At 40.3% G+C, this 125,602-nt stretch overlaps 1 protein-coding gene and 5 non-coding genes across 6 annotated transcripts; 5 read left to right on the forward strand and 1 right to left on the reverse strand.

Moving 5' to 3' along the window:
• Window positions 1-10,980: 10,980 nt before the first annotated feature.
• LOC144522534 (synaptic vesicle glycoprotein 2B-like) lies at window positions 10,981-89,016 on the reverse strand. Its single transcript, XM_078257685.1, has 14 exons — window positions 88,781-89,016; window positions 69,266-69,492; window positions 49,815-49,995; window positions 46,715-46,866; window positions 43,757-43,890; window positions 39,882-39,971; window positions 38,569-38,682; window positions 38,009-38,097; window positions 21,944-22,019; window positions 21,254-21,342; window positions 19,276-19,409; window positions 17,810-18,010; window positions 11,689-11,848; window positions 10,981-11,164 (listed from the first exon to the last, which is right to left on the reverse strand). The coding sequence occupies exons 1-14, from the start codon at window positions 89,014-89,016 to the stop codon at window positions 10,981-10,983; spliced, it is 2,067 nt and encodes a 688-aa protein (XP_078113811.1).
• Window positions 22,728-22,819, forward strand: trnar-ucu (transfer RNA arginine (anticodon UCU)). The gene is given in 2 exon segments: window positions 22,728-22,764; window positions 22,784-22,819. It is a non-coding gene; the product is annotated as a tRNA-Arg (tRNA).
• On the forward strand, window positions 23,708-23,799 carry trnar-ucu (transfer RNA arginine (anticodon UCU)). Its single transcript is given in 2 exon segments — window positions 23,708-23,744; window positions 23,764-23,799. It is a non-coding gene; the product is annotated as a tRNA-Arg (tRNA).
• On the forward strand, window positions 24,686-24,777 carry trnar-ucu (transfer RNA arginine (anticodon UCU)). Its single transcript is given in 2 exon segments — window positions 24,686-24,722; window positions 24,742-24,777. It is a non-coding gene; the product is annotated as a tRNA-Arg (tRNA).
• Window positions 25,664-25,755, forward strand: trnar-ucu (transfer RNA arginine (anticodon UCU)). The gene is given in 2 exon segments: window positions 25,664-25,700; window positions 25,720-25,755. It is a non-coding gene; the product is annotated as a tRNA-Arg (tRNA).
• Window positions 26,643-26,734, forward strand: trnar-ucu (transfer RNA arginine (anticodon UCU)). The gene is given in 2 exon segments: window positions 26,643-26,679; window positions 26,699-26,734. It is a non-coding gene; the product is annotated as a tRNA-Arg (tRNA).
• Window positions 89,017-125,602: the final 36,586 nt, after the last annotated feature.

The following is a 125,602-nucleotide window of genomic DNA, read 5'->3' on the forward strand; positions in this document are numbered from 1 at the left end:
CATCTAGTAATGCTAGAGCTGTATATGAGGTTCGACTCAATACACCCACGGTGTTGCACCGTGGAGAATGTGAGTTCATGAGAGATGTCTTTGTCTCCTTGTAACCATCTTCCCAATTTCTCACTGCGGTATTCAGGATTAGGAAACCCTTGATTTTCCAATGTCTTCATGTACAAGTTGCACATGGATCTTAGCTGGACAACCTCTTTGCATTCAATCACATTCCTAAGAATGTAATCCTTTACCACACAATACGACTTGTTATGTGCTGCTATCTTCTGGGCATGCAGGCTGTCAATGTTGTCTGCTGCCTTTTCTGCCCTCTCCCTTCCACGCTCATGGGTTTGGTACTCTGTGTTGAAGTTGTTTCTGCATGATGGATGATACTTAGCTTCCATTGCAAAAAGGTCCTTGCCCTGCACCTTGCAATAAAGAGCCTCTTTCTTTAATTCCTGTGCCCTAGGTTCAATAACGTTCCAGGCTGGTTCCTTGTGTTTCCAACTCTGAAACTTTGTAAGCTGTTCAGTCTTGCCCTTGGACTTGGATTTTGCTTTGCCACAGAAACTGCACTGATTGGGAAACAAGAAGGAACACCTTCTTGGAGCTCCTTCAGATTGAATTGACAGAGATTTGACATGGCGCAGAGAGTCCTTTTTCAATTATGATGATTCACCAGATGTAGAAGCCTTTGACACTTGTAAACAATCTAATTCCCTGTAAAGCTTTTTATAGCAGTTTTGGTGATAGCCAATTGTATCCAAAGGCAAGTCCTCAAATGTTAATGGAATCTGTTTACAAATATCCATCATGCGGTATGGTGAACTGGCTGCTTCACAGAGTCTCATATCTCAGATACTGTGTAGATATGATAGCTTCTCGCTTGGCCCCCCCCCCTTGCATGCGTTGAGCGTGGTAAAATTACCATACTCAGAAAGAGTTGAGATGTAAAATACATGTTAGGGAATGAATCCTCTTTGGAGGCTTCAGCTGTGTTACAATGTTTAATTTTCCCCATGGTAAGTATGTCTGTAAGTATTGAGCCTGAAAATAAAACAAAAACTTTAGCTAGCTACCAACTAAGCTACCAACCCTGCTAGTCAAGAATGCAGATTCGATTTCCGAAAGCCTGTGATTATAGTAAAAACTGTTGAAAAATTACTTTAAGTTATGGCTACAAAGGTATATATATCTTAATTATAGTTTCAAATATTTACTGAAATTGTTCCAAAAGAGAGAGCAGTGGGAGATGGTGATCTGCAGGTACCAACCAACGGCCACCAACTGCCAAATGCAAAGCTCCAACATTCCAAAAATGGCAGTTGATGCTCAGTCAACTTTTTGGACCTTTTTGAAAAAATGTTCTCTAGTTTTGCTTTGTTTTGTTTACTTCAAAAGTAAAGCTATTTTCAATTTCTTCAGGTTCAGGATAGGTGCAGTAAAAGGTTAAAATAAACCCCATTTCAGGCTGCTATTAGTATAATAAAAACGCTGTTTTTGATCATAGGTGGTCAAGATGTTGTAAAATATAACAAATAACAATTTTTCTGGGTCAGAATTGTATAGAAAAATGTGTCCATTTGTCTCTGTAAGTTGTTTACATCAAAAGTTATGCCACTATCATATTTAGATTTTTCGGGTTTGGTGCAAAGGGTAAAAAATAAACAATTTAATCTTAAAATAATGACAAAGAAATAACAGGTTGTGAAAAAAAAAATTTTTGTCCAGAAATAGGGCCAATATGTTATCAAATGTCAAAAATAACCATTCCATTAAATTCCTGGGGTCAGAATTATATGGGAAAATGTGTTCATTTGTCTCTGTATGTTGTTTACTTCAAATGTTATGCCACGTTCTATATCATTTTTGGATTTTCGGGTTCCGGTCGGGTGCAGCAAAGGGTTAAAAATGAAGCCTTTGGGACATTATTTCAGCTTGGTACCTGGCAGATTCTGAAAATAGACACTTTAAGGATTTAAAAAAATCAGGTGGCATAAAAAAGCCGAGGGGTGCGCATGGACCCGTTTTCATTGTAGACTACAGAGCCTAGGTGGACCGGGCTGCGTGTACACTCCAGGTGTACCCAGGGCTCACTCCTGTCAGGTTGGTATTCCTCTGTCCAAAACAACATTTTCTGAATATTACAGGCCCAGTAATAATAAATGTCCTTCTCCATTTGACCAGCTAAAATTTTGGACAAAATTTTATAATCACCATTTAGTAAGGAGATGGGACGATATGAAGGACACTGGAGGGATCTTTACCTTTCTTTGGAATTAGTGTTACTGCAGCTTGACGTAAAGTTGGGGAAGCTGTCCTGATGACAGTGACTCATTGAACATGGCTTGAAGCAGTGGAGAAAGTTCGGGTGCACATTTTTTATAGAAGTCTGAGATGAAGCCGTCTGGTCCAGGAGTTTTATTGCTTTTTAAGGATTTAATAGCATCTAAGATCTCTGCAGATGAAATATTTCCCCCTAATAATGAACTGTGTTTAGATTGGATAGAAGGAAATCTAAGGTTGTTGAAATAGCTGTCTATTTGTGGAAAGTTTTCATGACATTCAGAGGTTTAGAGGTCTGTTTATCTCCAGATGATCGGTACAATTTGGTTATTTTTATTATAAACTTTAGATATAAGGCGAGAGGAGGCGGTTTGACGGGCTTGTTGGGCTAAAAGCTTGCCAGCATTATCACCTGATTCATAAATATTATATTGGGCCCTTGTGAGTAGATATGTAGCTTTGTCTGTGGTGAGTGAATCATAATCTGTTTGTAGGCGTAGTCTTTCTTTATAAAGAGCTGGAGATGGGAATGAGGAGTAACGTTCATCAGTACTAGCCAAAGCTTGAGAGATGTCAAGTTTGGCCATTCTTATTTTTTTTCATTTAGAGGAATATTCAATTATTTGTCCTAAGAAAAGCTTTAAGTGTCTCCCATAAGATCAAATGAGAAATCTCTGGGGTGACATTGGTTTCTAAAAATAACTGAATCGGGGAGGAGATGAAATTTATAAATTCCTTGTCAGCTAGAAGTAGTGGATTAAGTCTCCAATGGCGTGATGGTCTGAAACAATTAGGTAACGCCATTTGAAAGGACAGTGCACCATGGTCTGAGACAGAAATAGTGTGATATTGGCAAGACTCTATATTTCCCAATAATCTTTTTATCTAAAAGAAAATAATCAATACGGGTGTAAGTATGATGGACCCTGGAGAAAAAAAAGAGAAGCCTTTTTTGTTAGGATATTTAAATCTCCAGATGTCTGAAAGACCAGTCTGTGCACAGAATTAATTGATAATTTTGGCAGATTTACTAAGAGGCTGAGGTTTATTTGAGGATCTATCCAGTGTGGTGTTGAGTACGCAATTAAAGTCACCTCCTATTGTCAGGTTGTATGTGTTATGGTCAGGTATGGAAGAAAATGGTCTATTAAAGAAAAATGTGATCATCAAAATTTGGGGCATAGATATTGACAAGAATGACAGGAAGGGAGAATAACTGCCCCGTCACAATAATAAATCTCCCATTAGTATCAGCAATCACCTCCTATGCTTGAAATGCAACATTTTTTGTTTATAAGGATTGCTGTCCCTTTGGCTTTGGCATTAAACCGGGAGTGGTACAGCTGTCCCACCCAGCTTTGTTTTTTAGATGTGTTTCCTGTATAAAAGCAATATCTACCTGTAATTGTTGAAGATTAGGCACTATTTTTCTGTCTTTTCACTGTGTTATTCAGGCCCTTAGCATTAAGTGAGATGCATTGGATAGAGCGAGTCTGACCAGGGTTAACTTGAGATGTCATTACCTATCACTTGAAATGAGTAGGCCAAAATGTGAGCATGTAGGTAGCCATGAGAAGCCAAGGTAGAGTGAGATGATGATGAGGGGGTAAGGCGGACGTGCAAGAGAGAAATAAAAAACAAAACAATTGCCGGGTGACTGGTAAACGCTCCTTTCAGCAAACAGCACAACATGTGCTAACGTTACTTAAACTTCTCTGTTAATATGACAAAACATTTCTTAATAAAAAACATAGTTTGTGCAAAACCATAAATGATTACAAAAATTTTTGGGTAGGCTATCCTAAAGAGCAAAACTGAACATAAGATTGGCCCATCAGCCCATTAGAGTTTCAGATCTTCATACAAAACAAACTTAATAAGAAAAAGGAAATGCAGTCCAACTGAAAATGCAGGCCTCTAGAGCCATCAAATGAATAGAGCCGTCTGGACTCTTTTGAAGCATTCATTAGTACGGATAATACAAAGAAACCACACCAATATGACTGACATGTCACTGATGCTAACAGTTCTGTGGAGTGGGCTAGTATGTCAATCAGAGTTCACTTACCAACATGAGTCCATAGACCGGAGTTAGCTTAGGCTACTCACCCTATAGGCCACTCAAACAAAATGATGCGGTTTCTGTCTCTATGGAGATATCCAGGTCCGGTTCGGCCACACTTCTTTCCAAAAATAAGGAAGCCTCGCTCAATGAAAGGAAATCCGCTTCTGCCCGTTCTTGTCGGTGACTTGTAGCTTGGCAGGGAATAACATCCTGACTTTCTCAGGCAGACCTATTATACGGATGTAATTGCGCTTGGATCGGTTTTCCAGATCCTCTACTTTAACTTTCAGTGCTTCGTTATCACTGGAAAGAGCTGCAAATTTGGAATCAAGTCTTTCAAGTCTCGTCTGCGTGTCATTGAGCGAGGCTTCCAGATGTTGAATGGTTTCATGGTGTTGGTCGAAAATCTCTCGGTCAGCAGATAGTTGAGCAGAAAGTTTGGCTATGATGCGTTCTTCCATGGATGTCAGCAGTCTCTACATATCAGGCAGTGTTAACGGTGTGTGGCTAATGCTAGCTTCAGGATCCGCTGGTTCAGCTAGCTTAACTGCGTCGTCCTGAATTACTTTCGTAATTTGTTGATCTGTCAGATGGGCTTGTTTTTAAGTAGCCTTCTTCATGTTCTAAATTAAGTATAGCGTATAGCGTATAAGGATTTTACCAGGATTTCAACAGAGTGATCCCAGTTTGCGACCTACTCCACCATGCGTCAAACCAGAAGCCTCTATTACGTTTCACTTCATAACAAAATAATTTATCTTGTTAGAAACTGCGCAGACGGTTAAATTGTGAAATATGGCTCATATAGGCAACTCAATTATCCTTCTGTACAGCCTCATCCGTTTCAAAATCATTCTTAGTGTAGGCCAACCCAGTCTCACGGCAGTTCGTGAAATGGTCACGTTATTGAATCTATTGATTCATGTTCACGGGGACGTTTTTCTTGTTTTTTTTGTGGTGGCCAGCAAGAAAATGTAAAGTAATGTATTTCAATGGGAAGCATATCTCATGATCACAGCACGAAAATGGTAGATAGTAGTTTGAAAAGCCGAAAATCCACGTAGGGAGGTTGGTCGGGGTGGTGGATGGGTCAAATAATACAGGACTTTCACCCGGTCCTGCATGTGGCGTTTTGTTTCCCCGTTGTCTTCCTAATCACAACCGTCCCGTTATTTTCGCGCGTCCCCCGTGGCCGTCTCCCGGTGTGTGAGGCGTCCTTTCCCCATTGTCTTCCTAATCACAACCGTCCCGTTATTGTCGTGGGTCCCCAGCGGCCGTCTCCCGGCGTGTGAGGCGTCCTTTCCCTGTTGTCTTCCTAATCACAACCGTCCCGTTATTGTCGCGCGTCCCCAGCGGCCGTCTCTAGGCGTGTGAGGTATGTAAAAAATATCTTGTTATAACATGCAAAACATCTTATTAGAATAAACTTTTCACGTAATAATGTGATACTGATATGTTTTTCTTTTTCTGGCAAGGCAGCAGTACGCTTCCATAACTTTGATGTTATGATGAAAATCACATTTTTGGCTGTTGCTTTGCTGTCTTAGTCTACATATGCAGCTGTATATGTGTTTGTTCACAAAAAAAACTAGACAAATGTTAGTGCATTGATGAACTCATTTTATTGGTCGGATTTGTCACAGCCACAAATACACACAGTAACAAACAGAAATTAAATCAAACAATACAACATTCACTGATGAAATTATCATCCAGCATTGAAAAGGAAGACAATGTTTTAAATTCAAACAAAGAACACATTTTGGCTTTTTTACCTGGGCTTTACCTCAATGTCAGAAACATACATCAGGTCCAAATAAATATAATTATATTTATGAATAAAAAAAGATGCATGAGTCAGGTGTCAGTGGGCTTCAAACTAAGGCCTTATCAGATCATTGAGCAGCATGTGAACCTCACACCCTTTCAACGTCTCAATTGGGGTGAGTGACAAAGTTTGCAAGGTTTAAAATTCCCTCTCAAGCTCTCGTTTTTCAATCTTAACACAACTTCTTGCATAGCTTTTTGTTTAAACAGCCATGGAGGTGCCTTTGAGGAGAGACATAATGGCCATAGACAGCAATTAAAGCTCATCTAGACTAAATTTACTTTTTGTCTTTGTTATTTCTATGAACCACCACACTTAACCTAGATATTTAATTTCTCTTCACTGATGAAAGTAATGTCACCTAACCAGTGATCATTCATATATTGTGTCAAAGTGCTGCTGTTTCTTTCTTTTTGTGATGAAAACACAATCTAGACCCAGACCATTTTAAATTTACACATTATGTTGAAGACACAGTGAAACACAGCCAAGAGAAAAACATTGGACAAACATGCAGTAATTTACACAACCAATTGCAGCACAAACCCCTCTGTAATAAATACACATTTGACATCACAATATACAAGAAAAGTAAAATAATAAATCCATCATCCACACACTGGTACTGTACCCATGCTGGTTTTCTTTAGAGTTTTGCTTCTGCGAGTGTTGATTGAGAGAGTGAGGGCAAAGCCTCAGTGGTGGAAGTGACAAAAAAAGAAAGAAAAAAGGAATTATCCAAACTGTCGAAACTGATCACAGAAGTTAAAAAGTGATTAAAATAAATGTGAATGTATTATGAAGTGACTGTATATGTGTATTTGAAAGGATAAATGGCGGGATGACTTAGTTCCACAGCTAGTGGTTACAATTTCTTTCAATCATCACTGCCATGTATTATGTAAGGTGCAACACTTTCAATCATTTAAGCAATATTAGACTGAAGGGTTTGATTTAATGTCATTATTGGCTTGACAGTGATGTGGCGAGGTCCGTAAGCATCACTGAAGTGCCAATAATATGACGTTTAATCAAACCCTTGAGTGTAATATTGCTATTATACAACAAACCTACAAACAAACAAAATAAAAGTTATAATCAAACTGTATTCATATTGTAGGGCAATTCGCTCTCAAAATAAATAAAAAAAGCAACAGAGATGATTTCTAGTCCCTTCCTGTTTAGTCAGCCAGTCAACTTAAGCTAACATTAGCTTTGTAGAGAACGTGGGATTTCCCAAAGTGAACAATTACCGCAAATATAAACACCAAACTGCTTTGCTAGCTCTATCCTGTTATAACTAATATATCTTCTGACATCTTTTTTTTTCCATGGATAGATTAAGATACTAAACGTCCGCTAACTTCAAACAACAGAGATGATTTCCTGCCCCTGTAAAACGTTAGTCAACAGTTATTGAACGTTATTCGGATCTACTTGTTGTAAAATAATTATATGAAGTGCTCATATTATGCTCATTTTTAGGTTCATAATTGTATGTGTATAATGTACTGCAGATTGCTGCAGCTCCTCTTTTCACGCTGTCTGTTGAGCTCTATGTTTTAGCTACCGAGTGAGGCATCTCACTTCTGTTCCATCTTTGTTGGGAGTCGCACATGCGCAGTAGCTAGGTAAGGACTACGAGCCAGTCAGAAGCAGAGTATGAGGGGGTGCCATGCTAGCAGCTAGGTGAGCATTATAACATGTGTTACAAAGTGACGCACGTTTGTCACGGAAGTAAAGGCTGGACTACAATAGAGCTGTTTGGAGAAGTTCGTGAACAGTGTTTTCTGTTGGAGATGGTAAGTGCCTTTGGGGTGGACTTTGGGCTTTTTCACTTTGTAAACCTATACCATGCACAAAAAAGATATATGACACAATAAAGGTAAGGGAAAAAGCCAAAAAGCATAATATGAGCACTTTAACTTCAATCTTGGGTTGCAATAAATATTTTAGTATTATTTTTTATTAATTTCTCACATTTATTGACTGTTGGACACTGTGCACCAGTGATGGGAATAACGGCGTTATAAATATTGGCGTTACTTACGGCGTTACTTTTTTCAGTAACGAATAATCTGATTGATTACTCTTTCCATCTTAATAACGCCATTACCGTTACCGCCAAAAAATGCAGCGCGTTACTATAATTGAAGCTGTTTTTTTCATTTGACCAACTAGATCTCTGAGCCGAGAGGCAAAGACTTGTTTTACTGTTCTTCCTTGGTTAGTGGGCAGTGCATGAGACAAGCGCATAAATGCTGACGATTGGCTGAGGTTGAGTAACATTTCACGGTAAGCCAATCAGAGGTAGTATTGGAAAGCATAGTCGGACACACAACAAACAACACAAGCGAGTCTGTCAACGAGAGACAGGTATGGCGAGCCCAAATAATCCAAAAGTAGCCTTCTCTAAATTGAAGTATAGCCATTACTTTTCCCTCCAAGAAATTAAAGAATTGCACATTAATTGTGAAATGCACATTATGCCCTGGGCAAAAGTGCCTATCCACATTGGTGTCAAGTAATTCAAACTTTTTTTTTAATGAACTGGCAAAATGCCTCCAGAAAGAACCGATCCGTTTGCACTACAGAGAGTGTATATATTTGTTATTTATTTTTGGTATAGTGCTTAATAAGCATAATTAAATTTAAATTTAAATTTAATTTTGCCCAGTTTGCCCTGTTGAGGGACAATAAATATCAAAAGTTCCAAAACATCTATTGTGTTATTTGTATCAATCCACTATATAAACATAATATCTACATACATGGCATTTGATTGGAGGCTACTCTCACTTTGTCCCACAGCAACATTAAAATAGTTTAGATTTGTGTACATTGTTTCTGTTAATAATGTATTAACAGATTTTACAGACAGTAATTAAGTGTCAATTTCATTATAATATTCAGATTTATCATACATAATTGAACATGCACATGTATTTTAAGTTCCGTTAAAGAGGGGTGGAGGTGGGGGTCACATTTGAGCATTTAAAAATGTACTTGAAAGTAATGCAATAGTTACTTTTCTTAAGTAACTAGTTACTTTTATAATTTGTAACTGAGTAACTCATTTAGTTAGTTTTTGGAAGAAGTAACTAGTAACTGTAACTAATTACTTTTTAAAAGTAACTTGCCCAACACTGATACGCACATGAGTTGCACACTTTATTTCCTGTGTGGACTGTGTGGCATTGAAAATTACTACTATGCACCTTTAGCCCCTTAAAAATGATTCATTTGCAGAATAATAGTAATCCTATCAGTTTCAAAAGGGCCTTGTTGTCAGGGCTCGGGCCCTAATGATACATTACATCATGTCTACTTCATTAAGAACTACTTCAGCCATTTTTAACTATTGCTGTCATTCCTAAATGCCATACATTGGATTTACTCTATTCAACACATCTAGAAATTGACAGAAAGTTACACATCATGGTTTCAAGAACAGTTTCATGTTTTATCTTTGTGCTAAGCTAGGCTCAACATGTTCCCCACCTCTCTGTAGTAGAGACACAGAGATTAAATTGATATCACTTTTTTGCTAAAAGAGGTTGCAGTAGTATACAAAATCAAACAAATGTCATCTTTTGACTTAAATTTGCCTTAATTTTTCTATCATGTTCATTTTGTGTACCCCACCTGCATGATAAATGGCAGTTATGCTTGCTGGAAGTTTTATTTATTATATCATTTGAAAATATGATTATGATGAATTTTCAATTCACAAGCATTTTCATCATTTATTTGTCATCAACATTGGGAAGGTAGTGTGTGGTCCTACAGCATGATTTTTATTGTACCTGCAAACAGGAAGACCAAATAAACTGTGATTTTCAATAATTCAAATAAAAGTTTAGGCCTATAACAAGTATGAGTAAAAAAAATGAGAAGGTAAAAAATAACTGTAAGTTGATTAAAAAGGAGAAAGAAAAAAAGTACCATTAACACACTTAACAGACCAAATTATTTCTAACAGGGCCTTGACAAAACATTGCTGTCCAGAAAATACACTTATCCAAAACTCCAGGTCAGACAGTGACAGAAAAGTAAATGTGCACAGTTTTCTCAGATATATGTTTTCTGCGTAAGTAAAGCATCCTCAGTTGGATGTGCTTTTCCCTGTACTAATTGCAGGAGGATATTAGTATCAGACGGAACTCCAGAGGAGAGGTTATAATACTCGTGCAGAACATACAGCACAATAGAGGAACATTTGGACTTCAATACAAATATATATAGTTGTTTGACTTCAATTTACTACGCTGCAGTATTCATTGCTAATAAGCCTCTTAATTAGTTTGACGCAATGAGATGTTAAAAACCGTTAGTGATATGGTAAGGCAAAAGCAACCACATGCCATCTACCAATTCTCATGGGAGTCAAGAATGGGGTTGTACTCAGGGACTGAACTTTCAGGTCATGCTGAGGTTGCCAGTTGCATGAATATTTTCTTTAAATAAAATCAGTTTTACACAATTACTTGAAGTTCTCACTCACTAAGAAATAAAAAAAAAAAATTCTCAGTTTCCATTTAAACACTGACACTTGTGTACACCTAAACCCTATACCTGCCATCAGTGCCATTAGTGAAAAGGTCACCTACCCTCTGTACAAAATGAGATGGTTTCCATGAAAAAATTAGAGATTGGCATTTACATTTAATATGTATGAGCTGTTCCTGCTTTCTTTTAAATGCAGAGTGAAGTCAATATCAATAAAAAAAAGCTTCCAACATATAAGCACGTATGTTTTGGCCTCTCCCTCCCCTTATGACTCCCACCCCCTGGATCTCACATGACCTCACTGAAGGATTCTCTCTCGTGTGTCGGGTAGTTTGAGGGCCACCAGGCCACCACACACCAGCGCAGTGAAGGACAGCAGGATGGGGACGACTTTGGTGATGCCCACAAAGGTGGCAAAGATAGAGCTGCCGAGCACTGCCGCCAGCTTACACAGAGCGTTCAGCACGCCAAATGCTGTGGCCCTGAGAGACAGAGATTAATCGATTAGTTGTCAACTATTAAATTAAATGCCAACTGTTTTGATAATCGATTAGTCAGTTTGAGACGTTTTTTATATTTTCTAGTTTCTTCTCTCCTCTATGACAATTAACTGAATATCTTTGAATTGTGGACAAAACACGACAATGGAGGACCTCATCTTGCGCTTTGGTAAACACTGATGGACATTTTTGCTGACATGTTATAGACCAAACAACTAATCTATTAATCAAGGCAATAATTGACATATTAATCAACAATAAATCGAATAGTTAGATGCAGCCATAGACAGAGACATTACCACTGTATTGAAAGTGTCTATATCACCAGTATTTTGATTTTGAACATCTTTAAACATGACATTTTTGTCAGGCTGACAAAAATGTACCATACATTTGTACCATCAATTTAAACACAAAAACTGAATTTTTTTCACTGCATCTTCATCTGACATATACATTATAAAAATCAGGAATATTAACACAGTTTTAACAATAAAGTGTGGTACCTTTTAGAAGTAGGGTACAGCTCCACGGTCACCACCTCGATGCCATTCCATGCAGCAACACTGACGCCACAGAACAGACACTGCATGGCAATGATCGCTGATTGGCTGAAGCTCAGAAACAGGAAGAACGTGCAGCCTGCTGAGATGAGCATCGAGCCACCTGAGGAGATCACAGCATGCCTATATTGAATGCATGACAGGGGCGGTTCCAAGAATTTTTAAAAGTGGGGTGTTACAGGGGGGACCAATAATCTGGGGGGGGCATTTTATCAGAATACAGCATTGACAATCTGCATTGCTACTGCTTGCTTTGAAATATAGGAAATATTGGATAGAACAACAAAATGCTAAAAGTCTGCTAAATAGAACAAATCACATTCATTATTAATGTCACTTGTTTTCATTTTAAATAAATTGTATATCATATAATACAATACACATTTTCTATAGGCTCAGTCTGCCTTTTTTAAAAAACAAACAATTCCATTGCTGGTTCCCTGGTATTAGAATTTTGGATAGTCATGATGGAAACATTAATTGGTCATGTGACAAGGGCTGGGAAGATTGGCAGATCAGGCAGCCAAGTGACAGGACTCGATCTAATGGAAATCACAATTGTCAGATTGACAGCACTTGACTGCTCCATGAATGTATTTTCCTGAAAATCCCCCAAAAAAAATTCTGGACTGACACAAAACAAAAACATACACATATGCTGGCATGCAAGAGTTTAAGTAGCAACAACCACAATGACTGAACAAAGCGGAAACTTGTGTGCCTGAAAAGTGAAGCCAATGCTGAAGTGCCTTAAAGGTGCACTATACGTTCCTGCATGACGTTACTTCTGTTGACGTTCCAAGTAAATTCAAAACAAAACAGAGCAAGCTCGCCCCTCCCCCCACGTTTCCATAACTGTCATGACTAACTGACTAACTGTCACTAACCCCCACCCCCTCCCCCAACCATCTTGTCGGTGATTGGCTGGAACGTGTTTGTTGTATTTTGGTGCCTATGCCTCTAGTGTTTGTTTGACGTTTACGACCCCTGTGTTGTCTCCCGAGACCGGGCTTTTTCACAGTGTGTTTAGGGGGCAGGCAGCTAGCGGATCAAGGAGAGAGGCCTACCATTTGAGACAAAAATGAAATTGCGCTGAAACCATGCAGGAATGCATAGTGCACCTTTAAACCTGCATTCTATCTAATTTCCAGCAGTGGGTGACTCCTCTGGCTAGAAGTCTGTTTCTATAGAAGTCTATGGGAAAATGACCCTACTTCTGCCTTGATCTTGAACTTGAACTGTGTGCGTTTTGGCATAACTTGAAGGTGTGTCTTAATTATTAAAGTAGCGTTAAGGTTTACATGCGGATAAAATATCCATGATCAGTAAGAGAAGTGTACTAGCTTCTGGAAGCAGGCAAGTGAATTTAGCTGAGAGGAAGAGACAATAAAAAGTAATTTTTTTCCCCTCATGCTAATCAAGAAGAGTGTCTCCTCCCTCCCTCTATACACTCCATCCCTTCTGACTGAGCACTGAGCAGGTGGCGACGGTTATGATGCCGCTGTTGTTCTTGTTCAGGTTTGGGCACATTAAGATTCCACCGTGCTCTTCCTCCCTCACCATTTGTGTTACTGTCGTTTACCTCCACCTACCCTCCTTTCTCTCTCATCCTCACTCTCTCCCATGTTGTGATGTGGTTGTGAGGATTATGTGGGGAAAACTTTAAGAGTACAAAGCCACTTGTGTGGCGGCGGGGAGGTAAAACGGCGCGGCCACAGGAGACGTGGGCTGGGTCAGCAAGGGCTAGGCAGGCAGAAGGTTTGTTAAAACGCTGGGCAGAAGGTTTGTTAAAACGCTGGAACACGGAGGAGGATTTCTCGTCCTGTTTCCAAGATCCTTCACAGAGGCTGCTGGGGCCTGTTAGCTCGAGAACTGCTGATGTGGATAGCATCGATCAGTTTCCTGCACTGCCCTGCGGTCTGTGGGACTTGCTAGCTGACTGATTGACTGACTGACAGGCAAGCTGGGCTTCAGAGAATTAACTTTATTTTGGTCACTGAAACAGTTGATCTCCTAATTGTGACCCCTGATTCTTCAAAATGTGTTCGGAACATGAAATGCATTCATTTGGTATTTGCATTCATTTGGTATTTTTTTGCCCTCCACTGTGCACATGGCAATCATTGGGAGGAGAGCCACAACACAAAGTGTTTGGATCATTGTGATTAGCACGGTGACCACCCTACCCACACAAACACAAACTCAATATACAAAGGCATGTAGTCTGCCTTTCCTATATTCACGGCTCACCACTCTGCACCTCTCAGACAACATAATTGCACCTATACTATTGTGACTGGCCCAGCTGTTATGAAATCAGTAAATGTGACTGTCTGAGAAGATAATTCATTAATCATTACTGTACACCCTCCGTTTTTCCACGTTACCCACCTTTTGTGGAAATCACACTTCAGGTATATGAACCAAAATAACAAGCAATGACTATGCACTGGTCATTGCACTGTTAAACATATAGCCCAAAGTCTGGGATATCACCATGATATCCAGGAACCACGTTTCCTCATGACAGCACATGTACAGTGAACTATTCCATCCCCACTACTACATCATTTCCGTGAGCTGATTTTAGTATCAAAACAACCTGCTGTTATCGTGACATCACAGAGGTGTTTCCCTATAATCATTGGGGTTCCACTGTTCCATTTTCTCGAATGAATCCTGTTATTTCAACCACTCAAACCAGCACTAAGCCAGCACTCTGTGAATGACAGAGAGACAAAGACAAAGAGAGTCAAGGGGGCTGGTTAAGTGCACTGAGTGAGCGGCAGTAATCACAGCTCTGGTAAAAGCACTCCTTTGCTCTGTATAGTGTTCCTCAGAATGGGCCTGCTCGCTGTCTGTCTGACTCTCTCTCTCTCCCACCCTTTCTTCCTCTATTTCTCTCTCTGTGTGATAATAGCTCTAGATTGAAAAATTGTGTGTTTGAGTGGAGCTATACATTGCAGGGGTAGAACCTGCAATCAGAGATCTCCATTCATACCATACCTCACGCGGTTCCTGCAGGCATTCCTCAACCATCACTCCTCCACTTTTTTTGTTTCCTCTACATACACGCAGTCTCCTCTACATAGCTAGTGAGGGCTGGGGTCAATAACAGCTGTAATTGATGTCATTGTTTCAATTTGAGCTGATTACAGTTGAGAGCTGCTTATCGTGTGACCCGGGGTGGAATAACACACTGTGAGGCCCAGTGAGCTGCCACGCCTGACCAAGCTAAACTGCCGGGCTGGATAGATGAATGGATGGGTTGGCTCAGCCCAGGGCTGCCTTTTCTATTGACTCCTACTGCGGAGGTAATGACTGAGCCTATTCCATGGGCATGGCTGGCGCAAGTATCCGTACTGCTGCCATTTAGTGTAGTGCTGGGGCTATTATTGTGAATGGCCTGCCCCACTGTCAACACACTCACACATTGACTAAGAGTCTGCTGGCACAGAACTGGGTGTATGCAGACTGTGTGTGCGTTTATTGGCTTTGTAATGTTAAGTAACTTTAAAACCTTATTAACTGTAGTCAAATAACAATCACAACTTCATTACATTAAATTAAATTAGTAGTGTTACCCTGAAAGACGATTTGTATAGTATTTGCAAAGAATGTGCCATCTCTAAGCACCCGCCCACAGAAAAGAAATAAATAAAACACCTGTCAATGCTTGGAAAAATTGGCATTTCTCCTTGCTGTTGATGTTGAGTCTTTTCAATGAAAGCACCAAAATAACGCCGCCGCCTTCCAGCATTCCTGTGGCCCATCTGGAAAACAGGCACCTCACACTAGAGATAGATATCTGGATATGCAGCACTGTATGTGTTTATGGTTTGAAGGTTAAGTAGATCCTGGTGGAAGATGACGATATTTAAAACTTTTAGAAATTATTTTACTCTATTACCTTCTGTCTAGTCCAGAGATCTTCAACAGGGGGTCCATGACAACCTTTGAACGTACACGTTCCACCAAAACAAGTTCCTTCCCGAGGCTATTTTGCAGAGGCACCATTGCTCCATCTGGCGCTTAGCGCCACCCAAGACGATTGTGATTGGTTTAAAGAAATGCCAATAAACCAGAGCACATTTTTCTCCTACCCAGGAATGTTGTGTGGACTAGCCATACCCTCCTCCGCAGCGCTGTGGAGGTAGGTCTGGCAATGTGAGACTACCTTCTGTCTATCCATACTTTTTCCATTTTACTTATTGCATTTTTTTGAAGATGGTCTACTCAAGATTCTTCTTTCTTTCTCAGTTTTAACTTTTGCTGGGTCACATTGGTGCATGCTGAGCTTTCAGAGTTTAGAAATGGTCACATAATACTAAACGTTCTCAATGGAATCTCTTTTTCTGTCTGTGTGCTTGTGGCTACATAAAGGATAAAACTACTTCAACTATTAAATCATGACTGAGAACTTAAGAACATGCTCTGAGTATGCTCTAGTAAACAGTGCTCATAAACAGCAGAAGTACCGACTTTCAAAACTAAAAAAAGCTTAAATATAAATAAAGCTTATAAATATAAGAGGCTCTGATTTATTTGATGAAAATGAATAAACTTCCAAAGTGAAAATCATTGCATTCCTGGCTGAGAGTATGCGCTCAGACATTGTAACCACCCTGTGTACAGTGTGACAGCCCCTACTAGCACGTCACAATGACAGAATTATCTAGCATGGAGAAATATAATAGCCATGACTCCCATCACTATGTCTCTCTGTCTCTTCTAGAAAAATGAAAAGCAGCTTTGCTGACACTCAACAGTCCACATAAGTCCTAAACACACACACACACACACACACACACACACACACACACACACACACACACACACACACACACACACACACACACACACACACACACACACACACACACACCTGACCTCACACCCACATGTGCACAAAATCAGGCCAACACAGCCTCCACATCTCTGAACAAATACTGTAGGTGACACTGAAGGAAAGACCACAAGTAGGGCCAGAGGTTCAGAGACGCACACACACACACACACACACACACACACACACACACACACACACACACACACACACACACACACACACACACACTTCTTCTCATACTGTACAGTGTGCTGCCTCCCCTCAACCATCCAGAGAACTAACCAGCTGATCACAGCTTCTGTTCACAGAAATTCAATTCCCTCCAAAGGTAATTTGTCCATTCAAAAGTTTCCTTTTTCCCTGTGCTCTTTCATGCTCTCTTATTTATTCTGGTCATTTGCTACTTCTTGAAATCTATACCCTTTGCCCTCTTCGAACGACGAACGCGTGCAACCAGTAACGAGTAACATAGCTCAAACACAGCGTTCGTGATTCGACTGCTCATGACTGTTATCCAAGATGACGGCATCATGTAAACATTAACGCTACTGTCTTTATAATCTATCTTTGTAATAAACTGTCTGTACACTTACAAAGTTCTCAATGCTTCGGTTTGCATGTAGGGACCCTCATTATGCTACCGTTTAAGTGTGGTGCTATTTCGAAGCCTCGTTAGTGGTATCAAATAGTGATTTACCCTGTGCCCCGAAAGCCAGCGTTAGTAGCTAACCCCCAGTTTGCGGAAGCTTGTTTCAAGCTAGAGACACATTCGATTAGCATGAAAACAGATCCCAGAGAACGTTTGACTCGGTACACATATGTTATTAACCCCTAGGTTCAATTTGCACCAGAATTGTCTTTGACACCAATGTCTATAATGCGTTATAAACCTAGTTATACCTGGTTTACCACAAACAAATTATAGATAATACAATGTGGAAATATAATACATTATAATCTTTGCAAAAATCAGTGAGTGACACACAAATATAGTGTATTATGAAACTTGACCTTATAAGTCATTATAAAATGCTTTATAATGTGTCATGATTATTGTTATAAATCATTATAAATATGTATGAGTACTTATAACAATAATTATACAGTGCTATAAGAAGATTATAATGCATTTTAAAATGCATTATAGACATGGCCATCATAGAAAATGTTATCACATTAAAAATCCTTAGTAATAACGAACTTCCATAAAATCACCTATGATCTTGACCCTGCCAATCTTCTCCATGAAGAGGGCTGAGATGATGTTGCCTGGCAACACAGCCAGACTGCCCAGGAAGCTGACTAGGTAAATTAGAACGTCGTTCTCCTCAACAGCGTCCAGGTGGCAGCCATATTTATTGTGCTCAAAGGTGGTGTTCTCCATCTTACAGTCAATGAACTTCTCCTCCCACAGGTCTGCAGAAAACAGGAAGACCATGAAACATAAGATGGAACTTATGAAAGAGGGTCAACTGTTGAGCCTTGGACCTGATTCAGTGGGACCTGATTCAGTGAAACATCTGCCAAGGTTTTTTCAATTGAAATGTTGATGGAAAATGTTATTTTCATTAAGCATTCTCTGATATTTTGTACTCTCTCCATTCTTAACTTCCATCATTTTCCTATTGGATCATGACTGAGGTACTTTTTTTAAAATAAGTCATGTAGTTATCAAAGAGTGGTGCTTTTCATTCAGTTTTATGGTAAATTGTAGTGTAAGTTGTATGTCTTTTGTGATTTGTTTATGTCTTTGTTGTTGGGTTTTGTGTCAGGCCAATTTAGGAACAGGCATCGCAAATTATCTTAGGCTGTAAATAGTCAATAAAATAATCAATTTGCATACTTCTGTGAGTACACTTACATTTAGTGCACTGTGTACATTATGTACTCACTTGTGTTGTGTGTAAATTTCGAAGGTAGTGTTGTCTCAAATCACGCACAGCTGTTATGCACGGACCAGAAATTATCTTCTTCTTCTTCTTCTTCTGTGTAATGGTAAATTGCAGCCAGATGGAGGATTATGGCCACCATTTGTGCTTGACATTATATATACCAGCTTGTTTTCTCACTATCTGACTGCAGTATGGTGGTACTTAAAGAAAAAAAAAACGCATGTATATATTACATTTGTATAGTTCAGTTTTTGCCGTTTCCGCTCTGTAGCAAAGATGGCGACTGTTGAGTACCAGTAGTGTCCAGCGTTCCACACTCAATGTTTTGACTGCTTTGAGTACAGCATCCGGGTAGTGTAGTAACTGCAGTTGGCCAACAGCAATTGTAAGTATAGAAGTGTGCAATATAAGACACATCATATGTGTACCAAACAAAAAATATCTGTATTCAGATCTGGAAAAAGAGCTAAACTTAGTTTAAATACAAACTGTTTAACTGTTACGGTCTGGATGGAAATGAATAGAGAACATAGATAGAAAGGTTAGTGGAAAAAAATTGAAAGTCTGAAGTCTACTGGGCATGATTTTCCTTACAAACTGGAGGTTGTGTTTATAATGGGAGGAGGCTCCGATGAATTGGCCTGTGTCTATAATGAAAAATGAGAAAAAAATGGGGGCCACCATAGCTAATAACTAGAAAAACATTTAACCTCTAACCTGTATTCAAACTTATCTTCTGTACCATCCAGAGCTGTAATTCGTCCTAGCCCCTGCTCCAGCTGAACCTACCTGTGTTATAGAAGACAGTGGAACGGATGGTGCAGTTCTCAAACACAGTGTCTGTAGACCTGATGTCTTCAAAGCGACAGTCTTCAAACAGTGAACTTTCAAACTTCACCGACTTCATCTCTATACTGATGAACCTACGGGCATGGGATGGGACACAAACACAAACCAACAGACAAAAAAAACATGGACTCACACTTCTATTGCTGTGGCAGCACAGAATTAGAAAAGGACAGAATGGGCTCTTAATCCTTCATCCAGGACTATATACCTCTCCTCTGCACATTCTATATTTCCTGAACTTTAGCACATCCCTCAACATTTTTGCACATCCTGCACTAATCTATACAGCCTTTTTTTCTTAGTGTTAAACAGTTAAATGTACATTGTTTGTTTTTGTATTTATTGTTTGTTTCTTTCATATGAATGTTTAATATGTGTATATATGCACCAACAACCAAGGCAAATTCCTTGTTGTTACTTACTTGGCAATAAATCCCTTTCTGATTATAAAATCCAAGATGGCCACCACTGATAATACTGCGATGGAAATGAGCATTGATGTGAACAGTTGTGTAGGCTAAAATAATCATCTCCATGGCAATATGATATAGTCAATGGCAGCCCTGTTATACTAGTCATGTTGAAATAATAGTTAAAGCCCATTATATCTGTTTCAATTCTGCAAAAAGCATAGAAGTTAAATAATATACAGTAGTGTAACATACTGTATATCTGCACTGAAAATGTTCTCTTGCAGAGATGAAATATCCTTGAAAGTACGCTCCCTCATTTCAACCCCAAGATCCTATTTTTCCTCCCAGCGTACTATTTTAAAATTCAACTCGGCACAAAAGTCCATGCAACTGTAGAGGGGGTGCAATCTGTGTGCAAAAGCTGTACTCAGATTGAATGAAATGTGGAGGTATAAATGAATGCAAAGATCATTTAAAGAATAGAATAGAAACGACAAGGATTAGGTGTAGGTGCTATAAACTCAGGCAAATACACACCCTCTCAAGCTAAAAAGGTTTTACCTTGAGGAAAAACATACATGAATTCATGAACATGAATATACAGGAGTGGACATAATGTGCCTGGGGGCAAAATAAATGTGGGGTTCCTGCTTAATTTTAAGATCTGTCAGTCAGAGAAATACAGTATACATGCTTTCACACTCCTCACACACAGCAAAACGTCAGTACTGTCAGTAGAACTCCATTGAATGATTATGGGCAAATTATTTTAAAAACAAAGAAAAAACATTCACGCCAATATAGTAGAATGAAAGTTAACTTAACATTTAGTCAGTATGACCCCTCAGGTACACCTTATCACAGGTACACCTTAACACCTTATGTGGTAAACCTAGGAGCTAGGCTTACCATAAAGTAAGGTATGGACCATAGTGCAGTGGCAAAGTGTTCTAGGTTTACCTCACCAAACTACACACAAAACATAGCATACAAAAAGCAAATAAAAGATGGACAGTATGTGTATTACTGCATGTATCTTAGTTTAACATAGAAGAAGGCACTATCAGTCGAAAAAAAAACAACGGGTAAAATCTAGAGATGTTTTTCCTTTTTCCTTCCTGATAAAGATTGATTGACTGATAGCTGAACTTTTGTGTCCACTATCCACCGATACAGAGTACAGATACCAAGTACAGATACCAAGTACCGATCCGATACCAGTGCGTTAAGAAAAAAAACATAACCTCCAACAGTCAAACCACAACTTAAAAGCTGCAGTATTGCAAACAAGTTTACAAAAAGTAAACAAAAAAGAAAAAAGTGAAAAAGTAAAACAATGTCCAAACAACAGGGTGCATTCTGCTCAGCACCCGGAAATGCAGTAGGATTTCCTTTATTTGACGGATGTTTTATTTGCTATGTAATATTAAAGTACAGTATATGAATGTTAAAACCTGTAGTAAATCTCGTTTGCTTTGTGTTCAGAATGATAAAGTGAGACTTACTTGTCATGGATGTATTCCCCTTCTTTATGGATCTGGTTCTCTAAAGAAAAGTTAAAATGGAAGTTCTCCACTCGTTCTTTATGGAACACCTAAACACAGGCCAAACAACATTAATCCATTTTCTGTGCAGATATTTTTATGGTATTATATGCATTGCTTTCCTCAAGTAACTAATACAGTAAGCTAATACAATACTAATCCCACTCAATCATCATGACCCATATGACCCAGTGTTATGTATCTGTATCTGCAGAGACCCTGCCCTCTGCCCGTATTTTCTCTTTTGTTTTTATTTTGCTGGGTTCGGAATGTTTCTGCTTGTGGGTGTGGAATCTCCAGCCAATACTTTGTCCATTAGAAAATAATCATTGAAAAACAATGAGAAAAGATTGTATTGGTCTGATTACTGCTTCATAAAGCACTCACTCTCTTTATTCACTCTCTAGCTCTCTCTCTCTCTCTCTCTCTCTCTCTCTCTCTCTCTCTGGCCATTGAGCCGGGTAAGTTGGGCCAACTTTGAATAGTCAGTTTACAAACAGTAAAGCCATACTCACTACAGTACATATTGTACCTTTAAACCCAAATAATGTCAGTTCAAACCATGAATGTATTCAAAATATTTTGCTGTCATCAAAAAAGGACAAAAGTATGTCTGCTGCTACAAGTAGCATGAATTGTTGTTCACCTTACCTTCACCTTGGACTCATACTCCTCATACTGAAGGTGTTTGATCATATCAGGGAACCAAACAGACAGACCATAGTAACTGTGACAAAATGTAGATCAAGAGAGGACTGAATTAATAAAAGCGGATTAAAACAACCAGAATGGAACTGCAACCCAAACAGAAACAGAAAGACTGTACCCTCTTTATCACAATATGGATTAGGCTCTTGTTCCTCTGCTTTATAAATATGTTGAAATATGTAGTTTTTTAAAAAGTAATTTTACCTTAAAGTGGTGGAGAGATTTGCATGTATCTCGAAAGAAGTTATTCAAAGGTTGTGGGTTTGAGTCCCACCAAACTTAGATATTGCAATTGATGGCAAAAACCAGCAGTGAACATTGAAACTATGAGATTACAAATTGAATTAATCCCGTGATTTAATTGAAAGGTTTGAGTTCACGGCTCCCATCTCTTCACCCGAGTGGCCAAAACATGCGACCTCAGATCAGTTGATACGATTACAAAATCGATCATCGACCTTCGGTACTCTGGTACCAAGTACACTTATGAGCATCCGTATGTTCAAACATGGTGTTCATTTTAGACAATCCATGACTAGCACATAAGTCCAACAACAAACGGCCGCTCGAGTTTAGATCAGGGAGGCCGTTCCTCCCAATCACACCTCCTGTCTTCATCATTGCCCATGTGCGTGTTGAAGTCTCCCAGCAGAACTGAGGACTACCCTAGGTGATGGATCCCTGAAGCTTTAGGTCTTTTTTGTGACTATTTTTAATAACACAAAGTGGCTCTGTGGCGCAATGGACAGCGCATTGGACTTCTAGCTAATCTCTAAAGAAGAGATTCAAAGGTTGTGGGTTCAAGTCCCACCAGAGTCAACCTTTAGATATTGCAATTAATGACACAAGGCAGCAGTGAACATTTAAATTGTATGATTCCTGTTGAATTAACAGGTTCATGCTAAAATAATGAACTTACTTTGAGTTAAACCCAGAGATTTGGGGGTTCGAGTCCCACTAGATTTTCACATGTAGCAGTTTGATTTAATGACAGGGTTTGAGTGTTTAAGAAGAAAAAAACTGCTGTTTGTGGTTTCAGTAATATCTACATGAAACATTTTGGTGCAGAACTGTTATGGTTTTTGGTTTAATTTCCACTGAAGTTCAATTAAAAGACAGCAATGAACATTTAAACTAAAAGATTATAGGTTGAATGAATCCCTTCGTGCTTGTGTTTTTTGCAAACATTTTGGTGGAGTTCTACGTGTCTCTGTGGAGTAAAGGACAGCACATTGGACTTCTAGCTAGTCTCTAAAGAAGTGGTTCAAGAGTTGTGTGTTTGAGTCTCACCTGAGTCGACCTTTAGATATTTAAATTAATGACACAAGGCAGCAGTGAATCTTTAACCTGTAGGGTCCATGTTGAATTAATGACTTCATGCTAAAGTAATGAACTTACATTGAGTTAAACTCATAGATTTGGGGTTTGAGTACCGCCACAGTTCAGTCTCACATGTAGCAGTGTGATTTAATAGAAGTGTTTGAGTTTTTTTAGGAGAAGAAAAGTGCCATTTATGGTTTCAGTAATATGTAAATGGAATATATTCTGGTGAAGAAATTTAAAGAATGTTAGTTTAAGTTCCACTGAAGTTACATTTTTAGAGCTGATAAAAAAAACAGTGAACATTTAAACTATAACATGACAGGTTGAAGGAAGCCCCTGAAGCTTTAGGTCTTTTTTTGTGACTATTTTTTACTAGCACAAAGTGGCTCTGTGGCGCAATGGACAGCGCATTGGACTTCTAGCTAATCTCTAAAGAAGAGATTCAAAGGTTGTGGGTTCGAGTCCCACCAGAGTCGACCTTTAGATATTGCAATTAATGACACAAGGCAGCAGTGAACATTTAAATTGTATGATTCCTGTTGAATTAACGGGTTCATGCTAAAATAATGAACTTACTTTGAGTTAAACCCAGAGATTTGGGGTTCGAGTCCCACTAGATTTTCACATGTAGCAGTTTGATTTAATGACAGGGTTTGAGTGTTTAAGAAGAAAAAAACTGCTGTTTGTGGTTTCAGTAATATCTACATGAAACATTTTGGTGCAGAACTGTTATGGTTTTTGGTTTAATTTCCACTGAAGTTCAATTAAAAGACAGCAATGAACATTTAAACTAAAAGATTATAGGTTGAATGAATCCCTTCGTGCTTGTGTTTTTTTGCAAACATTTTGGTGGAGTTCTAAGTGTCTCTGTGGAGTAAAGGACAGCACATTGGACTTCTAGCTAGTCTCTAAAGAAGTGGTTCAAGGGTTGTGTGTTTGAGTCTCACCTGAGTCGACCTTTAGATATTTAAATTAATGACACAAGGCAGCAGTGAATCTTTAACCTGTAGGGTCCATGTTGAATTAATGACTTCATGCTAAAGTAATGAACTTACATTGAGTTAAACTCATAGATTTGGGGGTTTGAGTACCACCACAGTTCAGTCTCACATGTAGCAGTGTGATTTAATAGAAGTGTTTGAGTTTTTTAGGAGAAGAAAAGTGCCATTTATGGTTTCAGTAATATGTAAATGGAATATATTCTGGTGAAGAAATTTAAAGAATGTTAGTTTAAGTTCCACTGAAGTTACATTTTTAGAGCTGATAAAAAAAACAGTGAACATTTAAACTATAACATGACAGGTTGAAGGAAGCCCCTGAAGCTTTAGGTCTTTTTTGTGACTATTTTTACTAGCACAAAGTGGCTCTGTGGCGCAATGGACAGCGCATTGGACTTCTAGCTAATCTCTAAAGAAGAGATTCAAAGGTTGTGGGTTCGAGTCCCACCAGAGTCAACCTTTAGATATTGCAATTAATGACACAAGGCAGCAGTGAACATTTAAATTGTATGATTCCTGTTGAATTAACGGGTTCATGCTAAAATAATGAACTTACTTTGAGTTAAACCCAGAGATTTGGGGTTCGAGTCCCACTAGATTTTCACATGTAGCAGTTTGATTTAATGACAGGGTTTGAGTGTTTAAGAAGAAAAAAACTGCTGTTTGTGGTTTCAGTAATATCTACATGAAACATTTTGGTGCAGAACTGTTATGGTTTTTGGTTTAATTTCCACTGAAGTTCAATTAAAAGACAGCAATGAACATTTAAACTAAAAGATTATAGGTTGAATGAATCCCTTCGTGCTTGTGTTTTTTTGCAAACATTTTGGTGCAGTTCTAAGTGTCTCTGTGGAGTAAAGGACAGCACATTGGACTTCTAGCTAGTCTCTAAAGAAGTGGTTCAAGGGTTGTGTGTTTGAGTCTCACCTGAGTCGACCTTTAGATATTTAAATTAATGACACAAGGCAGCAGTGAATCTTTAACCTGTAGGGTCCATGTTGAATTAATGACTTCATGCTAAAGTAATGAACTTACATTGAGTTAAACTCATAGATTTGGGGTTTGAGTACCACCACAGTTCAGTCTCACATGTAGCAGTGTGATTTAATAGAAGTGTTTGAGTTTTTTAGGAGAAGAAAAGTGCCATTTATGGTTTCAGTAATATGTAAATGGAATATATTCTGGTGAAGAAATTTAAAGAATGTTAGTTTAAGTTCCACTGAAGTTACATTTTTAGAGCTGATAAAAAAAACAGTGAACATTTAAACTATAACATGACAGGTTGAAGGAAGCCCCTGAAGCTTTAGGTCTTTTTTGTGACTATTTTTTACTAGCACAAAGTGGCTCTGTGGCGCAATGGACAGCGCATTGGACTTCTAGCTAATCTCTAAAGAAGAGATTCAAAGGTTGTGGGTTCGAGTCCCACCAGAGTCAACCTTTAGATATTGCAATTAATGACACAAGGCAGCAGTGAACATTTAAATTGTATGATTCCTGTTGAATTAACGGGTTCATGCTAAAATAATGAACTTACTTTGAGTTAAACCCAGAGATTTGGGGTTCGAGTCCCACTAGATTTTCACATGTAGCAGTTTGATTTAATGACAGGGTTTGAGTGTTTAAGAAGAAAAAAACTGCTGTTTGTGGTTTCAGTAATATCTACATGAAACATTTTGGTGCAGAAACTGTTATGGTTTTTGGTTTAATTTCCACTGAAGTTCAATTAAAAGACAGCAATGAACATTTAAACTAAAAGATTATAGGTTGAATGAATCCCTTCGTGCTTGTGTTTTTTTTGCAAACATTTTGGTGCAGTTCTAAGTGTCTCTGTGGAGTAAAGGACAGCACATTGGACTTCTAGCTAGTCTCTAAAGAAGTGGTTCAAGGGTTGTGTGTTTGAGTCTCACCTGAGTCGACCTTTAGATATTTAAATTAATGACACAAGGCAGCAGTGAATCTTTAACCTGTAGGGTCCATGTTGAATTAATGACTTCATGCTAAAGTAATGAACTTACATTGAGTTAAACTCATAGATTTGGGGTTTGAGTACCACCACAGTTCAGTCTCACATGTAGCAGTGTGATTTAATAGAAGTGTTTGAGTTTTTTAGGAGAAGAAAAGTGCCATTTATGGTTTCAGTAATATGTAAATGGAATATATTCTGGTGAAGAAATTTAAAGAATGTTAGTTTAAGTTCCACTGAAGTTACATTTTTAGAGCTGATAAAAAAAACAGTGAACATTTAAACTATAACATGACAGGTTGAAGGAAGCCCCTGAAGCTTTAGGTCTTTTTTGTGACTATTTTTACTAGCACAAAGTGGCTCTGTGGCGCAATGGACAGCGCATTGGACTTCTAGCTAATCTCTAAAGAAGAGATTCAAAGGTTGTGGGTTCGAGTCCCACCAGAGTCAACCTTTAGATATTGCAATTAATGACACAAGGCAGCAGTGAACATTTAAATTGTATGATTCCTGTTGAATTAACGGGTTCATGCTAAAATAATGAACTTACTTTGAGTTAAACCCAGAGATTTGGGGTTCGAGTCCCACTAGATTTTCACATGTAGCAGTTTGATTTAATGACAGGGTTTGAGTGTTTAAGAAGAAAAAAAACTGCTGTTTGTGGTTTCAGTAATATCTACATGAAACATTTTGGTGCAGAACTGTTATGGTTTTTGGTTTAATTTCCACTGAAGTTCAATTAAAAGACAGCAATGAACATTTAAACTAAAAGATTATAGGTTGAATGAATCCCTTCGTGCTTGTGTTTTTTTGCAAACATTTTGGTGCAGTTCTAAGTGTCTCTGTGGAGTAAAGGACAGCACATTTGGACTTCTAGCTAGTCTCTAAAGAAGTGGTTCAAGGGTTGTGTGTTTGAGTCTCACCTGAGTCGACCTTTAGATATTTAAATTAATGACACAAGGCAGCAGTGAATCTTTAACCTGTAGGGTCCATGTTGAATTAATGACTTCATGCTAAAGTAATGAACTTACATTGAGTTAAACTCATAGATTTGGGGTGTGAGTACCACCACAGTTCAGTCTCACATGTAGCAGTGTGATTTAATAGAAGTGTTTGAGTTTTTTAGGAGAAGAAAACCATTTATGGTTTCAGTAATATGTAAATGGAATATTCTGGTGAAGAAATTTAAAGAATGTTAGTTTAAGTTCCACTGAAGTTACATTTTTAGAGATGATAAAAAAACAGTGAACATTTAAACTATAACATGACAGGTTGAAGGAAGCCCCTGAAGCTTTAGGTCTTTTTTGTGACTATTTTTACTAACACAAAGTGGCTCTGTGACGCAATGGACAGCACATTGGACTTCTAGCTAATCTCTAAAGAAGTGATTCAAAGGTTGTGGGTTCGAGTCCCACCAGAGTCAACCTTTAGATATTGCAATTAATGACACAAGGCAGCAGTGAACATTTAAATTGTATGATTCCTGTTGAATTAACGGGTTCATGCTAAAATAATGAACTTACTTTGAGTTAAACCCAGAGATTTGGGGTTCGAGTCCTACTAGATTTTCACATGTAGCAGTTTGATTTAATGAAAGGGTTTGAGTGTTTAAGAAGAAAAAACTGCTGTTTGTGGTTTCAGTAATATCTACATGAAACATTTTGGTGCAGAAATGTTATGGTTTTTGGTTTAATTTCCACTGAAGTTCAATTAAAAGACAGCAATGAACATTTAAACTAAAAGATTATAGGTTGAATGAATCCCTTCGTGCTTGTGTTTTTTGCAAACATTTTGGTGGAGTTCTAAGTGTCTCTGTTGAGTAAAGGACAGCACATTGGACTTCGTAGCGAGTCTCTAAAGAAGTGGTTCAAGGGTTGTGTGTTTGAGTCTCACCTGAGTCGACCTTTAGATATTTAAATTAAAGACACAAGGCAGCAGTGAATCTTTAACCTGTAGGGTCCATGTTGAATTAATGACTTCATGCTAAAGTAATGAACTTACATTGAGTTAAACTCATAGATTTGGGGTTTGAGTACCGCCACAGTTCAGTCTCACATGTAGCAGTGTGATTTAATAGAAGTGTTTGAGTTTTTTAGGAGAAGAAAAGTGCCATTTATGGTTTCAGTAATATGTAAATGTAATATTCTGGTGAAGAAATTTAAAGAATGTTAGTTTAAGTTCCACTGAAGTTACATTTTTAGAGCTGATAAAAAAACAGTGAACATTTAAACTATAACATGACAGGTTGAAGGAAGCCCCTGAAGCTTTAGGTCTTTTTTGTGACTATTTTTACTAACACAAAGTGGCTCTGTGACGCAATGGACAGCACATTGGACTTCTAGCTAATCTCTAAAGAAGAGATTCAAAGGTCGTGGATTCAAGTCCCAACAGAGTCGACCTTTAGATATTGCAATTAATGACACAAGGCAGCAGTGAACATTTAAATTGTATGATTCCTGTTGAATTAACGGGTTCATGCTAAAATAATGAACTTACTTTGAGTTAAACCCAGAGATTTGGGGTTCGAGTCCCACTAGATTTTCACATGTAGCAGTTTGATTTAATGAAAGGGTTTGAGTGTTTAAGAAAAAAAACTGCTGTTTGTGGTTTCAGTAATATCTACATGAAACATTTTGGTGCAGAAATGTTATGGTTTTTGGTTTAATTTCCACTGAAGTTCAATTAAAAGACAGCAATGAACATTTAAACTAAAAGATTATAGGTTGAATGAATCCCTTCGTGCTTGTGTTTTTTGCAAACATTTTGGTGTGGTTCTAAGTGTCTCTGTGGAGTAAAGGACAGCACGTTGGATTTCTAGCTAGTCTCTAAAGAAGTGATTCAACGGTTGTGTGTTTGAGTCTCACCTGAGTCGACCTTTAGATATTTAAATTAAAGACACAAGGCAGCAGTGAATCTTTAACCTGTAGGGTCCATGTTGAATTAATGACTTCATGCTAAAGTAATGAACTTACATTGAGTTAAACTCATAGATTTGGGGTTTGAGTACCACCAAGCCATGTGGAGGCTGTTAACATGAACAGATGACCCCCAGGACAGAGGAGTCCGGTTTTGGTGGTTGTGCCAAAGAAAAGGTATCGATTGGTCAGTTCCCTACTCCAATCATACACTTACACATATCACACCGTATGTTATTACAATGTAAAGGATATATACTGAATTCACACAAAGAAAAGGCAGAGTGACACTATTTGAAGATTGGGTTGGTCGTCTCTCCGAGCTCCTGCAGAAGCTTGTAAAATTGATGCTGAACCTCTGATGTAATAAACCTTTTATAATCAAGGACAGTGTCAACGAAGTTCCTTTCCCACTCATCGGCAACGCAGTGCTGCAACTTAATTTACCACAATTCTGGCGTCGGGCTTCGGTGTGCGACTTCTGCTTCAAAGGCCGGCTGAAAAGGGTGAGTGTTCCTCATATTTTTGGGGTGGCAGTCGTTCATGGGAGCAGCGCGAGTGTGTGTGTGTCGGGCCGCATTGAAAAGAAACCTGTGTGTGTGGCTGCGGTACTCGGTGTGTGTTGATGTGGAGGCTGGGACTTTGTTTCAAATTTCTTTGCATTGTGATAAAAAAACAAAACAAAGGGGGAGTGTGTGAGTGTACTTGGGATAGAGAAATAGGATAAAGGAAAAGAAAATTAAAGTGAAGAACAGAGGACAATGTGTAGAATACGATAGAGAAATAGGATAAAGGAAAAGAAAATTAAAGTGAAGAACAGAGGATAATGTGTAGAATAGTTTAAAAGAGTGTTAACCCTGGGCCCAACGGAATTTGGCTTAAAAAGAGAGAGAAAAAACAACAGAGAAATAGAGGAAAAGGAAAATGAAGCAAAGGCTTAAGGAATAAAGAAATAAGAGGAAATAAGGGAAAATAAAAGGAATAAAGAAATAAGGATTAGGCCTACTTAGGACGTCGTAAATTAGAGAATAAAAAGCCCTTGAAGAAATGAGATTTTAGATGGGCCGTAATCTTTGAACTTTTACTAGATAAAAAGTTCAAGTCAGTTCTGGGAACTGAGGTGTAGAATACAATACAATTGTATGTTTGCCAATCGATTCATTGTTGACGGATAATGTCCGAAGCAGACCTCTCATTGGAAGTCTACACCTAGGTAGCAAAAATTTAGGAAAAAAGGAACAAAGGATAAGGCGGAAAGCATGCTCTTTTTATGAATTGTAGAATGAATGTCGACTTTTTGTGTGTGTGTGTGTGTGTGTGTGAACAGCGGTGTTTTTGATGTGTGTGATAGGCTGAACATGTGTGATTTATGTCATGAGGATTTCCTATATTAGATATATATATATATATATATATATATATATATATATATATATATATATATATATCCTTCAAGAGAAGGAAAGGCAAGCAGGAAGATGCTTCCAGTGATCATTCGAGGACAGAATTTGGAGTATAAGCCTTTGCAGAACACCGATATGTCAGATATTCTTGATAAGTTGCCTACTCTTCAAGACGGAGCACATCCTTGGATTGCAAAGTTGGAAGAAATGTCGATAGGGACACAGTTTGCCATAGGAGATATTAAGAGACTTTTGGCTAATCTTGTTGGGGTTCCAGCTATGGGAGAAGTTTTCCAGAGAGCTGAACTTCATCGATATGTGGGGACTTCTTTATATGATCCTGAGTTGTTGGCCGCAAGTAGAGGACGTCTGTGGAGGGCGTTGAAAGATGCATATCCAACAAATGTGCATCCAAACAACATTCTGATTGAACCACTGGGACAAGAAGAAAATCCGAGAGTTTATGTGTCAAGAGCTCACCAGGTGTGGAGAAACACTACAGGAAATGATCCAGATGTGAGTCAACTGGAAAAGTCAGTTTTGAGAACCAAATTACAGAAGGGACTGCCTTCCCCGGTAAGAAGCAAATTGGCAGAAGTAGTTGGACTTGGAAGCATGGAAAAAACTGTCTATACAGATCATATAGTCCATCAAATGAAGCTATATAGAAATAAGCAGAAAGAACAAGACCGAGAAACTACCAGAAAACTCAATCAAATACAACGGTTGGAGAATAAGAGGAAGGAGAAGAAGCAGGCTTTGGTTATGCAGAACCAGTACCCACAAAATCAACAATCATTGCCACAACTCTAGTCAAGCCAAGTTCAACCTCAATTGTCCCAATCACCATTAGTGATTCCAGTTGTTTCATACCCACAACCAGTTTTTGGACAGATACAGAATTGGAGAAGAAGTGGAAGATTTGATCCATACTTTATGCAATCTCCACAAGAGTGTTATAATTGTGGACAAATTGGAACTTTGCCCGTAGTTGTAATAGGCCAGGAGGGAACTCCAGAGGAAATTACAGAGGAAGATACAGGGGCCAGTCGAAGCCATTTGGAGGACTGGTGAACCCTTATAGGAGCCTGGAGTCAGGATTCTAAAGGTGCCCAGAAGATCTGAAAGGGGGGTGTCATCAGGGCCGGAAAGAGATCAAAGACAAGGACAGTCACAAGTTAGTACAGATCTCCACAGATGAGCGTTAACATCAGCAGACTGACCAGAGAAGGAGGGGGGAGTGAGAAACCGGATTTGCATCGACGCATCCACACATAAAACGAGGTAATGCACCGACAAACACACATTTTGAAAATACACATACTCTAAAGAAGTAATTATTTCAACTTTTAAAATAAAGTTACTCCTAAGTGAACACACCTATATGAAGGGTTAAGACATGTCTCTAAATTAAGCAACCTGGTATGAAAACCTTACATTTTGTCAGTACCTGGTAACATTCTGTTAAATGTGTAATGACTTTCCTGTGACAGCTTCTAACAAGACAAGTGACTTTAGTTGGTGTGTCAGGAAATGTTAAACGAACATTTCACTGTTTTATTTTTGTGCTCCAATGACATAGGTAACTTTTGAAGATGTTTCTATTATTTGAGTGCTGCTCAGATAATTTATTGGGAAGTGATTTTATGTACGAATTTGAATTGGATTGATGTAAAGTTGTTACAAACAGCAGATTGAGAGTGCTCTTCTCAGAATTTTGTTAAAAATAAGCTTAGAACAATTGTGTGACTATAAGTAAAATAGCCTGACATTAACATTAGTAAACTATTCTTGGATGTAGTTTGTAAATGCACCTTTTATTGTATCATGAGTGTATGTCATTAGGACCAGTGCAACCTGGGGACAAGGTGTTCGTGAAAGTATTTAAAAGGAAATGGTATAACGAACGCCGTGAAGGACCATTTGAGGTTGTTCGCAGTACGGGAACAGCCGTCCAGGTTAAAGGGTCTCCAACGTGGTATCATTTATCGCATTGTGTTAAAGCTCCCAGGGAAGAGGCATCACATTTAGGGAGCCAAGATGTTGAGGGCTCAAAAGAGCCAGAAGAAAGTAGGGAAGAACAGGCAGCAGAAGGAGAGATTGTTGATGATCATGTGTACACTTCTGATGATGCCAGACATGACACTGCAATTGATGGACAGGAAAGGAGATTTGGGGACATTGAATTTCAGTACGTCCCAGAAACAGCAGAGCCTATCCCAGTGGAAGGTGAAACCACAGAGGTCACCAAGGGCTGTAATTCCGTTACAGGTGAAGCCGGTGATTCAGTTAGACAAAGTAGCCCAAGACCAGTTAGGAAAAAAGTCAGACCAAGACGCTACGAAAATTAGAGTCGAAGTGTCTCTAGGAAAGCCAGCTCAGCTCCCATGCCAGTGTACGAGAGAAAATGGTGGTGAAGGGAAATTCAGAGTTAAGTGGGAAAATAGTCATGGTAGGATTTTAGACCTGCTAGAAACATTAACATCAAGAAAGTATGCGTTATTGAATGATAAGAGAAGGTTGAAAATCAAAGGTGATTGTAGTCTTTATGTGTATAATTCCCAGCAGGAGGATCAAGGTGATTATAAGTGTATTCTTTATAATCCACAGTTTGAAAGCGAGGGATTAGAGTCGGGACTCAGAGTTAATGTAGTGACACTAGTGGTAAAAGATGGAAGCAAAAGCATAAGGGTCCAAACTGTTGAAGAAACAAAAGAATCAACAACACTGATATCAGCACTTCAGCCTAAAATTAGAACAATGAGTGGTAATTCATCTCTTCTAGCGTTGATAGTTACTAAAGGTATAAATGTATCACACATGGTTGACTACAGTGGAGCCTCGGACGACTTTGCAAATGCCAACTGCATTGGAGAGTGTGATGGAGGTTAAGTTAGGAACAACAACTATTCTTCCTTGTGGATGTGGGAAATGGAATAGTGATGGTAACAGTCTTCCCGAGTGGAGAAATAATCGTGGTGAGGTTGTATTGTTACAAGGACCAGAAGTGGATGGTATATCCTATAGTCAAAGAAAGTATTTTTTGTTCAATGATATGAGATGGTGGAAGGTTTCGGGTAATTGTTCACTTGCTTTTGCTTAATATCACATGGGAAGATTTAGGAGAATACGTGTGTACTTATTTAGAGCCGGAGTTTCAAACTGTTCCGTTGCAAAATTATTGGATAACAGGTCGTGTGACTCATAAAGTGACGCTTATGATGGAAAAAGTTTAAAGTCTGTTGAAATTTCTACAAACACCAAAGGAATACAGGAACCATATACTACAGTAATTACTCCAAAAGTAAATACAGAAGCGTTTGTCACTTTGTTCTCGGAAACAATTGAAAGTGTTAATACTTCAACTAAAGCAGTGAATTTGGTGGTAACTTTGAAAGAGATGAATGCTACGACAGTAGTAACATCCCTTGTAAATGTGACGTCAACACAATTTTTCAGAAGGTAAAGAATGTAGTAAATGTAACCCAGAAGTTTGTGTTACCAACGGAGTTAGGTAAAATAGCAGTAAGGATGTTTTTGATATTGAAGAACAGCTAGTAGAAGAAAAGGATGTTGATTCATCTGAAACAGTTCAGAATATTATCTCGAATGAACAAAATGAGTTCTCTAATTTTGGTGAAGCACTAGTAAATATGGTTGATCAATACCGTTCATTAAGGAAGGGAGAAACTACATGGAAGGCATATGGATTTGATTCTTCTGTTTTGAGAATTACAGATAGATGGGCTAGTAGGAATCTATGGTTCCAGCAATTAACTCATTCTGTGAGGTCAGTTAGGAAATTGAATGGTCCATGTCTGTTGAAAGTACCTGCACCTGGCACGTGGGACTCAATTTTAGAGACGGTGGCTCAACCTCTGTCTACTAAGTGTCAATCTTATGCTTTATCATGGTTGTTGTATCATCAACAATCTGCAATAGATGTAGTGATGTCTTTGTCAACACAGCTGTTTAGACCTAAACATGATTGCTCATGGTTAAATGGATTATCCTATATGAATTTGTTAGATCAAAAAGAAAATAAGCTAACAGCAGTTCCTGAAGCAATGGAAGTGACACCGGCGAGGGCAAAAGGATGTTTTTGTTCAAATAGGACGTATGATGGACCAGGAATGTTTATGGGAATATCAGATTGTGATGACTATATGATGACTTTGAGTAAGTATGAATGTAAGGTTAGTGAAGAGACATATAAAGTAACTTTTTCTATACCATCTAGCAGAAAGGGTAGGATAGTGATGGTTAGAGATCAGCTTTTGCCTGGCAATGTGACTATAGGGAATTTTCAAGATATTTGATGGGTTTGTGGTAATAAAGCCTATTTATTTTTACCCTATGGGTGGATAGGATGTTGTTATATGGCGACGTTGAAGCTTCCGTACGAGGTTTATACCATTCAGTTCAAACTAACACTAGTTCTGGAAGTAGGGTGAAGAGAGAGGTGGCACAATTTCATAATCTAGAATCTTATCACTGGAGAATCAGTTTGGGAGAGAAATGGGGAATAAGACTTTTTCCTTGGTATGGTGTAACATTTTTGGCAGATCACATTGATAATATGCTCACACTTTCTCCCTTAGAGATAGGGTGAGAAGCTCAGTTATCCGTGAGGAGCTCGGAGTAGAGCCGCTGCTCCTTTGCGTCGAAAGGAGCCAGTTGAGGTGGTTCGGGCATCTGGTAAGGATGCCCCCTGGGCGCCTCCCTAGGGAGGTGTTCCAGGCACGTCCAGCTGGGAGGAGGCCTCGGGGGAGACCCAGGACTAGGTGGAGGGATTATATCTCTAACCTGGCCTGGGAACGCCTCGGGATCCCCCAGTCGGAGCTGGTTAATGTGGCCCGGGAAAGGGAAGTTTGGGGTCCCCTGCTGGAGCTGCTACCCCCGCGACCCGACCCCGGATAAGCGGATGAAGATGGAGATGGAGATGATTGTGCTGTGATTTTCACATTCTCGAGTGTTGTTGTGTTGTTTAATGCCTTCTTCTTAATCAGAGGGGGGAAATGGAATGTGATTCACATTATACTACTTTTGATATTTTTTTCATTTTTATTTTTATTTTGATGTTTTAATTTTCATGTGTTGTTTTGCAATCGATACTGGTCAGTGTTTTCTTTTTTTCCAGAGCATATGGGAGAATGTGCAGAGGGGATACTGATGCGAATATGGACAATAAAATGGACTGAGAACTCTTTTTGCATTAATTGTTTGAAGAATGATGTTTACTGACATGAAGTGAATATATAGAGACCTCAGATGTTTTTTTCTTTTTTTCTTGATGCTTAGGGAGATGGGATCTAGGCAGGGACAGGTCCATTGGATGGTCCGATGGGTTGACCTGCCTGAATTTGGACATTGTTTTGATTTTATTTCATTTTCTGAGGTTTCCATATGTATTTGCTTAAACCATATCTCCACATAAATTGATAAAGATTTATTTTCTAATTGATCTGGAGTACTGAGGTGGTCGCCTAGGGCAGAGGGGCCGTGAGAGAGTTTTCCTATCTAGTTTGATTGATGGTTATTTGGAAAGAAAGCTGCCAGATGGGTTTTCCACTCTCGCACTCCATAAATTAAGTTTTGTTACACTCTATAAATTTGTTTACACTCCAAAAATTATAAGGGACCTGATGTAATGAGAAGTGTTATTCTGTTGTAATCCTACTCTTTTTGTTTTTTGAGACTTTATTAAGTCTCGAAGGGGGGAAATGTGGTATCTGACAATTTGCACTTTGACTTGGGATTTGGTGTGAGGGGATGCGTGAACTTTGCCCCACTTGTGTTGAAGCCATTTGGAGGCTGTTAACATGAACAGATGGCCCCCAGGACAGAGGAGTCCGGTTTTTGGGGTTGTGCCAAAGAAAAGGTATCAATTGGTCAGTTCCCTACTCCAATCATACACTTACACATATCACACCGTATGTTATTACAATGTAAAGGATATATACTGAATTCACACAAAGAAAAGGCAGAGCGACAATATTTGAAGATTGGGTTGGTCGTCTCTCCGAGCTCCTGCAGAAGCTTGTAAATTGATGCTGAAATCTTTGATGTAATAAACCTTTTTATAATCAAGAACAGTGTCAACAAAGTTCCTTTCCCACACATCGGCAACGTAGTGCTGCAACTTAATTTACCACGTCTCACCTGAGTCGACCTTTAGATATTTAAATTAATGACACAAGGCAGCAGTGAATCTTTAACCTGTAGGATTCATGTTGAATTAATGACTATTTACTAATAATACTCATTAGCACCCAGCTGAGTGCGGCTGTGTTGGAGTTGTCTGTCGCCTTCATGCTATTATGAGTTGCTGAGAGGAAGTCTCCAACTGCTGTTTGTGCTCATGCACCGAACAGCAGCTCAGAGTATCTGCCCTTTTTGGAGTCTCTGGGTAGCGTCCCGCCTCAAACTCTGCTGGGGCACTTCAACACTCACGTGGTCAATGATAGAGAAACCTGGAGAGGGATGATTGGGAGGAGCAGCCTGCCACATCTGAGCCTGAGTCATGTTTTGTTATTGGACTACTGTGCTTCATTAGTGTACTTGGTACAAGAACACCATAGGCCAAAGATCAATGATCGACTACATGGACATAACATCAGAACTGCGGCTGAATGTCTCAGACACTCGGGTGAAGAGACTGATCACCATCTGGTGGTTAGTTGGATCAGATGGTGGGGGAAGCTGCCAGGCAGATCTGGTAAACCCAACATGTAGTGACGTGAACAGGGAACGTCTGGCTAAGGCCCCTATCTTCAACTTCCACCTCAGGAAGAATCTTTCCCAGAGTCAAACTGACCCTCACCTATGGTCATGAGATTGTGGATACAAGCAGCCAAAATTAGTTTTCTCTGTAGAGTGGCTGATCTCACCCTAAGAGATAAGGTGAAGAGCTCAGATATCCCCAAGGACCTCGTAGTAGAGCTGCTACTTTTTAGCGTCAAAAGGAGCCACGCAAGGTGGTTCGGACATCTGATCAGGTCGCTCCTGGACACCTTACTTTAGAGGTTTTCCAGGCAGGTGAGGGATTGTATATCTCATCTGGCCTGGGAACTGCCTTGGGATCTCCCAAGAGAGGCTGTGGAGATACATCTGGACTACCTTGCTTAGATGCCTGCCATGTAATTGCAGAATGCCTGGTTTAAATCTTGAATGTTGTCACATGTTATTCCCTTCTGATTCCCCATGATTTCTGTCAAAATTGCTGTCTGCTGTTTCTTATCAACTTGGGTGATGATGTAATACATGACATTGTGAACGCCTGGTTTAAATCTTGAATGTTGTCACATGTTATTCCCTTCTGATTCCCCATGATTTCTGTCAAAATTGCTGTCTGCTGTTCCTTATCAACTTGGGTGATGATGTAATACATGACATTGTGAACTAACCTGAAAGCCATGCAGAACCAGATGATGGCCATGAAGAGTGTGGCAAACCTCAGCTCTGCAGAGAGGAGTGATGCTACGTTCCTCAACACCTGCAACAAATATATAACAGTGAACCAGAGTGTTAGTTCACCAACTAGCCCTGCAAGTATTATGACTACGTCACCAAGCTTTCAGAACTAAATATTTTATAAAGACGTGCAGATTAACAGTTTCTGTACCACTTTCTGGTGGGACCAGGTCTTAAGTCACACTTATGATCCCTCACAAGCCAAAATCCCAAAGCAGTGTCTTCTACCTTGATTAATGAATTTAAATCAAGACCCAAAAAAATGGCCATGTTAACTGATTCCAGAATCCCAGCTTGTACTACTCAGTATAGTCCATCACTGGGGAAACACATTTTGTATTGTGCACTCTGGAGGGAAACTGGCAAACAAGAAAAGAGTACAAAACCCACATCCACACTCCTCTGAGGCCTCAGTCCTAACCACAGTCTTAACCATTGAGCCAACATGTTTCCAGCTCCAATCTCTTCGTGTATTGGGTGTATTCCTACATACCAGTTTACAGAGTGTTAGTGAGCGTACAGCCCATCGTTGTACAGCTGTTCCTGTAGCACTCTGAATTTCTATAAACTCATCCTCTGCTGTTTTAGGAGCCTTGATGTGAGTCACCTGTAAAGATGAAAAAGAAAGAACATTTAACACTTAACACACAGTCTGTATCCTTTTGTCATCGCTGATGGGCCATTGACATGTCATCCCGCTTCATCTCTATATCGCTGCGTTAATCTACACACGATGAAAGTCTGCCTTAGCATTTATATTTGTCTCTTCATCTCTCCTGTGAGCAGTGCTTCTTTCAGTTCAACAGTCAACACACACCATGTCATCTGATCGCGCACATCCACATATAAAAATAATACAATTTAGAAACATTAGTGTTTTATTCAAATAAGTCACATACCTGTAAATAACATTCTTGATTTTATTATATCATATAGCCCACACACGGTACTCCTGTGTTGGGACACAATTTTATAATCTGACAAAAAGTGTGATTAGTTTCGCTTTCATTTCTAAAATTTTACATATATGAATACAGTGCATCTACATACCTTAGTGTGATTATAAGTGAATGTCAGTGAATACTGGTGTGCAATTGAGTTTTCATGTTCCATTCATTGTCTCAATGCGCTGTACGGCTGTCATGCAAATGCATCAATCGGCACTGCTTCCAAGTCTGATTTGTCCCTTATGTGTTTCACCTGTTCGCTCCCTCCCTGCTCTTTTCCCACTGTATATAATGTCATCTGTTCTTTTCAGTCTTTGTCGTGTCCTTGTTGTCCCTGTACTTGTTGTCTGCCTACCCCTTGTGTTGGAGCTTTGTATGCTATTTGGAGTATTTTGGATTATCTTCTCTCTGTTTGGATTCATGTGCTTCAGGATTCATGTAAGCCTGGATTTTTCTGTTTTGTTCACCTACATCAGTTCATGTTTCATGCATTTTGGGTCTAGAACTCAATTTCCTGCCTCGGCACTCGGCTAGCCCTGACAACGCCTGGCGTTGGCTCTGGCAGTTCTAGTGCAGCAAAATGGAATTCAGCCATCATTTATTTAATCATGTATTCTAGCCTAAACAGATTCTACATAAAAGCTGTGTAAATGTTAATGATCCAGGTGGAAATGGAAACAATAGTGGAAGCAGACAAAATCTGACACATTTTGAAAAAAGGTTTCTTGACCATTTTGTAAGCTTTTAGACAGCCGATACTGCTTCTATCTATTCAGTGCACATCTGTTAATATCACAATAATGTATCAGTACTCTGTTACATGCATATTAGATACTGTCTCACTGCTACATGTACTCACAGTAAAGACTTTTTCTGGCTGACCCTTGGCCCTCCAGTTGGTATCATGGACCTGCTTCAGGATCATCCACGCCTCATCGTGCTTGGCATTCTGTTCAACACACACAGAAACACACACGCATGCACACATTCAAACAATAATATGCAACTAATTAGCAATGTCATCACCCACAAATGAATAAACACACAGCAAGGTTGTTTCTTTGTTTCCCTCTACAAGTCCTGTACTTATTGTACACACATTTGATTCCACTCTCTTACCACTGTCAGTTAGAAGCACTAAGCACTGCATCTAGGGTTTAGACAGTAGGTGGCAGCACCTTCTTTTGTCATGGAACCACTCATTCTGTTGTTTAAAAGGGAATTTCAACACGTAGCTCTGTTGTTTGGAAATTTGGAGTGCTGTCAGTAGCAAGAAAAACTAAAACAATCTACACCGTGTTATCCCCCTGCTAGCGTTGGCACCCAACAGGCTTAGGTACGGTGGCCGACAGGGGCAAACGCCCTGCAACTTAAGAAAACACACACAAATAGACAAAACACAAGCAAATTAAGAAAACAACTTTATTAATTTGACAACACAAGTGCAGCATTCAGCAAACGCGCTGCAAATACACACAACCAAATAGATAAACGCGCTGCAAATATGAAACAATGCAAAAAGAAAAGCACACAAACCCAGAAAACAAATGCAACAAAAAAACGCAGCATCCAGATTACACAACGGAAGTTCTCCAGACCTAATATATTATGTTATTAATAATAATAATATGAATTTAATATCGGTTAACGGTCGAAAATCAAGCTGTTCCACTTAGCTGCTCCCTCTTGTGTAATCTGGAGGCTGCGTTTTTTTGTTGCATTTGTTTTCTGGGTTTGTGTGCTTTTCTTTTTGCATCGTTTCATATTTGCAGCGCTTTTATCTATTTGGTTGTGTTGTGTGTATTTGCAGCTCATTTATGTATTTGGTTGTGTTGTGTGTATTTGCAGCGCGTTTATGTATTTAGTTGTGTTGTGTGCATTTGCAGTGCGTTTGCTGAATGCTGCGCATGTGTTGTCAAATTAATGAAATTGTTTTTCTTTTTACATCGCTTCTTTTTTCGGGGTTTGTGTGCTTTTCTTGTGTTGTGTGTATTTGCAGCGCGTTTATGTATTTAGTTGTGTTGTGTGCATTTGCAGTGCGTTTGCTGAATGCTGCACATGTGTTGTCAAATTAATGAAGTTGTTTTCTTAATTTGCTTGTGTTTTGTCTATTTGCGTGTGTTTTCTTAAGTTGCAGGGCGTTTGCCCTGTCGGCCACCGTACTTAGGGGCCGTCCACATGGAGACGTTTTTTGGTGCAAATGCACTTTTTTAGCATCGTTTGGGCCCCTTGTCCACACGAATCCAGTAAACGCACTGCCTGAAAACGCACTTTTTTGAAACCGGGTCCCAGGGTGAAAAAATTTGAAAACGGCTCCCTTTTGGCTTCGTTTGGACAGCGAATGATGTCATCGCCACACCCCTCGACCTCTTACCCGCAGTCCCTCACAAGTGCACGACCACACACGACTGCGGTGAAGCTAAGCGAGCATATCCGACCTCAATGGTCAAACCAGCTTACTTCATCTAGCTAAATAGTTTGTCTCTGCTCCCTGACACTTCCCTCTGCTCTGCCGGTCCTGGATTCTACACAAAATATATTGATAACGTTATGTAGCTAACGTTAAACATCGCTAAAATAGCTGACAGCTACAGCAGCGACGTAACGTTAACGTTAGCTGCTATGGTTAGCTAGCTGTTTATAAAGTGGAAGCTAGCAAGCTAATCTGTCTGCATATCAACTCCTTGAACGGATTATAGTAACTTTTACCACGGCATATTGTAGAAAAGCTACTGCAAGAAAAACGTGTAGATTATCAAAAAGACATTGGATCATTGATGTTTGTTTGACTGCCGATGTTAGCTAGTTAGCAGCGCTAATGTTAGCGTGCTAACGTTAGCTCTTCCAGCTAGCGCGCTGCAATCATGTCCGATGGCAAACAGAATTGCAAAATAAAAAGCAATCCAACAGCACATTATACAATGTTAACAAAGACACGTTTCCTTGCGGAGGCCTTTATAAAATGAGGAGTGGTGTATTAAGAGAACGTTAGTCTAGCTAGTCATGTTATGATGGGAAGTTAACTTTTCTTCTCTGTGTTTTGGTGAATTTCTGTAGCAGAAACAGCGCCGCCTATAGGCCTGGAATATGAAGTAGCGCGTTGAGTCATTTACACCTGGATCCGTATAGATGCAAAAATCCTTGAAACAAAAAAAGAAACGAAATGTCATTACAAGTGCCTACCCATGTGCACTGATTCCTTCCGAGGGAACACAGCAAATTTGACTGGAATATTGGATTGTATGAGTTCGACAATCGACTAGTGTGGACTTGACCGGAAAACAGGAAATAAACAGAGGTATGTGCACTGGCTGGATTAACACAATTTTTATGCCTTTCTGTCACATCTACTGCAGTCAGATTCACTGTGTTCCCTCAGAAGGAAAACTTGCCCTGTTGAAGCCTGTTGGATGCTAACGCTAGCAGGGGGATAACACGGTGTAGGCAGCACCGATTGTTTTCGTTTTTTTGCTACTGCCAGCACTCCAAATTTCCAAACAGAGCTACGTGTTGAAATTGACCGGAATTCTCCTTTAATAGTCTTCCAGGCAAGGTAATTGAACATAAAAGTGATACAGATGGTTTATGGTGGTAGTGGAAATGCATGACCAAAGATTTATCTTAAGGTGTGTTTACAGTTATAACAACAGAACAAATAATAGTCATGATGGCAAGACTAGGTTTGCTCATAAATAAACGGAAAACTACTTATGTGACAGAAAAAGTTATGATGGGAGGTGATTTCCTGATTCATGGCTAGACCGAATGTACCATACAGAGGACAGCAACCTGAGTGCAATGATGCCGGTTTTAAAAATACAGTAGCTGTGTTCGAAACTGCTCCCTCATTCACTCACTCACTATTCCCTATATAGTGTTTATTAAATAGTGAACTATATAGGGAACAACCAAACAAAATTTCGAACACTCACTGAAATCACATCGTTGTGTGACTTGCGTCAGGAAGATGCGCCTGTTGTTTGTGTGATACTGTACTTCTAATACGTCCCTGAAACAAACCAAGCTCCCAGGAGGAAAGTAAAATGTTGTATATATGTTGCATGTTACATTTCCACAGTTTAGAAGCGAAAGTCCGCTTCATTTTTCCTTTTCAGTCTTCGTGGTGACTTCTGCTTCTTCTTCTCCTCTGAGAAAACATGGCCGCGTTGCATTGTGGTATACAGGAGTAAAATGTAGGGTACATCGTATGTACACTCAAATTAGCAGTGCATTGTGGGTATTTTATAGTGGACTACATAGTGAATGAAATTAACCGCGGAGAATTCGAACACCACTACAAAATGGGGAACACACTATATAGTGCACTATTTCTGTGATAGGGAACGGTTTCGAACACAGCTAGTGTCTCAGGTGGATAAGATGGCATACTCTTCTTTCCTGCTTTTCTTTGTGGTGTAGAATGATTAAATTAGTCTATTTTAAAAATTAAAACCATGTAATTTTAGTAACACCATCTTTGAATACTATAGTGCATTATGAGGGCATTCATAGTGAATTATAATGTATTCCCCCCCTGACTACTGTCATCGCACTACTGTGGTATTAGCATGGTAATCATGTGAAATGGAACCGGTAACATCTGTAAATGTGTAATACATTGATTTGTTCAATAATGGTCCTGTGTTATTTAGTTGGCATGGTTCAGGTTTAATGAAGCCCCTCAGAAACATTTGAACTGTGAACTGCTAGTCCTTCACTGATCTGCAGTCTCACCTCCAGGAGGAAGCGGGGACTCTCAGGCATGAAGGTGAGTCCAACCAGAGAGGCAATAGCAGGAAGAGCCGCAACCAGGACAAACACCCGCCAGCTGTGGAACTGGAACTCCGTGCCCATGCTGAAACCCCAGCCTACACACACACACACACACACACACACACACACACACACATCATAAATACATATCATAAACATTTGTCAATATTCTTTTGATTTCATTATCTTCATTATATTCATTCATTTGACATGGATAATAATTTGTAAAGATTTTTATAAAAATTGTTAGGTTAGCCGTTTGACCCAAAAAGCAGAGACAACACACACAGAGGCAGATAGCAGTTAGAGATGTTTATTTGAACAGTCAAACTTAATTGTGCAAAGAGGCGGAGTTTGGGATGTCTAGCTTCTGGATGGTAATGAAGCATGAGGCAGGCAGGCAATGAGGAATCCAGGGCAGAACTGAGATTCGGCAAGCAGCTCAGCAAAAGCGGAAGAGCAATGGTTGGACAGGTCTCAGCAGGGAGGCAGCAAAGCAGGTCACACAGGTAGGTTGCAAGTAGCAGCAGTTTCAGAGCAGAATCACAAGCGTAGTTTAACAATCTGGCGCTGAAGAGGTGAACAGCCCGGGTAGATATACTGCAGAGGTGATGAATGGAATGAGCTGCAGCTGTGTGGAAACTGCAGGAGTTAATGGCCACGCCCCTTGACCTAGATCCTCAATAGCCACACCTCTAGCAGCCTTAGGTGCAGACGAACACAACACAGACAGAGACAACAGGGGAAAAGGACCACACACAGGAAGGGAGAACACAGCCAACCCATAACAAAAATACAAGCCAATTAACAAAAGGTCCATTTAAACTCTGTTTCAAGAATTTGTATTGCATTGCTTTGATCAGAGTTCTGCAACTACGGTCCAATAAAGAGGAGAGTAAAAAGCCCTCCATACCCCACAGATGTTTTGGCTGATCTCTGCTGAAGTTAAAGATAGGCAGAGCAATGGAGAAAGTTGTGTGAGGTCACCGGACCCAATGCACTGATAAAGGTCTAATGCCAGAACATAGATGGATGGATGGGTGGATGGATGGATTTGGGGCATATTGTATGTGTTTCTACATTAGGAAGAAGCCTAATCAGCCAAAACTAATTAAATCAGAATTACACATTTCCCTGACTGCAGTGTAGAGAGGTCCATAAAGAGAGCCAAATTCTCTGCTGTTAAAGCCCAGCGGAGAAACGCTGGATTGTCCAACAGGATGTTTTTCCCCTGACAAACCTAAAGTCACTGAAAAGAACAGCCAAAACTTGTCTTACTCCAGGAGAGAAATGGTCCCATAAAAGTAATCTCTAGACTAACTTCCAGATAACCTAGTTGCATTGGATTTGAATGTTACCCGCCTGCTCAGAACAGTTCGACAGGTCGACGCGGGGAGAGTGTACACTGCAGACACGGCACTCCTCCTCTTCTCTGCCTCTCTTCATAGCAGTCAGATTCATCTACCAACCCTTGTAGGGCTGGCTCAGGTTTGCCTTGGACCAGCTCTTAGTTATGCTGTTATAGGTCTAGACTGCCAGGGGACTTCCTTTGACACACTAAGCTTTTCTCTGCTCTCTCTTTCCATCTGTGTGTTACTAGTCCTTATGTTTTCTCACCTTCCTTGGATTAGGGTGGCACCTAAATCATGGTTGCAACTGCCGCCGTGGTCCTGCTCGATGCCCTTCTACGCCCTGCTATGCCCTGCTACGCCCTGCTACACCCTGAACTGCTACAACTATTATTTCTAGTCATAGTTCCATTATCTTTATTGTTACTATAATTGACACTGTTCATTATACCGACTGCTATAATTATTACGAATCATATTTCTCTATATCTGTATATCTGTATCAGTGTCTCTGTGTCCCAACCGGCAGCGGCAGAGTTTTTCATTTGGTCATATTTTAAAAGTTTTTCATCACCACTCAAGGTTTCTGCCTAAAAGGAAGTTTTTCCTCGCCACTGCACTTAATGCTTGCTCTTAGGGGAATCTTTGGAATTGTTGGGTCTTTGTAAATCTGTGCCAAAAGCAAAGTACTAATTGTTATAGCATTTAAAGACACTATGTTTTTCTGGAGGATTAAAAAAAACATTGTGTTATTCCTATTTTAGGGAATAGATTTTTTATTTGAACTACACTACACTAAACTACACTTTTAAATCAGAGGCTCTGGACAGGAGAACTCCCAGACATCCAGCCTGTCTGGCCGCATGATATCCATGGTTTACCATCAGTTAACATTGTAGGATATTGATATAGGAACATATGATCGTATTTCAACTGTTTGGTGTGATGTTGTACATAGTCAGTTTCCAACTTTGCAACATGTGATTCAAGCTTTCCTACTGCAAAGCTGAGGGATTTCAGTTCTTCAGCATGCCAGTTTAAAGTGGACTGCATTTTGTCCACCTTTGTCTCCACGTGGTTAAATCATTCTTTAGCAACCAAGTCTGCTTCTTGAAAATGTTAAGACAGTGCACTTTCAGTACATTTAACAATGTAGAACAGGCAGAAATGTTGTCCATTGGACAGTGAGAAAACATCGTACATGAACATGAAATGTATACCTCTCAGTGGCAGTAAACAAAACACACTGTTATCTGTTCTACTGTATATTGACAGCTTAACAAGGCTTGATAAACAGTAATATTAATTGTCATATGTGAATGATTATATATTCCCAACATGTTTATTTATATGTTTTGCTAAGTTTAAACATTTTAGTCATTATATCAAGAGTTAATATATCAGTTATAGAAATCTCCTTCATTCCAGTCTGTACATAAAGTGACTCCACATGGGGTCCAACTCTAGGGTTGATAAAACTATATTGGATGTTGTAATGACCCACTCACAAGCAGCACTAAAGGAATGCTGAAAAGTGTTCTGTCTTAACTGACCTCTTTTAAGATCTTACCGTATCTGGGTATGATTCCCCAGGCAGTGAACGAAGCGTAGATCCCACCAATCATCCAAAACATACACAACCAGGACAGATGCTCTCCTCTCTTGTCCATTTGAAGAAATTCGGAGAAGTACGAGTACACGATCGGCACTGTGCCACCAATTCTTAGAGTAGAGAGGGACAATGAGAAAGTAATGAAAGGGAAAAAGAGAGTTGTAATTACAACTAGTACAATTAATTAAACAATTCAACATTATACTTAATGGAGGAATAATTACTCAAACATGTAAGATGAAATAGATTTTAAGTGCATTAAAGCTGCCCCCTTTGAGATTAATTCATTGACCACTGAGCCAAAATATATATATTAGTGCTGTCAAACGATTAAAATATTTAATCGCAACTAATCGCATTAATGTCATAGTTAACACGCAATTAATTGCAATTAATTGCACATTTTTATCTATTCTAAATGTCCCTTGATTTCTTTTTGTCCCATTATTTTTTCTCATTTTAATGCGCTTATCAACATGGAAAAGTGGATTGGCTTGCTTTGTGCAAATGTTTTTTTATTGAAAACAACATTGGCATACTGTAGTGTTCAATTTCACACTAACATTCTCACTTGGAGCAGTCATTCACACTTGGAGCAAATAATCTCTCACACAATGTAACGGCTTTGACGAGGGGGCGGAGAATTCGCATCAGCTGTGTGCTTGGCCATCAAGTGGTATTTCAGACTGGACGTGCTGCGATGATAGCTCAGTTCACAACGACAAAACACACAGATTACTTTGGTCTTGTCAATGGAACCATTTGGCAACTTTTTAAAAGTAAACTTTCCATTCAGAATCTTATTGGCATCCATTTCAGCGTCTCGCGCTCGCCATCCACTCAAAACATAACGTTAGCCTACTACTCTTTGGCCGGCTCGCAAGCCCAAACAAGTGTGAGCGGCGTGCCTGTTGTTTTGTTTCCGGTCTAGCTAGATCCAGTGTGGTGTTGTAGTTTTTCTAACGTTACTAGTTGTTGCAACAGGATGTGAAAAAAACGACAAAGTTTGCTTGGCCAAAGAGAACGTGATCTGGCGATAAAAAAATTGACGCCGTTAAAATGGGTTTGCGTTAACGCCGTTAATAATGCGTTTAACTGACAGCACTAATATATATATATATATATATATATATATATATATATATATATATATATACATACATACACACAGTATATGCTTTTTCATTGTAAACAAATATCCACTTACTTTCTTTCTTTGAAATTGTTAGGTGAGGTGAGCAGTGTTGTGGTGCAACTTCTAGTGGTTGTGTATCAGATTCATTATGCTGTGCTCTGTATGTGCCCTCATTTCTGAGCCACTGCGGCTCCCTGTGGACTAAAGTTCTTCTGAGATGGAACACTGCTGTGTCACCACAATGAACCCCTTACATATGCATATGGTTTGTATGGAGCTTGATTTCTTTTATGATCTCCATATTAAAAGAGCTGTATTAATGGCCGAAAACAGTCTAATGAAGCTCTGGAAAGACCATCTGAATAAAACGCAAAGCTGCAATAAGAAATCTTACACATTGGTGGCTCTAATTGACAGCAAAATATAACTCTAGGACATCCTTTAAGGTGAAGGCATACTGCACATAACACTATTCTCTATTCTCTTTTTTTTGGAAAGCTTGGAGTTTTCAGGACCTAAGCAATTACTGTAACGTTCTGCACTCTGGTTATCAAATGTTTTGGGGATTGTTAGGAGATATTAATTAACATAAATGTGTGATTCAACAGCAGAATTATTATTACATTTATGTATTATATATATATATATATATATATATATATATATATATATATAAAATACACACACATATATATATATATAAAATACACACATATATATATATATATATATATATATATATATGTTTGGTTGCAATGGGGGGAATGTTTATGACCTTGATATTTCTAAAATGTCTGGACATAGAGCTACACTCTGTTGTTTAGGAGTCAGTGTATAAACCAGAAATACAGTGGGGTAGAAATGCAGTGTCTCAGGTGGAGAAGGTGGGATAACCTTGCTCAGTACAGCTACAGTTTGAAAAAAATATGGTTGTGAAGATAATGGAGCTCAGCGCAAATTCTTTCAGGAAGACTAAATAACTTCAATCACCACTATCTCTTCCTAAAACTATTCAGCTGTTAAGAGGCATTCACTTTTCAGTAAACCAACCACAATTGGCCACAAAATTCATGATTCAATCACAGCATGAAATCCTGCTTTAAATGTCTTCTCTCCTTGCTATCAGCTGTCTTTTCAGGCAAAGGTTCAACCCTCCTCATCCCCTTCCACCTCTGGTCATCGTCAACCACGGCAACCAGACAGCTCCTTCCTTCGATCTCCGGGTTCCTTCTCCACCATCACCAGTGTCTAGGCTCATCGGGGGGAATATGTCTGGCTTCTCTACCCCTTTAAAATATTTTTGATGATGGAGTCTAATCCCCAAAGACTCTGTACATTTCATATTATGCTTATGTACAATAATGCTTTGTATATCTGCAATAAAGTCTCTCCTGATTGAAATGATGTTAAGCTCCTGAAAAGTTTACATTTTAGAATGTTTACTTGACAGAAACATGACTATAGAGACAGAGACGAATACAGGAGGTATTGAGTTTGTATTAACATTATAATGCCTGGAGCAGATCAGAGAAGAAGGAAGCTTCATACTAAAATATGACCAAATAAACTTATGTAACAGAGTGAATTAGAAATAAAGGCCTGACTCTAATAAGATTGCTTCAAATAATGCCCTGGTATCCTCTGCAGTTGGGGTTAATAAACAGCAAACAACAAAACGTTACCAGCTGAAAAACTGTAATACCTATTCATTTGAAAGAACAACGACAAATTGAGAAACCTCAAAACTCGACTGAGCAATGGTGCAACTTCATTACTCACTCAATAAGTCAGGGAGAGACTTTCACGTTTATTAGTCTGGCCCTGCTTTGCTGCAGTTCAGCAAAAACAGTTGGAAGTGGAAACAATAAATCTATCACTATGTGTGTGTGTATGTGTGTGTGTGTGTGTTTGTGTTTGTGTTACCCAACGCCAGACAGCAGCCTGAAGAAGAGGAAGAAGCCGTAGCCTTGGGCGAACGAAGACAGGAAGACAAAGACACAGTTTATTGCTAGTGCCACAACCAGACAGCGCCGACGGCCAACTTTGTCTGCCAGACCACCCCACAAGAACGCTCCTACCATCATGCCCAGAAAGACGGTCAAACCTGCACAGAGGGAGATAAATAGAAATTCCCTGCGGGCTCAAAACAGTCACATCATGTAATATCAAAATTATTAGATATTTATAAGAAACATTTATTTTGGTGTTGACAACCTTTGTACATTCTGGTTAGCTCAAAACCTTATAAACACTTCGGGGGAAATTTATAAAGCTTTGTAATAATATGCTCATACTAATATGTACTTTAAACAAGGTCAAGATTATCTCCAGATTGCTTGTCAGCTGCATGCCATTTGCTATTGGCTTGATTGTAATGAAGGGAGCAAGTTCCTCTTTGGGTTTGATTGAACGCTACCAACCTATTGTGGATTTACTAGCTTAGCTTGTGTTGCATCCTTGAACAGAGGGGACTCTGTCACCGGTTTGGCAACTTAATTCTCCATAGTGCTGTATTTCTTTGTTTTGGTTTTTTCTTACAGTATGACAAAATTCAATTAATTGGACTTAGCCCTAGTTAGGATAGCTGTGCTGAAACGCTGTACTGTTTCTTTTCAAGGTCAGGAGACTGTCTGCTGACTTAAACACAAACACAGTCTTGTTGAAAAACACTGCTCTGGACCAAACCAAGGTAACATGGGAGAATGAAGGAGGTGTGAGAAAAGAGTTGATTTATTGTCTGTAAAAGCCTGCTGCTGAGTCTGGTGGTCAGGTTAGGAGGTTTTGGAAGGACTACTGATGATAATCAGAAAGAAGGACTGCCCAGTGCCAGATGTAAATTCTGTTTAGTGTAGCAGCTAATGTATGATATGTCGTAGTTTCTTCTGGTGACCAGTAGAGGTTAATACACGTCCCCTTTTTAAAGCTACACATGGTAAGTTTTATATAAAAAAAATTACTTTTTTGCTTAAACTGTCACTATATCCTGACATGTCATGTATCAGATAATCTATGGAAAAATCACGTCCTCTGCCTCCTCCTGGCATAATGAAAACAACAAATAAGAGCATTATCTTTCACATGATTTTCCGTAATAGAAAAATACACACACACACATATAAAAAAAAAAAAAGTTATAATGTATAATAATTGTAAATGTTAATGACAGACACAAACACACTCCCGGCTATTCATTATGCTGCCAGCTGAACTGAGTTGTGGAATATCTACTTCTACAACAGATCATTGTGACAGCAATGCTGCAGTACTCAGCTCTCTGCAACTCCCAGTTTTTCTTCTTTCTGCTTTTTCTCTCCTCTCCTCTTTTCTCCTCTCTCAGTTTTTCTTCTCTTTTTTCATCCTCGCCAGCTCCACCCTCTAGTCCAAAAAAGTGTCATTCTCCCCAGCTCAACCCCTGGACGGTCTGGACCGTAGCCTCCTGCCAGAGAGGAGGGGTTCAAAGAGTTTGTGTCCGGGGTGAGAGGGATCGGCTATAATCTTTCCTGCCCGCCTCAGCGTCCTGGAGGCGTACAGTTTCTGGAGAGACTGCAGATTGCAGCCAATCAATTTCGCCGCAGAGCGGATGATACGCTGCAATCTGCCATTGTGCTTAGCAGTGGCTGCAGTGTACCACATGGTGATGGAGCAGGTGAGGATGGACTCGATGATGGCAGTTTAGAAGTGCACCATCATAGTGACAACATGACGGATATAGCATACTGCACACCTTTTAGATGTATAGCACACGCACCATTCAACTTTAGCATATAAACACACATGTTCACACTCTGTCGCACAATGCACATAACAGAACCTTCCATTTACAACAAAGCCTCCAACAGGCCTCCTCACTGAACATTAGCTAATTAGACTGCAGGAGTAATTTGAGCATTTACTGAGTGCTCTGAGAAGCTTTGGGAAATCACTGACTCTACCTCGGCTGCGTGTGTGTGTGTGTGCGTTTGTCAGAAAGAGGCAGGTAATGTGTTTATTTAATAAATCTCACTATACAGAAAATATTAATCAAAATTTATTATTATAAAATTATTATTATAAAATTATTGGATCATTTCATATTGTTTGTAATACTTTTTGATTAGGATCAAGGAATATAATCATAATAAAGCTTATTGCTCAAAAACATGTCACTGATACTGCACAAATTAAGGCTTCACAGCTTACAATATAGATTTGAAAATTATGTGTTGCAACCTCATATTTTTGGTAACAATGGAAAAATAGCAAAGCTATTTTTAATTACAGGACTAATACTATTAACTAGTACAGTTAACATACCCAGCATACTCGACTTGGCTCTTCTGAATGTGAGTAACCTGTATCTCTGGAGGGTAGAAGTCTGTATTGGCTGTGCAGTGTGTAAGTTGTGTCTGAGGCTATTTGTGTGTTTATTGATACGATTTCGTTAAGTGGGTTGGGATAAATGTTGGAAAGTGACCCATACCACGCTGATATATTGAAGTTTATAACTAACTCAATGAAACATCTGTAAAAAGCTGTCAGGATTGACGGGTGAACCTGAAGTCTGCGGAGTTTCCTCAGGAAAAATAGGTGCAGCTGTTACTAAGAAAAGATAGTTTTACTGTTTAAGGTGACTCAACCCTTTTTATTGGCTGGTTGTTGACTACCAGAGTGGGGGCGATAGAAGGACCTTTGCAGTCAACAACTAACTTCTTTGTTTTGGAGGTATTCAATCTCAGACTGTAATTATCCCTGTGAGTTGGTGGGGTCCATGATCACAGTGTCGTCAGAGTATTTTATGTATGTTATACCTGGGTTAGTGCTCCTGCAGTCGTTTATGTATAGTGTGTATAGAACCAGTGAGATTACAGAGCCTTGTGGGGCTCCTGTAAAGACGGTCTTGGATGAACTGTGACTGTAGACTCAGATAGACTCCCGAGGAGTCATCAAGAATGAGAGGATCCAGAGGATGAGGTGTAGGTTGACATCCATCGGGAGCCGTTTTCGTCCCATGAGGTGAGGTTGCACGGTTTTAAATGCGCTGGAGAAGTCCACAAAGACTAGTCTAATGAATGACTTGGGCTTCTCAAGATGGGTATAAGCGCCATGCAGCAGCGTTACTACAGCCTTATTCACACCCCTGTGCCTTTTGTATGCAAACTGAAAAGGGTCAGCATGCATACTGACCTCCTGAAGGTTGGAAAGAATAAACCATTCAAAGCCTTTTATGACCAGATGTTATTGCCACAGGCCGGTAGTCATTGTCACAGCTGGGATTGCTCTTTTTGGCTACTTGACAGATGGTTGAGGATTTCCAGAGTGAAATGTCCTTACATGGAGCTGTTGAAGAGATGACAAAAGACACCAGCCAACCGGCTGCAGCAGGCCCTCAGCAACCTGCCACAGCTCGGGTTCATACTCCTCAGCATGAGTTCAACTTCCCCCCCTGTTGCAGCTCCAGGTTTACTTGGGTAGGTAACATTGGAGTGAGCTCAGCTATTAGCTCCTCCCTCTCATGTGAGTAGTTAGACTGGTCAAAACTACAGTGGAATTGATTGACAAAGAGTGGGGTTTGAGTTTCGGTTGAAAAATGGCGTTTTTCCATTACATGGTACCTGCTCGACTCGCCTCATGTTTTATCTTTAAACAAGATTGAATTAATATAAGTTGCGGCTTATATGTGGTTATAACCCATGTAAATATAATTGACGGGTCATTTCCATTTAAATCTATTTATTTTTCATTCAAGAAACGTAGCAGGGTCAGCAGTAATGTTAGCCTCTTTGTGTGTATCGTTGCCGTGACAACATATACACTTCCATCCACAGCCGCTAAATGAGTCAAAATTAACAACGTAATGCATCGACCAAACAAAGCACATTGCTATCGCCAGATGAGTAACGTTAGCTTTTTCCGGCTCGTTTTCTGTGGCCCATGTGGCAAGAGGTTAACATTACTGTGGAGTCAGCAAGCTAACGGTAGCTAAATAACAAGTCCTGCGCAAAATAGCTGGTTCCGCCGTGCTTTCATGCAGCATCAGTTACAACCGCTGTGCCTGAACATCTTCAGAGCTGTGTCAAGCCGCTCTCGGCTCTCATAGTACCCGGCCTCCTGACTTCCTCCCAGTGAGCTCTGACAGAGTTATGTTAAGTTACTGACGCGTGCAATCACAATGACAACTAACAACAATCGCCATTTCATTTTGTACTAATAACATTAACTTTACCACGTTAAGGTTCATTAGGCTAAAACGGTCATCATGCATTACACCGGCTCAGTTAAAATGCCGTGATCGCTGTTCATGGTCTGAAGTGTTTGTTGCTATTGATTACTTAGCTGTGTACATGTATTTCCGCTGAAGGGTAAAGTTACATACAGCATGTGTGATAATGCAATTATTTGTAAGGAGGATTTGTATTTTGTTATTAAAATCAGAAGTTTTTGGTTTTGGTGATAGCTCTCATTTTCTGTGGTGTTTGCTCTTGGCATTGCTATGGCTAGCATCTTAATTTTAGTTTCAGAGCTGAAATTGTCATAACAAACTTTTAAAGTATTATAAGAATAGTAACGTTATATAGTTAAAGGTGCTCTAAGCGATGTTGGGTGACGTCACTTCTTGTAAGTATTGTCAAACAAAACAGAGGCTAGCTTGCCCCTCCCTCCTCCTCATCCCGTCGCCTCTCCCTCCCTTCCATGCTTCCGCGCACTAACCTCCCAACCCCCACCTCCAACTCCTTCTTGTCGGTTATTGGCTGGAACGCTGTTTGTTATGTTTCGTGGTGCAGGTTGGCGCAGTTTGTTTTTGTTGCTGTTTGTGGAGCCTGGGCTGTCTACAGAGACCGCGTTTTTTTACAGTGTATTTAGGGGACAGGCAGCTAGCAGATAGTTAGTTAGTTAGATAGTGAGGAGATGTTTGCTGTATGTGAGATAAAATGTTGTAGCCTAAAAAAACGTGTGATATCGCTTAGAGAACCTTTAACGATAGGTATCGTTAGTATGCAGGGCATTTTGTTTTGGAAGTTTTTAATGCATTCTTTCTTTCTTTCTTTCTAACAGATTTGACGGATTTGAGCAGTTATTGGTGAGTAATGTTCTATGAAGCAGTAGCATTAAAAATACCATTTTAATGTTTGAAGCTATGGAGCATTTTCTTCGGCAAATTTTAATGCTTTCTTTCACTCACAGATTAACTAGCCTGGTCCTACCAGACTCTCGTACATTTCATTTGTACAGAGAGTCTGGCCACTCTCCATTGACAAGTGTTAACTTCCTTGAAGGCGGGTACTCTGTTGAAGTTTAAAACTATTGGATCTGCCCAGAGCCACTCTGGATCTGCCATAACCAATCGCTAACGTTTGGCCATGACATACGTTAGCATCGCTAGCGTTCGCCTTAGCCAACTCCTTCACCACTAACGGAGCGAGCTGACAGATAGTAGTAGTTGGGAGGAGGGCCACAACATCATGGCCACCAACAAAACTCATATTGTTCTTGCTCGGGCTTTAACTTCTGGATATTCAGCAGCGTTGCCACAACGGACCGAATGGCTTCGCTTGCATCTTTCTCCTCCGCCATTACGGAACCACAACTCAAACTAACGCAGAAACTCAACGTCATCGTTCTCATCCACTCCCTCTGTTCGCTGAATGGACCGGTAAAGATTTGGCCGGAGAAAACCCATGAATATACTGCAAACCCAGACGATGTACTGAAGTAAATTGAGCGGAAGTACGTAGAAGGGTGGAGCCAGGCTACAGATTAACGGCTTTGAGCAGTTCTTTACCTGTGAGTAATGCTTATCTTTCCAATACAATTTAAACTGCTACTGTTTCTACAAGATCCGTTTTTATTATATAATTCCATTTTTTTGCTTTAAGCTTCATGTTTGGAAGGATTAGGTTATAGCATTAGTAATACATTATTTTTTTCTAAACAAGCACATATGATCACATATAGCTTAACTACTTATTAAAATGTAGCCAGTTCTTCCTTCAATGCAAGTTCTGCCTACATTTTACATGGTAATGGCTATATATATATATGTGTGTGTGTGTGTGTGTGTGTGTGTGTGTGTGTGTGTGTGTGTGTGTGTGTGTATATGTATGTATGTGTATATGTATATATGTGTGTGTATATATATATATATATATATATATATATATATATATATATATATATAACCTCTATATTTATATCTTGAACCTGCACTTTTCATATGGCTCTTTGTAGCATTACCTATTTACAGCTAATGTACTTACACTTACTACTTGTTGTCTGGAGTTTGCACCTTCAAGGTTGAACGCACTTAATTGTAAGTCGCCTAAATGACATGTAATGTAATGTAAATCAAGGTAAAGAACAGAGAAAGCAGAGGAGAGCAGAAGCAGTTCTGTTGAGGACAAGGCTGGGCTGCAGTTCCAGTGATGCAGATAGGGACAGCAGTCTGAGCGAGGAAGATGCCCCCCAAAAGACAATATTGAGGTAAATGCTAGGTTATTATTTTTGTTAGTAATCACACTCTTTATTTAACACGTCATCAATGTATCATTAAACACAATTTCAGAAGTTACAATGATCATATGTAAGCCGTGTGAAATGGGGAACCCCAAATAAGCTACTAAAAGCTTTTCGGAGGGTATAAGTATAGGTATAGAATTGCACTACGCATCATTATTGGTATTCATTTGGCCAACTGTTCACCTATTTGACAACCCAAGTGAGGACAACATCAGCTAATGAAAAGTTATGTCTGATTCTTTATCTTTCAGAAAACACACGGCAGCTCTTCAGGACTCCAGCTGAGACAGCAGCTGGTTTTCTTTTTCCATAAAGCAGGCCATACATTACAAGGCTTGAGGTAATTTTTTAAAATAAGACTTGACTACTATTCACAACTACATCCTTGGCATTTAACTTTTAACATTTAACAATGAACTTAGATTGTGGAATTATATGTCTTGGGGGGAAAAAGCCATTTCTCTTTCTTTATTATTATTATCATTACTATTTTGATGAGTGCATGGACAAATGTATACAAAACTATGTAGCTTTTTTGAGTTCTTGACTGAATTAAAATACAATTGATTCTCGTTGCTTATTGTCAATACTGATGTCTTTCCTTTTGTGTACTTTCAGAGATAGAAGATGACTGCCAGGGGGAGCCAGGCATTGTGACAATGACAATGCTATAAAAATTATTTATTATAAATAATAAATGTATATTATTATTATTATTATTATTATAAATAAATAATTTAACTGTCATTTATTGTGGTTGAGTTTGTTGTCTCTGAGGTCTCAGACATTTTTCCCACATCATCCCTGGTTTTTAGTAGCCTTTTGGCCGACCTAGAACAATTTATTATTATAATTTACTATTATTACTTTAGTTGGTACAGTTTTCTCCAGCAGTGCAAAAACATATTCTCAATTTTCAAAGTATGGAAGTATACATTATATATGTATATATATATATATACAAATTAAAAATAAACGGTAAGTGGTACTGCGCTGTACTCTGGTCCTGACCTGTATGCATTTGTAGTGTCTTGTAAGCCCATCCATCCATTCCCTATTGCTATTGTTAAATAATTGTATTATCTCTCTCACAGTAACAGTGTAACATGTACGTCAATACAGCTACTGCTATTAATACTTAGCTAGTGTTATTCAGATGTGCACCAAGTAGTGGGCATACTGTCAAAATTTCTTGTGGAATTTTCTAGTTAGAATTTACTTTTTGTTTCATATTGCTTAACAACTTTTGTATTTATATTTGCCATCCAAATAGATTTATAAAATCATATAAACCCATCCTAATGTTGTGTTAATGTACATATAACTGTTTATTGTGTTTTATCTGATACTTTGGCAACAGTTATTGAAACTTCCATGTCAATAAAGCCCCTTGAATTGAGAGGCAGACAGAGAATGCAAAAAACTAATTTAGAATTTAGAATGGTGTGATGTTGCCTACAGATGAAGCCATCTACATTTTCCCCTCCAAGCCAGAGGCCAGCCGGCTGGCAGCAGGTTATCTCCCAATCTCCAGCTCACTTCCAGTCCCCCCCTATCCATGGTATTGAAAGGGGGATTATTGCATGTTTTGTTTTGTTGTGAAAATCCCCCCTGCTTTTTTAAAGTCAGAGTGAATAGAGTCTGGCCTGTTACCTTTGGATTACATTTAGAGTCAGAAGACAAAATCTACTTGAAATTTAATCACCTTGAAAAGTGTTTGGAAACATTTGAGGACACATATATCATCCCCTATCTCAGATAATGAAAGTGAAAATAACATGGAGTCAGCGCCTGCACCATTTTAGGTACCAAAGCTTGACCTACTCTCCTACTCTAGCAAGTCTGTACGCTACCTTGTTTTAGACTTTATTGGAGAAGGATGTTTCGGCAAAGTTGCCATATTTGTCAACTTAAGAACATCCAAGACTACAGCCATCAAGATCCACAAAAAGAGTGAATATCACATCATTCAAAAAGAAGTGGCCCTTGGTGAGATTCATAGACAATTTTATGTTCCAAGACGTGCCTTGCCTCGCTTTCGAGATGCTGGACGGGAGCATTTGGGACGTGGTGAAACAGTGACAGAGACAATGGTGCCCGTACCATTGTCTCTTCATAAAATATGCCCAATCACACATCAGCTACTTGTAGCATTTGAAGCTTTGAAGGGTATCTAAGGGACAACGTTAAGGTTGTCAACCAGCAGGATGAGCCCTTCAGGGTTAAATTAATTGTCTTTGGTTTGGCACTACCAGCCTCCAAAGTAAAGGTTAGAATGACATTGCAAGCATGTGCGTACAGAGCTTCAGAGGTGACCATGGGCCTCCCCATATCTGAAGCCATCAATATATGGGGACTGGGATGTGTGTTATTTTGGCAACAACCTCTTCTCTGGACAATCGACATACCACATGATGAAAGCTGTTTGCCATCTACTCGTTCAGCCGGAAGTCCACCTGCTTAGTGCTAGGAGGAACATCTGCCAGTAATTCAGAAGGAAAGAGGGCTCAACCAATCAACGATGGAGACTAAAGACACCAGAGGAGTACAAGAAGGCAACTGGTGTCCAGCCCCAAAATTCAGAGAGGATTTTTAACGCTGTTGGAAATTTGGATTAATCAATAGAGTGCTACGCAGAGGAAGATGACTACAGGTGCTGGTCATATAATTAGAATATCATGAAAAAGTTGATTTATGTCAGTAATTCCATTCAAAAAGTGAAATTTGTATATTATATCCATTCATCACACACAGAGTGATATATTTCAAATGTTCATTTCTTTTAATTGTGATGATTATAACCGACAACTAATGAAAATCCCAAATTCAGTATCTCCGAAAATTAGAATGTTACTTAAAAGGACTTTTAGAAATGTTGGCCAACTGAAAAGTATGAACATGCAAAATGTGAGCATGTACAGCACTCAATACTTAGTTGGGGCTCCTTTTGCCTGAATTACTGCAGCAATGCGGCGTGGCATGGAGTCGATCAGTCTGTGGCACTGCTCAGGTGTTATGAGAGCCCAGGTTGCTCCGATAGTGGCCTTCAGCTCTTCTGCATTGTTGGGTCTGGCGCATCGCATCATCCTCTTCACAATACCCCATAGATTTTCTATAGGGTTAAGGTCAGGCAAGTTTGCTGGCCAATTAAGAACAGGGATACCATGGTCCTTAAACCAGGTACTGGTAGCTTTGGCACTGTGTGCAGGTGCCAAGTCCTGTTGGAAAATGAAATCTGCATCTCCATAAAGTTGGTCAGCAGCAGGAAGCATGAAGTGTTCTAAAACTTCCTGGTAGACGGCTGCGTTGAGCCTGGACCTCAGAAAACACAGTGGACCAACACCAGCAGATGACATGGCACCCCAAACCATCACTGACTGTGGAAACTTTACACTGGACTTCAAGCAACGTGGATTCTGTGCCTCTCCTCTCTTCCTCCAGACTCTGGGACCTTGATTTCCAAAGGAAATGCAAAATTTACTTTCATCAGAGAACATAACTTTGGACCACTCAGCAGCAGTCCAGTCCTTTTTGTCTTTAGCCCAGGTGAGACGCTTCTGACGCTGTGTCTTGTTCAAGAGTGGCTTGACACAAGGAATGCGACAGCTGAAACCCATGTCTTGTATACGTCTGTGCGTGGTGGTTCTTGAAGCACTGACTCCAGCTGCAGTCCACTCTTTGTGAATCTCCCCCACATTTTTGAATGGGTTTTGTTTCACAATCCTCCCCAGGGTGCGGTTATCCCTATTGCATGTACACTTTTTTCCACCACATCTTTTCCTTCCCTTCGCCTCTCTATTAATGTGCTTGGACACAGAGCTCTGTGAACAGCCAGCCTCTTTAGCAATGACCTTTTGTGTCTTGCCCTCCTTGTGCAAGGTGTCAGTGGTCGTCTTTTGGACAGCTGTCAAGTCAGCAGTCTTCCCAATGATTGTGTAGCCTACAGAACTAGACTGAGAGACCATTTAAAGGCCTTTGCAGGTGTTTTGAGTTAATTAGCTGATTAGAGTGTGGCACCAGGTGTCTTCAATATTGAACCTTGTCACAATATTCTAATTTTCTAAGATACTGAATTTGGGGATTTCATTAGTTGTCAGTTATAATCATCAAAATTAAAAGAAATAAACACTTGAAATATATCAGTCTGTGTGGAATGAATGTATACATTATACAAGTTTCACTTTTTGAATGGAATTACTGAAATAAATCAACTTTTTCGTGATATTCTAATTATATGACCAGCACCTGTATATTGAGTATGAAAACGGTTACTCAACCCGGATGCTCAGTCAAAAATCACACCTGGGCACACCCTAACACATTATTTTGTTATGATGGTTCACCTGCAAGAGGACATGGGCACCAACTCTTATGCAGAAGATGCCTTTGAGTTGATGACTGTCTCCCCTTTAAATGATTCAGATGAATTGGATGATTCTCCCAGTGACTCAGAAACTGACAGAAAGTCAACTGACTCAAGTGGAGTCACGATCACCAATAGCTCCAGTTATGAAGACACAGACCCTACCGCATACAACTATGATCCTCAGTACACAGCTTTCAGGACTCGTTTACAGAGAGAGCCATCTTGGACTTCCAGTGCTGCTAAAGATTTATACATTGACATTTCCAGTTATGAATAACAGATTCGCTGATTTGTCTGTTATCAATTCCATTCAGACATTATTAGTTCTCATTGTGATTGACATTGATAATAGACACATCACAAAGCTAAGGGAGGCACAGTGGTGCAGTGGTTAGTGTCGTGTATGGCACGTGAGTATCAGAAGTGTAGAGGGTTTCAGAGCATGCAGACTTTAAAGTGCTCATATTATGCTCATTTTCAGGTACTTGTATTTAGAGGTTATATCAAAATAGGTTTACATGGTTTAATTTTCAAAAAACACCATATTTTTGTTGTACTACACATTGCTGCAGCTCCTCTTTTCACCCTGTGTGTTGAGCTCTCTGTTTTAGCTACCGGGTGAGGAATCTCACTTATGTTCCATCTTTGTTGGGAGTCACACATGCGCAGTAGCAAGGTAAGCACTGCTAGCAGAAGCAGAGTATGAGGGCATGCCACACTAGCAGCTAGGCGAGCATTATAACGTGTGTTACAAAGTGACGCACGTTCGTCACGGAAGTAAAGGCTGTAATAGATAGAGCTGTTTGGAGCAGTTTGTGAGCAGTGTTTTCTGTTGGAGATGGCAAATCCCTTTGAGGTGGACTTTGGGCTTTTTAACTTTGTAAACCTATAACATGCACAAAAAAGATATATAACATAATAAAAAAGCTGGCAATCAGTAACACAGAAGCTCGACAAACAACATAAAGCATGCTTAAAACAATTATTTTAAGCACTTTAAGAAGAGGCTGTACAAAGTATATTTTGTAACTTAATCACTAGTTATTATATTAAATCCAGCTTAGATGTTTATAAGGGCATACAAAATGTATTATTTTAATAAGAATTTGTATTTGTATTTGTTCTATTTATTTCACTTGTACTGAGCAAAGCAAAAATGTCTATTTCGAAAGATTTTTTTGTTATTTAATTTTGTAAAATATTAAGTTATTTTAAAGTATTGCAAATTTGTTTCATGCTTGTTTAACATTGTATGTTTCAAACTGTTTGTATTTTGTGCATTTTCCTTGATAATAAAGCAAGCAGACTCATTATACCATTATATTGCAATCGCAGTATTGTAAATTGCAACCACAATATGACTTTTTCTCCAAATCGTGCAGCCCTAGAAAAAAGATCTGCCGTCATCGTTAGGGCCATAAATGTTTGCTAATGTGTATGTTGTTTGGCTGATTGATTGCATTGAGAATAATATATCTTCCATCTGAATTTATGCTGGATGAGTTATGAGTGAATTGGATGTGTTTATTTACTAAGATTGAGACACATACTTGTTTGCTGTTAAATGTTGATGAATATATTTCGTCGATTGTTTAAATTTAAAATATTCTTGGCCTAAACATATGAGATGGGTTTCTAGAAACATATATCAGCCTTTAATTTTATGAGATTGATAACTTTGATTCTTTTAGCTTGTGTGCGGAAACTACATACATTCCATGTTATGATGTTAAAGGTGCAATATGTAATACTGACAGCTAGTGTTTAAAATAGTTACTGCAGTACAAATTCAAAATACTGGAGAGAGTCATCTCCCCCTCCTCCCAACAATGTTGCTAGACGCTTGTCTCACATAGCCAGACATTACTCCACGGTTAGATGCTGGCTATAGTGACAGTCATAAAAGCCCGTGCTCACATGGAGCTCTGTACCCAACTGACAGACACATTTTTTCGGCTTAGAATTGCCGTAGGAACTGCTAAAAATCCCACAACCTCGCCATCCTCTCCACACTCCAGACAGACACACTTCCTCGGCTTAGAATTACGACAGGAACTGCTAAAAATACTACTACCTTGCCGTCCTTTTCCACCCGACTGAACACACTTTATTGGCTTAGAATTACGGCAACAATCGCAAACTCAAGGTCCTCTCTTTCCGATTTACAGCCCCCCTCTCTTGGCTTCAAATAACTCACCATTGTCTGCTACAGCCGCTGAACAGGCTACACATTGTAAACAGCCAAGGCCCGCTTGCCTGGTCATCCGGTTACGTTAGCTAGCAGTTAGCAGGGTTAGCATGGTGGCGTTAGCCAGGACCAGTCGGGATCACTTCACTGGCTGTGTCTCAATTGTTTTTGCGAGTAACCAACTCGGGTACTCTAGCTATATAATTCAATGTGAGTAGCTACACAAATGTTGAAATGACATAAAATGCCCATCCCTAGTAGCTGTGATAAATTATTGTTACGTCTCTGGTCACGCAACTATTAGAAACATGCCGGTTTTTTTGTTGGGTAAAATCAATCTCCGTTGATCCTGTTTGTTTGCTGATTTTATGGCTGTACTAACCTTACAGCTGTAGCGCACTGGGTTTATGCGTTTACAGGTATATCTGGCAACGCGGCCTGGCTGTCAAATTGGGCAGTTGATAACAACAAACAGGCCAAAACACAAACAGAAATTCCGTCACGGAACGGAAATTTCAAAAGGAGAAAATACTGGCATTAGCTTTGTTGTCAGAAAAGATAGTATTTCAACTTAGCATGTTTCCTTAATATCTGATGACGCATTGGGGTCATTTTTGGATTTATTACAGTAAATATATTACATATTGGACCTTTAAAGGGCAACTATTATATAGCATTTTCAGGAAAAAAACTTGCATTTTGTGTTTGTGGTAGAAATGTTTACATGCTTCAATGTTAAAAAAAAAAACACTTTATTTTTTCTCATACTGTCCATGGCTGCTGCACCTGTATTCATCCTCTGTATGAGACGCTCTGTAGCGCTCCTGAAAAAGCCTAGTCTGCTCTGATTGGCCAGCGTGTTTCCTGGAATTTCCGGTGCACTCCAGCCAAGCCCCCAGGAACAGCGCCATGGGCTTAGCGGTTAACAGTAGAAATGCACCTCTCTGGCCCAGAAAGACTTTACCCATAGACTTTGCATGGCGAAAGAAACTTCTGTATTTCAGCAGATACTTTTTTTGGGGGTACATCAACTTACCAGCCCGAACACTTAAAGGGTCCTTGTTTAAAATGTTTTTAACATTTTTAACTTTCACTAGAGTTATTAAACTAGGCATGATGAACGCGCATAATGAGTAGATCCGTGGGACTGTGCCCACTAGGGTGACCAGACCGAAATCCAAGCAGTTGTCCCAAATCCTGCCCTAATCGTCCCAAAAATTAGAGCGAAGTCTCAAGAGCAGACTCTCGAGTAGTTATAGTCTGATAGAACATTAAAAACTGTTCATGGTGATTGAGTCATCCTGCAGCCAGCTCCCGTCTGCTGCTCATTGGCTGCATTAGTACGTCAGCGGCTAGGTGCGAATTTTGATAACACACATTGCTATTTTTCATTCATTCATTGTTGAAATGGTGGCTCAGGCTGGTGTTTCCCGGGACCCAATGAACAGCTAAAAAGCAAAAATGTCTCTGCAGGTACTGGGAGGACTGGGTAGGGAAATACCCCTGGATTACTGCAGTTTTACGTGATGCAAACAAAGCGTTTTGCAATGTATGTAGGAAGGAGTTTGGTATTTCACACGGGGGGGGAGTCAGAGGTCAGGCTGCATGCTAGCAGCAAACTACATATAACTAACAGCACAACTGTACAGACCAACACTTTGGTCTCATCCTTCTTTAAGCGGGAGGATGACTCCATGTATAATAAAATAGCTGCTGATGAGCTGATTTTTTATTTGTATTTTTCGGATTTACAGAATTGAATTGAATTCCTGAATAAAAATAATAAATCACTTTGGTGCGGAGTTTTGAAATTCATTACCTAAATTCATTAACCCCCCCATCTCGTCCCGAATTTTACCCATTCTCATCTGGTCACCCTAGCGCCCGCCCATGTCGCCCTGCACTGCTCATGCTCATATGACTGTTCTCCCGAGGTCCTGTAGCTGTAATAATGGATATAGCTAATGGTTGTAATTCACCATGTGTTCTATTAATACATCCATGGTATTATCTTATGATACATCCGAGGGATGTATGGATGTATGTATGCTGTAAAGCCTGTAACGTGGATGAGAGATGAAGCCATGGATGTAATTAAGAGAAGCTCTGTTCACGAAACTGCAGGTAACCTTAGTAGCTACCTAGCTAGCGCTAGCTACTAGCTAGTAGCATGACATAATAATTACATCTCCTTGGTTGTCTAAATACATCCATCGTTTATTTAGATAAGCATGTAAACGATCAGGAACAACGAAAAAACTATTTTTAATGTTAGTGAACGAGCATGTTGGTACCAGTTGCTATGACAACACAAACAAACTGTTGCTAGTGCCAAGGGGGTAAGCTTCACTTCAGAACTCGAACCTCCTATGGTGCCATTTTGATGCTACCAAACGATCACCCGACGTTAGCATTCCATTGACTGCCATTCATTTTGACGTCACTTTGACAGCGAATAACTGTACATCTGAAGCGTTTAAAGACTTTTTTTTAGACGTTTTAAGACGCGACTTACTGTCGCATAGTAGAGGAATTACCGTATAGTACAGGTGTCAGGAATCCCGCCTTCTGAGTTCGTTTTCTGCCTGAGTTCCTGTTTTCCGCTTTTGAATCTGTGTTTTCCACAAGTTCCTGAACACACCCTGTCTGGTTGCCTGGCGACAAAGCAAGGCGGGAGAATCTGCAACCACCTACACCTGTGTCTCATCTGCAATCTGCACACCTGGTCCTGATCGTCACCTCTCCACCATTTAAGCCGTGTACTGACATCCATTCCCTGCCGGATCGTTAGCCTTACCAGTATGTTTGCCAGTGTATCAGTTAGTCAGTTTTGAAAGTTTGCTCTGCTGTATTGTGCTTTTGTGCCTGTTGCTAATCTACCTCCTGTTCTCCTGTCTGCAGTTTTTGTCACCTGGGATATTCACTACATCTCCGCCTGGCTGTCTGCTTCACCAGCATTATCGGATCCTCACTAACCCTCCAGCCGGCTCGCTTCCACCCACTGCCCCACCATCTGGACTCGCCTGTTTCCACGCTCAATATCCAAATAAATACTCTACTACCTTGTTCATTCTACTTACCTTGTCCTGGTCTGCTTTTGGGTTCCTGTTCTAGTGAATCGTGACAACAGGAGAAGCTCGCAGGCAGTTTCGACTTACATTTCGACTTAAGTTTACTAATGTTAACTAGCATTTTAGTTAGCAAGAATTAGCCTGTGTCCATGTTATCTCCTTACATATACCTACGCTCTCCGTCTCTGCGAGATTGGGAATAATTGAGATTTCTCTTGGCACAGCTACCACAAGACTTACAACTTTCAGACAGGTTGCTCACGTCACATTTACGTTGTCTCTCAGTTGGAGGCTGCGCATTAACGCTCAGCGCTCACCGGAAAAGTGCTTCTAATATCCTTCACTAGTCTCCGTCCAGAGCAACGGGATCCAGTAGGTCCAGTACAGACTGTCTATGGCTAGTGCGCATGTCCATCGTGACGTCATGGGCCAGTCAATGCGGAAGATCCAAGCTCCATGATTGCTTTATGAGCTTTTGAGCACTCATTAGAATGAACGAGGCTTCCCGCCGAACACTGTATCCAGTTCTCTTAATACATCCATGACTCCAGCAGAGACGGTTTAGAACCGAGACCAGAGACGGTTTAGAACCGAGACACCCCAACTCAGAGTAGTTTTCTGTATCTGTGTCACGTGGGCTCTGCCACTGCCACACCTTTTTAGGAGACTAGCAGCAAGTCCGAGTGTATTGATTCCAATGGGAGAAGTGAATGTGACCACAGATTATGAGCGATCCTTTCACCCCGTAGTCACCTAAGTATATATTGGTTCCATTTCACACAAACCACATATCTCCAGAACATTCTGACACTAAAAGGCATTTTTCAGGAGAAAATTAACTTTGTTTGAGACCTGTTTCTGTCTCAGGACCAAACTCTTGTGAGCTCTGGGAACAAAGAATTTAACTTCAGCTAACGTTCATGAACGCCCTAACAAAACTAATCTCTGTGATGCTAAATATGCCTTTTAGCTCTGTAAATAACTTGCATTAGCAAAAGAACATAATAATACATTATTCAAATATAACTTTTCATCCATCTACACAACGTTCACTACACGTTCAAACGAGGCCACGCCCCTTCAGGAGACAGGAAGTGTGTACCAATTCATACCATCTTTAGTATAAAGGATCTTTGACTCCAGTTTTGTTTCACTAGCTAGTTGGAGCTGGAGCTACTGCAACGGCGTATAGCAGTGAAAAATCACCAACAAAGGCTTCTAAACCAAATATTACACAACCGGACATGTCCCAGCAGTAAAGTGACTGGAAGAAATGGTCCAGCATTTGCCGCCAAGATTACAGCTATGTCGCGTTAGCATGCAGCTACTTAATAGTTAGCAGTATGCTAACGTTAGATTGTAGTAGAACGAAGCAGCACTTTCTACCGTCAAAAATTGCAGATAAAGGCTTCTGAACCAACTACTACCCAATTGGACATGTTTCAGCAGTAATGCGACCCGGAATTGGATAGAATTTAACAACATTGGCAGCCCGGATGACATTGTTTACTGCCGTTTACTATAGTATATCATTTATTACATGGCTTGGTTGAATTCTAAGACAGTCTGCGGTCTGTTATTTTCTTGATAACAGACCGTTGTTAAGTATAACACACCGTTGCCATGGACGCAATTCTGTTCACTCTGGAGGACAGCTATCAATCCGTTGAAAGAAGTCCGGATAATTTATCAGCTGTGGCAAAAAGTGGGGAAACGTGGATTAACTTCTGTCCTCCCATTTAAGCAATGACAGCAGATCTGGTGAGCGTCTATCGCTACATCTTTATATATGGTATATGATTGCTACGCAGTAACTTCAGCCGCAGGGATAACAACGCTAACTAGTTAGCTTACATTGCAACATGTTTAACGTTTCAGGTGTGTCAACTGCAGCGCCGTCACTGTCACTTCACCGTCAACAGAAATGTTCAGTTTAATGTGAACTAGAGCAGCCGATAGCCCGCTAGCTCAACGCTTCAGCTAATGTTGTGTCAATTCCTGCAGTGATTAAAACAGCTGGGTAAAAATATACGGCTACTACCACAGTCCGTAAGGGAGATAAAATGCATGCGGTGGCTTTTGCCAGAAATGTATTTGTGCATTTGATCACTTGTGGTGTGTAATTCCTGATTTGATTGTAGTGTAGTGTAACAATTTTATGGTGCGCAAAGTCCAGGCTATCATGTATGTCTTTAACTTCTTCGTGTAATGAGACATAAAGGTCCAGTTTTTTGTTGATGCTGGCCAGAACGCATACCTCGATATCAGTAGTTTGTAAATCATCTGTGTTCTTTTGTTGGGATTAACTGAGTCCATGTCCATGTTGGATTGCAAATGATAGTAGTGGTCAATGAATGCGTTGAGATCCGCCAAATCCTCCACTGTTAGACTATTATATTCCAGGTTGTTTGTGGCAGATTTACTTAAGTACAAACTGAATCGAAACATCTTAATAATACTTTAAAGTAAACTTTTTTAGCTTTGGATGTTGCTGCGTTTTTTTAGCAGTAGGACGCCACCATGTTGAATCTCGCCTCCGATCTCAGATGATTTGAGAGAATTGACATACCTGTTTTGCTCGACAATATATAGTTTTAAAGTATTTTAGTTTTTGTTTTGTTAAATCCATTTACATATGGGGATTCCCATGTACCGTTTTCCCATGACACCATGCCAAGACCTTTTGCCACCCCATGTAAAAAAAAATTAGTGCAATGAAGGGTATGAAAAAAAGATTTATAAAAAGGTTGAGTATTTCCTACAACAAATATACAAAAGAGCAACAAAATCAGAGCGCTGCCATAAACTCTCAAGTAGAGCTGTAACTTCAATAATGACCAAGTCTTAAATAATAGCCAGCACAAAAAATGAAAGCAAATTGCTGATAAAGGTTGAGTAAAAAAACATTGAGGTAACAGGAATGGAACTTTTTCTACACATGCCATACTCACCACTCTACTGCTCTGTTTCTTACTTACAACTTAATTGCAATCATTTCAACTTTGCCTTTGTTTCTTCGATCAATGGTAAGCTAGGCTGTATACGAAACCGCTTGCTACCGAAGAACGCAGCATAGCTCATACCCTTAGAGGAATATAGAGGCAGCTTTGTACTTATTTTCCGCCCAATTAGAGAAAAGGAATGCATCACTACTTCACTAGTGGGCAAACACAAATCCTTCTTTACAGCACAAACCCAAGTGTCTTCTCACACAGAAACCACACTGTAAGCAACAGTAAATCATTAAAGCCCTTACCTAACATTCCTTTCTCTGCATTGGAGAGACACAGATCCTTTTCTGCAGATGGTAGAACGAACGCTACCACAAAACATTCGACTCCATCAGCCATCAGAGCCAGGCCCAGCACCACAAAGAGCGTCCACTGGAACTTCCCGTGGCCACAGTCCTCCATGATATCTTCGTATTGTTCAGATAACTCTTCTAGTTCAGAGACTGCACTGCCGGCTGCTCGAGCTTTAGCCCTGGGACACAAACAAACAAGAATAATAAGTCATAAAGATGGAAACACTGAAAACAATCTTTGATTGCTTTTACACTGTCTTCACTGAGTATCTTTAATTGAAATATGTTTGTTTCTGGTGTTGTCAGATCAAGGGACTTCAAACCCTTAAACATGAAGATCCTTTTGAAATTTGGGAATGCAGTGCTGTTCATATTTGCAAACAATCGCGGACCGACTGAATGTGTAAGTAGCCAAAAAAAATAGACATGTGACCACGACTCTGAACTGTTTATCTCTTTTTTTTGTGATGGTCAGCACTTTTTCTTTCCGTAATGGTGAGCACATTTTTTATAATACCAACAATTGCATAGCTGTATACAGCGGGACGGGTTGGGTTTAGGAAAAGAAGAACGGGACGGTTGGGTTTAGGAAAACCGTAACGGGACGCGGGACAACAACGGCATGGTTGGGTTTAGTAGAAGAAGAACGGGACAGTTGTGTTTAGTAAAAGAAGAACGGGATGGTTGGGTTTAGTAAAAGAAGAAAGCGACAGGTTTAGTAAAAGAAGAACGGGACGGTTGGGTTTAGGAAACGTGACACGCGGTTTACGATCCCCGGTCTCCTGGGTGAAAGTCCTGTGTTGTTTGACCCATCCACCACCCCAACCAACCTCCCTATGCGGATTTTCAGGCTACTGTAGTCACTCTTAATGCTTTGGTTCCTTGTATATATGGACATAGAAAAGATTGGAAAAATTGGACTCCAAAATCTAGATGAAGATAATCAAGTGATAAACTCAATGCACACTGTAAACATGACTGTAACAGAGTATTCATCTGTTATTTCCCCCTAGCAAAAAATATAAGGTCAAAAACTATTGAGGTGTCCTCTCCCTGTTGTTTCATGAATGTACTGTACAGTATTACTGGTCCAGTGAACTAAGACTATAATTTGGGAGGATTGTACAGTTAGGATAGGTTTTTATAATTGTATAATCCTCTCAAATTATAGTCCCAGTTTACTGGAGAAAACACAAATTGTGTGCTAAGAATGACAAATAAAATGCACATGGAAAGTAATATACATGATCCTTTATTGTTAAAGAATAGAAAAATAAATAAATCATCTAAAAAGATCTATTGGTCTTTGACCAGTCAGCCTTTGTTAGAACCACTATAGAAACACACATGTAGTAAAGCTCTTTATATGCTGCCCTTCATCACTGACTTCATTTAAAACACATTTGAAACGTAATCTGCCTTCTCTAATCATCTCAACTGCCATAATATATTCATCAAACTTCTAACAATATAAACAGCAGTCGATATACGGCAATATAACAGCACCAACGACTGTCGCATGAATAATTTTTAAATTAATGGTCACAATGTTAAAATAATGACAGTATTTAACTGAACAGCAATATGTACCTGTTGTATTTTAATGCAGGCTGATAACAATAGGGTAATAGCACTGCTGAGTGAACAGAAAAGGCTCCAGGATTAATAAATCCTGGCTGTTAGCCTGATCAGGAGCAAGCAAGCTGCACAGAATAAATCTCCATGGAAACTTAGGTGCTTCTGCTTTTGTGAAATCGAGTCAAGGCTTAAGTCATCCAGGATAACTGGGAAATCCCAGCTTAATCCGCTATCTAGGTTTTGAGAAATAGCCCTCAGGGTCCACATTTATAAAACTTTGCAGCGGATTTGCGTCAAAAGTCGCGTATGGATTTCAGATTTGGGCATATTGGACCTGTGGAGAGATTTTTACCCATCAGGTCGTGATTATATAATCTATAATGATCATAATGTTTACTCAAGGATAGATTACTTTTTTGTGCTAAAGAGAGATCGCCCCAGGATGCATAGCTGTTTTATTGGTTGTATTGATTTATCTGACTATGCACCCCTTGCCTGTATTATATATATTAGGGATATTCCAGGAAAAACATTATGGAGGCTGAATACAAGTATCCTGAACAACCAACAATTCAAGACTCAAATTACAAAAGAAATAAAAATGTATAAAAAAAAAAAGAAGGAAAATGATACGGGGGAAGTTGATTCAACTATGGTGTGGGATGCTCTGAAAACCGTTATTAGGGGTAAAGTAATATCATTTTGTGCTAATGACAAGAAAGAAAAACAATTACGATTAATACATCTTAAAGATTTAAAAGATCTTAAGACACAACTTAAAAGGGAAAAATAAAAACAAATCTGATAAGAATAAAGAAAATCAGAAATTAAATAATGTTATTGTATTCACAGGAAATTGAAAAAAAGACAATATTTACTAAACAGAAATATAACGAGTCTGGCTCAAAATCAACTTAACTTTTGGCAAGGAAGCTACAAAAACAACAAGCGGACAACACAATATGTAAAATAAGGGACCAAACTCAAAAACCATACAGTATAATAGAGATAAAATACAAAAAAAACACTTAAGAAGTACTACAAGTTCCTATATACATAACCTTGTTCAGCAGGTGAACAAAAAAATTGGAGACTTCCTTAATTCTCTTAATTTACCTGTTCTATCAGAGGAACAAAAACAAATATTAACAGCTACGATGACTGAAACAGATTTAAACAGCGCCATTTCCAGGCTCAAAACGAATAAGTCACCCGGCCCGGCGTTTCGACTTGAGCTAATGCCAAGCCTTCTCCAGATCTGCAATTTACTTTTTCAGGGTACCAAAATGCCTCCGTAATGGAGTAAAGCAGTGATCGCTGTCATCCCCAAGGACGGAAAAGATAAATTAGAATGTGGCTCATTTAGACCAATTTCGGTCTTAAATGTTGAATATAAATTATATACAGTTATCCTTGCCAAAAGATTATTCCCCGGTTTATACATAGCGACCAGACTGGATTTATCCCACAAAGGCAAACATGACCACATCAGAAGATCATAGCATATACTAAACCATATCGAACAAAACAAACTTGAAGCCTTCTTAATTAGTCTGGACGCAGAGAAGGCATTTAATTTGGTGAGCTGGCTTTTTCTATATAAAGTCCACGAAAGATGTGGTATAAATTACGACTCTGTTAGGAGCATCTGTACACTATACAAAAAAACGTCTCTGATTAAAATAAATGGGTACATCACACCTTCTCCGGGAACCATCACCTTATCGTGGTGGAGAGGTTTGTGTGTCCCTATGAACCTGAGGGCTGTGTTGTCTGGAGCTTTGTGCTCCTGGTAGGGTCTCCCAAGGCAAAGTGGTCTCAGGTGAGGGGCCAGACAAAGAATGGTTCAAAAATCCTATGAAACATCAAGGAAGGGATGAAGTGACCCTGCCCGGAGGAAGCCCGGGGCCCCCGTCTGGAGCCAGGCCCAGATGGAGGGCTCGTCAGCGAGCGTCTGGTGGCCGGGTTTGCCACGGAGCCCGGCCAGGCACAGCCCGAAAAAGCTACGTGGCGGACATCTCTCCATCCCATGGGCCCACCACCTGTGGGAGGAACCGCTGGGGTCGGGTGCACTGCCACATGGGTGGCAGTGAAGGTCAGGGGCCTCGACGGACCAGACCCGGGCAGCAGAGGCTGGCTCTGGGGACGTGGAATGTCACCTCTCTGTGGGGGAAGGAGCCGGAACTTGTGCGGGAGGTGGAGCGCTACCGGTTAGATCTGGTGGGGCTTACCTCTACGCACAGTCTTGGTTCTGGAACCATACTCCTGGATAGGGGTTGGACTCTTTTTCTTCTCCGGAGTTGCCCAGGGTGTGAGGCGCCGGGCGGGTGTGGGGATACTCACAAGCCCCCGGCTGAGCGCCGTATGTTGGAGTTTAACCCGGTGGACGAGAGGGTCGCCTCCCTACGCCTGCGGGTTGTGGGGGGAAAACTCTGACTGTTGTTTGTGCATATGCACCCGAACAAGAGTTCGGAGTATTCAGCCTTCTTGGAGACCTTGAGTGGAGTCCTGCATGGGGCTCCAGTCGGGGACTCCATAGTTCTGCTGGGGGACTTCAACGCCGCACGTGGGTAATGATGGAGACACATGGAGAGGCGTGATTGGGAGGAACGGCCTCCTGATCTAAACCAGAGTGGTTGTTTGTTGTTGGACTTCTGTGCTAGTCATGGATTGTCTATAACGAACACCATGTTCGAACATAGGGATGCTCATAAGTGTACTTGGTACCAGAGCACCCTAGGCCAAAGGTCAATGATCGATTTTATAATTGTTTCATCTGATCTGAGACCGTATGTTTTGGACACTCGGGTGAAGAGAGGGGCGGAGCTGTCAACCGATCACCATCTGGTGGTGAGTTGGGTCAGGGGGTGGGGGAAGACTCTGGACAGACCTGGTAAGCCCAAACGGGTAGTGCGGGTAAATTGGGAACGTCTGGAGGAGGCCCCTGTCCGACAGACTTTCAACTCACACCTCCGGCGGAGCTTTTCGTGCATCCCTGTGGAGGCTGGGGGGCATTGAACCCGAGTGGACAATGTTCAAAGTTTCCATTGCTGAAGCTGCGGTGAGGAGCTGTGGTCTTAGGGTCTTAGGTGCCTCAAGGGGCGGTAACCCACGAACACCGTGGTGGACACCGGTGGTCAGGGAAGCCGTCCGACTGAAGAGAGTCTTTCCGCGATATGTTATCCCAGACGACTCCGGAGGCAGTTGCAAGGTACCGAAGGGCCCGAAGGGCTGCAGCCTCTGCCGTGAAAGAGGCAAAGCAGCGTGTGTGGGAGAAGTTTGGAGAAGACATGGAGAAGGACTTTCGGTCGGCACCAAGGTACTTCTGGAAAACCGTTCGCCACCTCAGGAGGGGGGAAGCGGAGAACCATCCAAGCTGTGTACAGTAAGGATGGGACGCTGTTGACCTCAACTGAGGAGGTAATAGGGCGGTGGAAGGAGCACTTTGAGGAACTCCTAAATCCGACTAATACGCCCTCTATGGTAGAGGCAGAGCTGGAGGATGAGGGGGGGATTGGCATCAATTTCCCTGGTGGAGGTTGCTGAGGTAGTTAAACAACTCCACAGTGGCAAAGCCCCAGGAATTGATGAGATCCGTCCAGAAATGCTTAAAGCTCTGGGTGTGGAGCGGTTGTCTTGGTTGACACGCCTCTTCAACATTGCGTGGAAGTCTGGGACGGTGCCTAAGGAGTGGCAGACCGGGGTGGTGGTTCCCCTTTTTAAAAAGGGGGACCAGAGGGTGTGTGCCAATTACAGGGGTATCACACTTCTCAGCCTCCCCGGTAAAATCTACTCCAAGATGCTGGAAAGGAGGGTTCGGTCGATAGTCGAATCTCAGGTTGAAGAGGAACAATGCGGATTCCGTCCTGGTCGTGGAACAACGGACCAGATCTTTACTCTCGCAAGGATCCTGGAGGGAGCCTGGGAGTATGCCCAACCAGTCTACATGTGTTTTGTGGATCTGGAGAAGGCGTATGACCGGGTGCCCCGGGAGATACTGTGGGAGTACGGGTGAGGGGGTCCCTTCTCAGGGCCATCCAATCTCTGTACGACCAAAGCGAGAGCTGTGTCCGGGTTCTCGGCAGTAAGTCGGACTCGTTTCAGGTGAGAGTTGGCCTCCGCCAGGGCTGCGCTTTGTCACCAATCCTGTTTGTAGTATTTATGGACAGGATATCGAGGTGTAGTCGGGGTGGAGAGGGGTTGCAGTTCGGTGGGCTGGGGATCTCGTCGCTGCTTTTTGCAGATGATGTGGTCCTGATGGCATCATCGGCCTGTGACCTTCAGCACTCACTGGATCGGTTCGCAGCCGAGTGTGAAGCGGCTGGGATGAGGATCAGCACCTCTAAATAGGAGGCCATGGTTCTCAGCAGGAAACCGATGGAGTGCCTTCTCCAGGTAGGGAATGAGTCCTTACCCCCAAGTGAAGGAGTTCAAGTACCTTGGGGTCTTGTTCGCGAGTGAGGGGACAATGGAGCGGGAGATTGGTTGGAGAATCGGCACAGCAGGTGCGGTATTACATTCAATTTATCTCACCGTTGTGACGAAAAGAGAGCTGAGCCAGAAGGCAAAGCTCTCAATCTACTGGTCAGTTTTTGTTCCTACCCTCACCTATGGTCATAAAGGCTGGGTCATGACCGAAAGAACAAGATCCAGGGTACAAGCGGCCGAAATGGGTTTCCTCAGGAGGGTAGCTGGCGTCTCCCTTAGAGATAGGGTGAGAAGCTCAGTTATCCGTGAGGAGCTCGGAGTAGAGCCGCTGCTCCTTTGCGTCGAAAGGAGACAGTTGAGGTGGTTCGGGCATCTAGTAAGGATGCCCCCTGGGCGCCTCCCTAGGGAGGTGTTCCAGGCACGTCCAGCTGGGAGGAGGCCTCGGGGGAGACCCAGGACTAGGTGGAGGGATTATATCTCTAACCTGGCCTGGGAACGCCTCGGGATCCCCCAGTCGGAGCTGGTTAATGTGGCCCGGGAAAGGGAAGTTTGGGGTCCCCTGCTGGAGCTGCTACCCCCGCGACCCGACCCTGGATAAGCGGATGAAGATGGATGGATGGATGGTACATCACAGAAAATATTATATTAAAGCTACCCGAGACAGGGATGCCCAATCTTACCATTAGTCTTTGCGCTATATATAGAGCCTCTCGCACAGTGGGTATGGCAGACTGAAAGCATTAAGGGCATTCACATAAATGGACAGGATCATAAACTGGGATTATATGCAGATGATATTCTTATCTCTTTAGGTGAACCCCTTGACTCATTTTCTCAATTTAATGAACCTTCTAGAAACATTTGGTAGATATGCAGGATACAAGTTAAATACTATTTCATCTCAATTGGGATCAAACCTTTTTGAAATATTTAGGAATATACTCGCCAAAAAAGATCTCTATGCTGGCAGAGGTGAATTATGGCCCTCTTTTAACAAAAATTAAAGATGACATACAAAGATGGAATTCCATCTCTTTCCTTGGCCTCAATCAAAGAATTGACTCTGAAAAGATGAATATTTCCAAGGTATCTCTCTTTATTCCAAGCAATTCCTGTAGAGATTCCCCCTAAACAACTCTCTGAATTGAATAAGATACTTTCAGGGTTTATTTGGCAAAGAAAGAAGCCTAGGGTTAAATTTAAAACCCTACAACTCTTGAAGCAACAAGGAGGAATGGCATTAACCAATTTTAAAGATTATTTCTATGCAGCCCAGATTAGAGCCTTAATTAATATATGTAACCTGTAAGATATATTTTGTCAATTATATGTAGAGGCTTTAAAATCATAACTGGCCATTGTTGTCTGCTCTTCCTGACTGTCTGTGAGAAAACCACATCTGGTCAGATAAAATCTAAGGGAGTACCGAACACTGGGAAATTGATTAAGCTTAATAAGATAACTCTCAGGCCGAGAGGAACAGACAAACAATAGAGCAGTGTGTAAGATGTGTGTTGCAATAATTGAAAGGTCAGATACAGATCATGAGGTGACCTCGACTCTCACCCGCTCCTGGGTCTGTAGAAAATAAAGAAAATACACGTCTCAAATAGTGTTAATGTCGTAAAACATTTGAAGCAGTGTGTACATTTGATAAACATAACTAAAACCCTAAAGTATCCCAAAATATTAACAAACTGTCTGTTTTGGCCTGGGAGTGGAGGGAGCCGGGGGTATTTCATGCATGGCGTGACATGGCATGAGGAACCAAGAGGACTGGACAGTGTCCAAGAAGATAACAGCAGGACCAGGGATGGGCAAGGAGGACTGGCGAAGATGCATAAAAGTGTGAGGTTTTGAGTAGCGGGCACCAGTTCCCGAGGAGACTCTGTCTGTTGTTAGGGCGAAGGAGACGGTCTTGAAGGAGAACTGCATCCATATGCATATGTATTTATTTGCTATATCATTCACTAAAGCTTTGATATAACTTATCTAAGTGAATCCTGTGTCTTGATTTGATTCTGGTCTATCATTTAACGAACACTTACATGGTGTAGTGACCACAAATTGGAGTCGGATAGTATCTGGCCATTTTGGGCCAGACCAGAACCGGTCAACGGTCACGGTCACATCTAAATTTTTACAAACCCAACATTTCAAGCTAGGTGGAAAGATGTTGAACTCTCTATTATAAATGATCCTCCAATCCACAAAGTACTGGCCTACACAAGGTTGGGAAGACTTAATGATGAGATGCAAAATCCATGGATTAAAGACAAAAAAAAAAATTGGAATATGTTGAAAGAGGAGTATAAACTGGACAGCAAATAATTCATTGGTGACCCTATGACCCTGGTTTCCAGTCTAACAAAATGGATTATGGATTTAAATCTAGGATCTCAAAAGCAATAACATTTTACTCTCTTATAGTAAAGGTACAACTAAAAGACTTTGAAAGCCTGATGAAAGAATATGGCCTTGAAAAATCTGATTTTTATAGATACCTGCATTGCAAATACGTAACCATTATGAGCATCTATCTAATAAAGTGAGATGTATCTGTATGTATGTATGTATGTATAGGTGCTGGTCATATAATTAGAATATCATGAAAAAGTTGATTTATGTCAGTAATTCCACTCAAAAAGTGAAATTTGTATATTATATTCTCTTATATACATCACACACAGAGTGATATATTTCAAATGTTAATTTCTTTTAATTGTGATGATTATAACTGACAACTAATGAAAATCCCAAATTTAGTATCTCCGAAAATTAGAATATTACTTAAGATCAATACAAAAAAGGATTTTTAGAAATGTTGGCCAACTGAAAAGTATGAACATGAAAAGTATGAGAATGTACAACACTCAATACTTAGTTGGGGCTCCTTTTGCCTGAATTACTGCAGCAATGCGGCGTGGCATGGAGTCGATCAGTCTGTGGCACTGCTCAGGTGTTATGAGAGCCCAGGTTGCTCTGATAGTGGCCTTCAGCTCTTCTGCATTGTTGGGTCTGGCGCATCGCATCATCCTCTTCACAATACCCCATAGATTTTCTATAGGGTTAAGGTCAGGCAAGTTTGCTGGCCAATTAAGAACAGGGATACCATGATCCTTAAACCAGGTACTGGTAGCTTTGGCACTGTACGCAGGTGCCAAGTCCTGTTGGAAAATGAAATCTGCATCTCCATGAAGTTGGTCAGCAGCAGGAAGCATGAAGTGCTCTAAAGCTTCCTGGTAGACGGCTGCGTTGACCCTGGACCTCAGAAAACACAGTGGACCAACACCAGCAGATGACATGGCACCCCAAACCATCACTGACTGTGGAAACTTTACACTGGACTTCAAGCAACGTGGATTCTGTGCCTCTCCTCTCTTCCTCCAGACTCTGGGACCTTGATTTCCAAAGGAAATGCAAAATTTACTTTCATCAGAGAACATAACTTTGGACCACTCAGCAGCAGTCCAGTCCTGTTTGTCTTTAGCACAGGTGAGACGCTTCTGACGCTGTGTCTTGTTCAGGAGTGGCTTGACACAAGGAATGCGACAGCTGAAACTCATGTCTTGCATACGTCTGTGCGTGGTGGTTCTTGAAGCACTGACTCCAGCTGCAGTCCACTCTTTGTGAATCTCCCCCACATTTTTGAATGGGTTTTGTTTCACAATCCTCTCCAGGGTGCGGTTATCCCTATTGCTTGTACACTTTTTTCTACCACATCTTTTCCTTCCCTTGGCCTCTCTATTAATGAGCTTGGACACAGAGCTCTGTGAATAGCCAGCCTCTTTAGCAATTACCTTTTGTGTCTTGCCCTCCTTGTGCAAGGTGTCAATGGTCGTCTTTTGGACAGCTGTTAAGTCAGCAGTCTTCCCCATGATTGTGTAGCCTACAGAACTAGACTGAGAGACCATTTAAAGGCCTTTGCAGGTGTTTTGAGTTAATTAGCTGATTAGAGTGTGGCACCAGGTGTCTTCAGTATTGAACCTTGTCACAATATTCTAATTTTCTGAGATACTGAATTTGGGGTTTTCATTAGTTGTCAGTTATAATCATCAAAATTAAAAGAAATAAACACTTAAAATATATCAGTCTGTGTGGAATGAATGTATCATTATACAAGTTTCACTTTTTGAATGGAATTACTGAAATAAATCAACTTTTCCATGATATTCTAATTATATGACCAGCACCTGTATATGTGTCCGTGTTTGGGGGAAAGGTAACCTGCACGTCACACGCAGACGCCACATGCAGAACGCTGTGTTACTGCCTTTTCTTCACTTTCCTGGAGCACGAGCGGATAGCTGAAAAGAACATCGTGGCTGTTGTGTGGAATAAGGTTGGCTCAATAAAAGCCATTTGCTAACACTAAATATCAAACAAAAGCCAGACACTATATAGTATTAAGTTGCTGTGAGCTATAAACTACATTCACTTCTAAACAGAGGCAGAACATAGCGTAATCTCGGAGATTATTCCTTCACAGTGCTGTGCAATGCCAGAAAATGCCTGAACCGCGCAGACACAGCACACACATTTTTCATCAAACTCACCCTGTGTCGGGTTAATTAAGTCTACTGCTAACTTACAACACTAATAACATTACCGTCGCCAAAATACCCCGTTAACCAGGGTGCGAACAACGGGGGAACTAGGGGGAGCTCGGTTCCCCTTAATAAGACATGGGCTCCTCAATTTGTGAAATTTAGGTGGGTCTCTAAAAATATTGACAGTTTGTCATTTTGACGTGCAATTTCAGTTTTTTGTAATGTGATCATCGTGGATCATTATGTGTAAAATTGCAAAAAGATTCATTCATGCATGACAGCGATTTAAACCTAATTCACTTCAATAAAGATAACTATACATGCTATTCTTGTCATGAGCATCAAGGCGTTGCGGTGCAAATTCAACTCATGTTTAGTACATGTTAACTCAAAGATTCGTAGAGAAAATATAAACGTTGGAGGCCATTAATCAGCGCACAAAGTCCTTGAAATCCATTCTGCAGTTAGCATCATATAGCCATGGCAAAAAGAAAACAAGGCCGTTTAATTTATTTTGGTTTTACTAAGAAATTGTGTAGCGATCACGTTAATGGCACGACCGATTCACCTGCTGCAAGCCCCGTTAGCACACCTCCCGCCGGGACCTGAATGGAAATTAACACCTCTGCTGAAGTGTTAAAGTTGTTAACGATCATTCGACCCAAGACAACATTGCCTCCCTCTCTCTCTCTCTCTTTCTCTCTCTCTCTCTCTCTCTCTCTCTCTCTCTGCAAACACACACACAAACAGTCCGATTCTGGTGGTTGATTAACGGCCCAGGTGGGTAGCGCACTGCCATGAGTCCATGACGCTAATGTCTGATAACTCCACATTTTCAATGTGATATTTTTGTGTGAGATTATATTCTGAATCTGCAACGTTCTTTGTCAGGTAGAAAACCTAAAACCTGGAAGGAAAAGCAGAAACTTTTCCTTGAACGGGAGGAGTAACTGATCCAGGTGACCAAAGAAAAAGACTTCCTGATTAAGCAGTTGTCATACAAACATCATTGCTTTCAGTTGAGACGGCAAAACAAAAACCTGGAATACACCCTGGAATACAGAAATATCGCAGACAATCCATTTCCTCGAACTGGAAGTGGAGAAACATCAGCAACAGATTTGCAAACTTCAGAAGGTGAAAGGCAAACTTCAGGTGGAGAAAAACCAACTCCAGGAGGAGAAAAGCAAACTTCATATAGAGAATACTGACATTCAAAACGAGAAAAGTAAACTCGAGGAAGAGATAAGGCATCTTCAGAAGGAAAAAAACAAACTTCAGGGTGAGAAAAGCCTAATCCTCAGGCGGGAAGGTACCCAAAAAGAAAAGTTATGTATCATGGAAAAGATGTATTCTGATCTTGAGAAACAACTGGTACAGGTAGTCACAGACCTAGACATCAATTCACCAAATATATGCATCAAAGTAAGCATGGACAAGCCACTTGCTATTTCCAAGATGCATGAGAAGAATCTTGAGTTAAAAGGCACACCAAGCGCAAGAAACTGGAGATGAAGGATCGCATAATAAGTGAAAGGGAGAAGAGGTATGAGGAGCTGAAGCAGAGTATGTCAAAGCTGCTGCCTCCAGACAGATTGGAATCATTGCACAAGTGCCAGTTTGTGACCCAAGATCTAAGTAAAAAGGTCAAGGCATTAACGGGACAGTTTAACATGTCTCAAGCAATAGTTGAAGAGTACAAATATGAGAATGGGAAATTAGTTGACAAGGTAGCAAACACCACAAAGTTGTACCTAATTGAAAAAAAGCGGAACTGTGAATTGTGTGAGGCCTTGAAGAACAGTGGAATCAAAGTGCCTGAATACAAATCAAGTGCCATCCAGGTCCCAGCTAGCCTCAATGTGTTGCACATGCAGCCCGGAGAAAAACAGGTTCACACCGAGATGCAAACCCTTAATGCAACTCCTGCCTGTCTCCCACCCATCTCCAAAAAGCCACAGCTACCGTTGTATTTATACGATTCACAGCTTTGTTCTAGGCGCTCCCTCTCTTCAGTCATTTTCTAGCTCGTTGGCGCTCGTTAGGCCTCCATGTAAAACTCTGTCAGTTCGTAACATAGAAATAAAATGGATTATGGATCATTTTATTTTTATACGTTCTAAAAACCAGCCACGGGCGACTTGACAGGCTGAGTCGCAGTCGCGACACCATCAGCTGGCTAGAGTTGAGCTGAGATGGGCCAGTTCAAACCGCTGCAACCTTTCCCTGCTACGTTCTAAAACGATTTCGCCTTGTCGCGCATCTTAGGTCTGAACTGGGCCTAACCCCTCACCCCCTACTCCTCCAAAACCTTCTCCCTCCCTTATTTACCTAACCATTCTGATATATCCCAGGAACACCTCTGTCTGATGTCAACATATTCTTATTTGAATCATTTTTTATAAAAAAGAAAAGTCTAGTGTGTCTATATCTTTAATTACGCTGTAATGGTTCTTAAATTTCTGCCGAACCGTCACGGTACAGGAGTCACAGAATACACAGTATTTAGACTGATGCACATAATGCAGGACCAAAGTTCACAAGGGTAAGTTCCACCTGGAAAGTTTAAGCTGTTAGCAACATTTGCTGAGGTTAGCACAAGTTGATTGGTGTGCAAGTCAGTCACACTATGGCGAGCGCAAATGAAACGCAGGAGCTGGAAGAGCTGGAAGAGCTGGAAGTTCTCAGTCAGCTACACCAGCAATGGAGAGAGTTGTGTATAAACAGGGACGGTGTATTGACATTGCTCCACCACTGTAGGGTAGGTGAATGAAAACACGTCGAACATGCTGGCTCACATTCAACGGCATCCCTCAGATGTGCCAATCACAAGGATGAGGAAAACGCAAACCAGAAATTTCATAGTATACCAGATGCTTTAAAGTGTTTGTTCAGTGTACAGCGTAATACAGACATGTTTGAAATATTTCTTTTTTATTATTTAAAAAAAATATATGAATATTTATCTTATTATGAAAATAGTATACCAAAGTTGCCAGTGGGCAAAATGCTACCTCAGTCCCAAGCAAGATGATTTTGTCTGCCTTTGACACTTGCACTATTGTCTGTTAAATAGAAAAAAAAGAAGAAAAAAAAATCCTTTCAATATAAACCACAAACTTAATAGCAAGGCCTATAAAAGAGGTCAACTATAACTTTACTCAAAATGAGCAACAACATCCCAGGCTACTTAGTACACAAACTGACCTACTAAATTCAATAAAAGATTCAAATACTTTGCACTAAAATGTCAAGATTTGGACCTCATCCATCAACAACACTACTAAAATACCATACACTGTATAAAATATTGACATAGTCTCCATGTTGTCACCCATAGGTTTCTGAGGATTCAAAATGAAGCTCAAAGTGAACGGCTCCTGGTGCCATTTTGGCAGTGACTGACATTGGCTAATCCAAAATGGGCAAAGACGTGGCAGGCTAAATGAAGCCTACAGTCTATGCTTGCCTCCTGTGACTGCAGCCCACCTGTAATTTAAAGGTATAATATGTAATATTTCTGCATTAAAATGTCTAAAAACGACTATACCTAGGTTATACATTTCATTGTGTACTCACATTTAATGACGCAAGACGTTTCATTTAGATGCCTGTCAATTGAGTCATATAACCTTTGACCCCTCTAGTTACGAAACACCAGAAAATTTGTTTGAGAGTAATTTTAAATCATACAATGTCAAAAAGTTCTACCCAGTAACAGTAATAGGCTACAGATTTCTTTCTGCCACAGCATATTTTTTTCCCATGATTATATGCCACTTTGCAATACAGCAGATACCTAATTTATTGATATGATATTCCAATACTGATTTATCCAGCTTAATAAATGTGTTACTACAATGTGCTACATTGTCAAGTAGCTCATGTTAATACTTGGTGGGTAACGTTATAAGGTTACAACATTGTTTAACACGCTCATAAAGTTATTTTTTAGCATGATTGTTTTGACCACAGTTAACAAAACTGGGCTAACCCACGATTAAATTAAAAACATTGAATAGCTCCTCATAGTATACTTTAAAGTGCAGCGAGAAAGAGAGGCATTATCAGCACAATGTACCTAAATTTCCTTGACATATGTTTAAGGTGGATTTTTCAACTTTAATACAATGCTAGATAGTTGAATGAATATAAATGCATATCTATTCATCATATATGAATTATTGTATTATATTAGTAAAATCTCAATCTGCCACGTAGCCAGTAACCTTTCTGTCAGGTAAATGTAATAGTACAATGGTTTCTTCTGAAGTAAAAGTACATAGTAAGTATTTTTTCTAAATGATTTGGGGACCTTCTATAACTTATTACTGGGTACAATGAGTTGGAATAGTAACATATTCAATATTTGTTTATATCTTTATCTAAACATAATACATCTATAGCTGTTTGGGGCCTATTTACTTCGGGTCCCAAGGCAGTTGGCTACCTTGCCTAATGGTGAGTAGCCACGACTTGGGCGTGTGACGCAACTATGTCATGACAGGTGCTTTGCTCAGAACCCAAAGAAGTGCAATTTAAGTGTAAAGTTCTTGAGGAGATGAAGATTTCTTGCACTGCAATTATTAATAAATTCTTGATTTATCAAAAATCGACACATGATACTGTAAGAGTGGAATTTCGCTCAGGAAACTTACCAAGAGATCTGCAAGGTAAGATGGTGAGCCTTATGGCTGTACCAGCTACTAACAGGTTATACATTCAACCTGGATGAGCTCAACCAACTTGGTCCCTGCAGTTTTGCACACTTCTTTTTGGGTCAACAGCTGCTCTATCAAATCCTTTTATCAATAATTTTGAGAACCACATTCAGTCCTTCAAAATGACTTCCACACTGATATATGAGGCTCATAAGATACATGAATATTCACAGTCATATGTAGCATCGGACTGTCGTCTCCAACTAAATCTCAGCCTATAGATCAAACAGTTGGTTATTAATAACAGGTTGATTAATTACAGATGACACTTAGCCTTGAGGTTTAGTGAAGTACCCGTATGTGCCGGCCTAACGTAGAGTAGATGCTACTTTCAAATCTCACTAGCTTCTCAACCTTACCAACCCTGACTTTAATGACCCACATGGAAATTTCACTCCCACTCTACCAGTCCTTGTTCCACCAAACTACCATTTTTGTTTTTAAATTATGTATTGCATTTTTTTCTCTAATATACTGAAGTGAACAGAAATCTTTGAAATCAGTCCACTATTGAGCAATAGCAATCCCCGTACAGCAGAGATAGCCTGGCTTTCAAGAGTACAGATGCCTATCAGTACGCCATTGCAGGATGGGTAAACGACACCAATATATGGCACAAATGTATGTGATAACAGGACATCAACCATGTTATTTTGCTAGTGGTAGAGTCTAGATCAGACCCAACTAGACCCAACCTTTTTTCCTTGGCGCCCCCCTACTTATGTCTAAGAAAAGCTGAGCCCCCCTCCGAAACCGAAGTTGAGGTAACTCTCGAGATAGAGCCTTACTTTCTTTTTTGATACAGAGGAGTTATCAGCACTTTTACGTTTCTCCGCCATGTTTCATTCATAAAATAGTGACGCTGTGGCGGCAGGAAAAACGAGGATGATAGCAGCAAGCAGCTGACCTGATGACAGCAAGGGCCACAGGTTAAGAGGTCCCGGAGGTTTGGCCTACTAAGTAGGCTGCCTACAATTTTAAGCGAGAACAAAATATGTAGTTTTTATACAGACTTTTGTATACATTATATATTCTAGTGTATTATCATAATTTGTTTAACATGTGCAAATATTTTTTTTTTTACCTCAACCTCAAATCAGATAAAGACTTGCGCACCCCCTGTGATCTTTGCCGCCCCCCTGAGGGGTCCCCGGACCCCAGGTTGGGAACCACTGGTCTAGATTGATCATGCTAGTAGCTAGTGAGTTGTTAGTTAAAGGGCTAACAGCTGGTTAACATTACAGAGATGAATCAAAAACTTTTTGAAACATTTCTATTCAATAAAAATAAATCAGGACCCACAGTGGAAGACACAGAAGCTTTCCGCAGTATTTATATAAAGTGATTCATTGGGTTAAAGGAATATATTTGTTATATCACGCTACTGGAAATGTTTGGATCACATAAGCTGTGCCAGTGACTCAGCGCTATGCAAAAAATTGCTGCTACATGGCAATTTCGCAGATGTAGCCTACAGGAGCTAAATTGATAGAAACATGTTTTTGTTTTTTTCAGCATCTTAGTTATAACAAGATTGAGCTAGCAAAGCAGTTTGTGTTTATGTGTGGTATTTATTCAGTCTGGGAAATCCCACGATTTCTTAAGCTAACATTAGCTTAATTGACTGGCTGAAAAACGTTAAACAGGGACAGGAAATTGTCTCTGTTGTTTGAAGTTCGCAGACGTAAAGTAGCTAAGTCCATCTATTAAAAAAAAAGATTTTTTCTGCAGATATGGTTGTTACAAAATGATTTAGCTAGCAAAGCACTTTTGTGTTTATATATGTGGTATTTATTCAGTTTGGGAAATGACTAGGAACGACGAGGAAGTGACTAAACAGGGACCAGAAATAGTCTCTGTTGCTTGAAGTTCGTGGACGAACTTTCTCCTTCATGATGGAATAAAATTGTTGTCCAGGTAGGGCTGTCATCGGTCCCTTAAAATAGAAAACTGTCCTGTATTTCAAAATAAAATTGTGTGTGCCGTTTTGTTTTCTGTTCCTGTAGAAGCCACAAGACCGTATGAAATCAATGTTGTTGTTTTTTGGGCATTTCAGCCTTTAATGGAAAGGACAGCCAGATACGAAAGGGGAGAGATAGGGGGAAGACATGCAGGAAAATCGTCCAAGTCAGACTTGAACCCTGGACCTTCTGCGTCGAGGCATACATCTCTATACATGTGCATCTGCTCTACCAACTGAGCCAACCGGCCATGAAATCAATGTTGTTTTAAGAAAAATATCTTTGGCATCCTTTATTTTTCTGCACGAAAGGTGTAAACCCTAAGTCCAGGGTTTCTTTTACGACTATTAATACAGCCAACAGCACAGCATATGTCAGGCACATTGTACTAGTGTGTTTCACGTATGTTTACTCTAGTAGTTGTGGTTTCGTTTATTGTTAAGGCCATATGGTCAAAATTAAATGATTTATTATGAATGTAATAATAACTTATAACAATAACTTAATTCACCAGTAAATTGCTGCTAAACTACAAAAACAACCACCAGATGGAAAAAGGGTATTTTACAATAACTTTGAATGTACCACAAGGCTACCAGTTTCTAGTAAACAAACCAATGTCCTTATTCAAGCATGAAGAACATTAGCTGTATAGTAGAATAGCATCAAACTTTACTAAACGGCTGTGGTTGGAAATGGCAAAAGAAGACATGAAAAACATGCATATTATTATATCATTATTCAACATATAGCCTAGCTTTTTATAGAAAATATTCAGATGTAACCCTCTATGTAATCATGAACATTTCATAGGTAACTGTAATTAAACTACACATTTTTTTCCCAGTAATTAACAGAAATCAACGTTCTGGGAGTTTGTTGTTTTGGAGTACAGAGTAAGTTATGAAAAGGTTTGTGTTATCTAAAAGTTTTTCAGTGTCATGGCTCAATATTAAAATGATTTCGACAATGTGGATGAGGTCATTAATTCGATGGCCGACCGTATTCATTTGAGACGGAGTATATGGATGGAGAGCTCATACAGATTGAAGAGCGGACGAGGAGAGAGACAGAGAGGCAGGCAGAGGAGGTTGATGCAGCTGCTGCAAGGCTGATCGTGGGTGGCAAGGCCATAAGCATGAAGTGAACATTGCCCCCCCCGGAAAGTATACTAACGTTAGCTTGCAAACCTTTTGACAAGAATTTAGCTTAACACTGCGAGACAAAATCCATTCATAAAATTATCATTTTAATAACACTACAAAACGACCACAATCAACCGTGATATAGCCTACATAACACAAATTCTAGTTTAATATATCTGAAAAGAGACTGTACAGTGTTTTTGACTTACCCATAGCAGTCGTGCACTTGAACAAACCACACGTAAGGTTAAAACTGCAGTAGGCCACTAGAATACTAATCGCTAAGTTATGGTTATCATATCTATGATATATTATAATATACAAATATACAGTATATATATATATTTTGATATATTTTGGGGACATTATGAGCATATTTAAATAGTGGGGGGGATGATTACAGCCTTGGTGGGTAGGGTTACAAAATTTACATTTAAGTGACACACAGGACACGAACCCTGGTCTGCTGGCTGAAAGTCCTTGTGGTGTTTGATCATCCACCACCCCAACATCCTTTTGCAGATTTTCAGTCTTTATAGTACTCGCTACTGTTGTCGCTCTTCATACTACAATTTTTTTGGGGGGGCTTTTCCCTTTATTATAGCGTGACAGTGGATACACTGGAAAGGGGGAGAGAGATGGGGGATGACACGCAGCAAGGGGCAGCAGGTCGGATTCGCCGCTGCAAAGGATTCAGCCTACATGGGGCGAACGCTCTTACTGGGTGAGCTAGAGGCAGCCCCAGTCTGATGGGATTTAACGACAAAAGAAACAATATAGGATATCCAGACTTTAGGATGTCACAAAGCGAAAACTAAATGTTTTCCAAAAGATTTAATACTTAGTTTTGGTTTTCTTTTCTTTTTTTAGAGCTGCCTGAGCACCATTTTTAATATACTGTTTGCAGCTGTGAGTAGGACTTTTTATTTCCTTTGTCAAATGCACTGTGAAATACTTTTACTTTTCCAGAGTGAACACACTATATTCAAACCCTGGTTAGAATCAGTATGTCAGCAGCTATACTGTTGCACATTTTCTGGCACATTTACACAAGAATAAAAGCAACAAACATGCTGTGTCTCACCGTGCGGCTCTCTGTGCAGCCTTCACCTCGTCAGGATGTGGTATCCCTTGATATTCTCCTTCGTACATTTGATCCTCTTCATCATGTCCTTCGGTCACGTCACTTGCTGCATCCTCTTCTTGGAGAGGATAGTCTGCCTGATAACCATATCCATCATGGCCACCACCTTCTCCATAACTCCCATAGCTGTCACCTCCTCCTTGGTGGTATGTGGTGTTTTGCCACGGGTCAGCCATTTGGCTTACTAGGCTAAAAGCTAATTTTACAGCAAGTAGAAGGGTTTTGTTTGGCTAGACTGCTGTTAAACTTCAGAAATAAGTGATTGAGATAAACACGCACGTTTTATCTTTTAGTTCAGCATGATTAATTAATTAGCATAAAAAGTTGCAAATTATGCTAACCAACTAGTGTCAAAGTCCTTAGTTACAGAGACTGTGTACCTATCACTGGCTTTTAAAGTTAATAGTGAACAATGATGTTAACATCTAACAAATTCACCCAATTTGCTATGCAGTGCAGCTTATATGGTCAAGATTTGCTTGATAAAAGCAAATATATGTAGTAATGTGTCTATCTCAGGTTCTGTTGTGGTGGTCCTGGTGGGTACTCCAGAGTCCTGTCAGATCTTGTCTTCAATTTTCACTTCTAAAAAAAAACAGAAAAACTCAAGTTAATTAAGATACATTTGTCTTCATTGCAAATTGTTGCATACACATAGACACTTGCAATATAGCAGATTTGAATAAGTGAACACTGTTTGTCACTTATATGTCCACCACACATATTCTGCATTAATTTCAACTTGACTTTGATGGCAGACTGTTGCTGTGAATTGCATATGCTCATCCACAAGAGAAACCAAGGTGTCACTTTCCCCACAATCACAAAATGATTGGTTGTAATGGAAATGTTAGGGAACATTTGCTGACCGGACAAGTTATATCTTTTAAAACAATTTATTAGATATGTATATATTAGTGTTTTAATAGCGTGGGGATGGAAAGCAGCAGGGGAGATTAAGCCATAGGCCAAATAGTCAATAGGTTTTTCAGCTTAAATTGGTTTAATTTAAATTGGTTTACTGTAGTTTAATTTTAATTTAAGTTTAATTCAGTTAGATGTGACTGTTTTAATGGCAAAAAAATTATATATATCATATTGCTACGTAAACAGGATCCTGATAAACACTAATTATTTTATATTATTAGGATTTCAAAATTAACAGTCTGTCACATTATAACGTAGCCTGGGGAAACCCTGACCAAATTCCGGCAAATTTGAGATTTGTTCTGCAAGTCCGTCTGGCCAAGAGCCCATTCAAGCCCATTTCCAATTTTTCCAAATCGAGGCACCAATCACAACCGCTTTATACAATGACGATAGCGCAGCGACATTGAAGCGCCATCTCCTTCAACGCTCTGATTGGTTTTAGGTCTATCCAATTGCACCCAGAGGCATTTGAGCGGCGTCCGTTGATGAAGCCCCTTTGGAAATGGGCTGTGAATAAACCTTCCCCAGACCTACTCTCAGTTACAACTGAGAAGGGTCTGGTGTCAATCAGGCTAATTATAACGTGAAACAAATGAAGTTTGTATGTTGGAGAAACATGAACAAAATCTTGCTATAACATGAAAATGTCTTGGTACAATGTGATAAAAATCTTTTAACATGATACTGATCTGTTTTTCTTTTTCCACCCTGGTAGTAATACGTAATTTTGCAACAGTCGGAATCAATCTTGTACAAAAATTAACGAGCGGGTATGCTGTGCGCAACATCACTCCGAAAGACTGCAGATGTAATTATGATACCTTCTGCTTTCAGATGGCTGTAAAGAGAGTCTCCAGAGTAAAGGAGTGGATTATAGAGCTGGTAAGAATCACTCACCAATCATTATTCTGCCTCACTGGCATTGATGCCATAATTGGAATACATTTTTTTATATGTGATCACATGTCAGCTAGTTTATGTGGTGGGTCTTTCACATTCATTCTTCGCACCAAGATTGCAGTGCACCCCTGGACTGGCATTGCCACACACTCAACCGTCTAGGAAATAACCTGACGGTTAAACCAAACCGCCGGTGAGACACCATGTCGCCCTTTGCTGACACGAAAATTGGGCCCTCAGTTTTCCTTCCTGCTTATGTTGTCTTAGAGGTGACTGTGTCGTATCCACCATATGGATGCTTTCTACTCCAGGAAGCCAGTCAGTGTCACTGCCAAGTTACACCCAAAACTCAGCTCTTTCCTGCAAGGCACATGCTCTCGGTCTGTATGAGGACGAACTAGGAATGATAAATAGCTCTGGACTTTCGACTCCGTATGCCAGCCCAGTGCCACCCCATCATACACCAACAACGAACCATAAGCCATGGGACCCGCATCACATTGTAGAATAATGGTGAAGTGCAAGCATTGACATCATTGGTCTAGAGTAGTTGCATTGCAATTTTTACATTAAGTGTGGCATTATTAGTTATTTTACTGCAGATAAAGATTTCTTTTTATTTTATTGTATAAAATAATGGCCTTGTCCCTAAACCTCTTCCATGGAGCTCAGAATAACTGATCAGTGCATTGGGTTGACAACACTGCAGAGCTGGCACCTGTGCACGCAGCAGCGTGTTAAAAAAGGACTTTTGACCATGTGGTGTTTCATGATGGGAGCTCTCAGTTTGACTACTCTGTACCATCACTAATGTTTAGGGATGCACCGAATCCAGATTTTTGGGGTTCGGCCGAATACCGAATCCACTGGTTAAGATTCTGCCGAATCCGAAAGCGAATACCGAATCCTACTCCCATCCTCAGTCCATTAACACAGTAATAAACACATTAATGAAGTAAACAATGTCCACAGCCTCTAAAATAGTTAAATGTAACAACTTACTGTTGAATTCACACGCTCTTTTCACATCGTAGGAAAGCACCATCTGTGTATGATGAAGGCATGTTGGGTGGGTGAAATTAGAAAGCTAACATTAGCTAACGAGCAGCAGCCGGCCACTGTAGGGAGACTCACAGCTCACAACAGAAAACAGCTGACAGCCCGGGAGAGGCACTGTCTGGTTAACACAAGTTTTTAGCTGTGACTGTCCTTCCTTCGCTGTACCTGAAGTTGCTGCATTTTGGCTGCTGTCTGTGGATTATTTCATGCACAACTCGTATTCTTTCGGATGTTTCATATGCAAATGTTTTAACAGCGATAATGTTGTGTATTGTTTAGGGTCCTTGCCACCACGAGACAAATCGGCATTGCAAATTGAACATGTAGCTCAACTTGAATCGCCTTCTTTTGACTGAAAGTACTGCCAAACAACACTTTTTCATCTCACAGGTTCCATTTTCATTTTCTCACAGCCTACTGCATTGAACCAACAGTCCACCTAGGTAAAAACCTTCCCGTAATCAACGGCGGCGTCATTACGTCGTGCGCGTAGTGCAAGCATAGGGTTCGGTTCGGTGGAAAAAAATGTAAGTTTCGGCAGAAACCGAACCCTGTCAAAAAGCCCAATATTCGTCCGAATCCGAACCCGAATCCTGGATTCGGTGCATCCCTACTAATGTGTAGCAACTACCTGGGTGATGCACAGTAGCCTTACGACAGCAGACGCTCACCACACATCAGGTCGGTAGAGAGGGAGGGTAACATGTTTTTAGTGGTAGGGGAAACCAAAGCACTGGGAGAAAACCCACACAGACACAGGGAGAACATGCCAACTCCACTGCTGTGTGCTCCTCTCAGTCCCTCCAGGATTTCACAATGTCGCGATCGCGCCAATTCAACCAATCACCGCGAATTTGGTGCGACTCGCAATTTTGACCAATCACCACAACTTTTCTGCAAATTTGACCAATAACCTGAAGTTTCCCGCAACTTCAACCAATCACAGCAGTCCCACGTGCACTCTGAGAGCCAATGACCAAACGGGAGTGAGAACGAGTTGATCATTTCCTTGTTTGTGATATGAAGACGAGACGTGTGTGTGACTCGAACATCTCACATTTACTAACAAAACAAGCGTACAGCGAAAAACCGTGCAACACATTTCAGACCGTCCTGCCAACCTGTATACATTTTAACATCAATGTAGACTGTAACAATTTAAAAGTCGCTGAAGTTGCTGCCGTTTCAATCCTGGCTGCCGGCTCTCTCTGCAGCGGGTGGCGCTGCTGCTCCGTTCCCCCCGCGACTGACGCTTGCACACACACACAGACACACACACAAACAACATACACGGTGGATGCAGGAAAAAATGGAGGTGAAACGACACGATGACCTAAATTTAGGACAGCTGCGCTCGTTATTGTAAGTTCAATGATAAGTTAAAGTCAAATAAGTAGCTACTTTATCAAACCGTATGAATGTGTGTCCCAGGCCAGGTTAGGAAATTAACTAACAATGTAAAGATCAACAAGCCACTGACACATATGATCAAATTTGATTCATTCAATAAATTATTATTTTTTTGTCTTAAATCCACCAGACATTTTCATATTATACCAACATTTTCAGCATCCTGAGCTTTTTTGGTAAGATTATTAGGAAATCTCAGCACAGAGTAGTTTTATTCTCCCCAAACCAAGTTTCCTTTTTATTTTTAAAGAACTATACAAAAAAAAAAAAATCGCAACTTTTTTGCAACTTTCACTGTCTCCCGCAACTTCATTGCAACAAACAAACAAAAGACGTCGCAACTTTTATTGCAATTTTTTACAAAAGCTCCCGCGAAATCAGGCACTTTGGGCCACGACAATCTCAAAAAAAGGCCGCGAAACCCTGGAGGGACTGCCAAATCTTTCTCTGCAGTGCTGTGGAGATAGGTCTGTTAATGCAAGTCTAACCTAGAAATGACCCTATAATGCTTTTGGTGCGTGTTTTGCCATTTAAAACAAAAACGCACGCCTCAGATGCTTTTAAAGCGTGGACAGTCATCGCTAGACAGACTTAACGGTGAAAAAAACACTGACATGCTTTTAACAAAGAAAGAGGCAAAGTTGCTTGGCTTTTTTTCCAGGTCATTATCACATTATTTTCTACACGGCTTCCAGTATTTATGCTTCATATATTTATACTTATATATCATTATCAACATCATTGCAGGACTGTTGACGTGATATATTTACCTAGATAACAAATTGGGACACAGCCATAGAAGGTAGGTAACAAAATGTTTCCACATTTGGCCACAAATGTGCAAGATCATGCTCACTTCTGTTGAGATTTATGATGTGAGCAACACAATACTACAAACAGTGAAGTGTAGTATTAAGCCCTATTCACACAGGACTAGTATTACCAGGGGACCACATCTGTGTTTTGCATAGCACATTCACACGGGATAAGCAAAGTCTGTATTTTACTCAGATTTACTGACATCCCCTGGATATGATGTCAAGGCTCTGTCAAAAGTCATATTCATTTATAATGGACAATGCAGCCGCTGTGACCCAAATAACAGGCTGATTCGCACACAGACAACCTCTGTGTTTGCCGAAATACGGTAGGTAATTTGTGATGGAATTTTTACTTGACAAATTACAAACATGGTAGACTCACACGAAAATCACAGAACACCTCCGCAATTATAACAAATGACTAGAGGTCCCCAGGCAATACTAGTCCCGTGTGAATAGGGCTTTAGATTACTTTAGCCTCTGTGATACATTGCTGTTGTTTGATAGCTGGCCATAACTGCAGGACCATACCATCATACTCCCTTATTTAATCTTGCACTATTATAAAACAAATAACTGTGATACATCAATAAGTGCCCTGTCTGTCCTGTCTAGTTTTGCGGTTTCTTCTGCCACTGAGGCTCTTCGTGAAGACAGACCATTACTCCATTAGTTTAATAGCAGTACACCATTAGTGGTTGGGGTGATGGCCACTGGATATATTGCTCCACTTTGTACTACACAATTCCGTTTATGCCCCACTTCTTTATTCAACGGTTGCTTTGTCACTCCCCTCTGTTGTACTGGTTAACTCTGCTCTGATACTACTGCAGCTTACTTTCACAGCAAGATATGTACTTTTAAACATAAGATACAACTCAGATAGGGAAATCTTGGCAGGACTCATATAATGCCAGGAGTAGGCCTTAATGTGTACTAGTTAAACTAGAACATTTACGTAGCTTTCATGAACATGGCTTAAATTTGGTTTAGTCAGCGACTATGGAGTCCTGGAGTAAGGTAAGTAGGCCTAAATGAGAACACCTTGGTTAAGCCTAATTATTGTAGGTTAAAGGGTAACTTTGTTTTTTTTCAACCTGGACCCTATTTTCCTATGTTTTGTGTCTAAGTGGCTAATGGGAACAACAATCTTTGAAACTGGTCCTGTATTGAGCAAGACCACTACAGTCGGCAGTGGCAAAACAAGCTGCAATGTAAAGTTATTGGGCAATTGCCCACTTTCAATTAACGTCCACTAAAAGTGCTTGTTTTGCCACTGACTGCCACTGGTCAGGTTATTTTTCTATGCATTTGACAACATTATGGAAAGGATTATTACAGAGGTCAAACTTTTTGTCAAAGACTAAGACCCTTTTTGTTTAACATGAAACGTTCCTGAAATCGCTACAAAAATACATTGAACATATACATGAAAACCAAAGCTGTCCACATCCACCACTCTGGTTTGGTTAAACTAGACCCCTAATTCATTTAATTCTTAAAGCGTAAGTCACGCCAAAATGCAACCTATGGTCTTTCTATGAATATACCCAAGTCAAACTTTTGTTTAAAAGCATAATTAGGACGGAAACGCCACTTTTAAGATTTACCGTATTCTCGTTTTTCGGTCAAATGGCCTTTTGAATGGGAGAGCTAGGGGCACTTCTATGATAGCATCAAAATCACTATTTTTAAATCACTAAGAAGGCTCGACACAACATGAAACTTTGCTTGAAGTATCACCAGGGTCTCTACACACGAACTCGAGCATTGAGAACATTGTTTGTGTACACAGAGTTTACTAAAAACAAAGGTTTTGAGCAACTCACGTTAGCAGTTGTTGTTTATGCTCTCCGCCATTTTCTCAGTCAAAAATAATCGATCTCCGAATGTGAATGAATGGACTCCATAGGAGGAAATGTCATTCTTATATGAGGCTCCTTTTTCAACTACAAGGTCAATATTGTTTTTCACTAACGTAAAACAATAAATTATCCGTGCATTTATATGGAACTGAGCTTTAGGAGCTTTCCATCTTTACTCTCCTCCCTCGACTATTTTTGACTTGCGAGATGGATGGCGACTGGAAAAAACAACAGCTACAGTGAGTTGTTAAACTTTATTGATATTGTCCCAGAGGGGCCGTTTATGGTAGCAAGGTATACATGCAAGACCATTAGAGACAGCACAACAAAAGAAGGAGATCCACATAAGGTGGCGCACTGAGTAATATATAATAATAACATCATGCATACCATCACCACCTTCAGCCCTGGCCAGACATGAGTTCATGAGTGGGGGAGTAGCTGAAACTTGGAGTGAAGGGGGTGGACACTGACAGGATGGATTTTACTTTTTAAATCACTCATCTATTGTATTGGTCAGTGAGGTTGTTTTGTTGAACACTGAGGATTTTGCTACTAATCTTCTTTTCAACATTTTTTGGCCCTTACGCTCAGATTTCCCTACCAGCAGAAAAATACAAAAGTTTAAGACAGACTCAATATATAATTTGTAGAAGATGGTCATGAGGGTTTTCTCCACATTTAACTTCAAAAGGCAAAACAGGCGCTGCTCGTCGCAAAGGTTTGACCTCCGTGATTGACTCTTCTGGGCTTTCGGTGAAGCAATCAATGGAAAAAGAGGTAGGTGACAGTACAAACTTTGAATTTAAACAGTTTCTTCACAACGTCTGAGTTAAAAAGGCATCTTGTTGTCACGAAAGGCCCCTGTTCATGTTTTTTAATTGCATTTTGTGTCTGTTAAGAGGCACAAAGGCACTCTTTAGAACATGCCCCCACAACTGGCATTGTAGCTAACTGGGAGCTCTGGCATCAGCAACTCCAGTTTGCTAGCACCGTTTTTTTTCCTATCGACAGTGACATCAAGCGATCAAGATTCAGGTAAAAATTGGCCGGAATTCTCCTTTAAAGATAACAAATCTACAAATAAAATTCTAGCGTGTTTTGGTGCCCTCAAGGTTAAGCAGAGTGGCCATAGCATCTTCTACCCCTCACTTAGCTCTGTAAGCAAACTGTAGCGAGTCAAGTAGCTTCTCTGTTTTTGTGACAAGCTCTTTTTTCAGCAATCTTTCGTCTGTTGTGCCTGTCCTGTATAAATGAGTGCAAGCCACAAATGTGACTTCCAAGAAATAGATGAGAATAGAGAGGAAAAATGAAAAAAGAGTCTGTTATGACTCAGCAGTGATACATTATTTTATTGACAGCTGAATGGTCATGAGTTTTGTTACTGATAGCTGGCCAGTAGGAAATTAAAATCTGGACAGAACGAGTCAGTCTGTACCCCATCGGTCCATCTCTGGCACATGGCCAGAGATGGACCGATGGGGTACAGACATGATCCAACTTCATCAGCCTGTATTGACTGTCTCTCCTAATAAAGTACATAATTAATGTGATTGCAGAGTCAGCCGGGTGTCTGCAGGTTTCAGCAAGTTCAATTTAAGCCTTGTCTTTACCCTCTGAATGTCATCCTCATTTACAGAGTACATGAAAACAAGATAATGAAGAACAACCTTCCTCAGGCTTCCTTGGTTGTGCTTTTAAAGGTCTGAGAGGAAAGTGGTAGGTTTTTCTTCAGGCTCATATTTTCTAAGTTATTTTTCTTTCAGGTGACTTTTTACAACTACTCAACACCACACCAAAATTGGAAAAAATTAGCTAAGTCATTGAAACTGACAAGAAAGCCCTTAAATCAATTTATTTACTTGAGACGCTTCAGGTATTTTGAGATAGCCATTTTTATTTATTTTTGTCTTATCACATTTTGAATTTAGTTTGAATTTGTATGTATATGCTCCAAGGTTTCTATGCTCGACCCGTGGCAAAAGCTCTATTTTCGAAGTGAATTTGTTAATGTGCCTTGTTTGTTTGTGAAAAAAAAACAACCTCACTTCTAGTTCACCTGTTATTCTCGTTATGTCCTTCTAAAACAGCCTGTTTGTGACCTGGTAGGCTACCGACAACGTAACTTCATCTGTTTAACGGACTTTACCAGAAAGTCTACGACTGTCCTGCTTTTATTACAGACATGCGAATTCACCACAGACAGTTGCTGTTTGCATGTACTCATGGCGTTGCGCTGCAGAGAGTGAATAGAGGAAACAGCAGAATGGATATTTGGCTTTTTTTTACAGGAACACTGATGTATGAAAGTGAATTACATTAATTAACCACTTAATCAAAGGTGCCGGAACGGCGTTCTGGCTCATTCCGGCCCACTTTAAACTCTGGTCATGGTCAACGGGGACCTTCACCCCTTGATGATAATTTTGCTTTAATATTTGTAATTATCAAAAACAAGTACAGGGTAACACACTATAGGATAAAAATTGGGCCATATTATTTACTTAAGATTGAAAATGGAAATGTTCCCATTCTTGAACTTATTACTTGTCCTAAAGAATTCATAGTACAAATTGCTCACTGACATTGTCTGTGGCCAAAATGAAAATGATTGATACCTGATGATTAAGGTAACCTACTGTATGTGATGCAGCCAGGTGTATACCAGGCGACCAATCTCGATGCCCGTTCTAGATGGATTTTGAATTAAACTAATACCCGTTTTCTGAACAGGCACGCTTCATCAACGGTTTTGTTTTGAAGGATGAAGTTACTATAGAACAAAAGCATATAATGCTGGACTCGGTCGAGACCAACTAGAATATTTGTCGAGTCCAATGGTCGAGACAAGTCAGAGTCCAAAAACCAACGAAAAGACAACAGAAAAACGTCTCGAGTCCGGACTCAAGTACTACAGCCCTGGTTTTAAGAATTCAGACGTTCTTCAAGATGGTGCGCTGAGATCAATTTCAGGGTCACAAGCTGGAGGAGCGAGAAGCTGAGGAAGTAGAAAACCGAGAATTGTTTATTTAAACATTGTTAACATATTTCAAATATCTGAGGCAACCTAGCAGAATTTCGGGAGTAGGGCCACACCTTAACCACTCCTCTTCCAGCATTCCTATAAATAACCCTCTCCACTCATTTTGCTTTCGCATTCAGTGGCAGAACCAAGACCATGCAACAATGCCTCGATGGCAAAGGCGTACTGCTTCAATCTTCCGAGCAATATTTTCCATTTACTCTCCTCATCTTGAGTACGGACTTTACCTCATGGCCCCCATCGGACGATTATCTTTTCGGACAATACCAGGTCGAACACGTTTCCACCATTGGTTTCAACCAGCCCACACCCTAGTCCCAGCAACTGAAGCCGAAAACCTCTCCGCCACCTCCGTCTCAATGCCCAAGATGCCCACTTCCCGTAATCCAAAACGGTACAGGATGCGCCTGAATACAGTAAGCCACACACACACACACACGTCGTTCCTTGGTCCGTATCCAGCCCAGTTCATCTCTCCTTAGTCGTGCATTGCCAGACCTATCTCCAAAGTTCTGTGGAGTAAGGTCTGGCTACACTACACATACATTCCAGAATAGGAGAAAAAACACTATGTGTTGTTTGCATTTCTTTAAACCAATCACAATCGTCTTGGGCGGCGCTAAGTTCCAGACGCAGCAACGATGGCTTTGCAAAATGGTCTTGGGAAGGATCTTGTTTTGGTGAACCATTTGCACACTGCAAAAGAAAACGCCACATACAATATTAAATTAACTGTTCATAACACAATACAGTAACGTGAGCTACTTAAATTAGCTGGATACATAATTAAATGTAATTTGCTTTTACCAGTGTATTGCCATATGTACTTTGTCCATAGCAATCCCCCCCAATCAGTCCCAAAACGCCTCAGTTAAAGAGTAAATGCCGCAAACATATTTTTTGCAGATCTACAATAATAAATTTGAAATTTGTCAAACTTGACATTTTCAGCATGTAGCTCAAAGCTTTCCCGAAGCAAAGGGATTTGAGAATGGCAACACACGGAATGTGGAAGGTGAGGGACATATTAGCCAAGCGTCGGATGGATGTCAGCTAATTGTCCTGAAAATGTTAATTCAGACTACATAACATGTCAGCCAAGACTATCGTTAATTCCCCTGTTGAACACAGCATCACCAAAAACTTCCAACCGGACCTAATTTTTCATAAACGCATAAATAAAGTAATTACATTTCACAGAGCAGAAAACTTTTTAAAGCTCTCACGTCAGCTTGTTGGGCCACATGCCACCGCTCCATCAACACCTGTTTTCTTCTGGGATGTAATAATGAGAATCTAGATACATTATTACATTTCCTTAAAACGTATTCGGTGTTGCAAACAGTGATGGAATGTAACATTTAACGTTACTGTAGCCTACTTAAGTAGATTTTTCACGTATCTGTACTTTACTTAAGTACAATCAATAGTGCATACTTTTGACTTTTACTTCGTTACATTTTGCAGCAATTCTTATCAGTTTTTCCCCCTGCCTCCGTCTTCCTGACCGTCACACGTTTGCAGTCCGCAGGGAAGCCTTCAGCAGCGGCCATCCAGCTCCCGGTGCCGCTCGCGATATTACGAATCCCACTATGGCCACGCCAAGACTCGCCCTTCAATAGCATTTATTGGCCAGTCACATACCGCTTCCGGTACTACCGCTGCTCCTGTTACTGCTGCTGCTCTCGATACTCTGTTTGGTCATATGTGAAGCATCCGTTCACATAAGGTTAATATACAACCCGTATATTTATCTTAAAAACACTCCTGGTCCTCCTCAGCTGTGAAGCCACGTACTTGTTGTCCAAGCCTGTGTGTTCTTGCTAAATAAATATGTGCAGCATTCACTGTCCCGTGGGAAATAATGCAAAGTCGAGCTTCATGCAGATCATCCTGATAGATAACCAGAATTGTAAGTCAGAATGTAAACAGGGCCACAATTACATTAACCTAAACTAAACTTTTTTAATTATTAGAATATAGACATTAAGAGAATAAATCGTTATGCAAGTACTTTTACTTTTAATACTTAAAGTGCATTTAAAATCAGGTACTTTTTACTTTTACTTAAGTAGGGTTTTCATTGTTGTACTTCTACTTTTACTAAAGTAAATATATCTCTGGTTATTTGTACTTTTACTTAAGTAGGCTACCGAGATTCAGTACTTCCTCCAACACTGGATGCAAATTAGTTTTTTATAATTCCTATGAGATGGGGTTGATAAAGTACAGCTGGTTCCACCAGTCAAAATCCAGTCCAAACATTACAGAGTCAGGAAACCTACACACTATTCATGACTCTAGACAACACTCCACTGCCTGTGAACTAAGAGAGCCAAACAGTGAACACTCCTCTGCTAGGTAGTGGAGATTATTATTCTTTTTTTTTTGACAGGAAGTCTGTTTTCATGACAACCTTTTCAACTTATTGATTTTGATGACGTGATAAACTGTGTGAGTAGAAAGAAGAAGTGATGGCTGTGAGGAGAGGAAGCTGGAGAGAAAGCTACAGTCAGCCCAGTCATTCAGACAAAATGAATAATGCAACACCTTCCTATCTACAGCAAGAAGAGACCACCCCACACACACTCTCTCTCACACACACACACACACACACACACACACACACACACACACACACACACACACACACTTTAGGTAGAGTGCAGTCTACTGTATCAAATCAAAGCAGAAGTAAGCTGCACTCTGGTACAGCAGCATCATCAAATATGAGCTACCAGCTGGATTTAAAGGACCATGTCATTGTTTATCCATGTTTACCACAAATCCTCCATTTTACATGTTCCTATTTATTTCACTACATTATGAAATTCAGTTTGCAGAGACTTCCTTGAGGTAGTAATCTCTCACACTCAACATGTCTGCTTTCATTTTTATACTATTCTTGTTTTGAAATACAGGTGTAAGTGTAAGTTATTTTAAAGGTCTTTACATGTATTACCATGCAACTGACCAAGCCAGAAGAGGGCTCGACCAGGTCTTATTACAGGCCAAATTATCGATGAACACCACCTTAGGACTCACATTCTCACTTTATTTCTCAGCCTCAGAACAAGAGGGTCCCCCACCAGCACAGGTAAAAGACAAATAAAAACAGAAATGTAAGCTGTTAAAACGTCAAAGGAAAAATTATTTTGAGTCAGTTAATTTTTTTTTTTTTTTTTTTTTTTTTTTTTAAATACAAACGCAATGTGGAGTGCCAATCTTGACCCTAAATTGTAAGGACCCTAAGGTGTAACTGGTTATGTTTGTCACAAGTTTTATAAAATAAAGGCATCAGCCAACCAATAACTTAACACTAGAACCCCATATCCCCGACTCCCTCCTGCCCTGACTTTTCCTAAATACCTATTCTGCACATTCTTATATGGTCATAATGATAGAAAAACGTTTAGAAAACCAAAAAGATCGTTTTTGGGGTTTTTTCACAAAAACACCCTCCTTCAGTCACCAGGACAGGCCCCCAGGAAGTGTGCCAGGTGTTGAAGCAAATTGAATATAGCGGCCAAACTTTACTCCCGGGCCGTCATTTGATGCCCTCTGGCCCAAAAATACTTTTTTTCCCATAGACTTACTGATCATCAATTAGTGGATACATTTTTTTGAGTGTCCCAACCCCTGTAAAATTAATTGTTTCACCATCAGATTTTGATCCATGTGGTCCAATAACATTTGGAAAGTCTAGAAGAGCCGTATGATTAAATCATTTAATCCCCTTTAAAGTTAGTGGAGCGCCTGCTCTATGGGCCGCACAATGCAATAGTAGTGCTGATCGTTTTTTTTTTTTGGCTCCATGATGGCTTTGTGTGCCACTGAGCAACTGCTCGAATGATGTATCCAGTTCTTATAATACATCCATGCAACAGGAGAAGCGCCAATTAACTTTGGTACTTTCCGCAGCCGAATTGACGTATTTGCATAATGGCAGTACAGTGCATCGAGTCAATGAATGAGACATACCGGTAACTCATTTGCATTTCAATATTCACTCAAATGCACTTAAAAAAAAAACTTACACAAAAGGTACTGTATGTAGGCCCACATCCTTTCATATGTGTAAAATATCAGAAATAAATGACGAGAAATAACTTTAAAAGCTGTGTCCCGCTATACGCTATAATAATATCAGAAATGTTTTTTTATTTATGTGACTCATTTGAACATAACACTTACATTTCTAAATTAAATATTTTTTGAGGTTGGTGTGGATGTGTGCAATCAGATGGAAAGAAACTGAAAAACGCACTGTGCACAGGAGAGATGGAGAGACAAATATAAATGCTGAGGAGGACTTATTGTCGTTCTTTCATTAGACAAAATGTGGTAATATAATAATTTGCACTGTCACTTGTGATTATAGTTACCATTTAGTTTACTTGCCAAAATTAAAATGCTGAAATTGATTACAAAGCATTTCAGCATTTATGCAGTTTATGTTTTATGCAGGTTATAGACCCCATCACAATGTTTGTTGGTCTGAAATGTATTCGAAACAAACAAAGCAGCAGCATCATACCACAACTCATGCAACATACCCCGACCATTGAGCAGGCACAACACTGCAGTAGTGGGAGAGGGAGATCAGAGCTATCCTGAGGTATTTATTTCCTGTCTTGATGCAATAATTAATTGAGTTGGCTGCATTGCGCACATGAGGCACTGAAGTGGGTGTGTTACATAATATAACTTAAAATAAATGCAGACATGCTGTTTATTGTGATGGATTACTGACCTAACTATCGGTCAACAAGGTGTGTGATTTTGAAAGAAGAGCTCGCTGTTTGTTTTCTCCACTTAACACTGGTTTCTTTTAACTATGACCATGAGAGTTTTTAACCCTATCCTAACCTAATCTATGCCTAACCCTAACCAGGTAGTTTTTTCTGCCAAAACTTTAACTGCAGCAGTGGCAGATGTCTGAGTGGGTAATTTCGGTTTTGGAAGGCAATGACATCGAACATTTTTCTACATGAGTCTTCTTTTATATAGTGTATATATAATAAATAAATGTTAATGTTTTGTTAATGTTCATGTTACTCTTTATTGTGTTCTGTCCGAATATTTGGACAATTGTATTTCGATGCTTTGGCAACATTGTTATTGAAACTGCCATGCTAATAAAGCCCCATTGAATTGACTCTGCAGCCATGCTCGCAGCTCTGCACAGTTGTGTAGCTAAATGCTAATTTCAGAATGCCAACACGCGTACAATGACAATAATAACATGCTGATGTAAACTGAAGTATTGGACTGATTAAAATATTGACCTTATGATGGCACTAGAGGAACATGAAAGTTAAAGCTCATGGCAATCCATTCAAAAATTCAATTCTATAAATCAAACACAATCCTCTTGGGTTAAGCTCTGGACGCAGAGACGGCGGACGCAGGAACTCGTGGTTATTCTGGTGTGTTGTTCTGCGTCACACAACCGAAAGTGAAGTAATGTAACAAATGTACAGATATAAACCCACATAATGATCTTCTTCTAAACTTAACTAAGTAGTTTTGTTGCCTAAACCTAACCTAGCGACTGTTACGTTTAGGTATGAGGATGGAAAACGCTCCTGTGCGTCGTATTTTCTGCCACTGCAAGGGGGCTCATTTATGAAATGCTCCTAGGTTGTATTAGGGTAGGAATAAACGACCAATGTGGTTGTATGGTTTGGAGGACTTCTACTGGGTGCATTACTTATTCCAAACACACAAATATTTATAATTTGTATAATTTATTCCATAATAATAATTCTTTTATTATTAATGATTTTATTTGCGGCTAAAGGAGAGCGGTGCCCTAGCGCCCTCTATTGGCATGCCGCCCCTGCTTATTACTATACAAGCCGCTTTGTCATAGATCAGTTATAGAAGACACTAAGGACCCAGAGACTAAAGCCCAGCTTGTTCTTCTGCTAAATGTTTACCATTAAATAAGTCAACAGTGACATAACAAAGGTCCTTAAACCTTTGTAAAAATGCTCATGCTATTAAATGGAGTATACCTATTGCAAGAAAAAAAATGTAATGTGAGATGTGTGTGTGTGCATTGATTACATAATGCTGTTGGCAAGCTATCCCTGCTGAATAGGAGCTTTCAGGTTTCCTGCTTGTTATTAATAGATGTATGTCCCAAATTGTTAAGGACTTTCAACTGACTGTCCTGACAATGTTTGTTCTCTTTACAGTGTGTTTTTTCTGTATTTCATACAGTACAATTTGCTGGTCTACTATTGGAGCACATGTTCTGATCTGCTAATATACTGTAATAACAGTTGATTATCTACTCCACTCAGCCTGAGAATTACACTTATTTGGGCCATAGAACAAAAGAACACCATCATAATTTTGAATATCTGGTTTCAAACCAAGTCAAAAACACAAAAAAACTTAAACTGCATTGAAAATCACTTCTCTTACCAGAACAGATCAAACTGAAGTTCACATCCAATCGATGGTGTCCAGGTTTCACAACAAATCTATCTTAAAATTCATTTGTAGTCTTAAAATTCTAGTCTGAAGTTTCCTTACTGTGGCTGTAACCAGCATCAACACAAGAGACAGCTGACGGATTAGGGCAGGAAAGGATAGTGCCAGCCTCTCTCTCTCTCTCTCTCTCTCTCTCTCTCTCCCTCCCTCTCTCTGCAGCATTGCTCCCTGCTGCCATCCATCCACCAAATGCACAATGGTACAGTCCACTTCTGTACTGCAGTACTGCAAGATCATGCCATTTGGCAGACTGGTGGGGGTGGGGAGGGGGATGGGGGTGGGCGTGGAATTAAAGAGACATATGGGTGGCTGGTGGGAGGGGGATGGATGGAAGAAGGCAGGGAGGGAGGGACGGATAGATGAGGAAGTGAAGCAGGAGAGTGACAGATGTGTTGACTTGGAAATGCTTGGTGAGATGCTTTCTCTACAATGACGGAAAAGTCCTGCACCTTCACACAGATGCAGAATGTCTCTGTCTGCATGTTTATTTGTTTTTGCATTGTTATTGCATTTTTAGCAAATATGTTTTTTCCAAATACCGTAAATCGTAATTAAATTAGATCCCTTTTTTCTATAAACATACAAACAATACTGTAAAATATTGATCAATTGAATATTTATTGAAAATAAATGAAGATATTTGAATACTCACTGAACTGTTTAAGTAATTTATCTTACATTTTATTATTTGCTGCTTTTCTCTGTTTTATATCATTGTTAATTGAATATTGTTGGGCTTTCGACATCTACTTTGATAAGTTTTGATGGACTTCTGGACCACTATTTGCTGTCATTTTAAATACCAAATTATTGAATAAATAATTGACAGATTACTTGGATGAAAATAATTCTTAGTTTCAGCCTTATTGTAAATGTAAATGCAAGGCAAAGTACATCATAGGGTTGTGCCGATGGACGATATCATCGTCCATCGGGTGATGGCTGATGGACATTACGATGGAGAGCCACCATTGTGATGCCATGCCCCCCCACCCTGTCAGACACACTAATCCTAGTCTCTTCTATAGTTAAGCTAAAAACTTTGGAGGGATTGCTCTGTAAATTAAATTGAGAATATAACTAATGCATATACATGCTATTTTAAATATAATAATAATAATAATAATAATAATAATAATAATAATAATATTGACTGTAGTCTATGCCAGAGACATGACATGTTACTCTGTGAAACTACTGTGTCAGGCCACACAAATATTGATCTTGACATCGTTAGCCTCTTGTTATTACATTACACGTCATTTAGCTGACGCTTTTATCCAAAGCGACTTCCAATTAAGTGCTTTCAACAAGCAAGCAGGTTGGCTGATGCAGAGCGGAGTGGGCGGGTTGGGGTATAGGGTTTGACCATGTCCTGAGGCCTGTACTACGAAGCAAGATTTGGCGTTAACGAGGTAACTTCAGGTTCAACCCAGGGTTTTCTGTACCACGACGGTGGATCACTTGTTACCGGGTTCAATCGCCACGGTAACTTATGCTGAACGCCTAACGTGGTCGGGAGCAGGTTATGTTGGAGATTAGAGATCAACCGGTGTAAAAGCACCGCCTACTGACCAATCAATACTCGGTTGATAACGGCGTCGCCGTTCTTAGAAGATCAGGCGGAGCTCGGTGCGTGGAGAGGGAGAGAGAGTGGGGGAGAGAGAGAAGGAGAGAAGGATGCGCTCATAAAAGTTAAAACATTTAGAGACCGACAACCCCGTTAACATTCCCTGATGGGTATTTTTATGAAATATATAGATTTTAAGGGGAGGGAATTACATATAGGCTATCGGCATCTTGAGCCGTGTGTTGCCAATGCGCACATCGGTTTGAATTATGTTTTTATATATTTTATTTGCTCTCACAATCGCTTCCGCACTGCCAGGGTTGTAACTGAAATAATAGGCTAAACGACGACAGTTTATGGAAAGCACAAGTGTAATTATGGTCAGATCTAGTGCCTGACTGATGGGGAAGATATTGATAAGCGTTGTGATTTACGCATTTACAGCATCGGCTATTTTTTGCCAGCTTTCCTCCTGTTTTAGGAAGCAGCAACTGTATTGTATTGTCCGTGTTCTTCATATTTATGTAGAATTATAGTTTGCTCTTCTTATGTAAAATATGCGGCTCTGGTAGATGTTTGCGATTGGTCGTGCTGTGCAAACACCGCCTCTTTCATGTGAACGCACAAGCCGCTGGATTGGGAAACCCTGGGTTGATTGAACTAGTTGTTAACCACCGTCGTGACACAGCTTATGCAGGACCGCGGTTGTTAGGGTTAGTGAAGCCGGGTAACTGAAAGAAATCCAGGGCATGTTGATCTTGATTCGTAGTACAGGCCTCTGGATGTATGCCGCGGATGATCCGTTCGTGTCCCTGTATACAAGTACCTTGAAGCGGATGCAGGCAGCAATTGGTAGCCAGAGAAGAGAGTGGAGGAGCGGTGTAGTGTGAGAGAACTTGGGGAGGTTGAAGACAAGTCAAGCTGCTGCGTTCTGAATGAGCTGCAGGGGCCGGATGGCACATGCAGGCAGGCCAATCAGGAGGGAGTTGCAGTAGTCTAGATGTGAAATGACTAGAGCCTGAACCAGAACCTGAGCCGCCTTCTGGTTAGAAGGGGACGTATTCTTCTGATGTTATGCAGCATGTATCTACACGATTGGGTAGTTGCAGCAATGTTGGCAGTGAAGGAGAGTTGGTCGTCAAGTGTCACACCCAGGTTTCTAGCAGTCTGGGTGGGGACTACCACAGAGTTGTCAATTGTTATAGTCAGGTCCTGGGTAGGAGAGCCCTTCCCTGGAAGGAAAAGGAGCTCAGTCTTGTCAAGGTTGAGTTTCAGATGGTGTGTGGACATCCAAAAAGAAATGTCAGTCAGACAGGCCGAGATACATGCTGCTACTTGAGTCTCAGACTCCGGAAAGTAGAGAATTAGTTGGGTGTCATCTGCGTAGCTGTGATAAGAGAAGCCGTGCGAGTGGATGACAGACCCGAGAGAGTTGGTGTACAGAGAGAAGAGGAGGGGACCCAGGACTGATCCCTGAGGAACCCCAGTTTTGAGTGGGCACGGTTCTGAGGTAGATCCTCTCCAAGTTACCCGGTAGGTTCGATTTGTCAGGTAATATGTGAGCAAAGAGAGAGCAGAGCCTGAGACACCCAGATCCTGGAGTGTCGAAATGAGGATCAGGTGGTTCACTGTGTCAAAGGCAGCAGAAAGGTTCAGAAGGATGATGATGGAAGAGAGAGAGGTTGTTCTAGCAATGTGAAGCTGCTCAGTGACAGCAAGGAGGGCAGTTTCTGTTGAGTGGCCAGCCTTGAAGCCAGACTGGTGGGGATCAAGAAGGTTGTTCTAGTGGAGATAGGAAGAGAGTTGATTATAAATGGCACGCTCAAGAGTTTTAGATAGAAATGGAAGAACGGAGACGGGTCTGTAGTTATTTACTTCAGATGAGTCGAGTGTTGGTTTTTTGAGTAGTGGGGTCACTCTTGCCTCTTTGAGGGGGTCGGGAAACAGCCAGTTGACAAGGAGACATTGATGAGATGGGTGAGGAAAGGAAGAAGGTCAAGAGCAATAGACTGAAGAAGGTGATAAGGGATAGGATCAAGGGGGCAGGTGGTTGGGCGGACGGAGGTAATCAAAGTAAGAATTTGATTTGGAGATAGAGGGGTGAAAGAGGAAAGAGTACTGGATGTGATGGATCGTAAGATGATTTCAGGAAGTGTGATGGCAAATGAAGAGCGTATGTCATCTATCTATTTTACAAAGTAGTTGACAAAGTGGGTTGGTAAGAGGGAGGAGGTGGACTGGGGGAATCTAGGAGGTTAGAGAAGATGGAAACAGGTTTTTGGGGTTGGAGAAAGGATTAAATTTTGGTTTGATAAAAAGAGCTTTTTGCTGCAGAAATAGAGGCAGCGAAGGAGGAAAGAAGAGACTGAATATTAATTACAAGGAGGTGATTGGTGTTGGCTGCAGGTGAGGAGGCCCCACCCTAGCTAATCAGTCAACAAAACACCTGGACAGTCGTGAAGCTCCACTCCCCAACTCCACACTTCAACTAAATAGTTTCAGTCACTTTAAGTAAAACCACTACATTCCTGCCAAAAAACACAGCAAATCCAGCAAACACACACAGCAGAAGTAGAAAAAGTAGAAAAAGCAGCAGAACCCAAATAAAGTAAGTACTTATCTTAATATCTAGCTGTCTAGTAGAATGTTTCCAAGTCAAATGCACTCTAAGCCTTTGTCTGATTTGAGCTGTCTTATGTAATTTGCTGCAGGTGAGGAGTCTAATCAGCTAATCAGTCAACAAAACACCTGGACAGTCGTTAAGCTCTACTCCACAACTCCACACTTCACACTAAGGCCTCCCACACAGAGACGCTTTTTGATGCAAACAAACTGTAAACACACTGCCTGAAAACGCACTTTTTTGAAACCTGGTCCCAGGATGAAAAAATTCGAAAACGGCTACCTTTTGGCTTCATTTGGATGGTGAAGCCGCATACGTGCGTATCGATGATGTCATCGCCACAACCCTCAACCTCATAGCCTTCGACCTAGCTCGTGCACGGCCACTGACACGACTGCAGTCAAGCTAACCATATCCTATCTCCATGGTCAAACCAGCTCACTTCATCTAAATACTTTGTCTCTGCTCCCTGACACTTCCCTCTGCTCTGCTGGTCCTTGATTCTACACAAGATATATTGCTAACGTTATGTAGCTAACGTTAAACATCGCTAAAGTAGCTGACCGCTCCAGCAGGAAGGTAACGTTAACGTTAACTGCTATGGTTAGCTGCTTATGAAGCGTAAGTAGACAACTTAACAAATAGCTAGCTAATCTGTCTGCTTATCAACTCCTTGAACGGATTATAGTAACTTTTAGCATGGCTGCTAGCTAGCGCGCTGCAATCATGTCTGATGGCAGACAGAATTGCAAAATAAAAATCAATCCAACAGCACATTAAACAATATAAAGAAAGACATGTTTTCTTGCGCCGACCTTTATAAAATGAGCAGTGGTGAAAGTTATTAAAGTCTAGTCATGTTATGCAGTGGCTCAAAAAGTGGGTATGCACTATATGCGGCGCATAGGGGCGCAGAACCATGGGGGGCGCCAAAGCGATGGTTAAAATTCTAAATAATTTCTGCATTTCCTGTTAGACTAACAGGCTAAATTAGGAGCCCTGTCTCATAAGATTCCATCATAGAATGTTGACATAGAAGAGGGAGGGGAGGGAGTGGGGGGCGGGTGGGCGCTGTGAACGCTGAGTGAGCAGGTACGAGTGTACGAGTAGTAAGTTGCCCACTATGGAAAAAGCACAAAGCAAAACAGCTGTTGGGGCTAAAAATAGAAAAATAAAGAGGGAAAAGGAGATGACATGTCAAGGGATGCGACAACAGTTAAATAAGTGGATGGTGAGAGGCAACAGGTAGGATTTAAAGTGTGACTTCTGTGCTTGGAGGCTTGCAAATATTCATGTTAACAGACTAGCTAGCGTTTGCTAACACTGGGAATGTAGCAGCCAAATGGGGTTTACGGCTAGCTTACAATATGCAAAACCAAGGTTGCTGAGCTGAAAACTGATAAATATAAGTTAGCATGTACAATAAATGACAATAATCTGGAAAACATAACTAATGCTATAACTCTGGTTTACCATGGAATGATGCATAGATTTGCTACCAAACTTGGAGGCTTGCAAATATTCATGTTAACAGACTGGCTCATCAACTTGATGCAAACCAATGTTGCTGATAGCTACATTTAGATTTTGATTAAACCCTATGGTACCAATCCCATGCATGACATATCTCAATTTTCTTAAGGTCAAATAACAACTGGTAAATATAAGGTAGCATGCACAATAAATGACAAGAAGAAAAATAAATAAATATGAAAAAAAATATATACATTTTTAAAATACAAAATGTGAATGTAATTTCAACTGCAACACAACCTTACTGCATAATAGTTGTCTTATCTGATGCTATCACTAGGCTGATTTAATAATTGAATTTAGGCTGCTATATTTAACAGAGTTCATTTCATTCAGGTGTGAGGATGGTGGATCAGGAAAGACAGGGGAAGGCAATAGGTAGGTCTAACATTAGGTGGAAGTGTAGGGGGAGCCACTTGATACCAACAGATTAAATTCTTAATATTATTGATATGGAAAAACTAATGAAAAATGTATTACATCATGTTTGTTTGACAATATGTCTTAGTGGAGAAGAACACAGGCAAGGAGTGAATGAGATAGACATGAGGTCGGCAATGGCATTATGTAGAGATGAGACCAGTGATGACATCAGGTAGGAGTTCTATTAGACCACACAAAACTAAATGTCCAGCGTGGTTTGAAGTTCTGTTGACCAACCTATTCACTGTCTCATTTTTGGGGGAAGAAATAGTGCAGACAGAGATGGAAAGCCACCACCACTCAAATCACATCAACCAGGGGTGATGATTAGGTTGCCAATTGTCACAATTTGGTTGCTAAGGGCAACCGTGCAACCGTTAACATCGCTGATATACTTTAAAATAAACCTTTATTATTTAAAGCCCATACATGATGACGTCCGGCACTTTTTCTTCGGCCAAAATTGTCACTGCATACCCCTCTGACACTGGGTAGTTGCGCCACTGATGTTATGAACGGAAGTGGAAGTGACTGAAGAATATGCTCTTCTTCTCTGTTTTTGGTGAATTTTTGTAGCAGAAACAGCGCCACCTATAGGCCTTGAATATGAAGTAGCGTGTTGAGTCTTTTACAAATGGATCCGTTTGGACGCACGCACACTTGACACGGTTCCAGGTAAGACGGGGGAAAAAAGAAAGTGTGGACGTGGCCTAAGCTAGACTGAAACTAAACAGTTTCAGTCACTTTAAGGAAAACCATTAAATTATTTCCAAAAACACAGCAAATCCAGCAAACACACACAGCAGAAGTAGAAAAAGCAGCAGAACCCAAATAAAGTAAGTACTTTAGTACTTTTAGTCTAGTAGTAAGTTTCCTCAGAAAGTCAAACGCACACTCTTGTCTTTTTTACATGTCTTACACTGTACATTTAACTTAAAATATTTAATTTTCTACAAGAAAACAACCCTTATTAATGAATTATTAGCAGCCTGTTGTAGTGTCTCAGGAAATCAGACTTCAGCGAACATCAAATAACTTTTGTCTGGTTAATACTTTTAAAGACAATTTGCCTTGGCCATAATGTCAAATCAAATGAAAGAATGAAGGTGCTTCTGATAATACACATTTATTAAAACACAGAAGAGCAACAAATCAAGGACAAGAAAACGTGAACATCACTCAGACCGAAACTCAGGATTTCCATTTCACTTATAATTAGCAGCACAATTAACTTTTGTTGTGCAAAGCATAGGCTACGAAATAAATTATGTTATTGAAATATTGTAAAGTGGTCATATGCTACACAAATGAATGTTTAAAAAACAATTTGCAAAATCAAAATTGAATAGCACACCTTCTAAATGGGCCAACATGGGCAGCAGTGAGGACACCGTTACGTAGTTTTCTCCAGTCAGAATGTCTGTGAAGTCCGCTACTGGCTTCAGTGCGTTGTTCACAGATTCCAGAACACTTATGTCTTGCCATGTCAGCTGGGGGAGTGGGCGGCGGCTTTTGTCTTGGGCAAACACACACATATGATGGCTTGCTCCTGCTCCAGCATTCTCTCCACCATTTGCTGTTTTGAGCCCCATCGTGTTGCACAGTCCTGTCAGTAAAGACACATTCAGCAGATAACATGTGTCCACTCTTTATTCACATAATGCATATCAAGCTGAGATTGTATTTCCTCGAACATGGATACCTTGTAATTTATTTGATCACCAGGCAAAATGTATATTCCTGCGACACACCAAACAAACAAAAAACACTTGAAGAAAAAGCCAAGTGGCATGCTCCCAGTATACTTCTGATCCTGAACTTATTATCCAGTGACATACAATTAAACAATCAACCAACTAGTCACCAGAGCAGGCAATGGGCTGACTAAGGGGCTTGGGCGGCGAGGTAGGTTGGAAGGACAGACTTACTGCTGGGCCTGTTCGAACTGCTTGCGCTGGACGCACCTTTACATTGTGACTGACCGCAGAGACCTCAATCCACCTGTCAGCACGGTTTTCCGCCTAGGGGGGACATGAACTGTCTGTCTGGTCTAAAGAACCACACTTCACAGGTAACCTAAGCCACCAGAGCTGATGATGTGCGCAGCTTACGGGACACTAAAACCACACTGTAAAAAGAAAAAGGTATTCGATCAAATCCAATCGGACTAACGGTTCAAGAGATATGCACATAACAAACACACACACACACACACACACACACACACACACACACACACACACACAGACAGACAGACGTTCCTACAATTTATAGATAGCTATATCTTATAAAGCACTTTATAAGTCGCAAGCACGCTTTACTAAAGCGCATGCCCGGCACTGTCCCGCTGCTGCCTGAAAGCAGTTCTGTCCACAGAATGATCCTGCCTGCCTGTTCATTGTAACTTCTCTTCAGAGAGCGAAAGAATAGTGGTAATTTAGCTATTGTAGTACACTTGTGACCTATTTTACTCATTGAAAGTACGAAACGTGTTCAGCTGTGGACAGCTTCTTTTTACAGACTGTGATTGCAAGCTAACATTTACAGCCGTATATATATATATATATATATATATATATCTTCTGTGCTACCTCGCAATTTTGACCAATAATCGGAGCTTACCGCGACTTCCACCACTGACGAAGCATCAGTATTTAAGTAAGTTGGCGTCATCTCCAAATTATTTCCTTGTTTCTGTTATGAAGACGAGACATGTGTGACTCGAACACCTCACCTTTACCAAAGAAATTCTGCCAACCTGTACGCATTTTGACATCAAAGTACACTGTTACAATTTTCCCTCTAAAGTCGCTAAAATCTGCTGCTGTTTGTTTCAATCCTGTCTGCTCTCTGCAGCGGGTGGGGCTGGTGCTCAGTTCTCCCTATGAGTGAAACATACACACAGTTTTACACACACACACACACACACACACACACACACACACACACACACACACACACATACAGTAGAAGAAGGAGAAACCGGAGATGAGATGGTAATTAGATGATGAGTTGAGGACAGCTATGCTCGTTATTGTAAGTGCAATAAAAACTTGAAGGCCAATAAGTACTTTATCAAACCGTAAGTGAATGTGTGTCCCAGACCAGGATGTGAAATAACCTTTTTACAATATGAACATTAACCAGCCACTGACAGATATGTCAAATTTGATTCAGTCAATTGTAAATTATCATTTCGTGTCATAAATCCACCAGCCATTTTTATATTATACCAGCATTTGCAGCATCCTGAGCATTTTTTGGTAAGGTTACTTGAAACACTCAGCCCAGAGTAGTTTTATTCTCCCTGAAACAAGTTTCCTTTTTTTTTGCCATTTTCACTGTCTACTGCATTTTCATCGCAAAAAAAATACAGAAGACATTGCAATTTTTGTTTTTACAAAAGCTGCACAAAATCAGGCATTTTGGGCCTCAACAATCTTCAAACATAACGCAGCGAAATCCTGGAGGGACTGGTTAGTAAGTTAAAGTCTTCTTCTTTATCTGGCGTTATCTTATCCACTTATACTGTGATTATATACACTATAACAGTTAAAGTGCATCCTAATAATTTAATTTTGGTTCAGATAATCTAACAGTAATTAGTACTAAATAATATTTACTGATTTCTTTAGTACGGTGGCCGACAGGGGCAAACGAACTGCAACTTTATGAAACACATGCAAATAGACAAAACACTTTTTTGCAGGAAAAGGCATTTGACCGGGTTGAGCACCGTTACCTGTGGAAAGTGCTGGAGAGGTTCGGCCTTAGCCCTGGTTTCATCGCCAAGATAAAGGTAATGTATGAAAACATTGAGAGTGTGCTAAAAATTAATGGTGTTTTGTGTAAACCTTTCAAGGTAACCAGGGGGATAAAACAAGGCTGCTCGATGTCAGGTATGTTATAAGCTTTGTCTATTGAACCCATGTTGCACAATGTCCGCTCTTGTATCAACGGCTGGTCTTTTAAAAACAATACAGTCAATCATTTTAAAGTTTTGTTTGGGACATGTTACACTGGGTTCCTCAATGTGTTTTATACCTGCCAAAGGAGGAGGGAGGGCAGGGTTTGGTAGACTTGGAGAGCCGGACAGCTGCTTTTAGGCTACAGTTCATACAGAGGTTTTTATATGAAAATGATGATGTCGTCTGGAGGCCAGTAGCCAGCACCATTTTAAGGGGGGTTGCAGGTCTGAGTCTCGATGCTTCTTTGTTTTTAGTGGACTGTGGTTTTATCTCTTTGTGTAACTTGCCTCCTTTTTATCAAGGACTTTTTAAAGCATGGAGACTTTTTAAATGGACCAGACTAGAACCTGCAGCATCTCTGTTCTGGCTCATGGAGGAGCGTCTGGTGTGGGGGGCCCAGCTGGATCTTCAAGATGGCAGCAGACTCGGACTCACTGAGAGGCTAACGAGAGCTGGAGTGACAAAGTTGAGGGGGATCGTGGAGGCTGGGTGTCCTGGTTTCCAGAACACAGAGGCAGTGGCCTCTCTGTTGGGCCTGAGGTCGGCCCGCCACACCAGAAACATTCTGAACGAGTGGATTAAAAGACTGGACAGTGAAGAAAAAGAGATGCTGCGGGACTATTTTAATGGGACAGAAACCCCCGTTTCGGGAGACCCTTTTCCGTACATTGGCTTTTTAATTAACCACACTGACTCACTAGCACAACATACGCCACACACTGTTGCTGATTTTCATATGCAAACTGGAAAAGGTTTGTATAAAAACTGTGTTCTGGCCACTCACAAAAAGAAGCTGAGTGAGAGGAAGGACATGGTGTGGAAGGAAAGACTGCCACAAGACAGAAAACCGGTGTGGAGACTTGTATAAGCCTCCACTGAACAAGAGGTCTGGAGACCTGCAGTCTAGGATCCTCCACGGGGCTCTGGCAGTGAATTTTTTTTTCTGTCTAAGATTAATCCCACCGTGTCCTCCACGTGTCCTTTCTGTTTACACACTGAAACCGTTATTCACTGTTACCTGGACTGTCACAGACTGAAACCTCTTTTTTAACATTTTAAAAACTGTGTTTTTAGACTGTGGGGAGGTTTTTACAGAGACTGCTTTTATTTTTGGTGCTGGCTACAGAAAACAAAATGCAAAGAAGTGGCAATTGTTGAATTTTATTGTGGGTCAGGCCAAAATGTCAATTTATAAAAGTAGAAAAAACTAAATAGTACGTGTCTCTGGTAAAAGCCAGAGTGAGAGTGGACTTCAGGTTCCACTCTCTGATGAAGGACATGCAGGAGTTTTTAGACCAGTGGTGTTTCACCACGGCTGTGTGTTCGTACAGGAGGAAGAGCTCATTTTTCACTCGGTGTTTCTATGAGATTATATATTAAATACATGTATTTTTATTTATTTTTTGTTTTTGTTTTTTTTGAGCATTTGAAAAAACCATGATGTTCTGGTAAAGGAAGAAACGTCTTTTTTTTGACAACGATTTTTTTTTAAATCAAAAAGAAATCTCTCTCTCTCTCTCTCTCTCTCTCTCTCTCTCTCTCTCTCTCTCTCTCTGGTTGAAAATCAATCTAGAGGCCTGGAGAACTTCAATTGTGTAAACTGGATGCAGCGTTTTCTTTGTTGCATTTGTTTGCGGGGTTTGTGTGCTTTTCTTTTTGCATTGTTACTATATTTGCAGCGTGTTTGTGTATTTGGTTGTGTTGTGTGTATTTGCAGCTCGTTTGCTAAATGCTGCGCATGTGTTGTCAAATTAATGAAGATGTTTTCTTAATTTGCTTGTGTTTTGTCTTTTTGCGTGTGTTTCATTATGTTGCAGTGTGTTTGCCCCTGTCGGCCACCGTACTTTAGAGCTATAATAACAATAAATACTATATACACACACACACATCCTACCAGTTCAAATAGCTCATATCCATACTATCTCTATACAGGAAGTTTATACACTTCTCTTTTTGTACAGGTGACTAGTGCATGTTTATGTTAAGTGCTGAGAATCCCATTCTCTGTACAAAATAATGCCTCTAATAATGACAATCGCAAGATTCCCTTGGCCATACAGTTTTTCTCTCCAGAGAATGGGATCCATGCTCGTGGGAACAAACTTTCGCTGGGGGGTGTGCCCAATGCACACGCTTACACATATTCTCCTTTTCATCCAGTGCATTAACATCACTCCCTTTTAAAGCCATTTCAGATATAAAGACATGATATCTGCACCCTAAATGACCCAATATAGTAGGCTACCCAGAACCGAGCCGATGTTACACCATAGTTACAAGTAGTTATGTATATCTTGTTGTAAGTTTGCCATCTTATGGACATAATGTGCAAAAATAGTTATTCCAATCATTCAACATTAGAACTTCATTTTTGGCCAGTTTTGACAGCTATGTGTGTGTTGGACTGATCGGATGAGATTAAAAATGAGAATAGCCTTCTGTGTACAGTCATTCGTGCGCTTGGTGATGTGTCAGTGTTTTTGTTTAGGTGCTGTGCACAGATCTGACACGCATACAGCATGTTTTTGTTGTTGTATTTGTTTTGGATTTTCGTATGTGTTTTTGAACTGACATCATTTCTGTCTTTGCAGCACGTTTCTCCTGATAGAAGTGTTTTGGGCCATTGAAGCGTGTCTGCCTTGGTTGGCCATTGTACTCTACTGTCCCAAAAACGCAGAAACATGAGGAAGACATCCACGGGCGGAAAGGGCTATGAGCAGACAAAGTTCTTGCAGGCTGTTCAGAATTTCTCTCTATAATCTGTAAACTTGAAGTTTTACTTTCCAGTTTTCCGTACTGTGTCCCAGTTGTCTTTTGTTTAAAGTGAATAACCTTCATACACACTCTCTGCTCAATGAAATTGATTTTATTTCTTTTCATTTCTTTTTGTTTCTTATCGTTTCTTATCTGTTTAAGTTGATTGTCTATAAACTTAACTTTGTTTTAACTGATAGTGGTTAATAAAGTCAAATACATTGTTAGTGGTAAAATCATTGCTTGTCAGGTCAGTATTACAGGAACTGGTTAAGCAGCAACTCAGTTAGCCTGCCCTGGACCAGGTTAGTCTGCCAGCATAAATTCAAATAGTAAAATTTTCTTTATGAAATGGAATATGTTGTGCGGATAACTAGAGGCTATTTATTATTTAATTTGTGAAGTGTTTCTCATGCTTCCAAGGCTGACTGTCTGGTTGACTGGCTGACCGATTATGTCCGATGAAATCCTCTCATCAGCTTTATACCGCACTGGGATTAAGGATCTTCCCCATCCCCTGCATGCGTGTGTGTGTTTGTGGACATCAATTGCTTTCTACTCCTGATCTACTGACCACAGATCAAAACAAACTCACCAACCAAACCAACTGGTGTCACTTTGTGAGTAGGAATGAAAGGGATTAAGGCCAGCTGGTTCAAACCATATGTATATGTCTGAGGGGGTGGTCTGTGACCAAATATGGAGTGATGGACCTTTGCCATCGTAGTTTTTACATTTTAGACTCCCAGTTCATACTGGAAAATATGAGATCCTGGTGGCCAAGGCACATACCATATACAGTCAGGGTTTCCTAGAATAATTGACTATTCGAATATTCGACCATCAAAACAACAAATCGAAGCGTTGCATATTTGTCGAATATTAGTTCATCTGTGGTTTGAACATGGTTCAGTAATGAAGTAGTACATCAGATATATAGCAGGTGGCAGTGTGGGTTAACAAGTCAGAGTTGTTCTGTTTGACTTGAGACACTGCAGTGCAAGGTTGTAAAGCAGCGGAGTACTAACCAGGAGTGATAATAAAACTGTGAGTAACTGTCACTTTATCAGGGACACTGTGGACATTCATTTTTATTGCTGAGATTGCATGTACTATTTAATTAAAGTGAAAGTGTAGTTGGTAAAGTTCTTCTTTACCGAAATTCTGGATATATACATTCTGGAAATCATATTTATTTGATTCTGGTTTCTGAGTGCGGCCAATTTCTTACTTTCTTTAATGGCTCATTTTCTGACAATATATTTAATCTGTCACAATTTGTTAACGGGTAGATCAGATTGTTGTTCCTCACTGATTAAGGACAAGACAGAATCACAAAAGGATGGGTTATATGTATGAACTTTAAATAAAAAATATCTCAAAATGAAATCGCATAATGTGGTGTCAACATAAAACAGCGCTCTCAAGCCGGGGAGCGGAGTTCACTTTCCGGCGAAAACAAAATACTTTCAGCAATGAAACACATGTTTGCTTCTCGGGAGTGTTTTAATCCAAACAACGACCTTTTTCCTAAACACTTTGGTGCCTAAACTTAACTGTCGTCGCTGCATGATGCATACCTTTTGGCCCCTGAAAGGACTGTCATCTGACGGTATTGTAATTCCTTACTATCAGGTTGCTCAAACAATTTCCATTAGACTCTCCATTTGATCCAGAATGCTACAGCGCGTGTACTGACAAGAACTAAGAAAAGAGATCATATTTCTCCTGTATAAGCTTCTCTGCATTGGCTTCCTGTAAAACCAGGATTGAATTGAATATAACATCCTTCTCCTGACCTACAAATCTCTTCATGGTCAGGCACCATCATATCTTGAAGAGCTCATAGTACCCTATTGCCCCACTAGAGCACTGCGCTTCCAGAATGCAAAGTTACTTGTGGTTCCCACAGTCTCCAAAAGTAGAATGGAAAGAAAGGAAAGAGAAGAGTTTTAGGTTTACTCTTAAATGTGGGGATGGTGTCTGCCTCCCGAACCCAGACTGGGAGCTGGTTCCACGGGAGAGGAAGCTGAAGGCTCTGGCTCCCATTCTACTTTTAGAGACTCTAGGAACCACAAGTAACTCTGCCTTCTGGGAGCGCAGTGCTCTAGTGGTAAATTCAATCCTGGATTTTAGAGGAAGCCAATGCAGAGAATTTAATACAGGAGAAATATGATTTCTTTTCTTAGTTCTTGTCAGCACATGTACTGCAGCATTCTGGATCAGATGGAGTGTCTTAAAGGAGAATTCCGGCCAATTTTTACGTTAATCTTGATCGCTATAAACATGCGCGTACTTTCGATTGAAAAAATAAACGACCCGAATCAGTGCAGGCAACACGGAGAAGCTGCAGCTATGTGTATGAGCTTCCACTGAGCTAAAACGGCAGTTGTCGGAGCAAATTTTAGAGTGCCTTTGTGCCTCTTAACAGACGTAAAATGCAATTAACATGTCTATGCAACATGAACGGGGCCCTTACGTGACAACAAGATGCGTTTTCAACTCAGACATTGTTTAAATTCACCTACCCTGGTCCCTGTCTCAATCCTGCTGGTAGCTAGCTTGCCCTGCTAGCCGATAGCCGTTAGCTGCTAGCTGCCCTCCTGTGAGTGTGTACAGCCAGGCTGTGATAATCATCCCGACAACAATCCACAGAGCGGCGGTGTTGTGGCTATGTCCTCCAGTTACTGAAGGCTAGCTTTAGCTTGCGCTTGGAGCAGCAAGTTCATTTGCCTGTTGCTCCTCTGTCTGTCTCGTTCTTTCCAACTCTTGTGAGGCTAGTTCTTCGTCTGTATATTCCGGTTCGAATAAGTAAGGATGACCATCAAACTCAAAAGGCTCTTCCGTGTGTTGTATATCTGCTATATTCTCCATAGTTACGTTACTCCAAGCTTCTTCCCTTGTGAACAACTCCGCTCTTCACTCTTCACACACTACGCTTTACCTCTTCCTGCTACAACTGAATTCCCAGGAGACCGCGCAAGGCTGTCCTCTGGAGAACATCCACCAGACCACCGGGCGCTTGGGGGATTTTTGTCGGCTGCGGGAGTTGAGGAATGCGGGGACGAAGGCTGCTTGCCTGGCTAAGGGAACTACCACACAGATCGACACTGCCAAGCCTCCTACTCACCAACATCAGATCGATCACACACAAAATGGATGAACTACAAATACACACGGAACTGCTGCGTGATGATTTTCACAAAAGCCTGACTGAACACACTTATCACGGACGGCAAATAGCAACTAGCAGCTAACAAGCCAAGCTACCCACCGGCAGGATCAAGACAGGGTAGGTGAATTTAAACAATGTCTGAGTTGAAAACGCATCTTGTTGTCACGTTATGGCCCTGTTCATGTGGCACAGACATATTAATTGCATTTTGTGTCTGTTAAGAGGCACAAAGGCACTCTAAAACTTGTAGCCCCGACAACTGCTGTTTTAGCTCAGTGGAGGCTTGTACACGTAGCTGCAGCAACTCCAGTTTGCTAGGACCGATCCAGGTCGGGTTTTTTTCTATCGAAAGTCAACACGTTCTCACACCCATCTCATAAAATATGGATGCTTGGTCAGGTGCCTTTGTTGTTCTGATTGACTAAAGTCTAAAAGTCTCCTTTAGCGCTTTAAGTAAATGTGCTTGGTCGGGACTATTGCCGTCCCTTTAGCGCTATAAGTAAACGCACTTGGTCGGGACTATTGCCGTCCCTTTTGACGCAGTTATGTTTAGGAAAAGGTTGTGGGAGGGCGTACGGTTCCGTTACACGCGGAAAGCACGTGACGGTTGGGGGTGGGCGTACGGTTCTGTGACACGCGGGAGGAAAGAAAAAAAAGTCCTGTGTTTGACCCATCCACCACACCAACCAACCTCCTTATGTGGAAATTCGCCCTTACATACTACTCGCTAAATCCTATCTAACTGCTGCTCTCCCTGTTGCGTTACACAAACACGCTGAAAGATGCCTTTTTTGTCGCATCAGACGCTGACAGCCACTGTCCAAACGTCCTTAATTTACGAGTTCGGAATGAGAACGGGTTGCGAAAGTACTCACATAGCTATAGCGATCAAGATTAATGTAAAAATTGGCCGGAATTCTCCTTTAATTAACAATCTCCTTTTATCATCCTTATAGTATGGAGCTCTTCAGTCATATATTGACAGAATCTATTGATATTGATATATCATCCGCATAACAGTGACAGTTAATGGAGTGTTTCCTAATAATATTTCCTAGAGAAAGCATACGTAAGGTGAATAGAATTGGTCCAAGCACTGAGCCTTGTGGAATGCCATGGCTAACTTTAGTGTGCCTGGAGGATTCATCGTTAACATTAACAAACTGAGATTGATTTGATAAATAGGACATAAACCAGCTTAGTGTGGTTCCTTTAATGCCAATTTAATGTTCCAGTCTCTGTAACAGGATGCTTTGGACAATAGTGTTGAATGCAGCACTAAGATCTAGTAAGACAAGTATGAAGACAAGTCCTTTTTCTGAAGTAGTTAGAAGGTCATTTGTAAGTTTCACCAGCTACTTCCTTCTCAAGGATCTTGGAGAGAAAGGGGAGATTAGATATAGGTTTATAGTTGGCTAAGACCTCTGGATCGAGGGTGGGTTTTTTCAGAAGAGGTTTTATCACAGCTACTTTAAATGACTGTGGTACATAACCTGTTAATAAAGACATATTGATCATATCTAGTAACAAAGTGTTAACCAAGGATAAAGCTTCTTTAAGTAGCCTAGTTGGGATGATGTCTAAGAGACAAGTAGATGGCTTAGCTGAAGAAATCTTTAGCGTTAATTGGTGAAGGTCTATAGGTGAAAAGCAGTCTTAGTCGTATTCCCTTTGGAGGGATGAGATCTGGAATTTCAGCTTATCCATGTCTATGGGGCACTCTTACAGACAAGAATTGATCTCGGTTGGTACTTTACACCGTTGTCCCAGCTTGTTGCTTGAGGTAAATTACCCCAAAATTATTATTATTATTATTATTATTATTATATTGAAATAAGTTGTTACAGAGATTGTAATACAAAAGTTTAAAAACTAAAATAAGAATTAGCTAAATACAAAGCTAGCTAGCAAACCTGCGGCCCCTTCTCCCCGCTATCGTGAGGAGAGTGGTCGGCAGCCTGAAGCCGGGCTGGACGGACCTATAGCGGTTGCAAACAGCGACAGCTACTTTCGAGCTGCTGTGGGCCACTTTTATATTGTTTATTTCAGTAATTAGGTCCTTTTTATCCATATTATTTAAATGACTGTTACCCACTGAGCTATCTAGCTGTGTCCATGTTCAGGCAATTGTGCCATCAAAATACCTCATTTAATCCTTGTTTAAATATATATTTTCTTCTATCTGCCCCCTAAAGGCAGAAATGCTTCTGCTGGGGCTTTACGCAGAGCTTTCAGTATTGTGCGTGAGAGCATTTTAGAATTGTTTTTGAGAGTGTTTCAGTAGTGTATTAGCCTGACAAGCCAGACCCACATCAAGATGTTGGGTCTGGGAACTCACCATTGACGGGGCTCAATCCGAGGGGCGGGATAAACAGTTGTCTTTCAAATTCCCTCTGCACGCAATAGGATAGCGCTACAACCAAGCAGAGCAACGAAGAAGGTAGCGAAGCTAGTTGATAGATTAAACCTTTTCCGTATCCGGTCGGCAAAACTCCGAACACATCTTCCTTTTTTAAGAATGATTTCAGTGCTGTTCTTTGTTCTTTTCTCAAAGAAAAGCTTAACTCCAAGTCTTCCAGAAGACCGCTGTTCCCAGCAGCAGCAGCCATAAGCCCGCCCACCTACTCTATACACGATGTGATTGGCCTGACCAGAGTTTGGTTTTTCCAGCTCGCAAGCCAACGGAGAGTGCCTAGACCCCCCTGGCTGGAAATTAAATTTGCTGCGCTAGGGTGCGTCTAGATTTCTAGGCTAGTAGTGTATATGAGAGCTTTTCAGAATAGTATGTGAGTCTATACTTTTTCAGTAGTTTATATGATAACATTTCAGTTGTGAATGTGAGAGCATTTCACTTGTATGTGTGTGAGGTAATTGTGAATAATGTCCCTGATGACCCCTCATAATTGCTGCTCTCTGTTAACAAACAGCTGTTTGCCATGGTGTATTAGCATGCTTTATGAAACGGGGCCCAAGTGCAGGGTTAAAGGGGTGGCAGGGGTGGTAAGTGCCACCCCTACAATCTGATTGGCACCCCAGATTCCACCTCAAAATTTCCGCCACATCATTGGCTTCCACTTCGCTGTGGGGCGGGTGTTTGGCCGTTTAGTTTGTTTCTACCTAGACATTGTACCCGTCTGGTCCATTGATGTATGGTCTGGTCTGTCCCACTTTGCCTTTAATGGGAGAGTATATTTGTAGAGCCACGGAACCAATCAATGGATCAAACAAAACTCCACAACACACGTGCAACACGGCCAATTACACGCCTTGTAGTTACACGGTTACAAATGGCAAGTGCAACTTGTAAGCCTTTAAACTATTTTGCTCTTGTCAGCTCTTCTGCTCAAAGAAGAAGACAGAGAAGATACATTTCCTCTTTTATATGTTTTATGGGATTAACGCAGGATGGCTCGAAGTACTTCAATACAGCCAGCAGATGGCAGCAGACAGTAATAAGCCATACATCATCAATCTTTTCATTAGAGAGAGCAATCCATTGATATGAATTCCAGGTCTGTCTTGCAATCTCCTTTTATCATCCTTATAGTATGGAGCTCTTCAGTCATATATTGATATTGATCCATAATAATTGTTTATTACTATTTAATTTTTTTTTTTTAGATTTATGTAATTTGCAACATGGCTAAATTAAAATAAATAGGTTTTTTTTAAGTTAAACTCCTATTAAACACTCAACATGTGAACCGTAAACATGGCCATAACATGCAGTATATCTTTATAAATTGTATCATAAATGTTATATTTTAGTGTATTTTCATCAAATACAGTTAAGTTGTAGTAAAGCAATAGGGGAAGTTATTCAGTTGCATTATTGTCTACTAGATATTGGTTATAATGGAGATATTGCCTTTGAAATTAGGATTTTATACTAGGCATGGGTAAAAACCTAAATGTTTCCTTAATTTTTACTTGAGTTGAGTAAAAGAAGAAAAAAAACAGCAACCTGTATGCAGCTGCAGGGTCAAAGGAGTAGGACTGATAAGAGTTGAACTATAAGCACTTTTATTTTGGACAAACTAGGTCCATCCTAAGTTTCCTGTTAACTTAAGGTGACTGTTGGGTGCTTTTATTTTTTTTAAACAAGCCTCGTCCTGAGCTTCCTGTGTAAGTTACTTTATGGGGCTTTTATTTTGAAAAACCCAAAAAACTGCTTACTTCTGAGT

This window comes from Sander vitreus, chromosome 8 (genome assembly GCF_031162955.1).
Source record: "Sander vitreus isolate 19-12246 chromosome 8, sanVit1, whole genome shotgun sequence".
Taxonomy (NCBI): Eukaryota; Metazoa; Chordata; class Actinopteri; order Perciformes; family Percidae; genus Sander; species Sander vitreus.

Bases quoted from the DNA above. Each gene is read 5' to 3' on its own strand.
- LOC144522534 (XM_078257685.1), bottom strand. From the start codon at position 89,016: ATGGCTGACCCGTGGCAAAACACCACATACCACCAAGGAGGAGGTGAC. The intron at 69,493-88,780 runs GTGAGACACAGC...TTTGTGTCCCAG, and splicing joins GCTGCACAGAGAGCCGCACG to GGCTAAAGCTCGAGCAGCCG. The intron at 21,343-21,943 runs GTAAGGTGAACA...GCCTGTGTTTAG, and splicing joins AGTATGAGTCCAAGGTGAAG to GTGTTCCATAAAGAACGAGT.